Here is a 140707-nt window from a genome sequence, read left to right on the forward strand (position 1 = left end):
TCACCTTATGACATCCAGTGGGACAGTCACTTAACAATAGTGCATCTAAAACTTAAGGGGGGGGGGGGGTGAGAGGGATTACTTATCCTATCCTAGGTATTCCTTAAAGAGGTGGGGTTTCAGGTGTCTCCGGAAGGTGGTGATTGACTCCGCTGTCCTGGCGTCGTGAGGGAGTTTGTTCCACCATTGGGGGGCCAGGGCAGCGAACAGTTTTGACTGGGCTGAGCGGGAGCTGTACTTCCTCAGTGGTAGGGAGGCGAGCAGGCCAGAGGTGGATGAACGCAGTGCCCTTGTTTCTCTCCACCACACACATACCTGGACCATCTATTGAGATGTGCCTTTTGTTAAGTAAACCAGGTGTGGAGATGACGTGAATAGGAGACTGGAGTACCACTTGACATTCAGCTCCATTGTTTGACTGGGAGCCCTTGATATGTAGGGTGGTATTTAATTTAAATATTTTTTAAATGTCCATTTTGGGCGAGTTAGATGGTAGGGTATTTGTTTTTTGTTTTATTTTCAAGCAAAGTATACGGTAGTTGTACTCCAGTCTAGTAGGTGTAGGTAATGCAACATATTGGATGCCAACCACCCTTATAAACCTCATCGAAGAAGAAGTCAGCCGGTTCGTATGACGTAACAGTTCTTACCGGAAGTTAAAAAATACACAACATAGATGGCGGCGTCCAGCGAGACAATGTTGAAAAAACCACACGTGGGGAAAAAGAGAAAGGTAAAGTTATACATTTACGACACCACGTTTACAAATAGATTACTTACGCCAGATCAGCTAATGTAGCTATATTCTACTCTCGGTCCTACTTTTTTCATCCCGCAACGCTGATTGAAGGCTACACACTGATTGTAGCTCTGATCCCCTATCCAACGCTTTCAGTAACATTACACTGCTAACGATTTAGTGACTGCAGCAGTTTCTCAAAACTCGTTGCTTGCTTGCCATTTTGTTGATACGTTTTCAATTGTTTGGGATAAAGAGTATACTACTGAAATCCCTTTACTTTTAGCTAGCTACTCTGTCTTCTTGAGGGCTAACGTTAGTAATGTAAGCGTCGATGACGCTACTGTCTAGCTACCACTGAAACTGGTGAAAAGGCATCTGAAAAAGTTACTTCTCTGTAAGATTTTAAGGATTTTCGTAATATGTATAATGGACAGCATGTAAAAAAAATCCAGCCTGCTCCAATTAATGTGTTATTTGACTTAATGATCGATATCTGTTTGTTCTGCAATCAGCCTCCAACGAGATACTGGGAGGGCACAGAGGAAGATGGGAAGAATGATGGAAAGAAACAGAAAGAAGGGGACAACAATGAACAGACTCCGCAACAAAATAACACTAGGACAAAGAAAGGAAGAAAGCGAGGAGGAAAGCGAGGAGGAGCAGGAAAAAAGGTCATATCAGGGGTAAGTGGTAGGTCAATCTGTAGCACTGAAGATTCTTGAAATGTTTCACCCTATCCTTTAAGAATGTGTTTTTCATGAATGTTTAATTCAATCCCACAGAAATCAGATCCATTCCCAGGCTCAGCACCTGTCCCTGAAGAGAAGTTGAACAAATTCAAGAGGGGAGTGAAGGGAGAACTGGTGAGGCATTTTTGAATACGCATTCACCAAGACATTCTGCCAGAATAATGTCACTTACAAATTTTGAAAATATACCATTGTTTTGTACATGTACTGTAACTTCAGTAAGTTGCAAGGTTTTTCCCCATCCCTGTCTCCCCAGCCCCCTCGGCCACAGTACAAGCTCAGAGATGTGGTCATTCGATCAGAGGCTGCCTCCGACCTGGCCCAGAAGCAGAATGCACGATATGACCTTATGCTCCCAGAGGATGCTGGGTAATGTCAATATATTTGCAGGGCCAAGTTTAGTAGACAAAAATGGCTGTCCCACTATATTCTCTGCAAATTTCTGTTTTTCTCTCGTCTTAGGTTCCTGGAGGGAGACGAAGATGAGGACACATGCACCATCTCACAGGATGACATCGTTGATGCTGTGGATATTACCGCAGGGGCAAAGGTGAGACTCAATAGCTAGGTTTCCATCCAATTGGCGACAGGTTTTCATGCAAATATGCATATTTTCGCAGCAGTGCTGTGTTTCCACTAAACGGACTTGTTGCAGATAAAAATCAGTGCGTGATGATGTTGTGTGCGAGAATATTCTTATTTGTGAAACGGCAGTCAAACATCGACCATCATGTCACCAGAATAAGACCCTTGATATTTATTGGAAAGGAGCATCGAGCTCATCACCAATCAATCAAAGGTATTTATAAAGCCCTTTGTGCATCAGCTGATGTCACAAAGTGCTGTACAGAAACACAGCCTAAACCCCCCCAAACAGCAAACAATACAGGTATAGAAAGACGGTGGCTAGGAAAAACTCCCTAGAAAGGCCACAACCTAGGAAGAAACCTGGAGAGGAACCAGGCTATGAGGGGTGGCCAGTCCTCTTCTGGCTGTGCCGGGAGGAGATTACAACAGAGAACCTGGCCAAGATATTAAAATGTTCATAGATGACCAGCACGGTCAAATAATAATAATCACAGTAGTTGTCAAGGGTGCAGCAAGTCAGCACCTCAGGAGTAAATGTCAGTTGGCGTCAATATCCCTGTATTCTACCACCATTGAGCAAGGCACTTTACCCCTAAGTGCTCCAGAGGCGCTGCTCTGCCACAACCCCTGTGCTGCTCCCTGTGTGTCTGTGTCAGGTAGGGTACTGTGATGTTAAAAAATAAAGAATATCCATGCAAATGGACCAATAAATCCAGTAGTATTATTATTGTTTTCTAACTCTGTCACTCTCTCCCTCCACAGTACTTTAGCCTGACCCTGTCTCAGTTTGGGCCTTACCGACTGGATTACAGCAAGACTGGGCGGTCAGTTTCATGTTCTGTTTGTTGAGTGTGTTCCGTGCAAGCAGGTCAGATATTCTGTTTGTGCTTTTATTGTTAGAGCTGGATTTTCTGGGTAAATTCATTGTGATTAGTTGTTTTAGTCCTGGGAAGTCTGATGTTTTGTATGTGTGTGTTCCCTCTATTCCAGACACCTGCTGCTTGGTGGCAGGAGAGGTCATGTGACCTGCCTGGACTGGCAGTCCAAACAGTTGATGTGTGAGATGAATGTGATGGAGACAGTCAATGATGTAAAGTGAGTACACACACTTACATTCACACACTCATTTACATTCAGTTTTAGGCATACTTTCCTCCTCCCATTGACTCATCCTAATCTGTAATTTTATGTGTCCGCTAGGTGGCTCCACAGTGAGGCTCTGTTTGCAGTGGCTCAGAAGAAGTGGCTGTATATCTATGACAACAAGGGCATCGAGCTCCACTGCATCCGCAAGTTCAACGATGTTCTCCGCATGCAGTTTCTCCCCTACCACTTCCTGCTGGCTACAGCAGTGTGTAAACTTATACTAACGTTGCAATATGTGTGTATGTGTCATTGGAATCTATTGTGAAATGAGTGATTTGTGAATCAAGATGTAGGTAAGCTCTGGGGGTTACACAAGTCTTCAGGTCTCAGGTTACTTGTCTCGGATTACTCGAGACAACAGGTGAGTGTAGTCTCACCCGTGAACTCATCCTGTCTCTCTCTAACCCCCTGTCTTGCTACCTCTCCTCCTCCAGAGTGCGACAGGCTTCCTGCAGTACTTGGACGTGTCAGTGGGTAAGGAGGTGGTGGCCATCTGCACCAAGGCTGGCCGGCTGGATGTGATGGCCCATAACCCTCACAATGCCATCATCCACCTGGGCCACTCCAACGGCACTGTCACCCTCTGGACGCCAAACCAGAGAGAGCCACTTGTCAAGATGCTCTGCCACCAGGGGGGTGTGCGCTCTGTTGCCGTTGACAAGACTGGCACGTGAGTCCTAGTCAAAGACATAATATAGCTCTGGTTTTGTTATGAGTGGATTTGGTCTCTCGGCCATTGAAAAGGTGGTTATGTTGTGCAGTGTAGCTGTTGTATTCAATATGATATCCACATTTGGGTCAGTGTTTTGTGATTGGTCTTTGTTCATGTACTTCCCTAAAATGTCCAGCAGGGGGCTGTCCTGTAACACTCTTCTGTCTGTGCAGGTACATGGTGACCTCTGGCATGGACAAGAAGCTGAAGGTGTATGACATCAGAGCCTACCGGCCCCTGCAATCCTACTTCCTGCCTGCGGGAGCTTCCTGCCTGTCTCTGAGTCAGAGGGGTCTGCTGTCCGCCGCCACAGGAGACATAGTCCAGGTCATACATGCTGCTTATAATTTTGCCTATGTTTTTGTATTTCGCTGTGGTCTTCTTGACACTGCTATTCCATAGTTCCATTCCAGCAAGCCATGGTAACACCTCAGAACTATATTGACCTATATTGTCCACTGAATCTTGAACCAAGCATACTAATGGAATTGACAGAACTGGAACCGGAACACAAATACTCATTACTCGTGGAGAGAATGGATTGCTCTGAGGCAGCAACATGGTGCCCAGCTCTAACGCTGTCCAAACTCTCTGTACTTTTCCTGACCCAGTTTTTTTTTTACACTGAGTATTCTTTAAAGGAAAAAATTACCCAAAATCACTCATTCCTTTTAATTTACAGTGTTAAATAACACTGAGGAGAATCTTTTTTGTGAACAAATGTTTAATTTTGGTGTTATCATAAGGTTGTTAGCAACATGGAACATTGTGCGAATCTGCAGCTCAAGTCGAAGACAAAATCCACAATGCTCTCTCTTTGGGCTGCTGTCTTGAGAAATTCTATAGGAAGAGAGACTGAAAGATTTTAGCACCAAGAATGGTACAGAGTTGAAAGCTTAACAAACATAATCGGGTCTCTACTTTTATAGAAAAGTACAACCACTTTTGTCTCCGTGGCAGTTTAGCAGATGTGTGGAACATTGTGTAAAAGGCGATTGGTTTGTCTTTTCAGATAACTGCATTTGTTGCAGTTCACACTATAATGTGCTCCTTCCTGCAAGGATCCACACAGCTGACTTCATGCAGATAGTGAACCCACGGGATGTCTCGCATACTGCAGTCGCACCTAAATGGATCGTAGCTATACGCCCAGTCACAAACGTGTCTTTGTGTATCAGCAAACACTAGCAGATAACAAGCGACTAAGCAGTAAAACATGGGATAGCACTAATTATGTCATTTTCTACAACACCGCCTAGCTAGCTATCAAGAAAACGTTGCTACACACAATAATGCCAATAATCTAATCAGCATGTAACGTAGCTAGTTATCAAGGAGTGAATGGGAGTCTATTGGGCGATGGCACAAAAAAAACATTAGCACGAATCTCACCGCGATGAACTTGATACCTGTAGTATCGTATAGCTTTGGAATCGCGGCATCACGTAAGTCGCTCTGGATAAGAGCGTCTGCTAAATGACGTAAATGTAAATGTTGAGGAAAATAGGGACGTTTCTTGACATACACTGACTTTGAGAAGGGATTGCGTGACGATTAGTTAAGCAACCGCGTGACCACAACATGAACGCGGTTGGTCGACAGTATGTGGGGTGTTATAAGTTCCTTCATTCATTGGATTCCTATCTCCTTTCTATAATATCTCTGGCAACGGCACCATGCAATGCACACTGGACTAGAGGCAGACAAATAGGCAAACATGTGCTAGCCCCTCCGTTAAATAAATCATTTCTCGGGGTAGGAAGATCGCAAAAATACGATCAATGCCACATTCAAGAGAAGACAACCTCCCGTGTTATGACCGCGACCTGTGTTTAAATCTGACATGTATGATATATGTTTTTGTGATCTAAAAGTCTTATTCCTATTAACTTCCAGTGTAGTGAGAGCGACTTTATCACACGGCGCTACGTCACACCGGCTTGAACGCCAATAACTCAGATACACATGAAAACGTGAAATGACCCAGAGAATCGATTGAACATCCCTCAGAGATGCACAAAAACAATATAACATTCAAAATGGGTGAACCTTTCCTTTAATGTCTGTGTCTTGAGTGTTTCTCTGTTGGAACCTCTGTGCTCATGTTGATATCTCTGGTCACGTTGTCTGTGTGTAGGTGTACAGAGATGTGTGGGGCATCCCAGTGACCAAGCCCTACATGGCCCACAGGGCAAAGGGCTCAGTGTGGGGTGTGCACTTCTGCCCCTTTGAGGACGTCCTAGGGGTGGGCCATGGAGAGGGCTTCACTAGCATGGTCGTACCAGGTCAGAATGAAATTCGGATTAAAATTCAATCCATATTCTCCTTCCTGTGTGGCGTGTCCAATTGATCTACATTCTGAGTGACCCCAACCCTGGTGAACAGTCTCTAACTCCATGCTCTCTCTCTCTGCCATTAGGTGCTGGCGAGCCCAACTTTGACGGTCTGGATGCCAACCCATACCGCAGTGCCAAGCAGAGGCAGGAGTGGGAGGTCAAAGCCCTACTAGAGAAGATCCAGCCAGAACTGATTGGCCTGGACCCTAGCCAGCTCAGCCAGGTGGACCACTCCACCTGGGAACAGAGACATGAGGACAGGGTCCAAGTACTGGTGAGTACTACCAAGGGACGGAAGCAGTTTATCAGAGGGATATTGCATATTGAGAATTAAGATGGTGACAAATCTGAACTTTTTCGTAAATCATCCATTGATGTTGTGTGTGTGGTTTGATTTCAGGGCTTTGACCCGCTGGCCAAGGAGAAGTTTACACCAAGGTTAAAGACCAAAGGTCGGAGTTCAAGTGGAAAAGTGGAAAAGCGCAAGAAGCAAGTGGCACATGAGGACCAGAGGGTGAGGTCTATTACTACAAAAACACCATGCAATTTATATGGAATTTATATGGAATTATGTCTTCATTATTTCATCTTTTGATATTTTACTAATTATGTGCATCTCCCTTGGTCTTTTTGCTTCCTACCCTCTCTTGGTGGCTTTCCTCCACTCAGGATGTGATCAGGCAAACAGTAGAAGACAGGATGAAGATAGATAAAGAAAGGAAGGAGAAAGAGAAGAAAAAGGCGGCAGCAGCTGGTCAGAAGTCTGCTCTGGACAGATTCAGGAAGTAAGACCGAGGGACCTGTGTGTGTGTAGACGCCTCTGTGGGAATGAGCGTTGACCTTTCAGATAAAGGGCACATTCTGAGTATGGGACATGTTCCTCCGAAGCCCAGCCAGCAGGCTCCAACAGCCACTGCAGACACACAGAACATGCATACCAAACTGTATGAGATGACTTGGAACTGCATCATAATCGGTGCTCTGAGCTCATTCTGTGTGACATTTATAAACTGTCAGTGTATTTCATATCAAAATCTAATTTTATTGGTCACGTACACATATTTAGCAGATGTTATTGCGGATGCAGTAAAATGCTGTCAGTGTATTTATGCCAGTTGGAAAGGCTGTCATTAAGTATTATCACCTTCTCTATTGTGACAATTATGATGGGGGTTTTCAGCACAGTTTAATACTGTTTTTATATTAAAAAAAACATGTCATTTGTGAAATAAAAAACATTTGTTCACAAAACAATGTGTGGCGTATTGACCAGTCCTTTTCCATCAGTGGCAAAAGATTCCATATTCTACCTCCTATAATGTTTCAATTTACTTTAATGTAATGCTACAGACCGGGAAGACAAAAGTAGGATGAAATGTCATCTATCCCTGTTGCTCTCTTTCGTTCTGCTGGAAAGCAAAAACCAACCATCAGTTTTATCTACACAAACACTACTACGACTGACTACTATCAGCATGTCATATCAGTGCGGCATACTAGCACAGCTTTACCAATGTTTTTTTTAGAAATCACTAAACAAAATGCATACTTATTGATATTTAGATTCTTCCAGTCTTAGAACATTGGGATAAAATGTTCTGATGTGAACGTGAACATTCTTATTACGCCTTGATGGTTTTTCGTTATTTTTTAAACTTTCCACACCAACTCTCTCATACGGGTTTACTAAAACGTGTGTATAAAGAGGGGGACTGATCCCTGTCGAGTACATCATTTGGGAAGGGGCATGGTCTCAGAATGATGGGTGCTGTAGTTGTGCTGGTGTTGCTATTCTGTGTCTGGAGCACAGGCTCAGGGTGAGAATGAAATCACAACAATTCAAGTTGACTGACTGTAAAAAGCTGATAGACTTGTTGCACAACCAGGGAATCACAGTGGCGGAATAGAGAGTGGAGCTGAGGAACATGGAGGTCAGACTGGGACAGTGGAGGGAAGGTGGAGGAGCTGAAGAGAACCAATGCAGCCCATCAGCACACCTGACAGCCATAGAGTTCTGACTGAATGCAAGTGAAAGCCAGGTGGTGGAGCTGAGTGCTGCTAAGACCGTACTGCAGTGCCATACGAACAAGGTGGAGGAACTAGAGAGAATGCAGCCTTGGACTGGGTGACAGTGAGAATGATGTAGAGGAGGTGAAGAAATACCCTCAGAGGCCAGAGTGACAGCCAGGTGGAAGAGCTGAAGAAAGAAAAGACCACCTGGGAGGCCAGAGTGACAGCCAGGTGGAAGAGCTGAAGAAAGAAAAGACCACCTGGGAGGCCAGAGTGACAGCCAGTGAGAGTCAGGCGGAAGAGCTGAAGAAAAAAAAGACCACCTGGGAGGCCAGAGTGACAGCCAGTGAGAGCCAGGTGGAAGAACTGAAGAAAGAAAAGACCACCTGGGAGTCCAGTGACAGCCAGGTGGAAGAACTGAAGAAAGAAAAGACCACCTGGGAGGCCAGAGTAACAGCCAGTGAGGGCCAGGCGGAAGAGCTGAAGAAAGAAAAGACCACCTGGGAGGCCAGAGTGACAGCCAGGTGGAAGAACTGAAGAAAGAAAAGACCACCTGGGAGGCCAGAGTGACAGCCAGGTGAGAAAAGACCACCTGGGAGGTGGAAGCCAGTGAGACAGGTGGAAGAACTGAAGAAAGAAAAGACCCCTGGGAGGCCAGAGTGACAGCCAGGTGGAAGAGCTGAAGAAAGAAAAGACCACCTGGGAGGCCAGAGTGACAGCCAGGTGGAAGAACTGAAGAAAGAAAAGACCACCTGGGAGGCCAGAGTGACAGCCAGGTGGAAGAACTGAAGAAAGAAAAGACCACCTGGGAGGCCAGAGTGACAGCCAGTGAGAGCCAGGGGAAGAACTGAAGAAAGAAAAGACCACCTGGGAGGCCAGAGTGACAGCCAGGTGGAAGAGCTGAAGAAAGAAAAGACCACCTGGGAGGCCAGAGTGACAGCCAGTGAGAGCCAGCCGGAAGAGCTGAAGAAAGAAAAGACCACCTGGGAGGCCAGAGTGACAGCCAGTGAGAGCCAGGGGGAAGTGCTGAAGAAAGAAAAGACCACCTGGGAGGCCAGAGTGACAGCCAGTGAGAGCCAGGGGGAAGAACTGAAGAAAGAAAAGACCACCTGGGAGGCCAGAGTGAAAGCCAGTGAGAGCCAGGTGGAAGAACTGAAGAAAGAAAAGACCACCTGGGAGGCCAGAGTGACAGCCAGGTGGAAGAACTGAAGAAAGAAAAGACCACCTGGGAGGCCAGAGTGACAGCCAGTGTGGAAGCGGAAGAGCTGAAGAAAGAAAAGACCACCTGGGAGGCCAGAGTGACAGCCAGTGAGAGCCAGGGGGAAGTGCTGAAGAACGAAAAGAATACCTGGGAGGCCAGAGTGACAGCCAGTGAGAGCCAGGGGGAAGAACTGAAGAAAGAAAAGACTACCTGGGAGGCCAGAGTGACGGCCAGTGAGAGCCAGGTGGAAGACCTGAAGAAAGAAAAGACCACCTGGGAGGCCAGAGTGACAGCCAGGTTGAAGAACTGAAGAAAGAAAAGACCACCTGGGAGGCCAGAGTGACAGCCAGGTGGAAGAACTGAAGAAAGAAAAGACCACCTGGGAGGCCAGAGTGACAGCCAGTGAGAGCCAGGTGGAAGAACTGAAGAAAGAAAAGACCCCCTGGGAGGCCAGAGTGACAGCCAGGTGGAAGAGCTGAAGAAAGAAAAGACCACCTGGGAGGCCAGAGTGACAGCCAGGTGGAAGAACTGAAGAAAGAAAAGACCACCTGGGAGGCCAGAGTGACAGCCAGTGAGAGCCAGGTGGAAGAGCTGAAGAAAGAAAAGACCACCTGGGAGGCCAGAGTGACAGCCAGTGAGAGCCAGGGGGAAGAACTGAAGAAAGAAAAGACCACCTGGGAGGCCAGAGTGACAGCCAGTGAGAGCCAGGTGGAAGAACTGAAGAAAGAAAAGACCACCTGGGAGGCCAGAGTGACAGCCAGGTGGAAGAACTGAAGAAAGAAAAGACCACCTGGGAGGCCAGAGTGACAGCCAGTGGAGCCAGGTGGAAGAACTGAAGAAAGAAAAGACCACCTGGGAGGCCAGAGTGACAGCCAGGCCGGAAGAACTGAAGAAAGAAAAGACCACCTGGGAGGCCAGAGTGACAGCCAGTGAGAGCCAGGTGGAAGAACTGAAGAAAGAAAAGACCACCTGGGAGGCCAGAGTGACAGCCAGTGAGAGCCAGGTGGAAGAACTGAAGAAAGAAAAGACCACCTGGGAGGCCAGAGTGACAGCCAGGTGGCCGGAAGAACTGAAGAAAGAAAAGACCACCTGGGAGGCCAGAGTGACAGCCAGTGAGAGCCAGGTGGAAGAACTGAAGAAAGAAAAGACCACCTGGGAGGCCAGAGTGACAGCCAGGTGGAAGAACTGAAGAAAGAAAAGACCACCTGGGAGGCCAGAGTGACAGCCAGGCCAGGGGAAGAACTGAAGAAAGAAAAGACCACCTGGGAGGCCAGAGTGACAGCCAGTGAGAGCCAGGTGGAAGAACTGAAGAAAGAAAAGACCACCTGGGAGGCCAGAGTGACAGCCAGGTGGAAGAACTGAAGAAAGAAAAGACCACCTGGGAGGCCAGAGTGACAGCCAGCCAGGTGGAAGAACTGAAGAAAGAAAAGACCACCTGGGAGGCCAGAGTGACAGCCAGTGAGAGCCAGGTGGAAGAACTGAAGAAAGAAAAGACCACCTGGGAGGCCAGAGTGACAGCCAGTGAGAGCCAGGTGGAAGAACTGAAGAAAGAAAAGACCACCTGGGAGGCCAGAGTGACAGCCAGGTGGAAGAACTGAAGAAAGAAAAGACCACCTGGGAGGCCAGAGTGACAGCCAGGTGGAAGAACTGAAGAAAGAAAAGACCACCTGGGAGGCCAGAGTGACAGCCAGTGAGAGCCAGGGGGAAGAACTGAAGAAAGAAAAGACCACCTGGGAGGCCAGAGTGACAGCCAGTGAGAGCCAGGTGGAAGAACTGAAGAAAGAAAAGACCACCTGGGAGGCCAGAGTGACAGCCAGGTGGAAGAACTGAAGAAAGAAAAGACCACCTGGGAGGCCAGAGTGACAGCCAGGTGGAAGAGCTGAAGAAAAGACCACCTGGGAGGCCAGAGTGACAGCCAGTGAGAGCCAGGTGGAAGAACTGAAGAAAGAAAAGACCACCTGGGAGGCCAGAGTGACAGCCAGTGAGAGCCAGGTGGAAGAACTGAAGAAAGAAAAGACCACCTGGGAGGCCAGAGTGACAGCCAGTGACAGCCAGGTGGAAGAACTGAAGAAAGAAAAGACCACCTGGGAGGCCAGAGTGACAGCCAGTGAGAGCCAGGTGGAAGAACTGAAGAAAGAAAAGACCACCTGGGAGGCCAGAGTGACAGCCAGTGAGGGCCAGGCGGAAGAGCTGAAGAAAGAAAAGACCACCTGGGAGGCCAGAGTGACAGCCAGTGAGAGCCAGGGGGAAGAGCTGAAGAAAGAAAAGACCACCTGGGAGGCCAGAGTGACAGCCAGTGAGAGCCAGGGGAAGAACTGAAGAAAGAAAAGACCACCTGGGAGGCCAGAGTGACAGCCAGTGAGCCAGGTGGAAGAACTGAAGAAAGAAAAGACCACCTGGGAGGCCAGAGTGACAGCCAGTGAGAGCCAGGTGGAAGAACTGAAGAAAGAAAAGACCACCTGGGAGGCCAGAGTGACAGCCAGTGAGAGCCAGGTGGAAGAACTGAAGAAAGAAAAGACCACCTGGGAGGCCAGAGTGACAGCCAGTGAGAGCCAGGGGGAAGAACTGAAGAAAGAAAAGACCACCTGGGAGGCCAGAGTGACAGCCAGTGAGAGCCAGGTGGAAGAACTGAAGAAAGAAAAGACCACCTGGGAGGCCAGAGTGACAGCCAGGTGGAAGAACTGAAGAAAGAAAAGACCACCTGGGAGGCCAGAGTGACAGCCAGGTGGAAGAACTGAAGAAAGAAAAGACCACCTGGGAGGCCAGAGTGACAGCCAGTGAGAGCCAGAATTGTTAGTTAGAAGAACTGAAGTCGGAAAGAAAAGACCACCTGGGAGGAAGAGCCAGGTGAAGAAGAAAGAAAAGACCACCTGGGAGGCCAGAGTGACAGCCAGTGAGAGCCAGGTGGAAGAACTGAAGAAAGAAAAGACCACCTGGGAGGCCAGAGTGACAGCCAGGTGGAAGAACTGAAGAAAGAAAAGACCACCTGGGAGGCCAGAGTGACAGCCAGGTGGAAGAACTGAAGAAAGAAAAGACCACCTGGGAGGCCAGAGTGACAGCCAGGTGGAAGAACTGAAGAAAGAAAAGACCACCTGGGAGGCCAGAGTGAGAGCCAGGGGGAAGTGCTGAAGAAAGAAAAGACCACCTGGGAGGCCAGAGTGACAGATAGTGAGAGCCAGGGGGAAGAGCTGAAGAAAGAAAAGACCACCTGGGAGGCCAGAGTAAAAGCCAGTGAGAGCCAGGTGGAAGAACTGAAGAAAGAAAAGACCACCTGGGAGGCCAGAGTGACAGCCAGGTGGAAGAGCTGAAGAAAGAAAAGACCACCTGGGAGGCCAGAGTGACAGCCAGTGAGAGCCAGGCGGAAGAGCTGAAGAAAGAAAAGACCACCTGGGAGGCCAGAGTGACAGCCAGTGAGAGCCAGGGGGAAGAACTGAAGAAAGAAAAGACCACCTGGGAGGCCAGAGTGACGGCCAGTGAGAGCCAGGTGGAAGAACTGAAGAAAAAAAAACACCTGGGAGGCCAGAGTGACAGCCAGGTGGAAGAACTGAAGAAAGAAAAGACCACCTGGGAGGCCAGAGTGACAGCCAGTGAGAGCCAGGTGGAAGAACTGAAGAAAGAAAAGACCACCTGGGAGGCCAGAGTGACAGCCAGGCGGAAGAACTGAAGAAAGAAAAGACCACCTGGGAGGCCAGAGTGACAGCCAGTGAGAGCCAGGTGGAAGAACTGAAGAAAGAAAAGACCACCTGGGAGGCCAGAGTGACAGCCAGGTGGAAGAGCTGAAGAAAGAAAAGACCACCTGGGAGGCCAGAGTGACAGCCAGGTGGAAGAACTGAAGAAAGAAAAGACCACCTGGGAGGCCAGAGTGACAGCCAGTGAGAGCCAGGTGGAAGAACTGAAGAAAGAAAAGACCACCTGGGAGGCCAGAGTGACAGCCAGGTGGAAGAACTGAAGAAAGAAAAGACCACCTGGGAGGCCAGAGTGACAGCCAGTGAGAGCCAGGTGGAAGAACTGAAGAAAGAAAAGACCACCTGGGAGGCCAGAGTGACAGCCAGTGAGAGCCAGGTGGAAGAACTGAAGAAAGAAAAGACCACCTGGGAGGCCAGAGTGACAGCCAGGTGGAAGAACTGAAGAAAGAAAAGACCACCTGGGAGGCCAGAGTGACAGCCAGGTGGAAGTGGAAGAGCTGAAGAAAGAAAAGACCACCTGGGAGGCCAGAGTGACAGCCAGTGAGAGCCAGGGGAAGAACTGAAGAAAGAAAAGACCACCTGGGAGGCCAGAGTGACAGCCAGTGAGAGCCAGGTGGAAGAACTGAAGAAAGAAAAGACCACCTGGGAGGCCAGAGTGACAGCCAGGTGGAAGAACTGAAGAAAGAAAAGACCACCTGGGAGGAGTGACAGCCAGTGACAGCCAGGTGGAAGAGCTGAAGAAAGAAAAGACCACCTGGGAGGCCAGAGTGACAGCCAGTGAGAGCCAGGGGGAAGAACTGAAGAAAGAAAAGACCACCTGGGAGGCCAGAGTGACAGCCAGGTGGAAGAACTGAAGAAAGAAAAGACCACCTGGGAGGCCAGAGTGACAGCCAGTGAGAGCCAGGGGGAAGAACTGAAGAAAGAAAAGACCACCTGGGAGGCCAGAGTGACAGCCAGTGAGAGCCAGGTGGAAGAACTGAAGAAAGAAAAGACCACCTGGGAGGCCAGAGTGACAGCCAGGTGGAAGAACTGAAGAAAGAAAAAGACCACCTGGGAGGCCAGAGTGACAGCCAGTGAGAGCCAGGTGGAAGAACTGAAGAAAGAAAAGACCACCTGGGAGGCCAGAGTGACAGCCAGTGAGCCAGGTGGAAGAGCTGAAGAAAGAAAAGACCACCTGGGAGGCCAGAGTGACAGCCACAGCCAGGTGGAAGTGCTGAAGAAAGAAAAGACCACCTGGGAGGCCAGAGTGACAGCCAGTGAGAGCCAGGGGAAGAACTGAAGAAAGAAAAGACCACCTGGGAGGCCAGAGTGACAGCCAGTGAGAGCCAGGTGGAAGAACTGAAGAAAGAAAAGACCACCTGGGAGGCCAGAGTGACAGCCAGGTGAAGAACTGAAGAAAGAAAAGACCACCTGGGAGGCCAGAGTGACAGCCAGGTGGAAGAACTGAAGAAAGAAAAGACCACCTGGGAGGCCAGAGTGACAGCCAGTGAGAGCCAGGTGGAAGAACTGAAGAAAGAAAAGACCACCTGGGAGGCCAGAGTGACAGCCAGGTGGAAGAGCTGAAGAAAGAAAAGACCACCTGGGAGGCCAGAGTGACAGCCAGGTGGAAGAACTGAAGAAAGAAAAGACCACCTGGGAGGCCAGAGTGACAGCCAGGTGGAAGAACTGAAGAAAGAAAAGACCACCTGGGAGGCCAGAGTGACAGCCAGTGAGAGCCAGGTGGAAGAACTGAAGAAAGAAAAGACCACCTGGGAGGCCAGAGTGACAGCCAGTGAGAGCCAGGTGGAAGAACTGAAGAAAGAAAAGACCACCTGGGAGGCCAGAGTGACAGCCAGTGAGAGCCAGGTGGAAGAACTGAAGAAAGAAAAGACCACCTGGGAGGCCAGAGTGACAGCCAGTGAGGGCCAGGCGGAAGAGCTGAAGAAAGAAAAGACCACCTGGGAGGCCAGAGTGACAGCCAGTGAGAGCCAGGGGGAAGAACTGAAGAAAGAAAAGACCACCTGGGAGGCCAGAGTGACAGCCAGTGAGAGCCAGGGGGAAGAACTGAAGAAAGAAAAGACCACCTGGGAGGCCAGAGTGACAGCCAGTGAGAGCCAGGTGGAAGAACTGAAGAAAGAAAAGACCACCTGGGAGGCCAGAGTGACAGCCAGGTGGAAGAACTGAAGAAAGAAAAGACCACCTGGGAGGCCAGAGTGACAGCCAGGTGGAAGAACTGAAGAAAGAAAAGACCACCTGGGAGGCCAGAGTGACAGCCAGTGAGAGCCAGGTGGAAGAACTGAAGAAAGAAAAGACCACCTGGGAGGCCAGAGTGACAGCCAGGTGGAAGAACTGAAGAAAGAAAAGACCACCTGGGAGGCCAGAGTGACAGCCAGTGAGAGCCAGGTGGAAGAACTGAAGAGTGAAGAAAGAAAAGACCACCTGGGAGGCCAGAGTGACAGCCAGTGAGAGGGGGAAGAACTGAAGAAAGAAAAGACCACCTGGGAGGCCAGAGTGACAGCCAGTGAGAGCCAGGTGGAAGAACTGAAGAAAGAAAAGACCACCTGGGAGGCCAGAGTGACAGCCAGGTGGAAGAACTGAAGAAAGAAAAGACCACCTGGGAGGCCAGAGTGACAGCCAGGTGGAAGAACTGAAGAAAGAAAAGACCACCTGGGAGGCCAGAGTGACAGCCAGTGAGAGCCAGGTGGAAGAACTGAAGAAAGAAAAGACCACCTGGGAGGCCAGAGTGACAGCCAGGTGGAAGAGCTGAAGAAAGAAAAGACCACCTGGGAGGCCAGAGTGACAGCCAGGTGGAAGAACTGAAGAAAGAAAAGACCACCTGGGAGGCCAGAGTGACAGCCAGGTGGAAGAACTGAAGAAAGAAAAGACCACCTGGGAGGCCAGAGTGACAGCCAGTGAGAGGTGGAAGAACTGAAGAAAAAGAAAAGACCACCTGGGAGGCCAGAGTGACAGCCAGTGAGAGCCAGGTGGAAGAACTGAAGAAAGAAAAGACCACCTGGGAGGCCAGAGTGACAGCCAGGTGGAAGAACTGAAGAAAGAAAAGACCACCTGGGAGGCCAGAGTGACAGCCAGTGAGAGCCAGGTGGAAGAGCTGAAGAAAGAAAAGACCACCTGGGAGGCCAGAGTGACAGCCAGTGAGAGCCAGGGGGAAGAACTGAAGAAAGAAAAGACCACCTGGGAGGCCAGAGTGACAGCCAGGTGGAAGAACTGAAGAAAGAAAAGACCACCTGGGAGGCCAGAGTGACAGCCAGTGAGAGCCAGGTGGAAGAACTGAAGAAAGAAAAGACCACCTGGGAGGCCAGAGTGACAGCCAGTGAGAGCCAGGTGGAAGAACTGAAGAAAGAAAAGACCACCTGGGAGGCCAGAGTGACAGCCAGGTGGAAGAACTGAAGAAAGAAAAGACCACCTGGGAGGCCAGAGTGACAGCCAGTGACAGCCAGGTGGAAGAACTGAAGAAAGAAAAGACCACCTGGGAGGCCAGAGTGACAGCCAGGTGGAAGAACTGAAGAAAGAAAAGACCACCTGGGAGGCCAGAGTGACAGCCAGTGAGAGCCAGGTGGAAGAACTGAAGAAAGAAAAGACCACCTGGGAGGCCAGAGTGACAGCCAGTGAGAGCCAGGTGGAAGAACTGAAGAAAGAAAAGACCACCTGGGAGGCCAGAGTGACAGCCAGTGAGAGCCAGGTGGAAGAACTGAAGAAAGAAAAGACCACCTGGGAGGCCAGAGTGACAGCCAGGTGGAAGAACTGAAGAAAGAAAAGACCACCTGGGAGGCCAGAGTGACAGCCAGTGAGAGCCAGGTGGAAGAACTGAAGAAAGAAAAGACCACCTGGGAGGCCAGAGTGACAGCCAGTGAGAGCCAGGTGGAAGAACTGAAGAAAGAAAAGACCACCTGGGAGGCCAGAGTGACAGCCAGTGAGAGCCAGGTGGAAGAACTGAAGAAAGAAAAGACCACCTGGGAGGCCAGAGTGACAGCCAGTGAGAGTGGAAGAACTGAAGAAAGAAAAGACCACCTGGGAGGCCAGAGTGACAGCCAGTGAGAGCCAGGTGGAAGAACTGAAGAAAGAAAAAGAAAAGACCACCTGGGAGGCCAGAGTGACAGCCAGGTGGAAGAACTGAAGAAAGAAAAGACCACCTGGGAGGCCAGAGTGACAGCCAGGTGGAAGAACTGAAGAAAGAAAAGACCACCTGGGAGGCCAGAGTGACAGCCAGTGAGAGCCAGGTGGAAGAACTGAAGAAAGAAAAGACCACCTGGGAGGCCAGAGTGACAGCCAGTGAGAGCCAGGGGGAAGAGCTGAAGAAAGAAAAGACCACCTGGGAGGCCAGAGTGACAGCCAGGTGGAAGAACTGAAGAAAGAAAAGACCACCTGGGAGGCCAGAGTGAGAGCCAGGCCAGGGGAAGTGCTGAAGAAAGAAAAGACCACCTGGGAGGCCAGAGTGACAGCCAGTGAGAGCCAGGGGGAAGAACTGAAGAAAGAAAAGACCACCTGGGAGGCCAGAGTGACAGCCAGTGAGAGCCAGGTGGAAGAACTGAAGAAAGAAAAGACCACCTGGGAGGCCAGAGTGACAGCCAGGTGGAAGAGCTGAAGAAAGAAAAGACCACCTGGGAGGCCAGAGTGACAGCCAGTGAGAGCCAGGTGGAAGAGCTGAAGAAAGAAAAGACCACCTGGGAGGCCAGAGTGACAGCCAGTGAGAGCCAGGGGAAGAACTGAAGAAAGAAAAGACCACCTGGGAGGCCAGAGTGACAGCCAGTGAGAGCCAGGGGAAGAACTGAAGAAAGAAAAGACCACCTGGGAGGCCAGAGTGACAGCCAGTGAGAGCCAGGTGGAAGAACTGAAGAAAGAAAAGACCACCTGGGAGGCCAGAGTGACAGCCAGGTGGAAGAACTGAAGAAAGAAAAGACCACCTGGGAGGCCAGAGTGACAGCAGTGAGAGCCAGGTGGAAGAACTGAAGAAAGAAAAGACCACCTGGGAGGCCAGAGTGACAGCCAGTGAGAGCCAGGTGGAAGAACTGAAGAAAGAAAAGACCACCTGGGAGGCCAGAGTGACAGCCAGGTGGAAGAACTGAAGAAAGAAAAGACCACCTGGGAGGCCAGAGTGACAGCCAGGTGGAAGTGAAGAAAGAAAAGACCACCTGGGAGGAAGTGAAGCCTGGAAGAACTGAAGAAAGAAAAGACCACCTGGGAGGCCAGAGTGACAGCCAGTGAGAGCCAGGTGGAAGAACTGAAGAAAGACCACCTGGGAGGCCAGAGTGGAGCCAGGTGGAAGAACTGAAGAAAGAAAAGACCACCTGGGAGGCCAGAGTGACAGCCAGGTGGAAGAACTGAAGAAAGAAAAGACCACCTGGGAGGCCAGAGTGACAGCCAGGCCAGGGGAAGAACTGAAGAAAGAAAAGACCACCTGGGAGGCCAGAGTGACAGCCAGTGAGAGCCAGGCCGGAAGAACTGAAGAAAGAAAAGACCACCTGGGAGGCCAGAGTGACAGCCAGTGAGAGCCAGGTGGAAGAACTGAAGAAAGAAAAGACCACCTGGGAGGCCAGAGTGACAGCCAGGTGGAAGAGCTGAAGAAAGAAAAGACCACCTGGGAGGCCAGAGTGACAGCCAGTGAGAGCCAGGTGGAAGAACTGAAGAAAGAAAAGACCACCTGGGAGGCCAGAGTGACAGCCAGTGAGAGCCAGGTGGAAGAACTGAAGAAAGAAAAGACCACCTGGGAGGCCAGAGTGACAGCCAGTGAGAGCCAGGTGGAAGAACTGAAGAAAGAAAAGACCACCTGGGAGGCCAGAGTGACAGCCAGTGAGAGCCAGGTGGAAGAACTGAAGAAAGAAAAGACCACCTGGGAGGCCAGAGTGACAGCCAGGTGGAAGAACTGAAGAAAGAAAAGACCACCTGGGAGCCAGGTGGAAGAACTGAAGAAAGAAAAGACCACCTGGGAGGCCAGAGTGACAGCCAGTGAGAGCCAGGTGGAAGAACTGAAGAAAGAAAAGACCACCTGGGAGGCCAGAGTGACAGCCAGGTGAGGAAGAACTGAAGAAAGAAAAGACCACCTGGGAGGCCAGAGTGACAGCCAGTGAGAGCCAGGTGGAAGAACTGAAGAAAGAAAAGACCACCTGGGAGGCCAGAGTGACAGTGACAGCCAGGTGGAAGAACTGAAGAAAGAAAAGACCACCTGGGAGGCCAGAGTGACAGCCAGGTGGAAGAACTGAAGAAAGAAAAGACCACCTGGGAGGCCAGAGTGACAGCCAGTGAGAGCCAGGTGGAAGAACTGAAGAAAGAAAAGACCACCTGGGAGGCCAGAGTGACAGCCAGTGAGAGCCAGGTGGAAGAACTGAAGAAAGAAAAGACCACCTGGGAGGCCAGAGTGACAGCCAGTGAGAGCCAGGTGGAAGAACTGAAGAAAGAAAAGACCACCTGGGAGGCCAGAGTGACAGCCAGCCAGGTGGAAGAACTGAAGAAAGAAAAGACCACCTGGGGGAGGCCAGAGTGACAGCCAGGTGGAAGAACTGAAGAAAGAAAAGACCACCTGGGAGGCCAGAGTGACAGCCAGTGAGAGCCAGGTGGAAGAACTGAAGAAAGAAAAGACCACCTGGGAGGCCAGAGTGACAGCCAGTGAGAGCCAGGTGGAAGAACTGAAGAAAGAAAAGACCACCTGGGAGGCCAGAGTGACAGCCAGTGAGCCAGGTGGAAGAACTGAAGAAAGAAAAGACCACCTGGGAGGCCAGAGTGACAGCCAGTGAGAGCCAGGTGGAAGAACTGAAGAAAGAAAAGACCACCTGGGAGGCCAGAGTGACAGCCAGTGAGAGCCAGGGGAAGAACTGAAGAAAGAAAAGACCACCTGGGAGGCCAGAGTGACAGCCAGTGTGGAAGAACTGAAGAAAGAAAAGACCACCTGGGAGGCCAGAGTGACAGCCAGTGAGAGCCAGGTGGAAGAACTGAAGAAAGAAAAGACCACCTGGGAGGCCAGAGTGACAGCCAGGTGGAAGAACTGAAGAAAGAAAAGACCACCTGGGAGGCCAGAGTGACAGCCAGCCAGGTGGAAGAACTGAAGAAAGAAAAGACCACCTGGGAGGCCAGAGTGACAGCCAGTGAGAGCCAGGTGGAAGAACTGAAGAAAGAAAAGACCACCTGGGAGGCCAGAGTGACAGCCAGTGAGAGCCAGGTGGAAGAACTGAAGAAAGAAAAGACCACCTGGGAGGCCAGAGTGACAGCCAGGTGGAAGAACTGAAGAAAGAAAAGACCACCTGGGAGGCCAGAGTGACAGCCAGTGAGAGCCAGGTGGAAGAACTGAAGAAAGAAAAGACCACCTGGGAGGCCAGAGTGACAGCCAGGTGGAAGAACTGAAGAAAGAAAAGACCACCTGGGAGGCCAGAGTGACAGCCAGTGAGGGCCAGGTGGAAGAGCTGAAGAAAGAAAAGACCACCTGGGAGGCCAGAGTGACAGCCAGTGAGAGCCAGGTGGAAGAACTGAAGAAAGAAAAGACCACCTGGGAGGCCAGAGTGACAGCCAGGTGGAAGACTGAAGAAAGAAAAGACCACCTGGGAGGCCAGAGTGACAGCCAGTGAGAGCCAGGTGGAAGAACTGAAGAAAGAAAAGACCACCTGGGAGGCCAGAGTGACAGCCAGTGAGAGCCAGGGGGAAGAACTGAAGAAAGAAAAGACCACCTGGGAGGCCAGAGTGACAGCCAGTGAGAGCCAGGTGGAAGAACTGAAGAAAGAAAAGACCACCTGGGAGGCCAGAGTGAGCCAGTGAGAGCCAGGTGGAAGAACTGAAGAAAGAAAAGACCACCTGGGAGGCCAGAGTGACAGCCAGTGAGAGCCAGGTGGAAGAACTGAAGAAAGAAAAGACCACCTGGGAGGCCAGAGTGACAGCCAGGTGGAAGAACTGAAGAAAGAAAAGACCACCTGGGAGGCCAGAGTGACAGCCAGTGAGAGCCAGGTGGAAGAACTGAAGAAAGAAAAGACCACCTGGGAGGCCAGAGTGACAGCCAGGTGGAAGAACTGAAGAAAGAAAAGACCACCTGGGAGGCCAGAGTGACAGCCAGAGCCAGGTGGAAGAACTGAAGAAAGAAAAGACCACCTGGGAGGCCAGAGTGACAGCCAGTGAGAGCCAGGTGGAAGAACTGAAGAAAGAAAAGACCACCTGGGAGGCCAGTGACAGCCAGTGACAGCCAGGTGGAAGAACTGAAGAAAGAAAAGACCACCTGGGAGGCCAGAGTGACAGCCAGTGAGAGCCAGGTGGAAGAACTGAAGAAAGAAAAGACCACCTGGGAGGCCAGAGTGACAGCCAGTGAGAGCCAGGTGGAAGAACTGAAGAAAGAAAAGACCACCTGGGAGGCCAGAGTGACAGCCAGGCGGAAGAACTGAAGAAGACCACCTGGGAGGCCAGAGTGACAGCCAGGTGGAAGAGCTGAAGAAAGAAAAGACCACCTGGGAGGCCAGAGTGACAGCCAGTGAGAGCCAGGGGAAGAACTGAAGAAAGAAAAGACCACCTGGGAGGCCAGAGTGACAGCCAGTGAGAGCCAGGTGGAAGAACTGAAGAAAGAAAAGACCACCTGGGAGGCCAGAGTGACAGCCAGAAGTGGAGCCAGGTGGAACTGAAGAAAGAAAAGACCACCTGGGAGGCCAGAGTGAGCCAGTGAGAGCCAGGTGGAAGAACTGAAGAAAGAAAAGACCACCTGGGAGGCCAGAGTGACAGCCAGTGAGAGCCAGGGGAAGAACTGAAGAAAGAAAAGACCACCTGGGAGGCCAGAGTGACAGCCAGGTGGAAGAACTGAAGAAAGAAAAGACCACCTGGGAGGCCAGAGTGACAGCCAGTGGAAGAACTGAAGAAAGAAAAGACCACCTGGGAGGCCAGAGTGACAGCCAGTGAGAGCCAGGTGGAAGAACTGAAGAAAGAAAAGACCACCTGGGAGGCCAGAGTGACAGCCAGGTGGAAGAACTGAAGAAAGAAAAGACCACCTGGGAGGCCAGAGTGACAGCCAGCCAGGTGGAAGAACTGAAGAAAGAAAAGACCACCTGGGAGGCCAGAGTGACAGCCAGTGAGAGTGGAAGAGCTGAAGAAAGAAAAGACCACCTGGGAGGCCAGAGTGACAGCCAGTGAGAGCCAGGTGGAAGAACTGAAGAAAGAAAAGACCACCTGGGAGGCCAGAGTGACAGCCAGTGAGAGCCAGGGGAAGAACTGAAGAAAGAAAAGACCACCTGGGAGGCCAGAGTGACAGCCAGTGAGAGCCAGGTGGAAGAACTGAAGAAAGAAAAGACCACCTGGGAGGCCCAGCCAGTGACAGCCAGGTGGAAGAACTGAAGAAAGAAAAGACCACCTGGGAGGCCAGAGTGACAGCCAGTGAGAGCCAGGTGGAAGAACTGAAGAAAGAAAAGACCACCTGGGAGGCCAGAGTGACAGCCAGGTGGAAGAACTGAAGAAAGAAAAGACCACCTGGGAGGCCAGAGTGACAGCCAGTGAGAGCCAGGTGGAAGAACTGAAGAAAGAAAAGACCACCTGGGAGGCCAGAGTGACAGCCAGGTGGAAGAACTGAAGAAAGAAAAGACCACCTGGGAGGCCAGAGTGACAGCCAGTGAGAGCCAGGTGGAAGAACTGAAGAAAGAAAAGACCACCTGGGAGGCCAGAGTGACAGCCAGTGAGAGCCAGGTGGAAGAACTGAAGAAAGAAAAGACCACCTGGGAGGCCAGAGTGACAGCCAGGTGGAAGAACTGAAGAAAGAAAAGACCACCTGGGAGGCCAGAGTGACAGCCAGGTGGAAGAACTGAAGAAAGAAAAGACCACCTGGGAGGCCAGAGTGACAGCCAGTGAGAGCCAGGTGGAAGAACTGAAGAAAGAAAAGACCACCTGGGAGGCCAGAGTGACAGCCAGGTGGAAGAACTGAAGAAATAGAAGACCACCTGGGAGGCCAGAGTGACAGCCAGGTGGAAGAACTGAAGAAAAGACCACCTGGGAGGCCAGAGTGACAGCCAGTGAGAGCCAGGTGGAAGAACTGAAGAAAGAAAAGACCACCTGGGAGGCCAGAGTGACAGCCAGTGAGAGCCAGGTGGAAGAACTGAAGAAAGAAAAGACCACCTGGGAGGCCAGAGTGACAGCCAGGTGGAAGAACTGAAGAAAGAAAAGACCACCTGGGAGGCCAGAGTGACAGCCAGTGAGAGCCAGGTGGAAGAACTGAAGAAAGAAAAGACCACCTGGGAGGCCAGAGTGACAGCCAGTGAGAGCCAGGTGGAAGAACTGAAGAAAGAAAAGACCACCTGGGAGGCCAGAGTGACAGCCAGTGAGAGTGGAAGAACTGAAGAAAGAAAAGACCACCTGGGAGGCCAGAGTGACAGCCAGTGAGAGCCAGGTGGAAGAACTGAAGAAAGAAAAGACCACCTGGGAGGCCAGAGTGACAGCCAGTGAGAGCCAGGTGGAAGAACTGAAGAAAGAAAAGACCACCTGGGAGGCCAGAGTGACAGCCAGTGAGAGCCAGGTGGAAGAACTGAAGAAAGAAAAGACCACCTGGGAGGCCAGAGTGACAGCCAGTGAGAGCCAGGGGAAGAACTGAAGAAAGAAAAGACCACCTGGGAGGCCAGAGTGACAGCCAGTGAGAGCCAGGTGGAAGAACTGAAGAAAGAAAAGACCACCTGGGAGGCCAGAGTGACAGCCAGGTGGAAGAACTGAAGAAAGAAAAGACCACCTGGGAGGCCAGAGTGACAGCCAGGTGGAAGAACTGAAGAAAGAAAAGACCACCTGGGAGGCCAGAGTGACAGCCAGTGAGAGCCAGGTGGAAGAACTGAAGAAAGAAAAGACCACCTGGGAGGCCAGAGTGACAGCCCTGAAGAAAGAAAAGACCACCTGGGAGGCCAGAGTGACAGAGTGACAGCCAGGTGGAAGAACTGAAGAAAGAAAAGACCACCTGGGAGGCCAGAGTGACAGCCAGTGAGAGCCAGGTGGAAGAACTGAAGAAAGAAAAGACCACCTGGGAGGCCAGAGTGACAGCCAGTGAGAGCCAGGTGGAAGAACTGAAGAAAGAAAAGACCACCTGGGAGGCCAGAGTGACAGCCAGTGAGAGCCAGGTGGAAGAACTGAAGAAAGAAAAGACCACCTGGGAGGCCAGAGTGACAGCCAGGTGGAAGAACTGAAGAAAGAAAAGACCACCTGGGAGGCCAGAGTGACAGCCAGTGAGAGCCAGGTGGAAGAACTGAAGAAAGAAAAGACCACCTGGGAGGCCAGAGTGACAGCCAGTGAGAGCCAGGTGGAAGAACTGAAGAAAGAAAAGACCACCTGGGAGGCCAGAGTGACAGCCAGTGAGAGCCAGGTGGAAGAACTGAAGAAAGAAAAGACCACCTGGGAGGCCAGAGTGACAGCCAGTGAGAGCCAGGTGGAAGAACTGAAGAAAGAAAAGACCACCTGGGAGGCCAGAGTGACAGCCAGTGAGAGCCAGGTGGAAGAACTGAAGAAAGAAAAGACCACCTGGGAGGCCAGAGTGACAGCCAGTGAGAGCCAGGTGGAAGAACTGAAGAAAGAAAAGACCACCTGGGAGGCCAGAGTGACAGCCAGGTGGAAGAACTGAAGAAAGAAAAGACCACCTGGGAGGCCAGAGTGACAGCCTGGAAGAACTGAAGAAAGAAAAGACCACCTGGGAGGCCAGAGTGACAGCCAGTGAGAGCCAGGTGGAAGAACTGAAGAAAGAAAAGACCACCTGGGAGGCCAGAGTGACAGCCAGGTGGAAGAACTGAAGAAAGAAAAGACCACCTGGGAGGCCAGAGTGACAGCCAGTGAGCCAGGTGGAAGAACTGAAGAAAGAAAAGACCACCTGGGAGGCCAGAGTGACAGCCAGTGAGAGCCAGGTGGAAGAACTGAAGAAAGAAAAGACCACCTGGGAGGCCAGAGTGACAGCCAGTGAGAGCCAGGTGGAAGAACTGAAGAAAGAAAAGACCACCTGGGAGGCCAGAGTGACAGCCAGTGAGAGCCAGGTGGAAGAACTGAAGAAAGAAAAGACCACCTGGGAGGCCAGAGTGACAGCCAGGTGGAAGAACTGAAGAAAGAAAAGACCACCTGGGAGGCCAGAGTGACAGCCAGTGAGAGCCAGGTGGAAGAACTGAAGAAAGAAAAGACCACCTGGGAGGCCAGAGTGACAGCCAGTGAGAGCCAGGGGAAGAACTGAAGAAAGAAAAGACCACCTGGGAGGCCAGAGTGACAGCCAGTGAGAGCCAGGTGGAAGAACTGAAGAAAGAAAAGACCACCTGGGAGGCCAGAGTGACAGCCAGGTGGAAGAACTGAAGAAAGAAAAGACCACCTGGGAGGCCAGAGTGACAGCCAGTGAGAGCCAGGTGGAAGAACTGAAGAAAGAAAAGACCACCTGGGAGGCCAGAGTGACAGCCAGTGAGAGCCAGGTGGAAGAACTGAAGAAAGAAAAGACCACCTGGGAGGCCAGAGTGACAGCCAGGTGGAAGAACTGAAGAAAGAAAAGACCACCTGGGAGGCCAGAGTGACAGCCAGTGAGGCCAGGGCAGAAGAACTGGAAGAACTGAAGAAAGAAAAGACCACCTGGGAGGCCAGAGTGACAGCCAGTGAGAGCCAGGTGGAAGAACTGAAGAAAGAAAAGACCACCTGGGAGGCCAGAGTGACAGCCAGGTGGAAGAACTGAAGAAAGAAAAGACCACCTGGGAGGCCAGAGTGACAGCCAGTGAGAGCCAGGTGGAAGAACTGAAGAAAGAAAAGACCACCTGGGAGGCCAGAGTGACAGCCAGTGAGAGCCAGGTGGAAGAACTGAAGAAAGAAAAGACCACCTGGGAGGCCAGAGTGACAGCCAGGTGGAAGAACTGAAGAAAGAAAAGACCACCTGGGAGGCCAGAGTGACAGCCAGTGAGAGCCAGGTGGAAGAACTGAAGAAAGAAAAGACCACCTGGGAGGCCAGAGTGACAGCCAGTGAGAGCCAGGTGGAAGAACTGAAGAAAGAAAAGACCACCTGGGAGGCCAGAGTGACAGCCAGGTGGAAGAACTGGAAGAACTGAAGAAAGAAAAGACCACCTGGGAGGCCAGAGTGACAGCCAGTGAGAGTGGAAGAACTGAAGAAAGAAAAGACCACCTGGGAGGCCAGAGTGACAGCCAGTGAGAGCCAGGTGGAAGAACTGAAGAAAGAAAAGACCACCTGGGAGGCCAGAGTGACAGCCAGTGAGAGCCAGGTGGAAGAACTGAAGAAAGAAAAGACCACCTGGGAGGCCAGAGTGACTGGGAGCCAGAGTGAGAGCCAGGTGGAAGAACTGAAGAAAGAAAAGACCACCTGGGAGGCCAGAGTGACAGCCAGTGAGAGCCAGGGGGAAGTGCTGAAGAAAGAAAAGACCACCTGGGAGGCCAGAGTGACAGCCAGTGAGAGCCAGGGGGAAGAACTGAAGAAAGAAAAGACCACCTGGGAGGCCAGAGTGACAGCCAGTGAGAGCCAGGTGGAAGAACTGAAGAAAGAAAAGACCACCTGGGAGGCCAGAGTGACAGCCAGGTGGAAGAACTGAAGAAAGAAAAGACCACCTGGGAGGCCAGAGTGACAGCCAGTGAGAGCCAGGTGGAAGAACTGAAGAAAGAAAAGACCACCTGGGAGGCCAGAGTGACAGCCAGTGAGAGCCAGGTGGAAGAACTGAAGAAAGAAAAGACCACCTGGGAGGCCAGAGTGACAGCCAGTGAGAGCCAGGTGGAAGAACTGAAGAAAGAAAAGACCACCTGGGAGGCCAGAGTGACAGCCAGGTGGAAGAGCTGAAGAAAGAAAAGACCACCTGGGAGGCCAGAGTGACAGCCAGTGAGAGCCAGGTGGAAGAACTGAAGAAAGAAAAGACCACCTGGGAGGCCAGAGTGACAGCCAGTGAGAGCCAGGTGGAAGAACTGAAGAAAGAAAAGACCACCTGGGAGGCCAGAGTGACAGCCAGTGAGAGCCAGGTGGAAGAACTGAAGAAAGAAAAGACCACCTGGGAGGCCAGAGTGACAGCCAGTGAGAGCCAGGTGGAAGAACTGAAGAAAGAAAAGACCACCTGGGAGGCCAGAGTGACAGCCAGTGAGAGCCAGGTGGAAGAACTGAAGAAAGAAAAGACCACCTGGGAGGCCAGAGTGACAGCCAGTGAGAGCCAGGTGGAAGAACTGAAGAAAGAAAAGACCACCTGGGAGGCCAGAGTGACAGCCAGTGAGAGCCAGGGGAAAGAACTGAAGAAAGAAAAGACCACCTGGGAGGCCAGAGTGACAGCCAGTGAGAGCCAGGTGGAAGAACTGAAGAAAGAAAAGACCACCTGGGAGGCCAGAGTGACAGCCAGTGAGAGCCAGGTGGAAGAACTGAAGAAAGAAAAGACCACCTGGGAGGCCAGAGTGACAGCCAGTGAGAGCCAGGGGAAGAACTGAAGAAAGAAAAGACCACCTGGGAGGCCAGAGTGACAGCCAGTGAGAGCCAGGTGGAAGAACTGAAGAAAGAAAAGACCACCTGGGAGGCCAGAGTGAGCCAGCCAGGTGGAAGAACTGAAGAAAGAAAAGACCACCTGGGAGGCCAGAGTGACAGCCAGTGAGAGCCAGGTGGAAGAACTGAAGAAAGAAAAGACCACCTGGGAGGCCAGAGTGACAGCCAGTGAGAGCCAGGTGGAAGAACTGAAGAAAGAAAAGACCACCTGGGAGGCCAGAGTGACAGCCAGTGAGAGCCAGGTGGAAGAACTGAAGAAAGAAAAGACCACCTGGGAGGCCAGAGTGACAGCCAGTGAGAGCCAGGTGGAAGAACTGAAGAAAAGAAAAGACCACCTGGGAGGCCAGAGTGACAGCCAGTGAGAGCCAGGTGGAAGAACTGAAGAAAGAAAAGACCACCTGGGAGGCCAGAGTGACAGCCAGTGAGAGCCAGGTGGAAGAACTGAAGAAAGAAAAGACCACCTGGGAGGCCAGAGTGACAGCCAGTGAGAGCCAGGTGGAAGAACTGAAGAAAGAAAAGACCACCTGGGAGGCCAGAGTGACAGCCAGTGAGAGCCAGGTGGAAGAACTGAAGAAAGAAAAGACCACCTGGGAGGCCAGAGTGACAGCCAGTGAGAGCCAGGCGGAAGAGCTGAAGAAGAAAAGACCACCTGGGAGGCCAGAGTGACAGCCAGTGAGAGCCAGGGGGAAGAACTGAAGAAAGAAAAGACCACCTGGGAGGCCAGAGTGACAGCCAGTGAGAGCCAGGTGGAAGAACTGAAGAAAGAAAAGACCACCTGGGAGGCCAGAGTGACAGCCAGGTGGAAGAACTGAAGAAAGAAAAGACCACCTGGGAGGCCAGAGTGACAGCCAGTGAGAGCCAGGTGGAAGAACTGAAGAAAGAAAAGACCACCTGGGAGGCCAGAGTGACAGCCAGTGAGAGCCAGGTGGAAGAACTGAAGAAAGAAAAGACCACCTGGGAGGCCAGAGTGACAGCCAGCCAGGTGGAAGAACTGAAGAAAAAAAGACCACCTGGGAGGCCAGAGTGACAGCCAGTGAGAGCCAGGTGGAAGAACTGAAGAAAGAAAAGACCACCTGGGAGGCCAGAGTGACAGCCAGTGAGAGCCAGGTGGAAGAACTGAAGAAAGAAAAGACCACCTGGGAGGCCAGAGTGACAGCCAGTGAGAGCCAGGTGGAAGAACTGAAGAAAGAAAAGACCACCTGGGAGGCCAGAGTGACAGCCAGTGAGAGCCAGGTGGAAGAACTGAAAAAGAAAAGACCACCTGGGAGGCCAGAGTGACAGCCAGTGAGAGCCAGGTGGAAGAACTGAAGAAAGAAAAGACCACCTGGGAGGCCAGAGTGACAGCCAGTGAGAGCCAGGTGGAAGAACTGAAGAAAGAAAAGACCACCTGGGAGGCCAGAGTGACAGCCAGTGAGAGCCAGGTGGAAGAACTGAAGAAAGAAAAGACCACCTGGGAGGCCAGAGTGACAGCCAGTGAGAGCCAGGTGGAAGAACTGAAGAAAGAAAAGACCACCTGGGAGGCCAGAGTGACAGCCAGTGAGCCAGGTGGAAGAACTGAAGAAAGAAAAGACCACCTGGGAGGCCAGAGTGACAGCCAGTGAGAGCCAGGTGGAAGAACTGAAGAAAGAAAAGACCACCTGGGAGGCCAGAGTGACAGCCAGTGAGAGCCAGGTGGAAGAACTGAAGAAAGAAAAGACCACCTGGGAGGCCAGAGTGACAGCCAGTGAGAGCCAGGTGGAAGAACTGAAGAAAGAAAAGACCACCTGGGAGGCCAGAGTGACAGCCAGTGAGAGCCAGGTGGAAGAACTGAAGAAAGAAAAGACCACCTGGGAGGCCAGAGTGACAGCCAGTGAGAGCCAGGTGGAAGAACTGAAGAAAGAAAAGACCACCTGGGAGGCCAGAGTGACAGCCAGTGAGAGCCAGGTGGAAGAACTGAAGAAAGAAAAGACCACCTGGGAGGCCAGAGTGACAGCCAGTGAGAGCCAGGTGGAAGAACTGAAGAAAGAAAAGACCACCTGGGAGGCCAGAGTGACAGCCAGTGAGAGCCAGGTGGAAGAACTGAAGAAAGAAAAGACCACCTGGGAGGCCAGAGTGACAGCCAGTGAGAGCCAGGTGGAAGAACTGAAGAAAGAAAAGACCACCTGGGAGGCCAGAGTGACAGCCAGTGAGAGCCAGGTGGAAGAACTGAAGAAAGAAAAGACCACCTGGGAGGCCAGAGTGACAGCCAGTGAGAGCCAGGTGGAAGAACTGAAGAAAGAAAAGACCACCTGGGAGGCCAGAGTGACAGCCAGTGAGAGCCAGGTGGAAGAACTGAAGAAAGAAAAGACCACCTGGGAGGCCAGAGTGACAGCCAGTGAGAGCCAGGTGGAAGAACTGAAGAAAGAAAAGACCACCTGGGAGGCCAGAGTGACAGCCAGTGAGAGCCAGGTGGAAGAACTGAAGAAAGAAAAGACCACCTGGGAGGCCAGAGTGACAGCCAGTGAGAGCCAGGTGGAAGAACTGAAGAAAGAAAAGACCACCTGGGAGGCCAGAGTGACAGCCAGGTGGAAGAACTGAAGAAAGAAAAGACCACCTGGGAGGCCAGAGTGACAGCCAGTGAGAGCCAGGTGGAAGAACTGAAGAAAGAAAAGACCACCTGGGAGGCCAGAGTGACAGCCAGTGAGAGCCAGGGGGAAGAACTGAAGAAAGAAAAGACCACCTGGGAGGCCAGAGTGACAGCCAGTGAGAGCCAGGTGGAAGAACTGAAGAAAGAAAAGACCACCTGGGAGGCCAGAGTGACAGCCAGTGAGAGCCAGGTGGAAGAACTGAAGAAAGAAAAGACCACCTGGGAGGCCAGAGTGACAGCCAGTGAGAGCCAGGTGGAAGAACTGAAGAAAGAAAAGACCACCTGGGAGGCCAGAGTGACAGCCAGTGAGAGCCAGGTGGAAGAACTGAAGAAAGAAAAGACCACCTGGGAGGCCAGAGTGACAGCCAGTGAGAGCCAGGGGAAGAACTGAAGAAAGAAAAGACCACCTGGGAGGCCAGAGTGACAGCCAGTGAGAGCCAGGTGGAAGAACTGAAGAAAGAAAAGACCACCTGGGAGGCCAGAGTGACAGCCAGTGGAAGCCTGAAGAAAGAAAAGACCACCTGGGAGGCCAGAGTGACAGCCAGTGAGAGCCAGGTGGAAGAACTGAAGAAAGAAAAGACCACCTGGGAGGCCAGAGTGACAGCCAGTGAGAGCCAGGTGGAAGAACTGAAGAAAGAAAAGACCACCTGGGAGGCCAGAGTGACAGCCAGGTGGAAGAACTGAAGAAAGAAAAGACCACCTGGGAGGCCAGAGTGACAGCCAGTGAGAGCCAGGTGGAAGAACTGAAGAAAGAAAAGACCACCTGGGAGGCCAGAGTGACAGCCAGCCAGGTGGAAGAACTGAAGAAAGAAAAGACCACCTGGGAGGCCAGAGTGACAGCCAGTGAGAGCCAGGTGGAAGAACTGAAGAAAGAAAAGACCACCTGGGAGGCCAGAGTGACAGCCAGGTGGAAGAACTGAAGAAAGAAAAGACCACCTGGGAGGCCAGAGTGACAGCCAGTGAGAGCCAGGTGGAAGAACTGAAGAAAGAAAAGACCACCTGGGAGGCCAGAGTGACAGCCAGTGAGAGCCAGGTGGAAGAACTGAAGAAAGAAAAGACCACCTGGGAGGCCAGAGTGACAGCCAGTGAGAGCCAGGTGGAAGAACTGAAGAAAGAAAAGACCACCTGGGAGGCCAGAGTGACAGCCAGTGAGAGCCAGGTGGAAGAACTGAAGAAAGAAAAGACCACCTGGGAGGCCAGAGTGACAGCCAGTGAGAGCCAGGTGGAAGAACTGAAGAAAGAAAAGACCACCTGGGAGGCCAGAGTGACAGCCAGTGAGAGCCAGGTGGAAGAACTGAAGAAAGAAAAGACCACCTGGGAGGCCAGAGTGACAGCCAGTGAGAGCCAGGTGGAAGAACTGAAGAAAGAAAAGACCACCTGGGAGGCCAGAGTGACAGCCAGTGAGAGCCAGGTGGAAGAACTGAAGAAAGAAAAGACCACCTGGGAGGCCAGAGTGACAGCCAGTGAGAGCCAGGTGGAAGAACTGAAGAAAGAAAAGACCACCTGGGAGGCCAGAGTGACAGCCAGTGAGAGCCAGTGGAAGAACTGAAGAAAGAAAAGACCACCTGGGAGGCCAGAGTGACAGCCAGTGAGAGCCAGGTGGAAGAACTGAAGAAAGAAAAGACCACCTGGGAGGCCAGAGTGACAGCCAGAGAGTGGAAGAACTGAAGAAAGAAAAGACCACCTGGGAGGCCAGAGTGACAGCCAGTGAGAGCCAGGTGGAAGAACTGAAGAAAGAAAAGACCACCTGGGAGGCCAGAGTGACAGCCAGTGAGAGCCAGGTGGAAGAACTGAAGAAAGAAAAGACCACCTGGGAGGCCAGAGTGACAGCCAGTGAGAGCCAGGTGGAAGAACTGAAGAAAGAAAAGACCACCTGGGAGGCCAGAGTGACAGCCAGTGAGAGCCAGGTGGAAGAACTGAAGAAAGAAAAGACCACCTGGGAGGCCAGAGTGACAGCCAGTGAGAGCCAGGTGGAAGAACTGAAGAAAGAAAAGACCACCTGGGAGGCCAGAGTGACAGCCAGTGAGAGCCAGGTGGAAGAACTGAAGAAAGAAAAGACCACCTGGGAGGCCAGAGTGACAGCCAGTGAGAGCCAGGTGGAAGAACTGAAGAAAGAAAAGACCACCTGGGAGGCCAGAGTGACAGCCAGTGAGAGCCAGGTGGAAGAACTGAAGAAAGAAAAGACCACCTGGGAGGCCAGAGTGACAGCCAGTGAGAGCCAGGTGGAAGAACTGAAGAAAGAAAAGACCACCTGGGAGGCCAGAGTGACAGCCAGTGAGAGCCAGGTGGAAGAACTGAAGAAAGAAAAGACCACCTGGGAGGCCAGAGTGACAGCCAGTGAGAGCCAGGTGGAAGAACTGAAGAAAGAAAAGACCACCTGGGAGGCCAGAGTGACAGCCAGTGAGAGCCAGGTGGAAGAACTGAAGAAAGAAAAGACCACCTGGGAGGCCAGAGTGACAGCCAGTGAGAGCCAGGTGGAAGAACTGAAGAAAGAAAAGACCACCTGGGAGGCCAGAGTGACAGCCAGTGAGAGCCAGGTGGAAGAACTGAAGAAAGAAAAGACCACCTGGGAGGCCAGAGTGAGCCAGCCAGGTGGAAGAACTGAAGAAAGAAAAGACCACCTGGGAGGCCAGAGTGACAGCCAGTGAGAGCCAGGTGGAAGAACTGAAGAAAGAAAAGACCACCTGGGAGGCCAGAGTGACAGCCAGGTGGAAGAACTGAAGAAAGAAAAGACCACCTGGGAGGCCAGAGTGACAGCCAGTGAGAGCCAGGTGGAAGAACTGAAGAAAGAAAAGACCACCTGGGAGGCCAGAGTGACAGCCAGTGAGAGCCAGGTGGAAGAACTGAAGAAAGAAAAGACCACCTGGGAGGCCAGAGTGACAGCCAGTGAGAGCCAGGGGAAGAACTGAAGAAAGAAAAGACCACCTGGGAGGCCAGAGTGACAGCCAGTGAGAGCCAGGTGGAAGAACTGAAGAAAGAAAAGACCACCTGGGAGGCCAGAGTGACAGCCAGTGTGGAAGAACTGAAGAAAGAAAAGACCACCTGGGAGGCCAGAGTGACAGCCAGTGAGAGCCAGGTGGAAGAACTGAAGAAAGAAAAGACCACCTGGGAGGCCAGAGTGACAGCCAGTGAGAGCCAGGTGGAAGAACTGAAGAAAGAAAAGACCACCTGGGAGGCCAGAGTGACAGCCAGTGAGAGCCAGGTGGAAGAACTGAAGAAAGAAAAGACCACCTGGGAGGCCAGAGTGACAGCCAGTGAGAGCCAGGTGGAAGAACTGAAGAAAGAAAAGACCACCTGGGAGGCCAGAGTGACAGCCAGTGAGAGCCAGGTGGAAGAACTGAAGAAAGAAAAGACCACCTGGGAGGCCAGAGTGACAGCCAGTGAGAGCCAGGTGGAAGAACTGAAGAAAGAAAAGACCACCTGGGAGGCCAGAGTGACAGCCAGTGAGAGCCAGGTGGAAGAACTGAAGAAAGAAAAGACCACCTGGGAGGCCAGAGTGACAGCCAGGTGGAAGAACTGAAGAAAGAAAAGACCACCTGGGAGGCCAGAGTGACAGCCAGTGAGAGCCAGGTGGAAGAACTGAAGAAAGAAAAGACCACCTGGGAGGCCAGAGTGACAGCCAGTGAGAGCCAGGGGGAAGAACTGAAGAAAGAAAAGACCACCTGGGAGGCCAGAGTGACAGCCAGGTGGAAGAACTGAAGAAAAAAAAACACCTGGGAGGCCAGAGTGACAGCCAGGTGGAAGAACTGAAGAAAGAAAAGACCACCTGGGAGGCCAGAGTGACAGCCAGTGAGAGCCAGGTGGAAGAACTGAAGAAAGAAAAGACCACCTGGGGAGGCAGCCAGTGAGAGCCAGGTGGAAGAACTGAAGAAAGAAAAGACCACCTGGGAGGCCAGAGTGACAGCCAGTGAGAGCCAGGTGGAAGAACTGAAGAAAGAAAAGACCACCTGGGAGGCCAGAGTGACAGCCAGGTGGAAGAACTGAAGAAAGAAAAGACCACCTGGGAGGCCAGAGTGACAGCCAGTGAGAGCCAGGTGGAAGAACTGAAGAAAGAAAAGACCACCTGGGAGGCCAGAGTGACAGCCAGTGAGAGCCAGGTGGAAGAACTGAAGAAAGAAAAGACCACCTGGGAGGCCAGAGTGACAGCCAGTGAGAGCCAGGTGGAAGAACTGAAGAAAGAAAAGACCACCTGGGAGGCCAGAGTGACAGCCAGTGAGAGCCAGGTGGAAGAACTGAAGAAAGAAAAGACCACCTGGGAGGCCAGAGTGACAGCCAGGTGGAAGAACTGAAGAAAGAAAAGACCACCTGGGAGGCCAGAGTGACAGCCAGTGAGAGCCAGGGGGAAGAACTGAAGAAAGAAAAGACCACCTGGGAGGCCAGAGTGACAGCCAGTGAGAGCCAGGTGGAAGAACTGAAGAAAGAAAAGACCACCTGGGAGGCCAGAGTGACAGCCAGGTGGAAGAACTGAAGAAAGAAAAGACCACCTGGGAGGCCAGAGTGACAGCCAGTGAGAGCCAGGTGGAAGAACTGAAGAAAGAAAAGACCACCTGGGAGGCCAGAGTGACAGCCAGTGAGAGCCAGGTGGAAGAACTGAAGAAAGAAAAGACCACCTGGGAGGCCAGAGTGACAGCCAGTGAGAGCCAGGTGGAAGAACTGAAGAAAGAAAAGACCACCTGGGAGGCCAGAGTGACAGCCAGGTGGAAGAACTGAAGAAAGAAAAGACCACCTGGGAGGCCAGAGTGACAGCCAGTGAGAGCCAGGTGGAAGAACTGAAGAAAGAAAAGACCACCTGGGAGGCCAGAGTGACAGCCAGTGAGAGCCAGGTGGAAGAACTGAAGAAAGAAAAAGACCACCTGGGAGGCCAGAGTGACAGCCAGTGAGAGTGGAAGAGCTGAAGAAAGAAAAGACCACCTGGGAGGCCAGAGTGACAGCCAGTGAGAGCCAGGTGGAAGAACTGAAGAAAGAAAAGACCACCTGGGAGGCCAGAGTGACAGTGAGAGCCAGGTGGAAGAACTGAAGAAAGAAAAGACCACCTGGGAGGCCAGAGTGACAGCCAGTGAGAGCCAGGTGGAAGAACTGAAGAAAGAAAAGACCACCTGGGAGGCCAGAGTGACAGCCAGGTGGAAGAAGAAGAAAAGAAAAGACCACCTGGGAGGCCAGAGTGACAGCCAGTGAGAGCCAGGTGGAAGAACTGAAGAAAGAAAAGACCACCTGGGAGGCCAGAGTGACAGCCAGTGAGAGCCAGGTGGAAGAACTGAAGAAAGAAAAGACCACCTGGGAGGCCAGAGTGACAGCCAGTGAGAGCCAGGTGGAAGAACTGAAGAAAAAAAGACCACCTGGGAGGCCAGAGTGACAGCCAGTGGAAGGTGGAAGAAGAAGAAAGAAAAGACCACCTGGGAGGCCAGAGTGACAGCCAGTGAGAGCCAGGTGGAAGAACTGAAGAAAGAAAAGACCACCTGGGAGGCCAGAGTGACAGCCAGGCGGAAGAACTGAAGAAAGAAAAGACCACCTGGGAGGCCAGAGTGACAGCCAGTGAGAGCCAGGGGGAAGAACTGAAGAAGAAAGAAAAGACCACCTGGGAGGCCAGAGTGACAGCCAGTGAGAGCCAGTGACAGGTGGAAGAACTGAAGAAAGAAAAGACCACCTGGGAGGCCAGAGTGACAGCCAGTGAGAGCCAGGTGGAAGAACTGAAGAAAGAAAAGACCACCTGGGAGGCCAGAGTGACAGCCCTGAAGAAAGAAAAGACCACCTGGGAGGCCAGAGTGACAGCCAGGTGGAAGAAGAACTGAAGAAAGAAAAGACCACCTGGGAGGCCAGAGTGACAGCCAGTGAGAGCCAGGTGGAAGAACTGAAGAAAGAAAAGACCACCTGGGAGGCCAGAGTGACAGCCAGGTGGAAGAACTGAAGAAAGAAAAGACCACCTGGGAGGCCAGAGTGACAGCCAGTGAGAGCCAGGTGGAAGAACTGAAGAAAGAAAAGACCACCTGGGAGGCCAGAGTGACAGCCAGTGAGAGCCAGGTGGAAGAACTGAAGAAAGAAAAGACCACCTGGGAGGCCAGAGTGACAGCCAGTGGAAGAACTGAAGAAAGAAAAGACCACCTGGGAGGCCAGAGTGACAGCCAGTGAGAGCCAGGTGGAAGAACTGAAGAAAGAAAAGACCACCTGGGAGGCCAGAGTGACAGCCAGTGAGAGCCAGGTGGAAGAACTGAAGAAAGAAAAGACCACCTGGGAGGCCAGAGTGACAGCCAGTGAGAGCCAGGTGGAAGAACTGAAGAAAGAAAAGACCACCTGGGAGGCCAGAGTGACAGCCAGGTGGAAGAACTGAAGAAAGAAAAGACCACCTGGGAGGCCAGAGTGACAGCCAGGTGGAAGAGCTGAAGAAAGAAAAGACCACCTGGGAGGCCAGAGTGACAGCCAGTGAGAGCCAGGGGAAGAACTGAAGAAAGAAAAGACCACCTGGGAGGCCAGAGTGACAGCCAGTGAGAGCCAGGTGGAAGAACTGAAGAAAGAAAAGACCACCTGGGAGGCCAGAGTGACAGCCAGGTGGAAGAACTGAAGAAAGAAAAGACCACCTGGGAGGCCAGAGTGACAGCCAGTGAGAGCCAGGTGGAAGAACTGAAGAAAGAAAAGACCACCTGGGAGGCCAGAGTGACAGCCAGTGAGAGCCAGTGGAAGAACTGAAGAAAGAAAAGACCACCTGGGAGGCCAGAGTGACAGCCAGTGAGAGCCAGGTGGAAGAACTGAAGAAAGAAAAGACCACCTGGGAGGCCAGAGTGACAGCCAGTGAGAGCCAGGTGGAAGAACTGAAGAAAGAAAAGACCACCTGGGAGGCCAGAGTGACAGCCAGTGGAAGAACTGAAGAAAGAAAAGACCACCTGGGAGGCCAGAGTGACAGCCAGTGAGAGCCAGGTGGAAGAACTGAAGAAAGAAAAGACCACCTGGGAGGCCAGAGTGACAGCCAGTGAGAGCCAGGTGGAAGAACTGAAGAAAGAAAAGACCACCTGGGAGGCCAGAGTGACAGCCAGTGAGAGCCAGGTGGAAGAACTGAAGAAAGAAAAGACCACCTGGGAGGCCAGAGTGACAGCCAGTGAGAGCCAGGTGGAAGAACTGAAGAAAGAAAAGACCACCTGGGAGGCCAGAGTGACAGCCAGTGAGAGCCAGGTGGAAGAACTGAAGAAAGAAAAGACCACCTGGGAGGCCAGAGTGACAGCCAGTGAGAGCCAGGTGGAAGAACTGAAGAAAGAAAAGACCACCTGGGAGGCCAGAGTGACAGCCAGTGAGAGCCAGTGACAGGTGGAAGAACTGAAGAAAGAAAAGACCACCTGGGAGGCCAGAGTGACAGCCAGCCAGGTGGAAGAACTGAAGAAAGAAAAGACCACCTGGGAGGCCAGCCAGTGACAGCCAGGTGGAAGAACTGAAGAAAGAAAAGACCACCTGGGAGGCCAGAGTGACAGCCAGTGAGAGCCAGGGGAAGAACTGAAGAAAGAAAAGACCACCTGGGAGGCCAGAGTGACAGCCAGCCAGGTGGAAGAACTGAAGAAAGAAAAGACCACCTGGGAGGCCAGAGGACAGCCAGTGAGAGCCAGGTGGAAGAACTGAAGAAAGAAAAGACCACCTGGGAGGCCAGAGTGACAGCCAGTGAGAGCCAGGTGGAAGAACTGAAGAAAGAAAAGACCACCTGGGAGGCCAGAGTGACAGCCAGTGAGAGCCAGGTGGAAGAACTGAAGAAAGAAAAGACCACCTGGGAGGCCAGAGTGACAGCCAGGTGGAAGAACTGAAGAAAGAAAAGACCACCTGGGAGGCCAGAGTGACAGCCAGTGAGAGCCAGGTGGAAGAACTGAAGAAAGAAAAGACCACCTGGGAGGCCAGAGTGACAGCCAGTGAGAGCCAGGTGGAAGAACTGAAGAAAGAAAAGACCACCTGGGAGGCCAGAGTGGGAGGCCAGGTGGAAGAACTGAAGAAAGAAAAGACCACCTGGGAGGCCAGAGCCAGCCAGTGAGAGCCAGGTGGAAGAACTGAAGAAAGAAAAGACCACCTGGGAGGCCAGAGTGACAGCCAGTGAGAGCCAGGTGGAAGAACTGAAGAAAGAAAAGACCACCTGGGAGGCCAGAGTGACAGCCAGAGTGGAAGAACTGAAGAAAGAAAAGACCACCTGGGAGGCCAGAGTGACAGCCAGTGAGAGCCAGGTGGAAGAACTGAAGAAAGAAAAGACCACCTGGGAGGCCAGAGTGACAGCCAGTGAGAGCCAGGTGGAAGAACTGAAGAAAGAAAAGACCACCTGGGAGGCCAGAGTGACAGCCAGTGAGAGCCTGGGAGGAAGAACTGAAGAAAGAAAAGACCACCTGGGAGGCCAGAGTGACAGCCAGTGAGAGCCAGGTGGAAGAACTGAAGAAAGAAAAGACCACCTGGGAGGCCAGAGTGACAGCCAGTGAGAGCCAGGTGGAAGAACTGAAGAAAGAAAAGACCACCTGGGAGGCCAGAGTGACAGCCAGTGAGAGCCAGGTGGAAGAACTGAAGAAAGAAAAGACCACCTGGGAGGCCAGAGTGACAGCCAGGTGGAAGAACTGAAGAAAGAAAAGACCACCTGGGAGGCCAGAGTGACAGCCAGTGAGAGCCAGGTGGAAGAACTGAAGAAAGAAAAGACCACCTGGGAGGCCAGAGTGACAGCCAGTGAGAGCCAGGTGGAAGAACTGAAGAAAGAAAAGACCACCTGGGAGGCCAGAGTGACAGCCAGTGAGAGCCAGGTGGAAGAACTGAAGAAAGAAAAGACCACCTGGGAGGCCAGAGTGACAGCCAGTGAGCCAGGTGGAAGAACTGAAGAAAGAAAAGACCACCTGGGAGGCCAGAGTGACAGCCAGTGAGAGCCAGGTGGAAGAACTGAAGAAAGAAAAGACCACCTGGGAGGCCAGAGTGACAGCCAGTGAGAGCCAGGTGGAAGAACTGAAGAAAGAAAAGACCACCTGGGAGGCCAGAGTGACAGCCAGTGAGAGCCAGGTGGAAGAACTGAAGAAAGAAAAGACCACCTGGGAGGCCAGAGTGACAGCCAGCCAGGTGGAAGAACTGAAGAAAGAAAAGACCACCTGGGAGGCCAGAGTGACAGCCAGTGAGAGCCAGGTGGAAGAACTGAAGAAAGAAAAGACCACCTGGGAGGCCAGAGTGACAGCCAGTGAGAGCCAGGTGGAAGAACTGAAGAAAGAAAAGACCACCTGGGAGGCCAGAGTGACAGCCAGTGAGAGCCAGGTGGAAGAACTGAAGAAAGAAAAGACCACCTGGGAGGCCAGAGTGACAGCCAGTGAGAGCCAGGGGAAGAACTGAAGAAAGAAAAGACCACCTGGGAGGCCAGAGTGAGGTGGAAGAGCTGAAGAAAGAAAAGAGCCTGGGAGGAAGTGACAGCCTGGAAGAACTGAAGAAAGAAAAGACCACCTGGGAGGCCAGAGTGACAGCCAGGTGGAAGAACTGAAGAAAGAAAAGACCACCTGGGAGGCCAGAGTGACAGCCAGTGAGAGCCAGGTGGAAGAACTGAAGAAAGAAAAGACCACCTGGGAGGCCAGAGTGACAGCCAGTGAGAGCCAGGGGGAAGAACTGAAGAAAGAAAAGACCACCTGGGAGGCCAGAGTGACAGCCAGTGAGAGCCAGAGTGACAGCCAGTGAGAGCCAGAACTGAAGAAAGAAAAGACCACCTGGGAGGCCAGAGTGACAGCCAGTGAGAGCCAGGTGGAAGAACTGAAGAAAGAAAAGACCACCTGGGAGGCCAGAGTGACAGCCAGGCCAGGTGGAAGAACTGAAGAAAGAAAAGACCACCTGGGAGGCCAGAGTGACAGCCAGTGAGAGCCAGGGGGAAGAACTGAAGAAAGAAAAGACCACCTGGGAGGCCAGAGTGACAGCCAGTGAGAGCCAGGTGGAAGAACTGAAGAAAGAAAAGACCACCTGGGAGGCCAGAGTGACAGCCAGGTGGAAGAACTGAAGAAAGAAAAGACCACCTGGGAGGCCAGAGTGACAGCCAGGTGAGAAGAAGAACTGAAGAAAGAAAAGACCACCTGGAGGCCAGAGTGACAGCCAGTGAGAGCCAGAGGGAAGAACTGAAGAAAGAAAAGACCACCTGGGAGGCCAGAGTGACAGCCAGGTGGAAGAACTGAAGAAAGAAAAGACCACCTGGGAGGCCAGAGTGACAGCCAGTGAGAGCCAGGTGGAAGAACTGAAGAAAGAAAAGACCACCTGGGAGGCCAGAGTGACAGCCAGGTGGAAGAACTGAAGAAAGAAAAGACCACCTGGGAGGCCAGAGTGACAGCCAGTGAGAGCCAGGTGGAAGAACTGAAGAAAGAAAAGACCACCTGGGAGGCCAGAGTGACAGCCAGAGCCAGGTGGAAGAACTGAAGAAAGAAAAGACCACCTGGGAGGCCAGAGTGACAGCCAGTGAGAGCCAGGTGGAAGAACTGAAGAAAGAAAAGACCACCTGGGAGGCCAGAGTGACAGCCAGTGAGAGCCAGGTGGAAGAACTGAAGAAAGAAAAGACCACCTGGGAGGCCAGAGTGACAGCCAGGTGGAAGAACTGAAGAAAGAAAAGACCACCTGGGAGGCCAGAGTGACAGCCAGTGAGAGCCAGGTGGAAGAACTGAAGAAAGAAAAGACCACCTGGGAGGCCAGAGTGACAGCCAGTGAGAGCCAGGTGGAAGAACTGAAGAAAGAAAAGACCACCTGGGAGGCCAGAGTGACAGCCAGTGAGAGCCAGGTGGAAGAACTGAAGAAAGAAAAGACCACCTGGGAGGCCAGAGTGACAGCCAGGTGGAAGAACTGAAGAAAGAAAAGACCACCTGGGAGGCCAGAGTGACAGCCAGTGAGAGCCAGGTGGAAGAACTGAAGAAAGAAAAGACCACCTGGGAGGCCAGAGTGACAGCCAGTGAGAGCCAGGTGGAAGAACTGAAGAAAGAAAAGACCACCTGGGAGGCCAGAGTGACAGCCAGGTGGAAGAACTGAAGAAAGAAAAGACCACCTGGGAGGCCAGAGTGACAGCCAGTGAGAGCCAGGTGGAAGAACTGAAGAAAGAAAAGACCACCTGGGAGGCCAGAGTGACAGCCAGTGAGAGCCAGGTGGAAGAACTGAAGAAAGAAAAGACCACCTGGGAGGCCAGAGTGACAGCCAGTGTGGAAGAACTGAAGAAAGAAAAGACCACCTGGGAGGCCAGAGTGACAGCCAGTGAGAGCCAGGTGGAAGAACTGAAGAAAGAAAAGACCACCTGGGAGGCCAGAGTGACAGCCAGTGAGAGCCAGGTGGAAGAACTGAAGAAAGAAAAGACCACCTGGGAGGCCAGAGTGACAGCCAGTGAGAGCCAGGTGGAAGAACTGAAGAAAGAAAAGACCACCTGGGAGGCCAGAGTGACAGCCAGTGAGAGCCAGGTGGAAGAACTGAAGAAAGAAAAGACCACCTGGGAGGCCAGAGTGACAGCCAGGTGGAAGAACTGAAGAAAGAAAAGACCACCTGGGAGGCCAGAGTGAGCCAGCCAGGTGGAAGAACTGAAGAAAGAAAAGACCACCTGGGAGGCCAGAGTGACAGCCAGTGAGAGCCAGGTGGAAGAACTGAAGAAAGAAAAGACCACCTGGGAGGCCAGAGTGACAGCCAGTGAGAGTGGAAGAACTGAAGAAAGAAAAGACCACCTGGGAGGCCAGAGTGACAGCCAGTGAGAGCCAGGTGGAAGAACAAAAGACCACCTGGAAGAACTGAAGAAAGAAAAGACCACCTGGGAGGCCAGAGTGACAGCCAGTGAGCCAGTGGAAGAACTGAAGAAAGAAGAAATAAAAGACCACCTGGAGGCCAGAGTGACAGCCAGTGAGAGCCAGGGGGAAGAACTGAAGAAAGAAAAGACCACCTGGGAGGCCAGAGTGACAGCCAGGTGGAAGAACTGAAGAAAGAAAAGACCACCTGGGAGGCCAGAGTGACAGCCAGTGAGAGCCAGGTGGAAGAACTGAAGAAAAAAAAGAACACCTGGGAGGCCAGAGTGACAGCCAGGTGGAAGAACTGAAGAAAGAAAAGACCACCTGGGAGGCCAGAGTGACAGCCAGTGAGAGCCAGGTGGAAGAACTGAAGAAAGAAAAGACCACCTGGGAGGCCAGAGTGACAGCCAGGTGGAAGAACTGAAGAAAGAAAAGACCACCTGGGAGGACAGAGTGACAGCCAGTGAGAGCCAGGGGGAAGAACTGAAGAAAGAAAAGACCACCTGGGAGGCCAGAGTGACAGCCAGTGAGAGCCAGAGTGACAGCCAGTGAGAGCCAGAACTGAAGAAAGAAAAGACCACCTTGGAGGGCAGAGTGACAGCCAGATGGAAGAACTGAAGAAATAGAAGACCACCTGGGAGGCCAGAGTGACAGCCTGGGAGAAATAAAAGACCACCTGGAGGCCAGAGTGACAGCCAGTGAGAGCCAGGGGAAGAACTGAAGAAAGAAAAGACCACCTGGGAGGCCAGAGTGAGCCAGTGAGAGCCAGGTGGAAGAACTGAAGAAAGAAAAGACCACCTGGGAGGCCAGAGTGACAGCCAGTGAGAGCCAGAAGAACTGAAGAAAGAAAAGACCACCTGGGAGGCCAGAGTGACAGCCAGTGAGAGCCAGGTGGAAGAACTGAAGAAAGAAAAGACCACCTGGGAGGCCAGAGTGACAGCCAGGTGGAAGAACTGAAGAAAGAAAAGACCACCTGGGAGGCCAGAGTGACAGCCAGTGAGAGCCAGGTGGAAGAACTGAAGAAAGAAAAGACCACCTGGGAGGCCAGAGTGACAGCCAGTGAGAGCCAGGTGGAAGAACTGAAGAAAGAAAAGACCACCTGGGAGGCCAGAGTGACAGCCAGGTGGAAGAGCTGAAGAAAGAGAAGACCACCTGGGAGGCCAGAGTGACAGCCAGGTGGAAGAGCTGAAGAAATAAAAGACCACCTGGAGGCCAGAGTGACAGCCAGTGAGAGCCAGGGGGAAGAACTGAAGAAAGAAAAGACCACCTGGGAGGCCAGAGTGACAGCCAGTGAGAGCCAGGTGGAAGAACTGAAGAAAGAAAAGACCACCTGGGAGGCCAGAGTGACAGCCAGGTGGAAGAACTGAAGAAAGAAAAGACCACCTGGGAGGCCAGAGTGACAGCCAGTGAGAGCCAGGTGGAAGAACTGAAGAAAGAAAAGACCACCTGGGAGGCCAGAGTGACAGCCAGCCAGAGGACAGCCAGTGGAAGAACTGAAGAAAGAAAAGACCACCTGGGAGGCCAGAGTGACAGCCAGTGAGAGCCAGGGGGAAGAACTGAAGAAAGAAAAGACCACCTGGGAGGCCAGAGTGACAGCCAGGTGGAAGAGCTGAAGAAATAAAAGACCACCTGGAGGCCAGAGTGACAGCCAGTGAGAGCCAGGGGGAAGAACTGAAGAAAGAAAAGACCACCTGGGAGGCCAGAGTGACAGCCAGGTGAGAGCCAGGTGGAAGAACTGAAGAAAGAAAAGACCACCTGGGAGGCCAGAGTGACAGCCAGTGAGAGGCCAGGTGGAAGAACTGAAGAAAGAAAAGACCACCTGGGAGGCCAGAGTGACAGCCAGTGAGAGCCAGGTGGAAGAACTGAAGAAAGAAAAGACCACCTGGGAGGCCAGAGTGACAGCCAGTGAGAGCCACCTGGGAGGAAGACAGCCTGAAGAAAAGAAAAGACCACCTGGGAGGCCAGAGTGACAGCCAGTGAGAGCCAGGTGGAAGAACTGAAGAAAGAAAAGACCACCTGGGAGGCCAGAGTGACAGCCAGTGAGAGCCAGGTGGAAGAACTGAAGAAAGAAAAGACCACCTGGGAGGCCAGAGTGACAGCCAGGTGGAAGAACTGAAGAAAGAAAAGACCACCTGGGAGGCCAGAGTGACAGCCAGTGAGAGCCAGGTGGAAGAACTGAAGAAAGAAAAGACCACCTGGGAGGCCAGAGTGACAGCCAGTGAGAGCCAGGTGGAAGAACTGAAGAAAGAAAAGACCACCTGGGAGGCCAGAGTGACAGCCAGGTGGAAGAACTGAAGAAAGAAAAGACCACCTGGGAGGCCAGAGTGACAGCCAGTGAGAGCCAGGTGGAAGAACTGAAGAAAGAAAAGACCACCTGGGAGGCCAGAGTGACAGCCAGTGAGAGCCAGGTGGAAGAACTGAAGAAAGAAAAGACCACCTGGGAGGCCAGAGTGACAGCCAGTGAGAGCCAGGTGGAAGAACTGAAGAAAGAAAAGACCACCTGGGAGGCCAGAGTGACAGCCAGTGAGAGCCAGGTGGAAGAACTGAAGAAAGAAAAGACCACCTGGGAGGCCAGAGTGACAGCCAGGTGGAAGAACTGAAGAAAGAAAAGACCACCTGGGAGGCCAGAGTGACAGCCAGGTGGAAGAACTGAAGAAAGAAAAGACCACCTGGGAGGCCAGAGTGAGCCAGTGAGAGCCAGGTGGAAGAACTGAAGAAAGAAAAGACCACCTGGGAGGCCAGAGTGACAGCCAGTGAGAGCCAGGTGGAAGAACTGAAGAAAGAAAAGACCACCTGGGAGGCCAGAGTGACAGCCAGTGAGAGCCAGGGGGAAGAACTGAAGAAAGAAAAGACCACCTGGGAGGCCAGAGTGACAGCCAGTGAGAGCCAGGTGGAAGAACTGAAGAAAGAAAAGACCACCTGGGAGGCCAGAGTGACAGCCAGCCAGGTGGAAGAACTGAAGAAAGAAAAGACCACCTGGGAGGCCAGAGTGACAGCCAGGTGGAAGAGCTGAAGAAAGAAAAGACCACCTGGGAGGCCAGAGTGACAGCCAGTGAGAGCCAGGTGGAAGAGCTGAAGAAAGAAAAGACCACCTGGGAGGCCAGAGTGACAGCCAGTGAGAGCCAGGGGAAGAACTGAAGAAAGAAAAGACCACCTGGGAGGCCAGAGTGACAGCCAGCCAGGTGGAAGAACTGAAGAAAGAAAAGACCACCTGGGAGGCCAGAGTGACAGCCAGGTGGAAGAACTGAAGAAAGAAAAGACCACCTGGGAGGCCAGAGTGACAGCCAGTGAGAGCCAGGTGGAAGAACTGAAGAAAGAAAAGACCACCTGGGAGGCCAGAGTGACAGCCCAGGGAAGAACTGAAGAAAGAAAAGACCACCTGGGAGGCCAGAGTGACAGCCAGTGAGAGCCAGGGGGAAGAACTGAAGAAAGAAAAGACCACCTGGGAGGCCAGAGTGACAGCCCAGAGCCAGAACTGAAGAAAGAAAAGACCACCTGGGAGGCCAGAGTGACAGCCAGGTGGAAGAACTGAAGAAAGAAAAGACCACCTGGGAGGCCAGAGTGACAGCCAGGTGAGTGCCAGGTGGAAGAACTGAAGAAAGAAAAGACCACCTGGGAGGCCAGAGTGACAGCCAGTGAGAGCCAGGTGGAAGAACTGAAGAAAGAAAAGACCACCTGGGAGGCCAGAGTGACAGCCAGGTGGAAGACCTGGGACTGAAGAAAGAAAAGACCACCTGGGAGGCCAGAGTGACAGCCAGTGAGAGCCAGGTGGAAGAACTGAAGAAAGAAAAGACCACCTGGGAGGCCAGAGTGACAGCCAGTGAGAGCCAGGTGGAAGAACTGAAGAAAGAAAAGACCACCTGGGAGGCCAGAGTGACAGCCAGCCAGGTGGAAGAACTGAAGAAAGAAAAGACCACCTGGGAGGCCAGAGTGACAGCCAGTGAGAGCCAGGTGGAAGAACTGAAGAAAGAAAAGACCACCTGGGAGGCCAGAGTGACAGCCCAGAAAAGACCACCTGGGAGGCCAGAGTGACAGCCAGTGAGAGCCAGGGGGAAGAACTGAAGAAAGAAAAGACCACCTGGGAGGCCAGAGTGACAGCCAGTGAGAGCCAGGTGGAAGAACTGAAGAAAGAAAAGACCACCTGGGAGGCCAGAGTGACAGCCAGGTGGAAGAGCTGAAGAAAGAAAAGACCACCTGGGAGGCCAGAGTGACAGCCAGTGAGAGCCAGGTGGAAGAACTGAAGAAAGAAAAGACCACCTGGGAGGCCAGAGTGACAGCCAGTGAGAGCCAGGGGGAAGAACTGAAGAAAGAAAAGACCACCTGGGAGGCCAGAGTGACAGCCAGTGAGAGCCAGGTGGAAGAACTGAAGAAAGAAAAGACCACCTGGGAGGCCAGAGTGACAGCCAGGTGGAAGAGCTGAAGAAAGAAAAGACCACCTGGGAGGCCAGAGTGACAGCCAGGTGGAAGAGCTGAAGAAATAAAAGACCACCTGGAGGCCAGAGTGACAGCCAGAAGAACTGAGAAAAGACCACCTGGGAGGCCAAGTGACAGCCAGTGAGAGCCAGGGGAAGAGCTGAAGAAAGAGAAGACCACCTGGGAGGCCAGAGTGACAGCCAGTGAGAGCCAGGTGGAAGAACTGAAGAAAGAAAAGACCACCTGGGAGGCCAGAGTGACAGCCAGGTGGAAGAGCTGAAGAAAGAGAAGACCACCTGGGAGGCCAGAGTGACAGCCAGGTGGAAGAGCTGAAGAAATAAAAGACCACCTGGAGGCCAGAGTGACAGCCAGTGAGAGCCAGGGGGAAGAACTGAAGAAAGAAAAGACCACCTGGGAGGCCAGAGTGACAGCCAGTGAGAGCCAGGTGGAAGAACTGAAGAAAGAAAAGACCACCTGGGAGGCCAGAGTGACAGCCAGTGAGAGCCAGGTGGAAGAACTGAAGAAAGAAAAGACCACCTGGGAGGCCAGAGTGACAGCCAGTGAGAGCCAGGTGGAAGAACTGAAGAAAGAAAAGACCACCTGGGAGGCCAGAGTGACAGCCAGTGAGAGCCAGGGGGAAGAACTGAGAGAAGAAAGAAAAGACCACCTGGGAGGCCAGAGTGACAGCCAGTGAGAGCCAGGTGGAAGAACTGAAGAAAGAAAAGACCACCTGGGAGGCCAGAGTGACAGCCAGTGAGAGCCAGGGGAAGAACTGAAGAAAGAAAAGACCACCTGGGAGGCCAGAGTGACAGCCAGCCAGGTGGAAGAACTGAAGAAAGAAAAGACCACCTGGGAGGCCAGAGTGACAGCCAGTGAGAGCCAGGTGGAAGAACTGAAGAAAGAAAAGACCACCTGGGAGGCCAGAGTGACAGCCAGGAGAGCCAGGTGGAAGAACTGAAGAAAGAAAAGACCACCTGGGAGGCCAGAGTGACAGCCAGGTGGAAGAGGTGGAAGAACTGAAGAAAGAAAAGACCACCTGGGAGGCCAGAGTGACAGCCAGTGAGAGCCAGGTGGAAGAACTGAAGAAAGAAAAGACCACCTGGGAGGCCAGAGTGACAGCCAGTGAGTGCCAGGTGGAAGAACTGAAGAAAGAAAAGACCACCTGGGAGGCCAGAGTGACAGCCAGGTGGAAGAACTGAAGAAAGAAAAGACCACCTGGGAGGCCAGAGTGACAGCCAGTGAGAGCCAGGTGGAAGAACTGGAAGAAGAAAGAAAAGACCACCTGGGAGGCCAGAGTGACAGCCAGGTGGAAGAACTGAAGAAAGAAAAGACCACCTGGGAGGCCAGAGTGACAGCCAGTGAGAGCCAGGTGGAAGAACTGAAGAAAGAAAAGACCACCTGGGAGGCCAGAGTGAGCCAGCCAGGTGGAAGAACTGAAGAAAGAAAAGACCACCTGGGAGGCCAGAGTGACAGCCAGGTGGAAGAGCTGAAGAAAGAAAAGACCACCTTGGAGGCCAGAGTGACAGCCAGTGAGAGCCAGGGGGAAGAACTGAAGAAAGAAAAGACCACCTGGGAGGCCAGAGTGACAGCCAGTGAGAGCCAGGGGGAAGAACTTAAGAAGGAAAAGACCACCTGGGAGGCCAAAGTGACAGCCAGGTGGAAGAGCTGAAGAATGAAAAGACTACTTGGGAGGCCAGAGTGACAGCCAGTGAGAGCCAGGGGGAAGAACTGAAGAAAGAAAAGACCACCTGGGAGGCCAGAGTGACAGCCAGTGAGAGCCAGGGAGAAGAACTGAAGAACGAAAAGACCACCTGGGAGGCCAGAGTGACAGCCAGTGAGAGCCAGGGGGAAGAACTGAAGAAAGAAAAGACCACCTGGGAGGCCAGAGTGACAGCCAGTGAGAGCCACGTGGAAGAGCTGAAGAGTGAACACAGATCACAAGTGGCATTCTCTGCTGGCTTGGGTGACAGCATTGTAAGCCCCTTCAACATTGAGACATCACTGGTCTGCAGCAGCGTCTTCGCCAACATAGGCACAGCCTACAACCCAACTACAGGTATCATCACGAGTGAAAGGAGTCTTACCTCAGATTCACAGCCTGCGATCGGCATGCTTCTGCTGTAATGGGTGTAAGGTTATATAAGAATGTCCAGTCAATGATTTGGAATGGATCAACCACAATGGGAGTAATTAATTTGTGACTAGAGGCTTTGGAGCTGGCATCTCACTGAAGGCCAAGGGCTCACTGATATTCAAGGCAACCACAACACCTTTACTGGCTTTCTACTCCTCCCTATGTGAGGGTAACACCACCTCTGAATAATACAATTGCAACAGAATTAAGCATGAAATGTTTGTGTCTCTTTGGGTTTTTGTTAACATTCCTCAGCAGACCGGTAACAAGTATGGTTTACCTCAGTAATGTTTGTATCAATGCTCATTGACATTGGTTGATTAATTGCATGCAGGTTTTGCTTCAAGCCTGCTTTCCAGCTGACCACTTATAATGGCATATATTATTATTATTTATAATCAAGTGTTTGTTGTCACAAATGACAGAGAATATTACTAGAACTGGTTAAGCATGTAATGGGTAGAATAAGATACCTGTCCCATGGTAGCTAGGCAACCACGAGGTAAGGTTATACTTGAGGACAAACTTTGTTTTGCTTAATTATCTTTCCGGCTCACTTTTTGCATTCCTTTTGTCATCACCTATATACATCTAACCGCAAGCCTCTACTCACACCCAGCTGTAATTGTCCTATCCTTATCTTATCCTGATACAAAGGTTTCATAGTTGGACAGAAAATCAGAGGGGGCAAAGTCAACTGTTAAAGATTGTGAGAAGGTGTGAGTGTGAGAGTTGAGTGAGTAAATGGGAAAGATAAATAGAGAGCGAGTAGTTTAATAGGTGAGAGTGACTGTTATTGCAGTTCCAAAGATATTCAGTCTGAGAAAGGGTATGATTGAGGACTTTATTAGTGATCAATCCATTCTTGCACACACACATTTTCTGAGTACATTCACACATCCTTCACACTAATACTTCATACTAATCTTCACAGAATAGAGTACTCAATATTCATTCTAGGAGAGGGAGGAGGAAGAACATACATGGCTACCTGGAACTGTCTCTGTTCAAACAATGCAAATTACAATGTCTCAGTTCACTTCTCACCACGTTAGTATTGAAAAGGTTATTGGAAACACTCCCCAATAACCCCCCCCCCCATAAAATCCAAGAGATGTCCCTTCGTCTACAACATACATCATACATAATGTTGTAAACTGCATTTGAACTTGTATTGGATCTCCTCAGCTGCATTTACGCAGGCAGACCAATTCTGATTTTTTCTCTCACCAATTGTTTTTTGGACTAATCAAAACACGCTGAAAAAGATCTGACGTAAAAAGATATACATTTGGTCAAAAGACCAATTAGTGGGAAAAATATCAGAATTAGGCTGCCTGTGTAAACGCAACCCTCTTGACTACAGAAGAGCCCTCTGCAACAGTGGACTGAATCCCTCTCTGGGTCAGACAAATCATTACCCTCCCAGCACAGAAAAACCAATGCATGTCTTTTATTCACACTCTACTTGCAAAACATGACAGTTACATAAGTTATTGAAGCAGGGTTATAAATACTGCATCTGTGTGTGTGTATATGTGTTCGCCTATGGCAGTCCATCTCATCTGGTCTTCTTCATGTCTCGAGTGCTGTTGACTGACCATAGCGTTTGAACCACCAAGGAAGACGGGCTGACTGTGTACTGAGGTGCTCCCTTTGCCGCGGTTTCTTCCTTTGTTCCTTCAAGTTTATCTATAGAACTGCACAGATGAAAGCAAATCATCTATTCAGATTCAGTTCAGATGAAGGTCATGAGTCGATGAGAGGAAACAATGAAAGAAAACCACTTGTTTTGATTGACATTTCAGCTGAATACATAATAGAGAAAATGTTTGGTACTACTGGAGTGATCTGGAGTGGGTGGGCGAAGAGAGAAACTATCATTTACAATTTTACCATATTATTAAAGTGGAAGCAAGAGTTAGTTGCATTTTGGCAACTTCATGCATCTTTAGTGCTATTGTTTTAAAACAGGTGAAAGCAGCCTGAGTCTACTTAGGCAGTAAGTAATCTTACATAGTAGCTATACAGAAGAGACTATGTACTAAGTCCTTTTTGCCGGTTGTTTCAGTCTTACAGTAAGCTGATTACCTTATGCTTGTCTTGTGGCAGGGCTTGTAAACTATTACAAACTACAAAGGGAAGCACAGCCGCAAGCTGCCCAGTTACACAAGCCTACCAGACGAGCTACATTACTGCTACGCTCGTTTCGAAGCAAGCAACACTGGTGTTCCGGACGACTGTGTGATCACGCTCTCCGTAGCCGATGTGAGTAATACCTTTAAACAGGTCAACATTCACAAGACCGCAGGCCCGGACAGATTACAAGGACGTGTAATCCGAGCATGCGCTGACCAACTGGCAAGTGTCTTCACTGACATCTTCAACCTGTCCCTGGCAGAGTCTGTAATACCAACATGTCTCAAGCAGAACACCATAGTGCCTGTGCCCAAGAACACAAAGGCAACCTGCCTAAATGACTACCGACTTGTAGCACTCACATCTGTAGCCATAAAGTACTTTGAAAGGCTGGTCATGGCCCACATCAACACCATTATCCCAGAAACCCTAGATCCACTCCAATTTGCATACCGCTCCAACAGATCCACAGATGATGCAATCTCTATTGCACTCAACACTGCCCTTTCCAACCTGGGCAAAAGGAACACATATGTGAGAATGCTATTCATTGACTACAGCTCAGCGTTCAACACCATAGTGCCCTCAAAGCTCTTCACTAAGCTAAGGACCTTGGGACTAAACACCTCCCTCTGCAACTGGATCCTGGACTTCTCACCATCGAGAGCATCCTGACTGATTACATCACTGCCTGGTATGGCAACTGCTTCACCTTCAACCGCAAGGCACTACAGAGGGTAGTGCGCACGGCCCAGTACATCACTGGGACCAAGCTTCCTGACATCCAGGACCTCTATACCAGGTAGTGGTATAGACTCCAGCCACCCTAGTGATAGACTGTTCTCTCTGCTACCGCAAGGCAAGCGGTACCGGAGCGCCAAGTCTAGGTCCAAAAGGTTTCTCAACAGCTTCTACCCCTAAGCCGTAAGACTCCTGAACAGCTTATCAAATGGCTACCCAGACTATTTGCATTGCCCCCCCCCTTTTACACTGCTGTTATTCTCTGTTTATTATTTATGCATAGTCACTTTAACTCTACCTACATGTACATATTACCTCAATTACCTCGACTAACCATTGACTCTGTACCGGTACCCCCTGTATATAGCCTCGCTATTGTTATTTACTGCTGCTCTTTAATTATTACTTTTATTTCTTATATTTTACTTATCTATTTTATACTTAACACGCATTTTTCTTAAAACTGCATTGTTGGTTAAGGGCTTGTAATTAAGCATTTTACTGTAAGGAAAATACTGGTTGTATTAATACCGGTTGTATTAAGCGGATGTGAAAAATAAAATTAGATTTTAATTAGTAAAACATTTAATTACGCATGAATAACATTACTCTAAATTCTTACATTAATGGCAAATATCCGGTAGGTTATGTGTTTCCTGGTCAGTAATATTTACATATCTACAGCAGTGTTTCCCAACTCCAGTCCTCCAGTATCCCCAACAGCACACATTTTTGTTGTAGCCCCGGACAAACTCCCTGATTCAACTCAATGAGGGCTTGATGATTAGTTGACAAGTTGAATCAGGTGTGCTTGTCCAGGGCTACAACTAAAATGCGTACGGTTGGAGATACTGGAAGACTGGAGTTGGGCAACACTGGCCTAGAGTATGTGTCTGTGTGTGTTCTAACAGTCTTAAATATATCATCACACTAATTCCCTTCAACTACTGATTCATATTCCTCCAGCTTTGACAAAATGCCAGCATTATTACATAACATAAAATACATTCAAATATTCCTAAAAAGCTATAAAAATAAAGCACATTTTCATAGTGCACAGTGATTCCTTACCATTCCCAATTAAATAGAGCGCTTGAGCTAATCACAGTATTGAAATCCTGGCAGAGGCACAGCCCCCAAAACACAATAGTTTCCTATCCACGAGGGCAACACCCCCCTCACAGCCCCTGATCCACCCCCAGAAAGGTCCCCAGCATGGCCCGGACTTTACAGACCCCCAGAGAGGCACGTAGGCCCAGCCAGGAGCAGGGGGGAGGGGAGTGGATGTCAGCCCAAAACCGGAGCATCTCTCTGGGGGAGATGTGGTGGATGGACACCATCGCCTGGTAGCAGCAGCGCCCGTAGGGCACTGCGGGCCCACCAGAGAACAGCGGGCAGTGGGAGGGCAGCACTCCAGCAGCACGGGCACACAGACCCACAAAAACGTCCTCGGGTGGCAGAGGGGTGGGCAGAGGTGAGGAAGCGGCCATCAAGGAGATCTTGAGCAGGGAGGAGCGAGAGAGGATGTAGGCAGTGCCACTGCAGTAGTCAGGGAAGACAGATGCAGGGTACGCCCCTCTAGGGAGGTAGTGCTTACTGTCTGGGTCTCGGTCTGGAGCCACGTGAAGGTGGACCCGGCCAAGGTACAGGTCCCCATGCTCATAGGTGTTGGTCACGGTGCTCCTGTTCAGGTAGCGCAGCAGGGCCCCGGGGTTGAACAGGACGTCATCGTCCACCTTGGCCAGGAAGTGGGCCTGGGGGCAGAAGCGTCGGGCCCAGTTCAGCATGGAGAGGGTCTTCAGGGTCAGGTTAGAGTAGGAGTCCCAGAAGCGCCCTTGGATCAGGTCCCCTCGTTCCCGGGCCTCCTCTATCAGCAGCTTGGCTAGCCCGGGGTCAGAGGCCACCCCGACCATGAACAAGGTCATGACCCTATGACCCCTGACCTCCACCTCCCCACCCCACGTGTCCCGGATGGCCTGGCGGGCCATCTGATTGGCTGGGGCGGAGGTCACCATGGCGATGAGGTAGGGTTTGGCACGCTGGCAGACGAGAGGGCTGGGCATAAGGAGGTACTCCTCGGGTCTGGTTGGGGGGACACTTTGTGGGGGTATGATCCCCCCCTGCGCCTCTACCATTGTGTTCATGTTCATGGAGGTGGCCCATGACTCAATGGAGTCCACGAAGAGCAGAGCTAGCAGGGCAGCACTGACTATCAGCACACAGAGAGCAGGCAGCACCCCGAACCGCCCCCGCTTACCAAAGCGGGGCTTACACACCCACAGGCCCCGCCCCACCATGACCTCCAACCTCCACACTGCAGCACACAGGCAGCTCCACAACTCAACCCTTCTCTCTTTATCCTCCTGTCTTCTTTCACTCCAGCTCTATAACTCAGAATTATTTTCTTTCCTCGTTTTACTTTCTTGCTGTCTCTTGTATGTTTTTCTCAACCCTCAGATAACTCTCCAGATTGTTGGTGGGTGTTTCTTGGATGCTGTCACTCTGCTGGTGGCACGAGACGTCCATTCAGTGCTGCATCATTGTATCCAGAGCAGGACAGGGAAGCTGCGCGTTATAGAGGCAAATAGAATCGGGTTAACACACACACACATTGCCTGGAGCTGTCAATGGCTTCATATCCCACAACACTGTGCGTCAAAGCGTTGTCGTTATTCTCAGGGCAAATGAAAACAAAAGAGATAACGTATTTCCTAAAGGAGGACCCTGGCAAAGCTTCTGAATGAGCGGTATCCTTTGTCGCTTAGACCGATCCTCTAAAAATATATAAGATGTGTAGCAGTTGATTCCTGCTATATAAATATCCTGATCATAAACATCACACTAACCCATAGGCTACACGTATAGGCTACACATCCACCACCAACTGAGACATCGTGCAGTCTGTTAATAATTAACCTAATCTTGAAAACTCCACCCAAACACGTACAGGGAAAACAATAAGGCTTACACTACAGAACTTCCCCATACGTATAAAAATTGCAGTTTAACAGTATACCATGATTTGGTACTGATAGGCTACTACATACTAGCCTACAGTTGTCATGAGCGTTTTGGCAACAAGAGCGTTACGCACGCAACATTGAGATATACTACATGTATTTGTTTTAAAATGTATATATGAAGTTAGTATGATTGAAGACACCCCAATCCTGATCTTATATTAGGCTCCAAAGAAATTGATACACATCGGATGCCTATTGCTTTATCATCGTTCTGTAGTAATCAACTGTAGGCTCCAGCGAATTTGGAACTTTTAATATATGCATTATTGCATTGTTATTATTATTATAAATGGTGCCCACTCTATAAAATAAAAACGCAATAACATCAAACCTTGAATCCAATGAAAACGACCATGTCAACACATCCGGTCCATGGTTCCGTAATCCTCCGCAATATTGTGTGGCTTCAAATATTCCCCACTGAGCATAATGCAGTAACCATCTCGTCACATCCGGATGCAGGCTGTATCACGCATTTAATGTTGAATACAGATTGACAAAGTCAATTCATGCAAATATACGTATTCGACATAAGACTGCTTGTGGTCGTGCGTTTCTCTTTTTAATGTAGGACTTTTCGTAGGCTATAGGCCTAGTTGAGAAGATATTAGAAGAAGATAGATTTAGAATATATTATTGCATTTGACAATTATTCTGTTCTTGATAGTTGCATGACATCTTGTGGACATGTTTGTAAATGTAGCCTATCTTGTCAAGTATCTTTGACCCTTCTGAGCATTATCACACAGTAAGGGTTATGCTACACTACTTGTATGCCTATAATTATTTCTTTTTGATGACCATCAGAATCTCAACTTATTACTTGAGACTTATGTTTGATCATAATGTGGCCAACATTTCTTTATGAGCCCTACTAAAGCGTTTCCCAAACATAGTCCTCGGGACACCAAGGGGTGCACGTTTTGGTTTTTGCCCTAACACTACAAAACTGATTAAAATGATCAAAGCTTGATAATTTCTTGATTATGTGAAACAGCTGTGTAGTGCTTGGGCAAAAAAAAAACAAATGTGCACCCATTGGGGTCCCGATGACCGAGTTTGGGAAACCCTGCCCTACTACATTTTAGTGCTAATCAGTGCTAAAGCTGTGTATGTGACATAAGCTTTTACAAGAAGAGATGGTCTGCAATTGAGCAACCTTTTCATGCCCAAAATAATTCAGGCTGTTCTGGAGGCAAAGGAGGCTCCGAACCGTACGAGATGGGTGTAACTAATAAACTGGCCACTTAGTGTCTATCCACCTCTTCCGAGTTCAAAATGTTTGTGTGCGATATGGGGAAAGGGGGATACCTATTCAGCGGTACAACTGAATGCATTCAACTTAAATGTGTCTTCCACATTTAACCCAACCCCTCTGAATCAGAGATGCGGGGGGCTACCTTAATCAGCATCCACGTCATCGGTGCCTGGGGAACAGTGGGTTAACTGCCTTGCTTTGGGGCAGAATGGCAGATTTTTACCTTGTCAGCTCGAGGATTTGATCCAGCCACCTTTTGGTTACTCGCCAAACTCTCCTACAAGCCAGCCACCCCACCATATTGCCTTTACCTAGCATGTGCTTTTAGATTATAGTATGTAAATAAAACTCCTTAAATTACAGTCAGATTACACAGTCCACACAGTGTAACAGTAGAATAACAGGCATGTATGAGACCATGTGGTGGTCAATTTCTATATTATCAATGAGGAGAGACAAACTTATGAAACAATTCAGAGTTATACTTAAACTGAATAGTGAGAGCTCTGCAATAGTGATGGCTGGTCGACGAAACACCCTGAGATGATTTGTTGAGAGCCCTGACACAAAGGATACAAATATATTTTATAGCAAAGATACAAGGTGAGAAAGTAGTATCACCCAGCCGGATAGCATTTACTATGAAGACTGTTCTTACTGTACAGAGTTTGGCACCTAAAACAAGGCTCTGATTTCATTCCTGGTACTTCATATTACAGAAACACCATTCTATGGCATACATTAATTGTCAACTGCAGATACCCCTAACTCAATTAAAACCAATGTTCTTGACCACATGCCTAGACGAGCTCACTGAGGGGAGTGTGCCCAAGTCATGCACTACCCCAGGATAGGTGCAACATCAGAGATGACATACAATGGTTCCCAGACACTACCCCAAACATCCTGTCTCAGACCTTATCTCCCCCAAAGCCGAAGGAGGGTGTGACTGGGCACAGACATTGTGGAGACAAGTAATTGGTTCCCCATTAATCACGCCATCCCTTCCCATGGTTTGTAATAGGTAAAGATACATATACACACATGAAGACAATGTTCCCTAATGTCCTCTTCTCTTTCTGATATTCTGCATAGCAACAGGGACATGTGATAGGCAAGCCTGACTTCTCCCTTCTCTGGGCCCCAGGTGACTGAGGCCCATATGGGGAAGGAAGTGCAACTGCCAACACCAGAGTCCAAAGGGATATAACCTAATAACAAGAGTTCAACAGTTTTAATCATATAAGCATTTTAAGCAGATAAGACATCTTAATTATCTATGTAGCCGAACTTATTCTGATTCTCCCGCCACAACCACCAACCTGTTTTTGGGAATACATATTCAGAAAACACAAGAAAAACAAAGTGCCATGAATGATGTTCTGCCAAATTCTTCGGACACAAATGTTTATTTCAACAACAATAAGCAATGAAGCCTGGAAAAGCGATGTAAAGCCATTTTAAATATATATATATGCACCACACATGAACTAGGGCTTATAGCAAGAACCATATAGGGTGAATTTGGAATCAGTTGGACACTTTTAGTATTTCCATCTTCTCTAACCTTTTTCGAAATCTATCCAACATATTAGCCCAACACATGATAGATTTCTGAAATCCTCAAGATGTTTCCTAATCACCCACACCAAAAAAAATGTGATATCATATTCACAGGAGGTATTTGTTGACACTGAGTCAAAACCATATTTTCAGTTTGCTTTTGGTAGACTGGGACAGCAGGTTAGATCAACTGGGACACCATTATTATAGTCCTAATTGTACCCCAATGACAATTATATTCAATTTTGTGTGATTGAGAAACATCTGAGGATTTCAGAAATGTATCGGGTTGGGCTAAACTGGATCTCTTTCCTCCATTGTAGAAGCCTTTAAGACTGTCCCACGTTAGCTACTCCATGCTGTCCTACTTTAGCTAGCTATGGTTGGTAAAGCAGAAGAAAAAAATACAGAATTACAAAATGTAAACAATAGCTTAGATTTCCTCTTGTCAGACCAATAAATAAAAGCCTCAGGATTCAGAGATGGGCAGTATTTATGTAAAACCCGAAATAAGGTTTTGTCTAGAAGGGATACAGCTTCAGTCAAATTGGACTTTTCATAGCAGGTTTAGGAGAACTATGCAGCAGGTTAGGATAATTAATGTAGCAGGTTAGGAGAACTAGGTTAGACATGACCACTAGACATTTTAATTTTCACATACATTTACATTTTGGTAATTTAATTCACACTCGTATCCAGAGTGACTTACAGTCAGTGCGTTCAACTAAGGTAGATAAACAACTACATGTCACAGTCATAGCAAGTAAAACGTTTCTGTAACCATTACTGAGAATGATGTTGTTATGCGGGCTGGCTACTTACAAATGTATTTTACATGATGTCCCATTCTATCCGAATTCCCCCTAGGTGGAATTATTAGGCTTATTACAGTCAGATTTAATAAATGGTCAGATTACACACCATACTCACCTCTCTCCTTATTCTAAGGAATATTATATTACAAATAATGTACGCAAGGATTAGGCCTATAATATTGACAACAAAATCTACCAATCACCTCCCCTTCGAAGAAGGCAGACAGGCTGACGTCAGTCTGTCTGGCTCGCGCCGCGCGCTAGGAGGGAGAAAAGCGCAGAACGCGCGAGGAGGAAGAAGAAAAAACTCCAAGCATGCTGGCAGAATGGGGTCACGAACTATGACCTTTTACAGAAGAAAAACAAAAACAAATATTTTTTTTAAATAGAAGACCCAGACCTAAATCTGCAATCTTTCATCCGGTGGTAAGTCTTCACCCAAAATATTTAAGTGGTTTAATGCTAGTGAAGGCATAGTCGAGACAAAAAAAACTGGATATTTTGTTGTAGCTTGATGCTGTGCGGTTCGAGGGAGAGCTCTAGCCAGTGGTGGGCTTGGGTCTGGATGGTTGTCAATCGTGGGCAGTGCTGTCATCTCTCATCTTATTCCAACGTTAAACTTATTACGTCAGACAATTAAAATATCCATTCAGTGATAAACGCCTTTGAAAACCATGTCCCCCGTGTCACACTTTTGATATCAACGGAGATATAAACATGCCAAAATAAAGCTCTAACGCCGAGGACAAAAGATGAGCTGTAGCTGTCAGGGCAGCCAAGTAGCTAGAATGTTAGCTAGCTAGCCGGCTAGTACTACCGCGCAGATGAACCCGACCCTTTTACCTTTGCCATCTCGGGGACAAGGAATTTTGCTTTGATTGCGTAATCATTTGCAGGCGCTTTTTTAATGTCAGGGTTTTATCATTGCAATAATATGTTAAATAACGGGTATTTAATCGATATAAACATATATATATTTACATTTAATGAATGGCTGCCTGCCGTATTGTTGGCGAAATGCCAGGTTCTCCATTTTGTTCGTTTTGAATGTCGGAAGAAATTCGTTTTTGATAGACTTGTCATTTGGCTAGTGAGCGAACGAACCCATGGCCTTCCCCCATCCTTTAGCCAATGACAGTCCTCACCGCGGTTCAAATCATAGCCTTTTCTTCCTTTAATGAGAGAGAGCGAGAGAGACACACTCTTTCAAACACACACAATATGATTGGTAAAATCCAGAAATGGAAAGTGTGATGTGTAATTGTGTACACTTACAGCCTTATGCCCTCCACTCCTTAATCAAATCACGGAATAAGATGCCCTCCCCTGGATGAATTGTCCTCAGACAGACATTACATTCTCCTTCAGAGGACAAATCGGTCATGATTGTGCATCTCTGATGAGATGGCTTTGCATGCGAAGAGACTATCACATTTCTCTTTGAGAAAATGGAACAATGAAAATAGAATACCTGGGAAATAGGCAAGATGATACCAACCGTATCTCTGGCGGAGCATAACCCTCGCCTGGCATATCACTGGGATACTGAGCAGCAAGGGGCCTCCAATCCACACCATCAAATCAAAGTCGAAAAAGGAGAATGAGGGCGCTGGCCTTGGTGCTGAATTGCATGAAGTCAAGGGGAGAATTCTATGATAAAAGCACTTATTCATCTTAAAGCTGCTATATTTTGTGGCTGTTGCCGCACACTCTTGTTACGATCCAAATATAGTGTACAAAGCAAATGAGGTATTACCTGAACTTGGTTAATGACAATGCTCACGTTTGTTTTCTGTTTGAAAACATTTGCTTAGGTTTGTTCTTATTGAACGTAACCCTGCCTGCTGATATAAGAGAGGTTGCACACTGCAGTTGACAGATGTCTTTGGCATAGCTCCAGACAGGCCCCTCTAATGACCTTATATCACCATGATGACCAATGTGGAGGTGCTTTCTCAGCAGATAGTGGCGTCTGAGAAGGTGACAGAGGTGAGTAACTGTGTGTGTGTGGTTGTGTTATTATGGGAGAGGATGTGTTTATGTTTGTGTACTGTACGGTAAATTGTGCTTGCATGTTGGTTTTCTGTGTTTGTGTATGTGTGGTTATTTTGTTATTATGGGAGAGGATGTGTTTGTGTGCTATAAGGAGGTAAATTGTGTTTGCATGCTGGTTTTCTGTGTGTGTCTGTACTGTGTATGTGAAAGAGCACCCTGACCCTAACCCATCCCACGCTTCCTGTTCAAAGATTATTTACTTTGTGAGACAAAGGCGATACACTTCCAGACACCCCTGTTTTTGTCTGGTTCAATGAACTAAGTAGACCAGACCCAGCTGCTACTGAATTAGTGTCTATGGGAGACACCAGTTATGTAGACCGGAACTGACCATTTTCAATAGTAAACGGCCTGAGTGAACTGTCTTAATTAGTCCACCATCTTTGACGCTGCTGCTCTGTGTAGCCTGGCAGGTCGCTTCTGACTCCTTGGTTGCCGTGGAGACAGAGGCCACTCTTAACCTTCAGAAGAGAGGGGTCACTCTGAGGGCACAGTCAAGCCCCTCCCTCTGACTAGCTGCTGTTGGTTTCCCTGCTGCTCCCACATGTATTTTGTGTGTGGGTGTGTGTGTGCTTTGTTGCACATCATTCTTAGGATTTGATGTGTTTGTATTGTGTGTTTCAGGTACAGACCTCTCCCGCTGACTTGTCAGTGATGAGTGGCTCTCCACAACGCTTTCAGATCATCTCCACTGAGCCCTCAGCCACACCGCAGCACATTCAGGTAACAATACCCTACATTATTGACATGCTACTGCTTGAAGTCACTGCCACCTATTGATAGCCTACACACACTGCACCATAGTTACAATTTCTAATATACACAGATTCAGACAAATCCCACTAAAAACAAAATATTGTTTTAAAAACTATTTGGATACAGCTTAAATAATTGTAAGTGCTTCAATTAAAGGGATAGCAGTTGTTTGGATGGATGTGGGATTATGACCCCTCCCTCCCTCTCAGATTGTAACGGACCAGCAGACGGGTCAGAAGATCCAGATAGTCACAACCATGGATCCCTTCAGTGGTCCCAAGCAGCAGTTTATCCTGGCAGCGGCTGATGGCTCAGGAACGGGCAAAGTCATCCTGACCTCCCCAGAAAACCAGGGCACCAAGCAGATCATTTTCACAACCGCAGACAGCCTGGTACCCGGCAGAATACAGGTACTGAAGTAGCCATAACACCACAACTAAACCACAGCATTGGATGACACACTGTGTAACCTTTGACCCCCTCAGTGACCCCTCAACGACTTCTACTCCTGGTGTTCTAGATTGTGACAGATGCAGCGTCGGTGGAGCAGTTATTGGGGAAGGCAGGGGACGTGGGCCGGCCTCAACCTGTAGAGTATTGCGTGGTGTGTGGAGACAAGGCTTCAGGTACGCATGCACACCGCACACACACTCACAGGACATTGGTCCATTCATACCACTAACCCCTCCTCTCTGTTCTGTTGTCAGGGCGTCACTATGGGGCTGTCAGCTGTGAAGGCTGTAAAGGCTTCTTCAAGAGGAGTGTGAGAAAGAACCTGACTTACAGTTGCCGGAGTAACCAGGACTGTGTTGTCAACAAGCACCACCGTAACCGCTGTCAATTCTGCCGGCTGAGGAAATGCCTGGACATGGGCATGAAGATGGAGTGTGAGTCACACCAACGCATGTACATGAAGATGGGAAGAATTGTTTTTCTTCCCATCTCAACATCATCCCAACATCAGTCATGTCTGCTCACAAGGTACCAGTAGGGCAGGGGGAGGCAACTACATTTAGCCGCAGGCAGATTTTTGTCAAGAGTGGAAGGTCGGAACATAATTATAATAATCTGTACACTGCAAATTAGTGCTGAGCGATTAACCAACATTTTGGTTATTTTTCATTTTTTTAAACAACTAATTGACCAATGTCTGTTAAATTATTTGAATTCCATTTCGTTCATTTTTTTCCTGTGAGCTCGATGTGCAGTTTCTGTAGAGATAAATCAAATGAGGCCTGAACTGTGCAATGTATTAGTTGTAGTTTCCAACAGGTCAATATTCTGCATAGCTTAGCGCAGAAAACGTGGTAATCAACTACAATGACCGTAATCCATTGCGCACCCACTTGTCAGGTCTGTGCGGAGCAGACACAGATAGATATTGAGAGAAGAGAGAAAGGGATAGAAAGCAGTTGATTCGCGAGTCTGAAAATAAATGATCTAAAGTGATTGATAGTTGGTATTCAGCAGTCATAAAAGTATGCCTTATTGACTTTGAAGAACTACAAAATAGGGATTTTGTCAGACAGTATAGGCAGCAGCTCTATAGATCTGAGATTATGACTTGGAATTAAATAGTAAAGTCATCAAATAAAATAAACATTTTATTATAGTGAAGTAATGTGAATAAATGATGGTTAATAACAGTGATAAGCAGTAATGGGCAGTCACAACCATCATGGACTTTTATTAATAGTTTTATTCAGTGTTGTTACAGCATTAAACAATAGTGCAATAATAATAATAATGTAAAAACATTTTTTATATTTTTTGCCAAAACCGAACCGACTTCAAAAAGCACTAATCGCTCAATACTACTGCGAATTGACCAGAACTAAGCCCAAAAATAGATTATATTTGAAGATAACAATAATTTCAATACTTGATTACATTGAGACATTGTCATATCCCACTGGGCACACACTGGTTGAATCAACGTTGTTTCCACGTAATTTCATTGTACCAATGTGGAATAGAATGCCCAGTGGGATATGTATATTTTATATTTGTGGGAATACTTGGTTGGGAACAGATTTCTTAAGTTACACTAAATTTTAGCTGAATTTCATTTTTCTTTTTTGCTAAAACTTTTGGGGTTCCGAAAAAAATCAACCTGCCTGTTGCCGACCCCTGCTGTAGGGTTTTAGTGTTGTTGATGGTGTTTCTGTCCTGTGCGTCCTCAGCCGTGCAGAGTGAAAGGAAGCCCATTGACCTGCCCAGAGAGAGGCCTGTTAACTGTGCTGCGTCCACAGAGAAGATATACATTAGGAAGAACCTGATGAGCCCACTCATCGCCACGCCAACCTTCATCACCGACAGTGATGGCTCCAGGTCAGAGACTGAGATTACTACTTTGATTGGTACTTTGGGATCAAATCAAATCAAATGTTATTTGTCACATGTGCCGAATACAACAGGTGTAGTAGACCTTACCGTAAAATGCTTACTTACAAGCCCTTAACCAACAATGCAGTTCAAGAAATAGAGTTAAGAAAATATTTACTAAATAAACTAAAGTAAAAAATGAACACAAGAAAATTACATAACAATAACGAGGCTATATACAGGGGGTACCGGTACCGAGTCAGTGTGCGGGGGACAGGTTAGTCGAGGTCATTTGTAAAGTGACTATGCATAGATAATATACAGCGAGTAGAAGCATTGTAAAAGTAAGGGAGGGGGGGTCAATGTAAATAGTCCGGGTGGCCATTTGATTAATCTTTCAGCAGTCTTATGGCTTGGGGAAGGACACTGTTAAGGAGCCTTGTGGTTCTAGAATTGACGCTCCGGTACTGCTTGCTGTGCGGTAGCAGAGAGAACAGTCTATGACTTGGGGGAATGGAGTCTTTGACAATTTTTTGGACCTTCCTCTGACACTGCCTAGTATATACAGTATATCCTGGATGGCAGGAAGCTTGGCCCCAGTGATGTACTGGGCCGTACACACTACCCTCTGTAGCGCCTTGTGGTCAGATGCCGAGCAGTTGTCATACCAGGCGGTGATGCAACCGGTCAGGATGCTGTTGATGGTGCAGCTGTAGAACTTTTTGAAGATCCGTGGACCCATGCCAAATCTTTTCAGTCTGCTGAGGGGGAAAAGGTGTTGTCGTGCCCTCTTCACAACTGTCTTGGTGTGTTTGGACCATGTTAGTTCATTGGTGATGTGGACACCAAGGACATTAACTCTCGACCCGCTCGAATTCAGCCCAGTCGATGTTAATGGGGGCCTGTTCAGCCCTCTTTTTCCTATAGTCCACGATCAGCTCATTTGTCTTGCTCATATTGAGGGAGAGGTTGTTGTCCTTGCACCACATTGCCAGGTCTCTGATCTCCTCCCTATAGGCTGTCTCATCGTTGTCGGTGATCAGGCCTACCACTGTTGTGTCGTCAACAAACTTAATGATGGGGCTGGAGTCGTGCTTGGCCATGCAGTCGTGGGTGAACAGGGAGTACAGGAGGGGACTAAGCACACACCCCTGAGGGGCCCCAGTGTTGAGGATCAGTGTGGCAGATGTTTTGTTACCTACCCTTACCACCTGGGGGCGGCCCGTCAGGAAGTCCAGGATCCAGTTGCAGAGGGAGGTGTTTAATCCCAGGATCCTTAGCTTAGTGATGTGGGCACTATGGTGTTGAATGCTGAGCTCTAGTCATTGAACAGCATTCTCACATAGGTGTTCCTTTTGTCCAGCTGGGAAAGGGCAGTGTGGAGTGCAATTGAGATTGCATCATCTGTGGATCTGTTGGGGCGGTATGCGAGTTGGAGTGGGTCTAGGGTTTCCGGCATGATGGTGTGGATGTGAGCCATGGCTAGCCTTTGGTCATGGCTCACATCACATACCGAGGTGAGTGTTACGGGGTGGTAATCATTTAGGCAGGTTACCTTCACTTTCTTGGGCACAGGGACTATGGTGGTCTGTTTGAAACCTGTAGGTATTACAGACTCGGTCAGGGAGAGGTTGAAAATGTCAGTGAAAACAGTTGCCAGTTGGTCCGCGCATGCTCTTGAGTACACGTCCTGGTAATCCGTCTGGCCTTGCGGCTTTGTGAATGTTGACCTGTTTAAAGGTCTTGCTCACATCGGCTACAGAAAGCTTGATCACACAGTTGTCTGGAACAGCTGGTGCTCTCATGCATGCTTCAGTGTTGCTTGCCTCGAAGCGAGCATAAAAGGCATTTAGCTCGTCTGGCAGGCTCGCGTCACTGGTCAGCTCGCGGCTGGGTTTCCCTTTGTAGTCCGTAATGTTTTTCAAGCCCTGCCACGTCCGACAAGCGTCAGAGCCGATGTAGTAAGATTCAATCTTAGTCCTGCGTTGACGCTTTGCCTGTTTGATGGTTCGTCTAAAGGCATAGCTGGATTTCTTATAAGCGTCCAGATTAGTGTTCCGCTCCTTGAAAATGGTAGCTCTAGCCTTTAGCTCGTTGTGGATGTTGCCTGTAATCCATGGTTTCTGGCTGGGAAATGTACGTACGGACACTGTGGAGACAATGTCGTCAATGCACTTATTGATGAAGCCGGTGACTGAGGTGGTATACTCCTCAATGCCATTGAATCCTGGAAAATGTTCCAGTCTGTGCTAGCAAAACAGTCCTATAGCGTAGCATCCGCGTCATCTGACCACTTCGTATTGAGCGAGTCACTGGTACTCCCTGCTTTAGTTTTTGTTTGTAAGCAGGAATCAGGACCATATAATTATGGTCAGATTTGCCAAATGGAGGGCAAGGGAGAGTAAAGGTGGTCTAAGTTGTTTTTCCTCTGATTGCACATGTGACATGCTGGTAGAAATGAGGTAAAATGGATTTAAGTTTGCCTGCATTAAAGACCCCGGCCCCTAGGAGCTCTGATTGGTCCTGTGGGTTAGAGTTTGGTGTCTGACTGGTGTTGTGTTCAGATCCAGTCTGCTAGACCCAGGGATGCTGGTGAACATTCAGCAGCCTCTGATTCAGGCTGACGGGACTCTACTGCTGGCCACAGACACCAAGGTAGAAACTCTGTTATTCCTCAACATTCTCAGTGTAATACCTGTCCTAACATGCTGTGAATGGGACCGGTCATTGGAATCAAAGTGTATTGTTGTTCTCACCACTGGCTCACTGGATGTACCCCCCTCGACAGTCTGAGTCAGGGCAGGGGGACTTGGGGACCCTGGCCAGTGTGGTGACTTCTCTGGCCAACCTGACCGACTCCCTCAGTGAGTCCCTGAACAACAGTGATACCTCAGATGACCAGCAGGAGGAGCAGTCTGCCAGCGAGATAACACGGTACGCATGCAGTGGCTCTGTTTGAATATGTCTGTCTGTGTGTATGTGTGTGTAATTGCTCCTGTATTGTGTATGTGTCTTCAGTGCCTTCGACACCCTGGCCAAAGCCCTGAACCCATCTGAGTCAGGGTTGGGCCAGAACCTGGCGGAGGGTGGGGAGTGTGTGGGCGGAGCCACCATCCAAGTGATCAGCCGGGACCAGGTGACCCCCCTCATTGAGGTGGAGGGCCCACTGCTCACAGACACACACGTCAGCTTCAAGGTGGTGGATCTAAACTTTACACTTTTAAATGTATTCACATTTTGCTGGTGTTCAACCATTTATTTTTGTATGTACGTAAACCTTTGAGATTTCAATAATCTGACATCTCTATCTATCTCGGTCCCAATCTGTCCCTCCTGTAGCTGACCATGCCCAGCCCCATGCCAGACTATCTGAATGTTCACTACATCTGTGAGTCAGCATCCCGCCTCCTCTTCCTCTCCATGCACTGGGCAAGCTCCATCCCTGCATTCTCCGCTCTTGGGTAAGAACACTCATATCAAAGTGTTATTACGCTTTTGGTATTTATGTGTGTAACTTGAATTGTCTGTGTTTGTGTGCATCATCTTAACCAATCATGATTCAGTCCTGTAACAGTGTGTGTGTCTCAGTCAGGAGAGTAACACCAGCCTGGTACGTGCCTGTTGGAATGAGCTATTCACTCTGGGGCTGGCTCAGTGTGCTCAGATCATGAGTCTCTCCACCATCCTGGAAGCCATCATCAACCACCTCCAGAATAGCATCCAGGACGGTACACCATCAAACCTCCAGAACGCACGAAATTCACAAAACGCACACCCTGATACAATCAGACACACAGTCCCCAGAAAATAAGTTAATTTCTAATTATTTCTGTTGTAAGGTGTTGTCTGCTGTTCCCCTGTAGATAAGGTGTCTGCGGAGAGAGTGAAGCTGGTGATGGAACACATCTGGAAGCTGCAGGAGTTCTGTAACAGCATGGCTAAGATGGAGACAGACAGCTATGAGTATGCTTACCTGAAGGCCATAGTGCTCTTCAGCCCTGGTGAGCATGGTCCGATTAACATCACACATTATGTTAGAAATACATCATAAATCACAGGGGACCCAAGTTTCTCCTGGTCAGGTCACATGGTCGAGACAATATAAATTCCCTAGTTATGAGAAACATCAGACTTATCAGATTAGAGTAAATTTACTCCGATAAATTATATTTGACATATACAGTACATGGGTCATTCCACGAAATGAGTGCATTTTGCGTCACTTTGATATTTTAAGTAGAAATTGTGCACAATAATACAATTTTCAAAGCCTGTTATATTAAAGGAAGTGCCCGTTTTAATATAGACCAAATGGAAAATAAATCATATACAGTGGGGCAAAAATGTATTTAGTCAGCCACCAATTGTGCAAGTTCTCCTACTTAAAAAGATGAGAGAGGCCTGTAATTTTCATCATAGGTACACTTCAACTATGACAGATAAAATGAGAAAAAAATTCCAGAAAATCACATTGTAGGATTTTTAATGAATTTATTTGCAAATTATGGTGGAAAATAAGTATTTGGTCAATAACAAAAGTTTATCTCAATACTTTGTTATATACCCTTTGTTGGCAATGACAGAGGTCAAATGTTTTCTGTAAGTCTTCACAAGGTTTTCACACACTGTTGCTGGTATTTTGACCCATTCCTCCATGCAGATCTCCTCTAGAGCAGTGATGTTTTGGGGCTGTTGCTGGGCAACACGGACTTTCAACTCCCTCCAAAGATTTTCTATGAGGTTGAGATCTGGAGTCTGGCTAGGCTACTCCAGGACCTTGAAATGCTTCTTACGAAGCCACTCCTTTGTTGCCCGGGCGGTGTGTTTGGGATCATTGTCATGCTGAAAGACCCAGCCACCTTTCATCGTCAATGCCCTTGCTGATGGAAGGAGGTTTTCACTCAAAATCTCACGATACATGGCCCCATTCATTCTTGCCTTTACATGGATCAGTCGTCCTGGTCCCTTTGCAGAAAAACAGCCCCAAAGCATGATGTTTCCACCCCCATGCTTCACAGTAGGTATGGTGTTCTTTGGATGCAACTCAGCATTCTTTGTCCTCCAAACACGACGAGTTGAGTTTTTACCAAAAAAATATATTTTTGTTTCATCTGACCATATGACCTTCTCCCAATCTTCTTCTGGATCATCCAAATGCTCTCTATCAAACTTCAGACGGGCCTGGACATGTACTGGCTTAAGCAGGGGGACACGTCTGGCACTGCAGGATTTGAGTCCCTGGCGGCGTACTGTGTTACTGATGGTAGGCTTTGTTACTTTGGTCCCAGCTCTCTACAGATCATTTACTCGGCCCCCCCGTGTGGTTCTGGGATTTTTGCTCACCGTTCTTGTGATCATTTTGACGCCACGGGGTGAGATCTTGGGAGATTATCAGTGGTCTTGTATGTCTTCCATTTCCTAATAATTGCTCCCACAGTTGATTTCTTCAAACCAAGCTGCTTACCTATTGCAGATTCAGTCTGGTGCAGGTCTACAATTTTGTTTCTGGTGTCCTTTGACAGCTCTTTGGTCTTGGCCAAAGTGGAGTTTGGAGTGTGATTGTTTGAGGTTGTGGACAGGTGTCTTTTATACTGATAACAAGTTCAAACAGGTTCCATTAATACAGATAAACAAGTGGAGGACAGAGGAGCCTCTTAAAGAAGAAGTTACAGGTCTGTGAGAGCCAGAAATCTTGCTTGTTTGTAGGTGACCAAATACTTATTTTCCAACATAATTTGCAAATAAATTCATTAAAAATCCTACAATGTGATTTTCTGGATTTTTTTCCCTCATTTTGTCTGTCATAGTTGAAGTGTACTTATGATGAAAATTACAGTGGGAGAACTTGCACAATTGGTGGCTGACTAAATACTTTTTTGCCCCACTGTAGCCCATCTGTAAATAGCCCATCCAACTCCCTCATCCTCATAGTTATTTTTTTGTTGTTGCTCCTTTGCACCCCAGTATCTCTACTTGCACATTCATCTTCTGCACATCTGTCACTCCAGTGTTTAATTGCTAAATTGTAATTACTTTGCCACTATATGGCCTGTTTATTGCCTCACCTCCCTAATCTTACCTTATTTGCACACACTGTAGATGTGTTCTATTGTGTTATTGACTGTACGTTTGTTTATTCCATGTGTAACTGTGTTTTTGTTTGTCGCACTGCTTTGCTTTATCTTGGCCAGGTCAAATAAAGTTTAAATAAAAACGTAAAAGGCACCTAATTGGTGGAACAACCCACATAGGTATATATATGTACAGTATATCAACTAGATAAGCTTAACATCATGATAACGTTTCCATATTTACCTCGTAGTGTATTGTTAGGAAACAGCTATTGTGTGTCTCACTAATCAGACCATCCAGGCCTGAACAGTTGCAGCCAGATAGTGAAGTTCCAGGAGAAAGCCCAGATGGAACTACAGGACTATGTGCAGAAGACTTATCCAGATGACACATACAGGTATGCTGTATTTTTTATTTATTTTACCTTCATTTAACTAGGCAAGTCAGTTAAGAACAAATTCTTATTTTCAATGACTGCCTAGGAACAGTGGGTTAACTGCCTGTTCAGGGGCAGAACGACAGATTTGTACCTTGTCAGCTCAGGGGTTTGAACTTGCATCCTTCCGGTTACTAGTCTAACGCTCTAACCACTAGGCTACCCTGCCACCCGATGCCAATCAGGATCTTGATATATCCTTAAACCCTCCCCACAGGTCCCATAAATTCATATGTGAATCTGTTTTTTTCTGATTGGATCCATAAATCACGTATTAACTGGTCTCTCTCTGATTGGTTGTCCTAGGTTGACGCGTATCCTGATGCGACTCCCTGCGCTGCGTCTGATGAGCTCCAGCATCACAGAGGAGCTATTCTTCACCGGCCTGATCGGCAACGTGCCCATCGACAGCATCATCCCTTACATTCTCAAGATGGAGACCGCCGACTACAACACCCAGATCACCGGTCCCACAGCGTGACCCCACGCCACCACCTCTATCCACCCCCAAACCTCTCCAGCCCATCTCTAGACTTGTACCACCCAAACAACACCCTAGTTCTGAAACCCCCATCTTTTGTCCTGCAAACATTTGATGTAATTAAAATACTCTTCGCAAGATGCAAAGTCATGGAGAAATCTCTTTCTTCCCAGAATGTCCGCTCCTCATCCTTTGTGATTATGGGTCGTAACCATGGGGACCCCTGGATGAGGGTTTGATGGTTCTCTGAAAGAGATGCATGATGGGACTGTGAGTCTCTTGTCCAGATTCCGTGATTCAGAGCACTTAACCCCCTGGAGAGGGAGCGCTACTGTGGCTAACACGTCACTGTCACCTCTACTGCTTCAGCAAAATGGCTTCAATGTACTGTAAAGTTGACCTTTTCGCTCAAGCCTTTCAACATGGTTTTACCTTATGCAGGCCTTACTGTACATTCATGCTCAACAAAAAGTATATTGATTGAGTTATCGCTTGCTTCTGCCTCTAATCTCGATAATCTGTATTTAACACTTCGCCGACATAGACTAAGAATGAGCGACGCTTGCCTGAATGTCGTTACATGAGTAAACTGAGACATGAATTGGTGTAAAGGTTTGTTGTGTTTTTGTACTTTGAACTTTTCACCAGGTATTACAATGTAAAAAAAAGAAACATTTAAATGTATAAATAGCCTATGTTATGATGCTGGTTCATGCCTCAAGCTCTGTCTGTCCCTGAAATGTTTTGGTTGAAAAGATGACCAATTCCTCTAATCAGGAATATGACTTAGTTCACAGTTTAATAGCAGCTAACCTGGATCCTTAATCTACAGAGTATACGACGATGGACAAGCAAATTTGTGTACTGAGCCACTTCATTCAGGATAATATGACATCTGTTCTCCACTTCAGATAGAACATCAAATCTATTATTTGTTTCAAACCGAACAGGAGAACAGTTAGAATGGTTAGATTTCAATTTTGGGGGGTTCAATTCACTGCAATTTTTATGGAACTTTCCCTAAACCAGTCCATATGATGACAGCCTGTTGCTGGGGAGAGTCATCGATCCTACAGAGGAGTTTAATAACCGTCTTGTTAGTATGTCTGCCTAAAGCAAATGCACATTCATTATATGGTTTAACTTGAACCAATTAGATAATGTGTTGAATATTTTGTTTGTTCAATCACCACATGACCCTGGCTCCAGGTAAAAGTTGCCCTTACCCATAGATATAAGATTAGATTATCCTGGTAGTTCTAACCTTTACTGTTAGAGAGGTAAAATAATGTCTAACATCAGTGGTTAGGGGCAACTTTATGGCCACCATTTTGTTTTGCTGTCATGACAATCAAGCCTTGTGTGACATGATGTCCTGTTCTGTGTCCAGTATTTCTCTTTTCTGTTTATTTATTCCCATCCAGCTGGTATTATACAGTGCACTGAGTGCAGGAACACACTGCATACTGTAGTGATCTCAGTCCACTTCCAGACTTACTTTACAGTGTCTTTTTTTATTCATATGCAGGTATTCACACCATAGGAAAAATATATATTTTGAGTTCTCAAGACAAAATATGTTTTCCCTTTAATATTAGCATGATTTATCTATAGTTTCACTGTTGAATGAACATTAAGCAGGTATTTTCCTTTTGTATTCTTGCACAGTATATCGTTCTGTGATATAATAGTTTCCAAAATGTAAAAATGTGGTTTGTTGTGAACAAATGTATTTGTTCCATGTTAATAAGTGTACTTAAAGTACCACACCTCTAGTACCACATCAAAATATGTGTACATTGTCCAACAGCAACAAAACCAGTAACACTAACTTATAACATGTAAAGAAGTAGGTTGTACTCTAAAATGATAGGTGTACTGTTGTAATAGCTGGTTTTAAAACCTGAAAAGACTGTTATTTTGACTATTCTGTGAACTGAGCTCTATACTACATGTATTATCATTCAAATGAGTGCATGTCCTTTTTTTAAATCAGAGTTTTATAATATTGCAACTTGCCAGTATTTGACCTGAAGAAAATGAGCATTGTTATTGTTTTTGTATAGTGCATTGCTGTGCATGCAATTGCTTATGCATTTTAGTAAATGCTGTACAAAAAATGTGGAGTTTTAATGTTGTGGCTTACAAATGTTATCAGCCTGAGCAATTTCAATGCATTAACTACTAAATGCAACAAAAACTGTTTTCTATTGTTTACATAGGGGGGATATGGACGGTGTTGTTTTTGGTTTGTAAAAGCCTTTGTTTCATGTCTGTAGCTTTTTAAATACAGTACATATAAAAAGTGTCTTCCTGTCAAATGTGATATTGTATTTGGAGAAAAAAAGAAACATATTCCATGGCCAGAGGAACTTCACCTTTTACACACTAACCAATGAACCTAGTAACTTTATGTTTTCTGAAGGTTATTGTAGGCCTACATATATTCTACCTCTTAACTTGACAGTGAATACAACAATTTGATTCCTGTATCACATCATTCCCTCTCAGGCCACTGGAACTGCAGTTATCAGTGTAATAAACATATCTTCATATATCTAAAAGGTATGTGCTTTTATGATTTTTTTTACACTACTCCGGAACACGGATGCCATCGCAGCAGGAAAGGACCCTCATGGATATATCTTTCCAGGGACGATGAGAGTAGTTGAGAGGAAGAAGGCAGACGTTCTGGTTTAAACTGATAGCACACCGGGAGAAGATAAGAGTACAGACTCGGATGGATGCAGGAATGATGGCGGCTGCAGATGTGGAACATGGATCGGATGGCGGTGGAAGGAAGAATGGACCTCTGTCCAAAAGAATGGGAAAAGAAGCAAAGTTGGGATGGGAAAGAAGACACCTAGTGTTGAATAGGCCTTCAATGCATGCTGCATAGTTGGCTCCCCACCAGCAGGATCCGGCGATGTTAATTGTAAAGAAGGTGGACTTTGTTGATTTTTTTTTGGCAATGGTGATCAAGGGTACAGCTAAACTGGAGGGAAAGTCTAAGAAGATGGACATTATTGTGGATACGGCAGAGCAGATCCTGGGAGTAAAATATTTTTTAGGGTAGGCGTTAGATGATGCACTGTCACAAGGAGTGATACCCTCTCAGGCCCCAGAGCACCGAGGAGAGAGCTATGGAAGATTGAAAAAATTAGGGATTGGAATATAGATCACGTGAAATACCACTGAAGAAGAAGACAATAAATGTTGGTTTCCACTAGTTATCACAGCCACAAAGTTAATTGGCCATGTCACAAAAAAAATCATGAAAACAAACGTTAGCTTTTGGTCTTACGGTCAGGGTTAGCAGCGTGGTTAAGGTTAGGTTTAAAATAAAAGTTTAGAAATAGGCAGGGTTTAAGTCTTTGTGGCTGTGGTAACTAGTAAAGGACCTTAAACTTTACGCATATAGGTTACGTCATCAAAGAGCGTCCAACTGGAGTGTTGTGCGTCCTTTTCAATTCCAAATTATAACGTGGAAATAAAGACTAAAAATGCCTATGAAAGGAAGATTCCCCATTAGACGAACGCTGGAGTATCTCCAGAAGGGAGAAGTTGTATTGAAAAACAGAGTAAAGATTTTGACAGTAAATTACAACACACATGGACAGCTCAGCGACGGAGCAAGGTCAGTTTGTTATACTAGCTAGTTAACCTAGCTGTTTTTGGATAAGTCTTTCAATGCAGAGAGCAATGCTATTTCTGTTTCATTGTTATAATTGTACAGATATGCAATAGAAATTGAACCAGTAGTTGCCGAGTTAACTGCGTTCAAGAGGGGGGGAGCTCAGACTGGGAAAATCGTTTAAAATGGTCACCCGACTCTGAATTCCATGTCAAACTCAGGCATCTTTCTAGATCTCCGAATTTCTGATATGGAACGAGATAGTTGCCAAAAGGTTACATTTACGTGTCGTAAAAAAAGAAGCGTAAAACGTAAACGTTCAATTAGATCTGTGTGATCATTTAAAGTTCAAAGCTCTCCTCCCCCGATACTCGTACTGGTCCCTGTATTATCAGTCTCAATATTTGTATAAAGAAGTGAGGGGATGGTGATTCAAACGGTAGAATAAACTTTTAAAGTTACTGAATTGAAATACTCTCCCTCTGTTTCTCTCTCCCTTCAGTGTAGGGGACAGTAATTAAACCGTAGCTCTAAAGTTATTGGAGTTAAGGAGTCTGAAGTTTTTACACAAGTTGAAGCTGGCTTAACGCTGGGCTGAGGGTGTAAACATTGGCATGGTTGTTGCTCTCTTTCTTACTAGTCACAGTGACATAATAGTTAGGGCTACTAGTCACAGCTACTAGTAAGGTTGCAGAGAACCTGGTTGGATGCTACTGGATTTACTGTTTATTCCTGCTTGATTCTGGGAATTTATTTAATTTAACCTTTATTTAACTAGGCAAGTCAGTTAAGAACAAATTCTTATTTACAATGGCGGCATACCAAAAGGCAAAAGACCTGCGGGGACAGGGGCTGGGATTTAAAAAATTATAAATAAATAACCTATAAATATAGGACAAAACACACATCACGACAAGAGACAACACTACATAAAGAGAGACCTAAGACAAGAACATAGCAAGGCAGCAACGCAGCATGGTAGCAGCACAAAACATGGTACAAACATTGTTGGGCACAGACAACAGCACAGAGGGCAAGAAGGTAGAGACAATACATCACGCAAAGCAGCCACAACTGTCAGTAAGAGTGTCCGTGATTGAGTCTTTGAATGTCTTTCAACAGTAATACAATCAAGGCACGGCATAGTACAGGGAGAGCTCTGCAGTGCTGATTTATGACATCTGAATGTGCATCAGATGGCAACAATATCATATTGTACAGCAACTTCATCAGGTAACATGAATACAAAGCCGGCGAGAGGTGGTTAGAAAGGGATGGGAGGCCAAAAGTCTGAAACCAATAGAGAATCAGAGTCCCTCCAACCAGGGAAACCTCCAACTAGGATTTCTGGAAAACCCAGGTAATTTATTGAAGGTTCCTGTAATTCTGCAACCCTAGCTACTAGTCACAGCTACGCAATAGTTAGGGCTACTAGTCACAGCTACGCAATAGTTAGGGCTACTAGTCACAGCTACGCAATAGTTAGGGCTACTAGTCACAGCTACGCAATAGTTAGGGCTACTAGTGACAGCTACGCAATAGTTAGGGCTACTAGTGACAGCTACGCAATAGTTAGGGCTACTAGTCACAGCTACGCAATAGTTAGGGCTACTAGTCACAGATACGCAATAGTTAGGGCTACTAGTCACAGCTACGCAATAGTTAGGGCTACTAGTCACAGCTACGCAATAGTTAGGGCTACTAGTCACAGCTACGCAATAGTTAGGGCTACTAGTCGAAGTTAGCTAATCAATCAAGCAACTTGCCTAGTTAAATAAAGGTAAAAACCTCTAGCCCAGTTGCTTTGCGGCTCCCAGTTTAATTTCCAAAATAAAAGTCTAGAGCTTGTTTTAGAACTACATTCAATTTTTAAGTCGGTTGAGAACAAATTCTTATTTTCAATGACTGCCTAGGAACAGTGGGTTAACTGCCTGTTCAGGGGCAGAACGACAGATTTGTACCTTGTCAGCTCGGGGGTTTGAACTTGCAACCTTCCGGTTACTACTACAACGCTCTAACCACTAGGCTACCCTGCCGCCCCCAATAGCGACGTTATACCAGTAGATGAAGTTGCTGAAGGCTTGGCCTTCAGCAAATGACTTGTTAAAGGCACAGAAGAGCCTTGTCTTGAATAACCACCTGAGCTGCAAAATAGAAAGTTAATATGATTAGGCTGTCCTGAGCGAAATAGCCAAGGGTTCCCAAATGGTTTTGACTATAGCCTATTCTTATTGCCAAATCTGTTTTCCCTATCATCCTATCAGCAACAACCATGCCAATGTTTACACCCTCAGCCCAGAGTTAAGCCAGCTTCAAACTATTTTGTTTAAAATGTATTTTGAGGCCTGTTAGCTAGGGTCTCTTTTTAAGGGGAGCCTTATAATAAAAAGCTATAATACACAAATAGAGTTCTACAATTATTCTACAAGACACCAGTATCCAAAATGATAGCCTAAGTTGCAATGCCTACAAGTTGAAGGACTATTTTTTTTATTTGGATAGGCCTAAATTAAACATTGAATTATTAAAGTGGAAGGCTAAAGAACTTGGGAATTTTGGCTAATTTTGAATACTCACATGGATTTCAATAAACAAATGGATAAAACTGTTCTATTCTCTTTGATTTAGTTCCTATCGCAATTCACAAATGACTAAATGGATGACATGCTGACTGAACTGAATGAAGGATTAATTAAATGTTGGAATGATGCGTTGAACGAGTCATGCATGCTCTACGCTTTTTTTTGGGCTAGTAGTCAAATAGGCCTCCAGAACGGCATGAGGGATGCTTTTCTGAGGGTGAGGGATGCTTTTCTGAGGGTGAGGGATGCTTTTCTGAGGGTGAGGGATGCTTTTCTGAGGGTGAGGGATGCTTTTCTGAGGGTGAGGGATGCTTTTCTGAGGGTGAGGGATGCTTTTCTGAGGGTGAGGGATGCTTTTCTGAGGGTGAGGGATGCTTTTCTGAGGGTGAGGGATGCTTTTCTGAAGGTGAGGGATGCTTTTCTGAGGGTGAGGGATGCTTTTCTGAGGGTGAGGGATGCTTTTCTGAGGGTGAGGGATGCTTTTCTGAGGGTGAGGGATGCTTTTCTGAGGGTGAGGGATGCTTTTCTGAAGGCGCATGGAGATCACAAGCGCTTCAACTGGGCAGCAGTGTCGGGATGGAGGGAATAGCCTATACAGAGACTACCTAAGACCACTGCAACAGAGTTATTGTAAAGTGTGGGAATAAGCTTATGGCAGGCTTTGCCTATGCTTAACCTCTCCCTTTGTTAATTTCAAAAGTCCATAGGTTCATGACCCAATTCATATAAATCATATTAACCCCTCCTACCGAATATGCTTTGGCAAGATTTTGAGTGATTAGAAAAAAGAAATTGAGTTCAAAGAGTTCATACATAATTAATAGATTCACAAAACAGCCATTATTATTCTGTTTCATTATTCCTGGTAGATACTACTGGTTACTACTGTTTAACACATACTGTGTTTTGCTTGTTCGCGTAGCACTCCTCACAGGCCATTTGGTGTATGTTTTTGTTGGTAACATGAAACTGACAACCTTAAGTTATTATTGTACGTCAGAATTGCTGCACAAGATTTGTTCAAGTCTAAAATGTTAGGCCGTAATCGTAACATGGCGTTTGAATGTTCACAGATTTTATGCATGACTTTTCTTATGATCCTAACAATTTATGTATGGATTTTCTTCCGATCCTGCTGATACGTACGTTCAACATTTTGGCATGTATCTCACTCCATATTCCGACCTGAAGATCACTGCTGTCAATGACTTGACCTCGTTTCTTTTCGAATTCCCAGTTGTCCTGAAAGTACAAACTGTCGATCATGTGACAACGTGTTGTTTTGCAAGACTCTCGTAACGCCCTGGATCAGAGCTATAAGCCAGTGGTCAGGATCTATGAGTGTGTTGGTACAGCCTGGTTGGCCATGCATCTTTTCTCTTTTTCTGCAGAAAATTTGTGTTCTTCAATGTTCCACAAATTCAGTACAAAAATCCTTGGGTTCAAATTATGATGTTTAAGAACATGACACCATCGCCATTCCTAAAGTTCTACCTAGGTGAGTCCAATTCTGTACTTACTATGATTGATAGAACCTTTAACTATGCCTCTATTTTACATGTTTGTGCATCTGTCATTACTGCATAAAGTCTGTGGTTGTGATTTTATCAAGTCTATTGTTTCCTGTTTTGTTGTTTAGAAGTCTGACATGGTATATCCTTAGAATTAGAAAATAATTAGTAAATGAAAAGGATCTGTATATCTCTTCCATATAGATGATGGAGAGCAGGTGTTGGTGGATGTGGAGGGGAAGGACCATAAACAAATCACCCAACATGTCAAGACTATTCTTGGCAAGACCAAGTAAGTACTGATAGTACCATAATCTCCGATACCCATTCTCATCACAGCCAACTGCTTGATTTGGTTCTATAACAGGGATGTGTTCATTAGTCGAATTCCTTTGCAAAACGTTTGGTCGGTCACAAAACGTTTTGCAACAAACGGTTTACTCTAGGAACCAAATGGAAGCAAACAGAACGAAAAGGGGTGGGACCTACTTGCATCTGTCCAATAGAAACTATTGTTTTTCATATGCAAATCATTTTGCAACAGAATCTGACTAATGAATACATCCCAGAAGTGTAGATGTGTAGGCCTCCCTGGGTTGCAGCAGTCTGTTTGTCATGACAACCACAAATGATTTGGCTAAGCTAAAGCATAAACAGACTAGTCCTCAGGCTAGATACCAGTAAATAAGCCACAAGTTAATGTCACTGACAGTAGCCTAATGTCAAGAGGAATGTTAAGGTCCAATGCAGACATTTTTATAAAATCATTGCTGGGTAACAATTAAAGTACCCTAGAGGTTTGAAACTCTCCCACCAAAACAGGCTGATATTTCAGGCAGTCTTGTCAAACAGCTCTTACACTAAAAGGGCATTATCGTTTTCACAATTTCACCGAATTATTCCAACCTCAGTGTGGAAATATACACAACACAGGAAACTCACGTTTTTGAATGCACTAGCCCTTTAAGGTTAGGTGTTACTCTTGTCTAAGTGTATAATATAATATTACTGGTTAATTTGTCTTCTCATCATTGTCTATTCTCTCCCCTTCTAGTGAGGTCCTGCAGGCTGAGGCTTTAGCCAGGATGGAGGCTGCTAACCCAGCCAACTTTGGGCCCAAGAAGTACTGTCTGAAGGAGTGTATCTGTGAGGTGGAAGGCCAGGTTCCCTGCCCGGGCACCACGCCGCTGCCCAAGGAGATGACTGGGAAATACCGCACACAGATGGCAGCCGCACAGGACTGAGACTGGACAGCAATACTACTATATCAAATATGTTTCACTGGAAATACTGTGGATTTGTTTTTGTACATTAAAGGAAATAGTTTGATTTTATGTCAGCGGTTGTAAATAAGGATGATTGAGACTGATGAATTAAATCAAGTGTGTATGTGTGGAGTTTGATGCATAATATTTGCAACACACACTTGCATCCTGTAATGTCGATAAATGAAAATGCCACCCTTCCAATTTTTCATAGGTCATGTCTTTAATTAGTGTTGAGTGATGGAGCCTCAATAGCTGTGTTTAGACAGGCAGCCCTGTTCGGATGTTTCAATAATTGGTCTTTTGTCAATCAGCTCTGAAAAGATCTGATGTGATTAGTCAAAAGACCAATTTAGTGGGGGGGAATCTGAATTGAGCTGCCTGTGTAAACAGAGCCAGTGACAGGTAAACAGGCAACATTATGAAAAAGCTCAACAGTTCATTAATATTTGCCACAAATAAATTATGCATGTTTCAAAAGGTTCTGTTTAGCTACAACACAGTTGAGTGTGCATGAGACTACAGCAAACAATACTGCTTTAGTTCAACTTAATATCAAGTACTGTTGTATAAGGCAAGGAAATTAGTACTTGGATACAAAGTACAACAGGAAACAGTACAACAGGAAACAGTATGTGATAATACTAGGTAGCATTGAATCGGTTTAGTGTTTTTTAATTACCAATGAGAAATCAAGAATCCAAAGAGGGAAACTAAATGTAAGTTTTGCCAAGACCTTATGAATACAGAGTAGAAGGCTGATGCTGTGACAGATGGAGCATTCTGGGTAAAGTAACCTATTATTCTGTGCCTCGGACCTAAACATCTCCAGTGCAACAACTGTGTTGTGTGTTAATTGGTAAGTGCAGTTAAGAGAGACTTGGTTGAACCAGTTGCATAAATACATACTGTAGTTAAGTTGGCATATGAGAAAGTACACTGGATGTTTGCAGGGTGAGAAAGTAAGTTCAGAGCAGGACAGATTCTGACCCTACCATCATTGGTGCACTAAGAGAAAACACAGGGTTAGGATTTGTCTCCACTGTGTTGGGAGGAGAACACAGCGCAGGGAGAGAGACTAGGAAAAAAATCATAATTGAAAGACTAGCCTACTTTGGACCACTGCAGAAGCGTCTCAGTGATATCATGCACACTCAAAAAAAATGAATCTATCCTGCGCTTCAACTTAGTCATTCAATAGACATAACCAGCTAACAGAAGGAGTCCCTGAAAGCAAAGCAGGATTTTACAACTTTTGTTGGTATCGCTCACCATGGCTTAATGTTTTGTTCATCAACATTCTCTTTCTAGCGGTCACTGGACCCCCAGGGATGACAGAGAAAAAATGTCTTAACGGCAATGGGGTTCCACTCCCATACAAACTCAAACATGCATGTGAAGATCTGACAGACAAAATGTAGCAGTAACAAGTTAGTCATGCTTAGTATTCAGGTGCCGACGACAACTGTCAGTTCAGAGTGAACGTTTTCGTTCAAGAAGACCATAACATTTCCAAAAACTGCGACCTTCAAGGCAACCCTGGTTCTACATAAGGTATCGGTATTGAATAGCAGGACTACAGATGATGTCAGGCCTCTGTTGCCCAAATATGACCCCTTGGATCCTACCTCCTGTGGCTGACTGCACAACTGTCTGGAAGTGATGACTTACTCTGCCCTTGTGCTTCTTCTTACCATACAGATAGAATTACAAAAACAACAGGGCTCCTAAATGAGGCCTTCATAGAGTGTGAGTGTTATTAGTATGTACAAGAGTGAAGAAATTAATGTAAATGCATCTCCTTTTAGTGCTAGGCTGCATAACACTGAGCAGGGTCTCAATAGACTAGTTTTGCTTTCTCTCCTTGTCTCCTCTCATTGACCCTGCACTTACATGGCAGGATGATCAGGATCGGCAAAGAAATAATGCTAGGTGCTGTCACCTGTGCAGTTCATTCACATCAATACAGATGAAGGAGAGGGAGTATAGACTATTGAGATGCGGCCCTTATTCTAGAGGGCTAATACTCAAGGGGAATGGGGGATGGGTGGTTCCTTCACAAATGTTTTAACCCACCTAACACGGACCTTAACCAACCCAGAATCAATGAGATCATTGGCCATTTCAAGCTGGAATCATTAGCGGTGAAACTGCCATGTCTGTTTGCATTATTACAACAACAAAGACAAAACACTTTTTTCATCGGACATCATTGCACATGAGATAGAACCAGTGGAGGCTGGTGGGAGGAGCTATAGAAGGATGGGCTCTTTGTAATTGCTGAAATGGAATGTTATCAAACACACAGAACATATGGAAACCACGTTTGACTCCGTTCCAATCATTCCATTCCGGCCATTACAATAGCTTCCCCCACCAGCCTCCTCTGGATATAACAGCAGAGTATGTACTATAAACTGTTTTTATCATGATACTGGATGCTCATCTCCTCCGTTTGAAAAACATTAACAAATGCACCTGGGGCGACCAGTGGCGATGTTTCGCCTTTTGCGGATACCAGCTTTAAAGGGAACTACTGTAGAGTCGCAGGATTAGCTTCTAGCCCTGGGTGGGCAGCCCTGTTGTAAGAATCAGGTGCTGGCATGGAGGATGAGAAAAGTAGAGATGGGAGTAGTTTCTCTGTCAGTGTGTCTTAAGCTTCTGTTCCTGCAGGGTGCGCTGCAGCTCTCTCAGGTTCTCTGACAGCAGCTCCACCTCATCCAGCCTCCCGTTGAGCTTGGCGTCGAAGATGTACGCCCGAATGTTATCGATCTGCTGCAGCAGCAACTCCTCCTCGATTAGGTCAACGTCCGGCATTGCTGCCTCACCCTCCTCTTCAAAGGGATTGGTCGAGGCTCCCGGCAGGGTATTCCCAGAAGCCTCTTTAAAAGGGTTACCTTCATCGTTCTCCTCCTCTTCGAAAGGGTTGCCTGTGACGCCATCAGCCTGCCCTTGCACCCCGCCCTCCTCTTCCTCCTCAAACGGGTTGTACTCCTTCTTCCCGTTAGCTACCTCCTTGTGCTCCTTCTGGATCTCCTCGGAGAACGGGTTGGATGGATCCTCCTCCACCGTGGTGGAGTCTTCCTCAAAGGGGTTGAAGGAGGCGCTGTTCTGTCCCTCTACATCTCCCCCCAGCCACGGGGGCGACTCCTCATCCTGGTCCGTCAGGGCAGGGAAGGCCCTCATGGACGGGGGGCTGCTCTCTGCTTTAGGGGTCAACTCTTCCTCCTTGTTCTCTTCCTCCCCCTCCCTATGGAGGCTCCCTGTATCAGTTAGGTTCAGTGAGCCCTGCCAGGTGTATGTGGCCTGAGTGGATCCTGGGGCTTGGCTCTGAGCCCTGTGCTTCATCTTCCCCCTCTCCCTGTCCTCCAGGTGCTGCAGCTCCTCCTGGGCCAGTCTCTGGGACAGAGTGATGGCCAGGTGGGTCTGCTGCTGGTCGTACTCATCCTGGACAACACACAGTTCAACAAATCACACCCTAGTCCCTACACAGTGCACTATTTCTGACCAGAGCCCTGTTACGGTCCATTGCATTGTAATCGCAGTACATATCGCAGCTACATTTTGTAACATTATGTAGGTTTCCCCACCTGAAGCTGCCTGAGGTTCTCCTCCAGCATGGCCACCTCGTCATGTCTATGGGCGGCCTTGGCCTGCCGCAGGAACGACCGGATATTCTCTATCTGCTGCAGCATGGGGTCTTCCAGCTCCCCGTGGGTGTGGAGGGTGTCTGAGGAGGGCAGCCAGCCTCCAGCTTTGGTCATGCGGGGGACTCTGGGGGCCTGGGGAGGCTCCCCATTGGTGCTAGAGGCTGGGCGGTTCTTCTCAGAGTCCTGCCTTCTCTTCTGGGCAGCCTGGCAGGAAGATAGGAAGGTACGCTTTTAGAGACAGCTTTACTATATAATACACTACTTATAAAAGCAGTTGCTTTTAGCTTTCCTGGTATCAGACATATCAGACCCTTTTTGGAGTATCATTATTGTGTCTTTAGTTTAAACAATAAGCAGCCTCCTCACCAGTCTTTCCTGGGCGAGCCTCTTCTCCTGCTCCTGCTTCCGCTTCATCTTCAGCTCCTCATACTTATCCTTAGTGGGCAGAGACATCAGACCCAGTAACTTCTCCTGCAGGAGGGGGGCGGGATAGGGAGAGAGAGATGGAGAGAAACAGAGAAAGAGAGAGAAAAGGGTTGAGAAAGAGAGGGAGGTGTTTGCATGTGTTGTGTAATGAGCTATTATTCTGGGGAAAGTGACCAATCATTCACTCTTCACCACACCATTCAGCTTATCCATAACTGCTCTTTATGTACAGTAGTGTACCCTCTGTCTCACCTGGACGAACAGTGTGGCTGTGTATCTGACCATCCTCTGTAGCTGGAGATTCTTTGGATGGGGCTGTGGCTCCTCCTTCATTCCCAGTGTTAAGATCCTCTTACTGACAGAAATACATAGAGAATGTTACAAGAATATGGTTATTTGGCAGACACTTTTATTCAAACTACAGTTGGGCCAAAATACACTATATATACACAAAAGTAGGTGGACATCCCTTCAAATTAGTGGAAGCTTTCCAGAAAGCTTTCCAGAAAATATTCCATGGGAAGTAAAGCCCGGGAACTTTGGGAATCTTGCTTAAATTCTTTAAAAGAAAGTTAGCTTATAATGAACCTTTTTTGTGGGATACACATAAGGCAATTCTAGGTCTTGTGGCATATTTTGGTTGAACTATCCCCAATTCAATGGAATTGCAATCCTCTACATGCACAGTGCATTCTTCCATCACATGTGCAGCTGATTCTCAAGATCTTGCACACTAATGAGATGCTATTGAGCCCACACTACTAGACTGTCTGAGTCAAGGACTACATGCTTTCTGGTATGTTTTGATTACAATACTGGCAGGGGTGAATATATTTTATATGACATATTTTTTGTTAAATAGTAAATAGTAGCCTACAGCAAAGTGTTTTTAACTCCTTTCTAACTTGTTAACAATTTATGCTAGTTAGTTTTTGCTACCATTTGGGTTTTAGCTTTCTTGAGCCTGCTAACTAAGGAGTGTTAATTCACCTGTTTCCATACATGTTTCATTTTAAAACATTTATCTTACAAAGGAGTTGTTTAATCTAACTGCTTTAACTATTTATCTGTACATGGAATTATATTTTGTCTTTACTCCTTTTTTTCGAATCTTTACAGGAAAATGCCATGGGCATTATCTGATGTGTGGAGACATTTCATAGCAGCTAATGTAGAAGGAAAAGTGTACTTTTGTAAATACTGTGGCAAATCATGTGAAGAATGCAACAAAAATCCAGAATCATCTAGCCAAGTGCATAAAGTTCCCTCAGCGCTCACAACAAGCAACCTCTGACAAAAGTCCCTCTACTTCTATTTGAGGTGAAAATGATGAATCAGACACCTTATCGATAGAAACAGCTCATGGTCTTCCTGGAATGAGAAGTTTTCTTGACTCAATACAGGAATGTAGTGAGAGAAACGCTGATGAACGCCTTGCTTGAGCTGTGTATGCAACTGGTTCACCTCTGATGCTCACAGGCAATGTGTATTGGAAGAGATTTCTGAATGTTCTTCACCCAGCATACACCCCTCCAACCAGACATGCTTTATCTACTCATTTGCTGGATGCAGAGTTTAACAGAGTTCAAGTGAAGATCAAGCAAATCATAGAGAAAGCAGACTGTATTGCAATCATCTCTGATGGGTGGTTGAATGTTCGTGGGCAAGGAATAATTAACTACATCATCTCCACCCCTCAAACAGTATTCTACAAGAGCACACAGACACAATGGACAACAGACACACTGGCCTCTACATTGCAGATGAGCTGAAGGCAGACATCAATGACCTTGGACCACAGAAGGTATTTGCACTTGTGACAGACAATGCTGCGAACATGAAAGCTGCTTGGTCTAAAGTGGAGGAATCCTACCCTCACATCACACCCATTGACTGTGCTGCTCATGCACTGAATCTGCTCCTCAAGGACATCATGGCACTGAAAACAATGGATACAGTACACTCTACAAGAGAGCCAAGGAAATGGTTAGGTATGTGAAGGGTCATCAAGTTATAGTAGCAATCTACCTCAACAAGCAAAGTGAGAAGAATAAGAGCACCACATTGAAGCTGCCCAGCAAAACCCATTGGGGTGTTGTTGTCATCATGTTGGAGGGGAAGGAGTCTCTCCAAGAAATGGCCATATCACAATTTGCCGATATGGACAGCCCCATCAAGAGGATCCTCCTGGATGATGTATTTTGGGAGAGAGTGGTAAGCAGCCTGAAACTCCTGAAACCTATAGCAGTAGCCATTGCACAGATTGAGGGAGACAATGCCATCCTGTCTGATGTTCAGACTCTGCTTGTAGATGTAAGAGAATAAATCTGTACTGCCCTACCCACTTCACTGTTGTTCTAACAGAGGAAACTGCAGTTCTGAAATACATCAAAAAGCGTGAAGACTTCTGCCTGAAGCCCATACACGCCGCAGCGTACATGTTGGACCCTAAGTATGGTGCAGAGATCAACAAGGCCTATGGTGTCACTACTGTGTCTCGCCACCTTGGCCTGGATGAGGGCAAGGTTCTTGGCAGTCTGGCGAAGTACACTTCCAAGCAAGGGCTTTGGGATGGAGATGCTATATGGCAGTCGTGCCAACATATCTCATCAGCCAACTCAGAGCGCAACTGGTCCTTGTTTGGGAACACACACAACAGGCTGACCAATACAAAGGTTGAAAGATTGGTGGCCATCCGGGCAAATTTGAGGCTTTTTTTTCTATTGGAAGGATTTAATCATTTGAAATTATGTCTACTTATGATATGGTATAGGGTTTATGTTTCTGTCTCCATATATGGTAAATCTACCCAATGCAAAAAGCATCTAAATTTAAAATGGTATTAATAACCATTTGCATTATTTCCGTTAATTCCCATGGAAAGTTTTCACCTCTGAATATTCCCCAAAATGTGCAACCCTACTGACAGGTGTATAAAATCGCGTACAGTCATGCAATCTCCATAGACAAACAGTAGAATGACATTGGCAGTAGAATGGCCTTACTGAAGAGTTCAGTGACTTTCAAGTCAGTTTGTCAAATATCTGCCCTGGTCAACTGTAAGTGCTGTTATTGTGAAGCGGGAATGTCTAGGAGCAACAACAGCTCACAGAACGGGACCACCAAGTGCCTAAGATCACCATGCATTGCCGCCATTGGACCCTGGAGCAGTGAAAACATGTTCTTTGGATAAATGAGTCACGCTTCACCATCTGACAGTCTGCCCCAATGCAGTGCCAACTGTAAAGTTTAGTGGAGAAGGAAATAGCCTGAGGCTGTTGTTCTTAGTTCGGGCTCGGCCCCTTAGTTCCAGTGAAGGGAAATCTTAACGCTACAGCATATAATGGCATTCTACACCAGGTGTGCCCAACCTTCTTTGACGTGAGATCTACTTTTTCATTTGCCAGCCTGGTGAGATCTACCAGTCTAAATGTAAACCAACCAACAAAAACGGATGAAACGCAACACACCACTGAGTATGAACCTGTTGCTATGATACCCAAATATAATGTGGACCAATAACATGTTTTACGCAAATAAGTGCAACTCATTTAATTTCCTACCTTAGTGTGACTTTTGGCATTGGTGGAGGCAAGTAGTTTTTTATAGTCAGGGCTGCAGCAGCGTGTTGCAAGTCTCATGCAGTCCACATGGTGGTCATCCGTCATAGTAGATCTGTACTTGGACTTAATTATCTTCATGTGAGAAAATGCAGACTCACAGAGGTAGGTTGATTCAAAAAGGTCTGATAAATTGAAAGCACGTCGTATTTGGGATACTTCTCCTCTAGCAGTAGCTCCCAGAACTCTTCCTTCATCTCAGTGGCTGCCCTAGATTTCAGCTGAATGTCATTTTGAAGGGTGAGAATTTCAGTTTCTGCTATAGTTGTGTCCACCTGAAAAGTGATCCCATTTTGGAGGCAATGACTTCCACATTTATGTCTGTGCCAAACGGAAAGCACATAAACTCCTCAAAAAAAGAAACAAGACGTTTATTTTCAGCAACCTTAACATGTGTAAATATTTCTATGAACATAAGATTCAACAACTGAGACATAAACAGAACAAGTTCCAGATATGTGACAAACAGAAATGGAATAATGTGTCCCTGAACAAAGGGGGGTGGGGGGTCAAAATCAAAAGTAACAGTCAGTATCTGGTGTGGCCACCAGCTGCATTAAGTACTGTAGTGCATCTCCTACTCATGGACTGCACCAGATTTGCCAGTTCTTGCTGTGAGATGTTACCCCACTCTTCCCCCGAGGCACCTGGAAGTTCTCGGACATTTCTGGGGAGAATGGCCTGAGCCCTCACCCTCCGATCCAACAGGTCCCAGCCATGCTCAATGGGATTGAGATCCGGGCTCTTCGCAGGCCATGGCAGAACACTGACATTCCTGTCTTACTGGAAATCACGCACAAAACAAGTAGTATGGCTGGTGGCATTGTCATGTCGGAAGGTCATGTCAGGATGAGCCTGCAGGAAGGGTACCACATGAGGGAAGATGTCTTCCCTGTAACGCACAGCGTTGAGATTGCCTGCAATGACAACAAGCTCAGTCCGATGAAGCTGTGACACACCGCCCCAGACCATGACAGACCCTCCACCTCCAAATCGATCCCCCTCCAGAGTACAGGCCTCATTCCTTTGACAATGAACGCAAATCCAACCATCACCCCTTGTGAGACAAAACCGCGACTCGTCAGTGAAGAGCACCTTTTGCCAGTGCTGTCTGGTCCAGCAACGGTGGGTTTGTGCCCATAGGCGACGTTGTTGCCGGTGTTGTCTGGTGAGGACCTGCCTTACAACAGGCCTACAAGCCCTCGGTCCACAATATCTCAGCCTATTGCGGACAGTCTGAGCACTGATGGAGGGATTGTGCATTCCAGGTGTAACTCGGGCAGTTGTTGTTGCCATCCTGTACCTGTCCCGCAGGTGTGATGTTCAGATGTACCGGTCCTGTGCAGGTGTTGTTACACGTGGTCTGCCACTGAGAGGACGATCAGCTGTCCGTCCTGTCTCCCTGTAGAGCTGTCTTATGCGTCTCCTTGCAGCATGCCTAAGGCACGTTCAGATGAGCTGTGAGCTTGGGCATCTTTCATTTGGTGTTTTTCCAGAGTCAGTAGAAAGGCCTCTTTAGTGTCCTAAGTTTTCATATCTGTGACCTTAATTGCCTACCGTCTGTAAGATGTTAGTGTCTAATGGCCGTTCCACAGTCGCATGTTAATTAATTGTTTATGGTTCATTGAACAAGCATGGGAAACAGTGTTTAAACCCTTTACAATGAAGATCTACGAATTATATTAGAAAGGCAGGGTCCTGAAAAAGAGACATTTTTTTTTGTTGCTGAGTTTATAAGTAGCAATAGGCTCAAGTGATGCAAATCAGTGAAACGCCTACCAAACTCAGATAAGATACTCTGAACTTGCTCCACGTAACGTGCACTGTCAAACTGTGCTGTATCCTTGCCCTGACATTCAAGTTCTGAATGCATGTGTTGAAAGAAGTGCAGGTCCTTACGTTGCAGCTTTCTTGTGAGCAGTTGTAGTTTGCATTTAAAAGTGTTCACAGAGCTGGTCATGTTGATGACATGTTTGCCTTCTCCTTGCAGCTCTACATTCAGTTCATTAAGCATGCAAGTTAGGTCAGTGAGAAAAGCTAAATCCAGGAAGCACTGTGTGTCCTCTAGCTGTGCATATTCTGCATGTTTGGAGACCTTGAGAAACTCCTTGATTTCAGGCAACAACTCACTGAATCTCCCTAAAAATGTACCTCTGCTCAGCCACCGCACATCCGTGAGCAGCAGCAGTTCTGTGTGTTCCGCTTCGGTCTCTTCGAAGTGAGCGTGAAATAACCTCCGCCATAGGGTTCTTGCTCGAATAGAACACACAATCGCAACATCCATCACCTCTTTCATGTTTAACATCTTCCCACACAAAGCTTGCTGATGAACTACGCAGTGAAAACTAAGAAAGTCCGGGAAACAATCGTCCCGTTTGCACAATGCAACAAACCCAATAATGCGGCCTACCATAGCGGGTGCCCCATAGGTAGTAATGGAAACAAGCTTACAAAAGGGCAGTTGGAATTTGTTAGCAAACTCCATAAAAGCTTGAAAAATATATTTGCCCCTTGTATGTCCTTTCAGTGGCAAAATGGCAAGTAGTTTGTAGTTTTTCCTTTGTACTCATGTTGTCAAAAAACATTCTGATGAAAATGCATAACTGTGCCACATCATATCTGTGGACTCGTCAAACTGCAATATCCTTCTTCAGTTGATTCTCCGCTATTCCCTCACATCTTGTCACCGTATTTCTAGACAACTGAATGTCATTGATGGAAGCCATCAATTCAGTCTTTTTCTTAAAATCCCCAGAGTCTGTAGCCTCAATAAATGCTTCCTTGATCTCCCAAACTTTGAACAACTTTTTATGCCTAGAAAGAACGTGACTCACACGATAAGATGCTACGGTTGCCGCCTTCCCTTCGGTCACAGGCCTTGTGAAAATTGACTGCTACGCTGCCCGTTGATTTTTTTTAGTTCTTGTACCTTTCCTCTTCGTAATTCAGTCTTTGCTGAGAAATCTCTTTCATGGGTTTTGTGTGTGGTTTTAAATGTCTATGTTACCTTTCTTTGGGATAGCGATGCCATTATGGCAGATGAGACACACATTTGGAGTTTGACATGATAAAAAAAAGAATCATCCTCCCATTCTTGTGGAAATGCTAAGTTTTCTGTTTTTTTGTATCGTTCCTTTCACTCATTATTGCTGCTGTCTACCACACAACTTAAGAATGAATCTGAATACAAAGTTAGCTAGCTAGCTACCTGCCTGGCATCACTACCTCGACTTGGCGTTGGAGTGCGGCATCTGACCACGCTAACTAGGCATACGTCAATAAGTGGGCAGGGACTGGTCATATTTTATGTAAATCACGTGACTTTTCAGACATTGCTATGAATGAAGGACTGTCGAATGTAAATAGCGTGAAAGAGATTATAGGAATTGATTTGTGTGGCTGGATTTTAGTAGATGTATAATCATCTCACAATCGACTGGCAAGCATGCCGCGATCGACCAGTAGATTGTGATCGACTGGTTGGGCACCCCTAGACGATTCTGTGCTTCCAACTTTGTGGCAACAGTTGAGGAAGACCATTTCCTGTTTCAGCAAAACAATGCCACCATGCACAAAGAAGAAATGGTTTGTCAAGACCGGTGTGGAAGAACGTGACTGGCCTGTGCAGAGCCCTGAACTCAACCCCATCGAACATCTTTGGGATGAATTGGAACGCTGACTGCGAGCCAGGCTTAATCGCCCAACATCAGTGCCCGACCTCATTAATGCTCGTGGCTGAATGAGAGTCCATGCAGCAATGTCCCAACATCTAGTGGAAAGCCATCCTAGAAGAGTGGAAGCTGTTTAGCAGCAAAGGGGGAACCAACTTAATATTAATTCCCATGATTTTGGAATGAGATGTTCGACGAGCAGGTGTCCACATATAGTGTATGATGAAATCGAATATCATGATATTTGAGTCCATGCAGCAATGTCCCAACATCTAGTGGAAAGCCATCCTAGAAGAGTGGAACTGCAAGACTATATGATTTTATATTTGAACTGTTATAAGTCAAAACTGCTATTTCAGTTAGGAACTGTATCAATTTGTTGTCAAAAATGAGGCTGTATCAATATGCTGAAAATTAAGTCTGAATTAACGAACTAAGCCTTATTTTATCCCCATACTAAGGTTATTTAATGTGACTATAATAGGGCTGGGCGATAATGCCAAAATATCATATCATGGTATTTTTCAAAATGTTGACGGTATTTTATGTTTTTGATTAATGAAAGACCTACATTTGCTTCATGAGCAGTGCGTGACCCTAGGGTGGCAACACATACATTCTAAATTATTTCAATGGGACTTTCTCCATTCTGATTGTTTTATACTGTTCAATTCAACTTCAACCTAAAATAATTTCCTGCATTTCCATCAATTTCGACATTTCCTGCACTCATTTGAGATCATTTCCACACTGCCACGATATGGGCAAAAAAACAAGACCTTATTTTTAACAAAATATTGCAATTGCGATTTAGATCAAAACACTTTGATTAACTTTTGGAATCATGGAAATAGAATGTTTATTCCAATTCTATAGTTAGAATATAAATAAGTGGACACTTTGAATACAGTGTTGTTTGACATGACAACGAATGAAAATGCCATGGAAAGTTAAAGTGACAGGGTAGGAACCAAAGTGATGTTCAGTGTTTCCTAGGGGACCCTATAATCTTTGGCTACATTAAATCTTTATTCATGTAGCCAACATATTCATGCCTCGCCTGTTCCTCTTTGACTTAGAAGATACTGTTGCACACAAACAACATGCTGATTTAAGCCTCCACCAGCACTGGTATCAGGCTGTATTAGCTAGCTACATTTGCTCTGACTCAGTACTTTTATTAGCTAGTTAGCTAGCCAGCTAACACAATTTAGTAATTTACAACTTTATCAATGTCTACACTGTATTTCTGATCAATTTAATGTTATTTTAATGGACAGAAAACGTGTTTTTCTTTGACCCCAAACTTTTGAATGGTAGTGTAGGATATTGTGAAATTTAGAGTAGCATATCATAGAAGAGGTGTCCCTCAAATATCGCCAACCCTACATACACGTAACACATTCTGTATATAGTATGTACCTCAGTGCATCGATAAGTTCGTAGTATTTCTGGACTTCCATTCTCAGTCCACCAGCCGTGTCCAGGTTATAGGTGGTCTCTCCAGCACTGTGAGAAGTTAAAGTTTGACCAAACAGAACCACAGCAACATACATCTCTCGTAAAATGTAGCACACTATATAGAGAACGAGGTGTCATTTCAGACAGACTACGTCTTACTTAAGAGACTCAGCCATTCTGATGTACTCTGGAGCTCTCTCGTCCACCTTGTCCATGCACAGCCTCAGCCTCTGGAAGGAAGACAGGAGGATGAATGGTGAATGACAGCAAGCTCACTACACAGTGAACAACAGTGTGTTACCTCGTAGAGCTTGACGATGTCAGGCACGTGGTCCTTCTCCTCCAGTTTCTGCTGTTTCCTCATCAGGGTGTCCATGCAGTGACAGCAGCAACGGATCCTCTCGTCATCCTTCTCTTCCAGAATGGAGGTGACACTGCTCAGGCTGCTGATGCTGCCTCTCCTGGAGCCCATCCCGCTGATGCTGCCCCCACCACCCCCTGTTGGAGGGGACTGAGACTGGCCCGGGCTGCCTGGAACACACAGGGCCTCCCGTGTCCCACTGGTCAACTTGTCTGGAGAGAAGAGAACTGGTTGGTGAGTCACTAACTAACTAATTCTGAGAAACACTGATGTCACTGTTGATTTTCTGGTTAAATATGGGTGTAATATCACTGTAAGTGTGTATACAGTGTACTCACAAGCCAAAGGCAGGGGCACAAACTCCATGCACTTCTTACACATGATGGAGCCACAGAGACGGCAGTGGTGTCGTCTGTTCCGGAGGTTGAACTTGTTCCCGCAGTCGGGACAGAACGGGACATCAGAGTCACTCACCCACGACACAACAGACTTCTCAATCGCTGGAGAGAGGAGTGGATTTTCAGGATTCACACAGAAAATGACGTTCAAATTCACACAGGGAGGAGCTGTACTCAATAAGAACAAATGTGGGTCCTGTATAATGTGATAATGAACAAAACGAAATATACTGCAATATGGCCCCCTCTCAACCCACCTCTAATCTTGCCTGCATCTATGTTCATCCTGTCAAATGAGGTCAGCTGAAACACAAGACAGGATACATGGTGAGTCATGTCCAGACAGAAAGGGTGTGTAACTGCTACCGTATGTGTCAAACCCACATCAACAAACCCAAGGGGGAAACGACTTGTGATTGTTTGTGTGCTCACTTTCTCCAGCCTGATAATTAGCTTGTTGACCTCGATGACGTAGTGGTCGATCCTGGCAGCTCTGTGCTTCTTGAAGAAGTCCAGATGACTTCTGGTGGCTCCTACGGAGGAGAAGAGGGGACACCATCAGACTGGATGGAAGCAGTCTCTAAAACTAGAGACCATAACAAAACAACACTCTTAGTTACAATTCAGGTGAGATGACTCAGTAGCATGCAATGACCAGACCAATACATTTCTTGTTAACTGTGGATTGTTGGAGCAGCAGATGTAAAGCCCTTTACCACCCCACCACTTTGCTCTTCTCCCAGTTTCCCCTCTGCATACTGCTCCCAGTCTCACCCAGCTCCTGAGGCTCCCACATGTAGGGGTCTACTCCACCGTAGTAGAAGGACTCATAGCTGTCCATCTCTGGCTTGTCCTCTCCATCCCTCTTCAGCAGCTTGTCTTTGGCTTTCTTAGCCTTCTGGACTAGACCTGCAGCCAACAGGATGACAGTAGTGATTACTTCAATGAACTGGGCAAGGCTACCCGGCTATGAGACTCACTCTTGGGGCATTATTAGCTGACCTAAATGGAAAGACAAGCATTAAGAGACTCACTCTTGAGCTGTCCCCTGACATGTCTGTCATCCCCAGAGTGTTCCTCCTCATAGTGCTCCTGCAGCTGATAGAATGACTGCAGGTCCTTCAGGCAAAGCGGGCACAGGAAGCCCTCCTTCACCTCCCCTGTGCCCTCAAAGGGGGGCAGGTAGCTGGAGGCCATGTTGATGGGTGGGTGGGTGGGGGGGGGCAGGGTGGTAGCAGTGACACCCACAGTGTGTCCCTGTCTCATGCCACGCCCAACTTGGTGTGACGCCCACCCCTCATCAGCTGCATTATACACCAGGAGAAAGCCTGAGGCAGAAACAGACAGCTTGAAGCAGTAGAGGGGTCAAGGGTTCTGACAATAACATACAGGGACATATTACGCCGATTCTGTTGTAAAACATTTCTTAAACGGAAGCAAATGGAACTAAATGGGGAGGGACCTACCTGAATTTGTCCAATATTAACTCTCGTTTTAGTTGCACTGTTTGGACTAATGATTACACCCTAGGTAAGAAGTCCAGATCGTTGTTTATGGAAGTCATGGTTTACTGAATGACAACCCTAAAATCATCCAGCAACGACTAGTCAGGTGACATGGACATAACGGTCTTTGATCATTGAACGCTTACTACTCACGTAAATCCTATGCATGGCTAAATGTATACAGTGTTAGAAATAATAAAGTTAGCTAGCTAACAACGAGAGCAGTAGGCTGTGTTTACATTGTCAGTAGGAAGGGAAATCACTTGAGTAGAACTATCCAGTCCAGACAGACAGATATATAACCAGGCAGCTGGCTGGCTACTGAACAATTCACACACATAAAGCAACCATGGAAAAAAACAGCTAGCTGACTAAGTTAGCAAAAGGCTAACGAGATAGCTATAGTTCTGGTTCTGACGTTTAGCCAGCACCAAGCGCACACCGTTTCCAATGACACAAACAATCCAAAACAGATGTATTTACTTACAGATCGCAATGTAAGTCTGCTAACGGTGTAGTTTATGTATGAATATTTGACAGCTCGTTGCTAATCTCCAGCTGCAACGCTCTCTCCGCGGGTGAAAAGTTAGCAGTCTAGTCCACCGAGTTATAATAAAACGGTCTAGTCACACACTGTACTGTGGTACCTACCGTCAATAGTCTCGTCATGTGATTAGCATACAGCCGAGACGGGAAGTGAGAATGGACAAAAAGCACGTTGAAGCCAAAAGGAACCCTGACCCTAGGTCTGCGACGGTGCTATCCGGGAACCTCGGGACGTCCCTAACCCACTGAAGTTTACATTTAAATGGTTTAGGTAGGGGTTAGTGTTTAGGGTATGGACGTCCCAAGGATCCCGGATTTAACTTCTGACTGCCCTGTTTTATAACAGAAAGAGATACATTTATCAGAGGAAGCACATGTTCTTGGACACACACACACACAAACACTGAGTTGTGAGGATAGATATTCATGGTGGACTGGAAGAGAGGAGGGAAGAGAGAGAAGTGAGAATGTCCAGCTTGGAGAAGATCTGTGAGGTCGTCAGCCTAGAGACCTGCCCTCCATACTTCAGACTGTCGCTCAGCAGATACCTCTCGCATAAGGCATGGTGCAGTAGGCCTAAACTGTGTCCAGACTGGTGAACCAGTGTAGAGTAGGCACCATGCATTACCGTGCATTTGTAACCCTCTTCCCTGTGTCAGATCCCAATGGCCTTCCTGCAGAATCGGGAGAAGATGACCAACGAGTCGCCCACAGGTCTCAACCTTCAACCTTCTGCAGTCATACCCATCAGACCCCATCTGAGACCAGGACTTCTTCAATGCCGGACAGACAAAGAACTGGTGAGTGATCGTAACATGGTACACACACACACACACACACACACACACACACACACACACACACACACACACACACACACACACACACACACACACACACACACACACACACACACACACACACACACACACACACACACACACACACACACTGCCTTTTCATTTTCACTCCTGCTCTGACCAAGGGAGAGTAGTGTATTAAGTCCAGAAATTCCTGCTGTTTATTCACAGAGTTGTTTATTTGGTAACAGCAGTTGTGTTCTGTTGAGTACCAAACAACTGAACAACAACACATTTATAAAGGCCTATTTACAGGATACAAACACTAAAATGTAACGCAATAAAATAACAATAAGGAGGCTATATACAGGGCATACCAGTACCGAGTCAATGTGCGGGGGTTCAGATTAGTCAAGGTCATTTGTACATGTAGGTAGGGGTAAAGTGACTATGCATAGTTAATAACCAGCGAGTAGCATCCGTGTATAAACAAAGGGTGGGGGGGTCAATGTAAATAGTCTGAGTGACCATTTGATTGACTGTTGAGCTATTTAGGAGCCTTTTGGACTTAGACTTGGCGCCCCGGTACCGCTTGCCTTGTGGTAGCAGATAAAACAGTCTATGAATTGGGTGACTGGACTCTTTGACAATTTTTAGGGCCTTCCTCTGACACCGCCTAGTATATAGGTCCTGGATGGCAGGAATCTTGGCCCCAGTGATGTACTGGGCCGTACGCACTACCCTCTGTAGCACCTTAGTGTCAGATGCTGAGCAGTTGCCATACCAGGCGGGGCTGCAACCGGTCAGGATGCTCTCGATGGTGTAGCTGTAGAACTTTTTGAGTGTGCAGACCTCACCTGCACTGCCCTGTCACTGTAGAGATAATTGACAGTACTGTAGGTTGGGGTTAGGTTCCAGTTTTCTGCTGACGTTGTGTTCAGGTTGTACAAGCCTCTGGTTAAAATGAGGCCAGCTTGTGCTAAGCTTGTGTTCTACAACCTGCCAGTTGCCTGAGGATGATTTGAGGTTGTGGTCTAGAGGCCTCCGGTCTGGTTCTGTTCAGTGGTCAGAAGGAAGGATTGGGGTTCTGGAAGTCCTATCACAGCACCCTCAAAGCCTAGCGCAGTGATGAAGATGTTGATGATGACTGTGAAGAAAACAAATACTGTTGCTGTGTTGTTCATCATGTTCAGCTTTGAGTGTTTCCTCACATCATTCAGATCATACTTCACTAGAGAGAAAGAGAGTAGGAAGGTTATTCAACATGTTCACCTTTCTGTTTACAGATAGCCATATAGTGTGTGTGTGTGCGTGCGTGTGTATGTGTTAGTATGTGTGAATGGGTGACAGATAGAGTGTATTACTAACCTATAAAGACCAGCAGTAGTCCCACAACAACCTGTAGCGTAATAGACATGGACAGCAGTACTATGAGAGGTTTGTAGAATCTGTACTGTGACTCCATGTTTAGAACAGTCTTTAGCTGGGATGAGTTAGCCATGAGTAGAGCCACATCAAGCATACTCTGAGCTACACTCTTCCTAGTGGCATAGTGATTCATGTTAATCATTCGGTACACCTTTCCAGAGGGGTCGAGACGGTCGTGGTTCGCCTGTGGGTTAGAGGGTAGACCATCAGGCATATTATAGGTCACACATGCTCATGTAGCGTGGTTCGTTCTGCATTGTGTACTTTTAATTAGGACGCTGCCACAACTGAAGGTCTGCTAGTGGAATTATTTTTATTTGCCCTGCACACGAAGAGACAACACACATTATGTTAACCCTTGGCGCAGTCCTAGCTCTCAGGCACCTTGCTAGCCGAAGGTCAGGCAAAAGAGAACCATAAGGGGGTACGGAAATACAGATAACCCGCGATGGGCCAAACCAAAATATACACAACTTTTACAATCATATGTATGTAGAATATTGATATGAAAAAGTGTTTGTACACGAAATAATAACATTAGCTATGCAGCTGTAATTACATTAAAAAAAATCTTTTAATAATAAATATATTTTTTAAATAAACTGAATTATTATTATTATATGCAATTCGATGTATAACCTAGGGGAACAAAATCCATGGCAGCACTGCCTTTCCTCCATGGCAGAAGGGTGTGTTCTACAACTACATCACATACGGGTGTCCACATCTTCTCACGGAGGTGGGGTTGGGAATTGTCAAGTACGGATAAAGGTAAATACGAGATGTCACAAGTGGGTGCGACACTCCGAAACACAAAGGGCATAGTCAGCTCTTCGCGGAAGCGAGAAATATGGCGAGGAGCCAGACAGTGAAATGAATTCCGTAGTCAAAAGGTTTGAACGCTTCATGTCTCCACTAAATTATATTGGATTGTGGGGGAATACTTTGTGAAGTGTCCATACCAGTAGGAGTTATACAGTCCCCACTGGGCACAGACGTCAGTTCAACATCTCATTTTGATTTACATTTTGTTGTCAACTAATGTGAATTCAATGTGAAATCAACAACAAAAAATTCACCATGTCATCTGATTTAGGTTAAAGGTTGGATGGAAAAGAGACTAAATACGTTGATGATTTTTCATCAAATCGAATCAGTTTTCCATGTTGATTCAACGTCATCACATTGATTGAAATTATGTGAAAACACAACCTGGACTCAGGGGTAGACGGGGACATCGGGGACAACCATTTTTTTGCTCCTTGTAGCCCAAATCCGAATTTTCAGTCAAAATGTACAACATCCTATTTAGTTGCTTATGACACAGTTAAAAACGTGCTAGGACCCCACCACAGTAGCCTGAGGTTTGAGGTTATAATGTTTAACTTACTTCTATGTCGTCTAGTTTGTTGAGAGTGATGTCCTCCCCATTCGCCCTTGCTTCACTGTCCATGCTGGCCAAGACAACTGCGGTTACCGATATAACCAACACATGAAAACTAGTTTAGAATAGTTACATACGGTAGGCTACCGTACATCTCACAAGTAGACTAAAGATCAGCTGTCATCTGCAGTTTGCCGTAGCCTTTCTTGTCACCGGCTTCACGCAGCCAAACTGAAAATGTTGAGGGTATTTCCCAGGGGTGTGAGCTTCGCTTATTCAAAACTACCCCTCCCCCTGTCTAATCTTATGAACGCAGTACACTCAATCGCTCTCTCTTTCGTTCTTTCTCTTTCTTAAACAGATACCAACACACATACTGTACACACACAGCTCTGGAGTGGGAGGGGTTTTCCCTCAATGAAGAACATAATACTTGCTCCTCTGGTTTCATTGTCTCAATAAGTTCTATTTTTTTTTTGATGGATGACAAACAGGAATGAACAAGATGTTATTTTAGTTATCATTAAACATTACCTTCAAGCGTTTAGTGTGGCGTTAGACCAGGGGTGTCAAACTCATTTCGCATCGTGGGCCACATACGGCCTAGGGAGATGTCAAGTGGGCCGGACCATTAAAATTATACCATACTCTGCTATAAATAACCAAAATATCATGTCTTTCCTTTGTTTTGGTGTAAAGAAGCACAAGAACATTAGGAAAATATTGAAATTTAATGAACTATCCTTTTACAAAACATTTCATGAAACACCTCATATTTCCTTAGACAAATGTGCAATTTACTTTTATCATTCACAAATATGCATTGCAACTGATCCCACTGATTGTACAAAGGCACAAAACTTTAATCGGTACTGAAAAATATAGTAATGCACTTTAAGATTAAATGAGACTTTTAAAGAAAGGAATTTTTAAACCACTTACACATACGCATATAACATCTAAATGTAATCCCTGCGTACACCTTACAAACTAAGGAGAGTGATTTTAAATGTGTAATGAAGAAAGTGTTCGCCTGTCCTGTAAATCTGTAAACTTCATACATGAAACATACATACACATACAATACATACTGAAAATTTATGGAGTTGTATGAACAGTAGAATTCCATCACACAACTTTTGTTTTGAAGCTGCTGACTAACATTAAAGTGCACATTTTTTAAATCACCACAGTAAGGATTCATCTTCACAGAGCTGTATTCTTTCAATGCAAACAGTATCTAAGGCAGCATTTTAAAGGTGTTAGTCTAGTCTGGACTTGTATTTTGTATTTGTACCTGAAACTTGGCATCTTTTGGCCTGTACAAGTGCATCAACACCAGGTGTCATGTCCTGACTAGCTGTCACTTTCAGAATGTCATTTAAGTGCTTGTTTGTGAGCCTTGAACGCATTTTTGTTTTATTGATATTCATCACTGAGAAAATTTGTTCACAAAGGTAGGTTGTCCCAAACATGCACAAAATTTTAGCAGCCAGGGCTGTTAATTTGGGGTACCCTGGTAGTAGATACTGATAAAATCTGTCCAGACCTACAGAGGCAAATTTGCCCTTCAAATCTGCATCACACTGCAAATCAATTATCTGTGTGTATGTGCGTGTGTGTGTGTGTGTCGGTGCTTGTCAAACATGATCAACATTTTGTTTTGATATCCTACTTTTGTTTGTCTAACGGTTAGACAAACAAAAGTAGGATATCAAAACAAAATGTTGATCATGTTTGACAAGCACCGACACACACACACACGCACATACACACATACGGATAGATGTGCGCACACACACACTTCCAGGTATCCAGCAAGACAGATATGATGAGTGGTGAGGAGAGTTGGGCACAGCTGCTGTGTTGGCATTCACTCCTATCACTACAGTAGTGAGGTGGAGAGGAGAGTTAGTAATGAAGTACATAAGTACTTTTTATGTGTTACTTCAGCCATGTCTGTGATAAATGTTATTGGCAATGGTCACATCTGTTGGAACAGTTGTGTATTTTACATTTACATTTACATTTAAGTCATTTAGCAGACGCTCTTATCCAGAGCGACTTACAAATTTTGCGTCATCCGTGTTGCTTTATGGGGATCGGCTGTCTGATTCAGCTAGTTGGTGTAACGGTTTTCGTCGTCTGAAGAAGAGGAATCGGACCAAAGTGCAGCGAGTTAAGTGTTCATGCTTTTTATTGAATAACCGAAACAGTCCTGTAAGGTGCAAAACACTAAACAGAAAATAACTACCCACAAAAACCATGTGGGAAAAAGCTACCTATGTATGGTTCCCAATCAGAGACAACAATAGACAGCTGTCCCTGATTGAGAACCATACCCGGCCAAAACAAAGAAATACAAAAACATAGAAAAAAGAACATAGAATGCCCACCCAAATCACACCCTGACCAAACCAAAATAGAGACATAAAAAGCTCTAAGGTCCAGGAGTGACAGTTGGAGTGATTTTAGAGTAACAACATGAGAAAAAAAGTGTTAGCTCAAATGTCAGAGGATGGAGTCTAATTTAGTCAAAGAGAATTCAACAAGCAACAAGCTTTATTAAAGACACAAAGAGAGAGACGGAGAGGGGGGAGACAGAGGGGGAGAGAGAGAGAACATGAATCATTATTTAGCTACACTGTTAAAAGAGAGGGTTTTAAAAACAATAAACAAGTGGCAGGTCCACCATGAAAGATATTATTGCCCTGGAAATGTCTTTGTAAGCAAAACCCATCTCTCTCCCACACAACATGAGCTTGTCATCAAGGCATTTCAGGGAGTATAGAGGATAAGAGGGAGGGAAACAGTGACACATAAAGTGTTCAGTGTATAGGGAAGAAGCAACTCCTTTCACTTCCTCTTACCGCCCAGACACCAACAACATAGGTTACTTTCATAGTTATTATCTCTTTCCCATTTTATAAACCTCCTTCTCCCTCTTTCTCTCTCCCTCTCAATACAAGGGCTTTATTGGCATGGGAAACATGTTTACATTGCCGAAGCAAGTGAAATAGATAATAAACAAAAGTGAAATAAACAATAAAAATGTACTCTCTTTCTCGCTCTCTCCCTTTCTCTCTCTCTATCCCTCTTTCTCTATCCCTCTGTCTCCCACTCTCTCTTTCTCTCGCTCGCTCGCTCTCTCACTCGCTCGCTCTCTGCCACTCTCTTTCTCCCACTCTCTCCCCCTCTGTCTCCCCCCTCTCCGTCTCTCTCTCTTTGTGTCTTTAATAAAGCGTGTTGCTTGCTGAATTCTCGTTGACTAAATTAGACTCCATCCTCTGATATTTGGTGTAAATTACACTCATCTGGGATGCATAGACTTTGGGTCAATAATGCTCTCATTCAGGCCTATTTCTGTCAGTTAATAACAGATGGCATCTGTTGCTCAACAGCCTGACTCTTCAAAGTCAAAGTGACTTGATATAGCAACAAGCTCTGGGGCAATCTGACTAAAATGTAGGAACCATGTGTGGGTCGTGATGAGTTGTACACTACATGACCAAAGTAATGTGGACATCTGCTCATCGAACATGTCATTCCAAAATCATGGGCATTCATATGGAGTTGGTCTCACCTTTGTTGCCATAACAGCCTCCACTCTTCTGGGAAGGCTTTCCACTAGATGATGGAACATTGCTGTGGGGAGTTCCATTCAGCCACAAGAGCATTAATTAGGTTGGGCTCTGATGTTGGGCTATTAGGCCTGGCTCGCAATCGGTGTTCCAATTATTTGTGCACGGGGAAATTGTCATGCTGAAACAGGAAATGGCCTTCCCCAAACTGTTGCCACAAAGTTGAAAGCAAAGAATCATCTAGAATGTTATTGTATGCTGTAGCGTTAAGATTTATCTTCACTGGAACTAAGGGGTTCGAACCATGAAAAACAGCCCCATACCATTATTCCTCCACCAAAAATTACAGTTGGCACTATGCATTTGGGCAGGAGCGTTCTCCTGGCATCCGCCAAACCCAGATTCTTCTGTCATACTGTCAGATGGTGAAGTGTGATTAATCATTCCAGAAAATGTGTCCAATGGCGGTGAGCTTCACACCACTCCAGCCGACACTTGACATTGGGCATGGTGATCGTAGGCTTGTGTTGGCTACTCGGCCATGGAAACCCATTTCATGAAGCTTCCTCTGATGTTCCTTCGAGAGGCAGTTTGAACTCGGTAGTGAGTGTTACAAGGACAGGCAATTTTTTACACACTATGTGTTTCAGCACTCTGCAATCCTGATGTTTCCACTTCACAATAACATCACTTACAGTTGACTGGGGCAGCTCTAGCAGGGCAGACATTTGAAGAACTGACTTGTGTGAAAGGTGTCTTCCTATGATGGTGCCACCTTGAAAGTCACTGAGCTCTTCAGTAAGGTCATTCTATTGCCAATGTTTGTCTCTGGTAATTGCATGGCCGTGTGCTCGATTTTATACGCCTGTCAGCAATGGGTGGGACTGAAATAGTCAAATCCACTCATTTGAAGGCGTGCCACATACTTTTGTGTATATATAGTGTATATTTTGAGTTTCCCAATCACGGCCGGTTGTGATACAGCCTGGAATCGAACAAGGGTCTGCAGTGACGCATCTTGCACGGAGATGGAGTGCCTTAGACAGACTCGGGATTCCCATAGGGCTGCGCATTATAAGGCATGCGGGTAAAAGTGTTGGTAAGGTATTGATGGAATGAGGCTAATTAAATGTGAGGCGAGCGTAACTGACAAGCAGACGGTCTGCTATCAATTTACTTTCATTAACGATTGCGCTGTAATTGCTTTGTTAGTTCGACCACGTTGGTCGCTATATTTTTGCAGGAAGGCTAGCTCACTGCACCTGAAAACCCTCGGGGAGGATTAAAATATTTAATGGACCATCGCATGTAAATTGATAGGCTAAGGATAGAGGCTTTCTCTGAATATCAAACGAAAAACATACTGTAGTAGACCAAACCTCAGTCATCTGTACCAATGCGTTTTATTGTATAGAGTTGTAAGAGTCATAATAGGCTTTAAGGCAAAAGTAACAGAAAATGCACAACAATTAATCAGTCGTTATACCATGCAAGAATATTCAAGTAGAAAAGTAATCAAGAGACGCACTAAATTATTTTGCAGGGGTATATCCACTTATATTTTACCACAAACGCATTAGGCCTAAATCATAAAACAAACTACAGGTCAATTTGTCGTATATAACACATTTACTTTATATAACTCTGAAAATTACACATAGCCTATTCAATTCAAGGTCAGACAGAAAAAGAGCAGATTCCGAGACTGCGTCCCCAGCTGGATACAGACAGACTGCAGAGCCAATAGCTAATCCCGTCGCTTTAGTCTTTATTTCTTCCCCACGTGGGCTTCATCTGGAAAAAGAACATGTTTGAACATCTCATTACAAGAAGATAGGGCCAGCAACCAACACAGCTATTCATTAACTTAAAATCCATATGAGCGTTAATAATTCTGACAATCAGCGTGCGTAATTACCAACAAGTTTCCGCAAAATAAATGATATCTGATTGAAACTTTTCGATCTAGATGCTTTCTGAGCGTGTTTTCTGGATATTCGTCATAAAATAAGCTTTCCAGAGACATGGTAGTCTACCTGTGATAGAGGGGTCCGTACTATATTCATAATAAATCATTCATTATATCAATTTACACATGTTATTCTTTACATCGGTCATTCACACACAGCACCCACCAGCCCCGCTAGTTACTCCTGTTCGGTCAAATCCTCGACAGGTGCGGACCTTTTGCCTGGGTGCTGTCTCTTCTCCGCGCGACTCTTGTTCACGTTGTCTAATAGCTGGAGCAACAGGTTGGCCTTACTGCAGCCAGGGTCCAGCACGTCACAGGGACTGTTGGCGCCCAAATCCGGGCTAGTGTTATCCAAGTAGCGTTTGCCGGGGTGTTGGCGCTTCTCCAACTCCCTGAGGTCCCCTGCGTCTGACTCGTCGTCCACCTCTCGCCTGCCTGGATGCTGGCGCTTACTGTAGTACATCACGTAGCGCTTGCCCGGGTGCTGACGTTTGGAGAGTTCACTTAGAAATGCGGGGTTCTCTGTAATCTGCTCCAGTATTAAGCGCTTGCCTGGATGCTGTCTTCTCTGGAGCTCCACAAAAGAGTCAAATTCGTCTTCGCGTTTTCCCGGGTGCTGTCTTTTTTGAACCTCGCCATAGTCTTCGTCCTCGTCCTCGTCCTCCTCTCGCTTCCCAGGGTGTTGCCTTTTTTCCAGCTCCTCCTGGTACCTCTTACCGGGATGCTGCCGCTTCACCAGCCACTCTGGCTGAGAGGCCAACCCTTCTGTAAAAACAATTAATACATCATTAGTTTAGGGACAGCGGAAAATATCAATCTACCACCACTTGTAATGACATGCGTACATGCATTTCCACTTGAACACACACCGTGTTAATGGCATTTACCTGTGAAAGTTATATTATCTCAAATATATTTTTTCTATGTAAAACTTTTTTTCTGTGTATATTTTTTCTGTTTTCATTTTTCCACCATTAAACCGTGTGCTTTGGCGCCAGGACTGTGGGAAAATAATGGACGCACGCGCGCTTTACAGATTGCCCTCTCCAAATTCATTTTCATCCGAACAAATAACAAAATATATTAATTTATTCACGTTAATCTTGCACAAAACACGAATAAAACATATTTGAAATGGTGGGTTATTTCTGTATAAATATCATGTAATCGAAATAATTTAGTTTATCTGTCTTTGTGAAACTATACAATCGAATGATTTGTCTTCGTGCAAAGTTACTATAAATAGGCATAAAAATGCATGACTTGAATTTGTGTGTTCAGTGGGTGGCAGGTAGCCTAGCGGTTTGAGCGTCGTTGGGCTAATCAACCGAAAGGTCGTTAAATCCGTCGATGTGCCCATGGGCAAGGTACGTAACCCTAATTTACTCCATACTACTATGACCGACCCTGTAAAACAGCACATTTCACTGCACCATTTGGTGAATGTGATAATAAAACATCTTAATTTGTGTTAATTTCTTTGCTTTGTAATTCATGTTAAACACCACAGCTCTCGTCAAAAGCGGCCACTTTGCCAAAAACATCAAAAAGATCAAAAAGCAACTATTAAGCACCGTTCGCGCCATCCTCATCCCCTATATTTTTGAGAATGGAGTGGAGCAGGAGGCTCTCGGCTCTCTGTAGGATGATATCGTCAATAGTCTGCCGGTCCCCCGTTTCCTCCTCAGCGGGGATGCCCTGTCCTCGAGCCAACGTCAGGTTGCAGACCACTAGAGATGCCAGAATGATCAGGCAGGCGGACTTCATGGTAACTTGGCTAGTCGTTCGAAAACAAGAGAATATGTCATTATTAGTGGAGATATACTACTTTAAAAGCATGCAGGTTGCATAATAATTCATTGACTTGGCGTTGCATAACGAATTTGGAGTTTTCTATCTGTTTTACGCACATAATACGTTTCAATATTGGTGCGTAAAACTGGAAATTCCTTTTTGGAATAGATATTTCCAAATAATTTTTGGGAGCACGTCCATGTACAAAAATACGAATTAAAGTGACCCAAACTTACCTTAGATTTGTTTTCTGGCTCGTGTCACTCACAGCACCTTCAATAACCTAATTGCAGCAAACCAACTAGAAAGGTTGTTGTTTGCCTTTTGCAGCGCTTGGAGACCGATTGAGGCCAAGTTTAGAGGTATGTGCAGATACTACAAGTCCAGCCATTTATAGTCAGTGGTTACCATCGTCACGCCAACCACGTTGTAGTAATTTCATAGGATTCCTTTCATAGGATTCAAATGATGTCACAAATTCGTGCGCAATTGGATTAAAGTCAGTTATAACCTCTAGAGGACGATGTCGGGTTATTCTCTTGGGCGCCAGCTGGGCCGACCAGCCTAATCTGTGGGAGTGAAATTGGCACTTGATGATGATAACTAAAAGAGAGGATTCATTCATAAATCTTCTTATCATATGTGTGTGCGATAATTTGGCAGAACACCGATTTAAATTAATTCACTTATTTTGCGAGTGTGGCTTTACTTACTAGTCGTTTGTTTTGATTAGGCCTACACTAAATGTCAACTATGAAAATGTTTGGATTCATTCATAAACCTACTAGTTACAGACCCTATATCTGTATTTTATTTCCAATTATAGACATTCATTGGTGCGTCATGTTGGAAAGGACGTTGTTGTGCGCCATCTCCATGTCATTATTTTCCTAAATTCTCATCGAATTTAAACCTGTGGTAATATAGCTATGCTCCTGTGCTGTGAGTCAATAAGAAGAAAACCACATTAAGAATAGATGGCCAGAAGGCTCGACATCAGCCCCTCGCGGTCACAGGTGCGAGACATGGTGCCTCTCATGCGCCATGTGAGCTCACCACATCCCTCAAGCGCACATTTATTAATGCACTCGTGGTCCCGCCCACACCTGATGGAAATCTTTGAGGAGCGCAAGAAATATTGTCCTAACTTGCGAAGCGGCTGGACTGGGACCATTATGCACTGTCTGTTCAAACAGCTACCACACAGCTCAGACCTCTTGACTTTTTCCACAGTTTGATACATTACAGCCTTATTCTAAAATGGAAACAATATATCCTAATTTGCGAAGCTGTTGGACTGGGGACATTATGCACTCTGTTCAAACAGCTAACACACAGCTCAGAAACCCATACAGTGCCTTCAGAAAGTATTCTTACCCTTTGACGTTTTCCACAGTTTGATATGTTACAGCCTTATTCTAAAATTACGTTGTTTTTTTAAATCATCAATCTACACACAATACCCCATAATGACAGAGAAAACCAGGTTTTTGGGAGTGTTTGCAAAAAAAAACAGAATGGACAACCTTATCTGCAGCACTCCACCAATCAGGCCTTTATGGTAGAGTGGCCAGACTGAAGCCACTCCTCAGTAAAAGGCAGGCCACTTGGAGTTTGCCAAAAGGCACGTAAAGTACTCAGACCATTTCTTTTTACTATGCAAGTCAGTTAAGAACAAATCCTTATTTTCAATGACGGGTTAACTGCCTGTTCAGGGGCAGAACGACAGATTTGTATCCTGTCAGCTCGGGGATTCGAACTTGCAACCTTTCGGTTACTAGTCCAACACTAACCACTAGGCTACCCTGCTGCCTCATGAGAAATAAGATTCTCTGGTCCGATGAAACCAAGATGTGACGCTTGGCATTCAGGCCAAAAAGTTACGTCTAGAGGAAACCTGGCACCATCCCTACGGTGAAGCGTGGTGGTGGCATCATCATGATATGGGGATGTTTTTCAGCGTCAGGGAGACTAGTCAGAATCGAGGGAAAGATGAACGGAGCAAAATATAGAGAGATCCTTGATAACAACCTGCTCCAGAACTCTCAGGACCTCAGACTGGGGAAAAGGTTCACCTTCCAACAAATGTTTCATTGTAAGCTCATGTACTGGATTAGCTTTGCACTTTTGTTGTATTCTGATGAAAATGAAGCTATTTTTTGCCGAATGTTGCACTGAAGTATTTTCTGTGAAGGAAAACTATAGTTGCATGTCCCTGTCCACCTATTGAAGCAAAAAACACAGACTTTCAATATAAAACGCAACCCCTATCAAAACGTGCTGCCCAAGCCTAGCGGAAATACAAGCTATGAAGTGCAAAGATCTTGCTGATTTCTAGCCAAACCTCCACACCTTACGTAGGAGATATACTGTAGCTTATCTAGTTAAACCACACCAGGGACACTCTGCAGAACTGAAGTTAGGTCCTTCTGTGAGGGACACGGCTAGCGACAGAAGCACAATTAACACCAGAGCATGTTTAACCTGTGCGGCCTCCTCTTCTGCAGTCGTCTCCGCTCCTCAAACTGTAATCACAGTGTGTAAAGACATAGGTCTAAATGCTGCACGGGGACCAATTAGTTATGCACCCAGCACAGCAGATGAGAAACTGCGTGTTTGTTGGTTTTTCTAGCCTACGGAAGACCAGTGCTCGCTAACCCTGTAAGATGGTGAAAGTGGAGTTGTGATTTGATTAATTCTGTGCTCATTTGAAGCCTATGTAAAAGCAGATGAGGGAGAGCTTCTAATGAGTAAAATACTGTACATGGAGTGGATGTGTTCTAATAGGATATAATTAGAATCTAGAAAACTCTGTGGCCTCTGACCTACCTGTGGAGTAGGATAAGAGTATGCACTTGTCTTTTCCTATACTTTGCTGATAACTATGTTGTTGTTACGATTGTGATATGTCATCTCACCTAGACATCTTATGATGAATGCACTTATAAGGACACAAGGTGAGACCCAAATGCAGACACAGGAAGCAGATGGTTGAGTCCCGAAATGTATTAATCCAAGGCGTAGGCAAGAGGTAGGTCAGGGACAAGCGAGAGTCATAAACCGGGTGAGAGTCCAAAAAGGTACCAGACGAAGGGCCGTCTCGAGGGCAGGCCAGGCAGGGGTTCAGTAACCAAATCCGAGTCCAAACAGTACAAGGGGATAGGCAGGCTTGAAGACAGAACAGGCAGAGTGGTCAGGCAGGTGGGTTCGGAGTCAGGACAGGCAAGCGTCGAAACCAGGAGAACTAGAACCAAAAGAGACTGGGGAAAAAATCGGAGCAAGGAAAAACACTGGCACAGAGAGACAGGAAACACAGGGATATATACACCGGGGATAATAAGCGACACCTGGAGAGTATGGAGACAATCACAAGGACAGGTGAAACAGATCAGGGTGTGACAGCACTAATGTAAGTCGCTCTGGATAAGACTGTCTGCTAAATGACTGAAATGTAGTTATAGCACTCTTTATATCTAACAACTCTATGATTCAGATATTTAAATGTATGCACTGAAAAAAAGGACTCACTGATAGGTGACATGTTCCCCTCATGTTACTGTAGGTCTAGTCTGCTCTTCCCTCATGTTACGTGCACTTGCTGGGTGTTAAAGTTGTGGGTAGTTCACATTTTAAACAGCCATGCTTTTTGGCAGTTGTTTTTTCATGACACTGTTCTGGAGGCGCTCTGTCCCTAATGGAGTTCCCTTGTGCGATGCTTATAGGCACTAGACTATAATTAAGGCAAGCGCTTCCTTCCTTCACCTCTCATCAATAAGACCAAATACAAAAGGAGGTTGGAGGAGGGTTATTAAGAGTGGGGAATCATAACAATTAGAGAGCAGGTCTACAGTATATGCTGGCGAAGAGGACATCTTAAATATACACTCTGCAATGATGCTTGTCTTCCTCAACATCCACTGTTTACTTTCCACTGTCCTTGTTATGAATTGTTTTCAGTCGTGAGGAAGTTTATAAAGTTTTGGTTTCCACTTGCAGATCTGATAAGCGTGATAATGTAGGAAGTTGGACATAATCAAGGGAAATTATTTTACTTAATTAACTCTTCAAGCTGAATCATACAGCCCCTGACTGCTCACAGGTTCAGTAATGGCTAGAGTTTGGGCTTGTTTTTCAGAGTTTTTCTCCCATGGAGAACCAGAATGCCACCAGTGGCTGTTTGGAATGTTCTCTCAACACTCAGGGCGAGAAGGAGAAGTTTTGCAAAAGTGAACCCAACAGAGCAAGGGAAACACACATCAAAAGATAGGTGAGTCAGAAAGAGAGGCGGCAAGTGTCCCCAAAGTTCCCGAAGCCTAATATGTGGGTGTAAGTGAGAGAACAGTGAAACAGAGGTGGAATCCAACTAAGAGGGAGAGTGTGAGAGCAAGAGAGAAAGAGGGAGTGAGAGGGAAAATAACACAGAGGCCTAACTGAAGCAGTCAGAGGTAAGAAATACTGACCAGACAGCTGCCAGGGACAGAAGGCTCTCTGTGTGGTGGCTACTAGCTGATGAGAGACAGACAGGATGGAAACAGACAGATTCAGAAAGAGAAAAAGTAAAATAAACATATAAACAGAAGAGCTGGCGTGTGGATGGAGTGACAATGTGACATACACCTCTAACCTGGCATTGACACTGCCCTGACAGGGGTCACTGTGGCTGAGTGTGAGTGATGGGTACAGGCCCTGGTCATGGAGGTTGCTGGGTGGGGGACTGGTGATGAGGCAATATCTGGACACTGAGGTCAGAGGGGGTCTGGAAGGCTGGTTGTTCTATGTTGCTCTTCAGTCAAACCCAACACACCAACTGCATACTAACTATGGACTGATGGGCTAATAGAGGGTAATGGCCATTTACTGTTAAAGCCAAAGGTTGTGAGAAAGACATTATATCCCTCTATTGCTTTTAGAAGTGGTGAAATGTTGTGTTTTAATGACAGGTTTTGTATTTTACATTGCGGTGGGGTTCAACAGATGTACACTTTTAGAAAAAGGGGTTCCAAGGGTTCTTCAGCTGTCCCAACAGGAGAACCCTAGTTGGAGCCCTAATTGGAGGGTAGGGTATTAAAGTATAACTCTCTCAGCTGTATGTAGTGCCTGGTGAAGCCTAAGTGAGTTACAGTGAGCACATCTTCAGCCTCACTGACTCCCTCTCACTAGTCAATGCGGTCCACATATCCATCCATTGGCTGCAGGCAGCTCACACCTGTCTAATACCATGGGGGCTGGACGCACATGAGAGACCAGTTCGACCTCACTCCAAGAAGTGTTACATGTACCAAAATATATACTGAACAAAAATATAAATGCAACATGTAAAGTGTTCCATGAGCTGAAATAAAAGATCCCATACGAACATATTTTTTCTCTCAAATCTTGTGTACAAATTTGTTTACATCTCTGTTAGTGAGCATTTCTCCTTTCTCCTGCCAAGATAGTCCATCCACCTGACAGGTGTGACATATCAAGAAGCTGATTAATAAGCATGGTCATTACACAGGTGTACCTTGTGCTGGGGGGGGGACAATAAAGGGCCACTTTAAAATGTGTTACCAGAGAATTTAATGTTCATTTCTTTATCATAAGCCACCTCCAATGTTGTTTTAGAGAATTTGGAAGAACGTCCAACGGGCCTCACAACCTTAGACCACGCCAGCCCAGGACCTTCACATCCTGCTTCTTCTGAGGCCAGCCACCCGGGCAGCTGATGAAACTGAGGAGTATTTTTGTCTCTAATAAAGCCCTTTTGTGGGGTAAAGCTCATTCTGATTGGCTGGGCCTGGCTCCCCAGTGTGTGGGCCTATGCCCTCCCAGGCCCACCCATGGCTGCACCCCTGCCCAGTCATGTGAAATCCATAGATTAGGACCAAATTAATTAATTTATATTGACTGATTTCCTTATATGAACTGCAGGGGGCGAGAGGACAGGCGTGTATCACAAAGTATGGGCTCTGAGACAGAAAACATGGGAGAAATGAGAATCAGCAGGGTTTGCTTCGGCTGTGCCCCTAAACTTCCTCACTGGATCGAGGTGTTTCATTTCACAAACATGTTTAATCCTAGCCCTATATTTAGGTGCTACTTTGGGGCATTGTGACTTGTGCCCACATGTCAGGCTCTTCGCCAGGTTGTTGCTGGGAGGCCAAAGTCACTACTCTGATTTCTTTCAGTGTTGATCTCTCTCCTCCAGCAGAATGAATCTCTTTTAGTAAACTGATGGAAAGAATGGTGTTTGACCAAATACAATGCTATTTTTCAGAGAACAAGTTAACTACTGACTTTCAGGATACATATAAAGAAGGACACTCAACTGTACTGCAATGACTCAGATGACATATGATTGGTTAAAATAAATGGATAATACAATGATAGTTGGAGCTGTATTGTTATATTTTAGTGCAGCCTTTGATGTTGTTGATCATAAATTGTTATTGAAGAAACTCACTTGCTATGGCTTTACATCACCTGCCATGCCATCTTGTGGCTGGAGAGTTATTTATCCAATAGAACCCAAATAGTTCACTCCAGTGGAAGCTTCCCTAACATTAGCTATATAAAGTGCTGTGTTGCCTTGGGCCGCTACGTTTCTCTATTTTTGCAAATCTAGAATGATTATGTATGCAGGTGATTCCACACTCTACATGTCAGCACACAAAGCCAGAGAGCTCACAGAAGTTCTAAATAAGGTGTTACAGTCAGTGTCAGAATGGGTGATTATTAATAAACTGGTCTTAAATACATCTAAAGCTAAAAGCATTGTATTTGGTTCAAAACATTCTCTAAGACCTAAACCTCAGCAAGTTGAGGAAGCTCCTAGGTATAACATTGGATGGTAAATTATCATGGTCAAGTCATATTGCCAAAGTTGTTGTGAAGATCTGAAGATGGGGAGGGGTATGTCTGTTATAAAAACATGTTCTTTGACACAAAAGTCAACTGTACTAGTTGCTAAGGCTCTGGTTTTGTCCCATATTGATTACTGTCTTGTAATATGGTCAAGGGAAGCAAAGAAAGACCTGGCAATGCTGCAGCTGGCTCAAAACAGAGCTGCACATCTTGCCCTTAACTGGACATACAGAACTAGCATCAACAACATGCATACCAGTCTTTCCTGGTTGAGGGTTGATGATAAATTAATTGCCTCACATAGTTTTAATGATAAATATTACTGTGATGAAAATGTCAGATTGTCTACATAATCAAATTACATACAGCTCAGACACCCACACATACCCCACAAGACACAGTCTTACAAAGACACTCTTCACAGTCCCCAAGTCCAAAACAAATTCACAGAGCCACGATCGCATGGAACTACCTTTCATCATCAATTGCTCAAGCAAAAAGCTAAATTACCTTTAAAAATTGATTAAACCACATCTCATGGAACAGCAGGGACTGTGAGGGTACACACACACACACACACACACACACACACACACACACACACACACACACACACACACACACACACACACACACACACACACACACACACACACACACACACACACACACACACACACACACACACACACACACACACACACACACACACACACACACACACACACACATTTTTTGTTGTTGTTGTTGTATTGTTTGTGTGACTGTCCTTGTCTTTCAGTGTATCAGTGTTTCGTTACTGTCATGTTTTGTGTTATTTGTTGACCCCAGGAAGAGCAGCTGCTTCTTCTGCTAAAGCTAATGGGGATCCAAATATACAAACAAATTCTCCATCTTTCACCACACTGGAATCCCAACACACAGACAGAGAGAAACAAAACAAAGTTTGCATTATTTCTCTTCAGATTGAATCTCTGTCTTAAGCTGTGCGGCGTGACTCTGAGAATTCCATTATCCCTCAATAACCTGAGAGGCGGCTGTGTGTTCCTCGAGACGGAGAACGTGATTGGCACTCCGCTCCACATGCTACAGCGCACTCATCATCTCTTTCATCTTTCTCTCTTTCCTTCCCTCCCTTTGTCACAGTCAGGTACTGTCTGACACCATGTGTAATAGAGGAAGATTGAGCTGATCTTTCACTCTCAACGCCTGAGTCCATTGCAGATGTAAGATTCAGATATTCGATTTTGGTGAATTTAGTGTGGCTGCTTAACTTGCTTGGAGAAGAAATTATAATGTTTTGGGGGTTTTGTACTGAGGTCAGACAGAGTCATATGGAATGTCTAATACTGTACTGTAGGTAGGCACTCGGTAACAGGATTCTTCTGAGTGCTGGGATTCTAGGAATAAAAGCTTGTCTTGCAGAAACACACGGGTACATGCAACGCCATGGCATCAGTCATAGCCATGACCCCGTGACCCTTTGACCTGTCAGACGTCAAGGAGATTACCTTCCTTGTTCTCAAACAAAGAGATCTCCCACATATAAAAATCCTACAGTTTACTATAGAATACTATAGTACTTACTATAGAATTCTGTAGTATACTGTAGAATGTTATACTCCACATTGTAGTATCCCTTGATCATGTAGTGCTTACTTTAGAATGATGGAGTATAGCATGGAGTATAGCATTCTACATACTATAGAATACTATACCACGCACTGTAGTATTCCTCAGTTGTGTAGTGCAGGGGTGTCAAACTCATTCCATGGAGGGACTAGTGTCTGCAGGTTTTGGGTTTTTCCTTTCAGTTAAGACCTAGACAACCAGGTGAAGGGAGTTCTTTACTAATTAGTGACCTTAAGGGAGAAGCAAAACCCTGCAGACACTCGGCCCTCCATGGAATTAATTTGACACCTGTGATGTAGTGCTTACTTTAGAATGTTGTAATATACTGTAGAATACTATACTACACACTGTAGTATTCTGCGATCACGTACTGCTTACATTAGAATCTTTTGATCGATTGGACTGCTAGCTGCGTCGATGCAGTTTTGATTTTTATGTGCTCTCCTTGGGGAGGTCATGCCAGGGATTTAGTCTAAGGATCCCCCTCGATCATGTAGTGCTTACTATAGAATTGTGTAGTTTATTGTAGAATATTATTGTCCACACTGTAGTATCTCTTGATTGATTGATTTGATTTGACTATTTTAAAACATAATACAACCACAAATGTAGATACAATGCATTTAGAAATTTGATGAGAATAACATTATTTCCGTTGTGGTCCTAATTGTGTCCTTTTTTAATGATTGGTTTTTACACATTTACAGCTAACCAATATAAAAAAATAATATTGTATACTATGGTCTAAATGAGGGATCATCAAGTAGATTCAGCCGCGGGCAGATGTTTTGTCTTGAACAGATGGTCAGGGGGCCGGAACATAACAAATCATTTGGAGACTTCAAATTGACAGCAAGAAGCCCAAACAGATATAACATTTGACTAAAAACAATAATTTCAAATCTTTCTTACATTTGTATTTGATCATATATCCCTATTTTATGCGTGGGAATACATTGAAACATATTTCCCAATTTTTTGTGTGGTGTTTTTATAGTCTTTTATGTCCAACAATAAAAATGAAATAAACTTTTTTTGCTGTAAAAAAAAATTGGGGGGGGGGCAAAATAAAATGACCCGCAGGCTGCCAGTTGGGGAACCCAGGTCTAGTATTACTATGTTTATATACTATGTTATTCACTGTAGTCTTATTGCGGACTTTACCGTAGACATCACTGTAGTGTTTTTGCAGACATGACTGTAGTATACTGCATAATTTACTGCAGTGTTTTTGCAGACATGACTGTAGTATATTGCATTATTTACTGCAGTGTTTTTTGCAGACATGACTGTAGTATACTGCATTATTTACTGCAGTGTTTTTGCAGACATGACTGTAGTATATTGCATTATTTACTGCAGTGTTTTTTGCAGACATGACTGTAGTATACTGCATTATTTACTGCAGTGTTTTTGCAGACATGACTGTAGTATACTGCATTATTTACTGCAGTGTTTTTGCAGACATGACTGTAGTATACTGCATTATTTACTGCAGTGTTTTTGCAGACATGACTGTAGTATACTGCATTATTTACTGCAGTGTTTTTGCAGACATGACTGTAGTATATTGCATTATTTACTGCAGTGTTTTTGCAGACATGACTGTAGTATACTGCATTATTTACTGCAGTGTTTTTGCAGACATGACTGTAGTATACTGCATTATTTACTGCAGTGTTTTTGCAGACATGACTGTAGTATACTGCATTATTTACTGCAGTGTTTTTGCAGACATGACTGTAGTATATTGCATTATTTACTGCAGTGTTTTTGTGAACATGACATTGTAGTGTCATATAAACATAGTAACCCTTACCTGCTGATAAGGGTTAGCTAAAATAGCACAACTACCAAACTACGGCAGTCCTTGTTTAATGAGGGGAACACCTCAACCAGAACACAAGACACAGGTTCGTGACAAGCCACGTGTTGAGGTGGCTAAACAGCTCTGAGAAATGCAACAGACCAGACACCTTGGCAAAAATAAATGTTTATTACAATTGTAACATCTAAACGTTAGACGCAGGTTCTAGGCCCATTAAAGGGAAACAGCACAGAGGCAGATAAAGAACAAGCAAAGTTGATTCAAGCTTAGAGGATCAGGTTTGCTTGTTTGAGACAGATAAATAACATACATTAACAAGTGTACACCAAAAAGTATTCTTAGGAACTTCCACTAGATACTGAAGCTATCTGAAATACAACAGAGCTTTCACAGAGATTCAGCTCACCAAGATCACAAGATGGCCAAAAACAGTGAAAAGCAATTCTGTACTTCTGATGGTAGAAAAACAGTTAACCACGGCATTTACGTAAACAATAGATATTTTACTTAAAGACGTCACCTTGTTTATTGGAGGGCGCTGCCAATCATCTGCCTGGACCTCAAACCAGCAAAGCCTCTCCAAACAAACTAACTGAAAACAAAAGGACATACTTGCAGTGGCTTTACATATTGAACATATTGACTATTGTCACACAAGTAAACTCACTGATGGTCAAAGTCGACACATACCATTCAGAACAACCGACCACAAACCAAACATTTCCTCAAGGCAGCATGGTCACAAAAGGGTTGTTCAGAAATAAACCAATAGCAACAATACCACACACACACACACACACACACACACACACACACACACACACACACACGCACACGCACACGCGCACACGCGCACACGCGCACACGCGCACACGCGCACACACGCACACACGCACACACGCACACACGCACACACGCACACACACACACACACACACACACACACACACACACACACACACACACACACACACACACACACACACACACACACACACACACACACACACACACACACACACTTTATACTACTGTCATGTCCGCAAAAACACTACAGTGACTGCTTAGTATACTAAAGTAATGTCTGCAAAAACACAAGAGTGAATACTACAGTAATGTCTGGCACCTATTGTCATCGATTCTTCTTGTGTCTGTGGACATATGGATTTTATTTTAGTGATAAAGCACCTAAGGGCATATTTACCAGGATTTCACCTTTCTCACATTGCATCCAGGTGATTATAATCCTCGGAATATCTCACCAATTATTTCAAAGGTCAGTTTTTCATGCCTCATTGTAAATAAGTGATGTGAGAGACTAGCGCTGAGGGATTCATTACACATCTGCATACAAAGAGAGTTTGTGTGTGTCTCTGTGTGTCTGTGAATGTGTGTGTGTGTACATGTGCATGTGTGAATGCAAGGAGAAAGAGGGGTTCTGCCCGGAGGCTGAGACACATCCATCTCCTCCTTGGTTGGATCTGGAGGGGTTCCCATTAACTGAGATACTCTCCCTCAGCCTCTGTCTCTTTACGTCGTCACGCCCAGCGGCTGAGAGAGTTCACTGGGGAGGAAGGAGATACTGGAGATACCATGCCCTCAGGCCATTTACCACAGCATCGAAATGTCATCCTCTTACTCCTCTTCCTTCTACCCAAACTCTCAGGAAAGATATTGTGCCCACATGCAACAATAGAGAAAATAGTCTGCGTTGTTGTGTGCGCTTTGCGCCATGCTTGACTCATGAACTTTAACTCATTCATCTCTTTAATGCTGATTGTTAAGGCTCTGGGTCGCTACAGGCTGTCCGGCAATTACAAGGCAGATGTGTCCAAAGTTTTATTCTCTTAGTCACGACCACACAGTTGCATACACACACTTACATAAGAAGTGATCATGTGGTTCTAAAAGGAAAGGAAAATATATGTACTTATTAACAGCAATAATGCAGCTATACAATTGGAACTGTAGACTAGATAGCATATCATTGCAGACACATTTTCACACAGCTACAAATAAGATGTCAACATCTTGGCAGAGAGAGAAGCTAATTACTGGTGCCAGTCACGGTTTATGACCTCTCTCCAGCCAGCTAAAGATCTTATCTAATAGGCCACGAATCAAGTGTGCATGTGAGAGCGCACCAGGCCATCTAGAATCTTCTTCTAATTTAGGTGAAACATAACACACTTTCTTCACATAATAGTAGCTTTCATCTCATACTCATAATAATAAATACAACCATACAATAGTCATGTTACCTTTCAATTCTGTACTTAGACAATATTCATTAGCAGGGTAGGGGAGTAACAGATTACATGTAATCCGTAAGGGATTACAAAAAACGGTAACTGTAATCTGTTACCAGCTAAAATATTGTAATCGGATTACAGATACTTTTGAAACACTGGATGATTACTTCAAGGATTCATTTTAAATTCAGAAAGGATGTTTGTGGGGGAAAAAAGTATTTGACACTTCTCTGTTTTCTCATGGACATTCAAATCACCGTTGAAAAAAGGCTCAAATGTAAATATGTTCCAGCTGAGCGAGTCTGACCACAAGTCAGAGACACTATGATGACACACCAAATGTGTTTGATGGATCACGGGAAAAGAGCAGGAATAGGCTTTTGTAGAATACAGTCTAAACTATGCCTTCCAATGGTGCGGCTGCTGTTGGCATCCAAAGATTATCCAACTTGAATAAACGCTTGGAGGTAAGGATGACAGCAGTGGTGTAGTCTACGTCGATACAGATATCACTTATTATTGATATCTACGTAGCGCATTGATGTGAATCACACTGCTGCACTCTCATTTAGCTATTTGCGCCTTAAGGATTGTGGTTGTTGTGGATGGCTTCACAAATCTAAAAGTGTATTTGAACCCAATAATGTTTGAATTCAATAAGTTTTGAAACCAGTGGACAGCCAGTGAAAAAATGCACTCTTGCAACAGCTGCATAGTGCAGATCCCAGCCTATGGAATAAAAGTGGAGCTTTTATTGCTCAATCTAATTCATGCTGATAAAAAAATCATCCATAGGCCTAATGGACACATGGTCAAACTGTCACGGTTCATGAATCCACTGCCTCCCTCTCTCTTTCTCTTTCTCTCTCTCTCTCTCTCTCTCTCTCTCTCTCTCTCTCTCTCTCTCTCTCTCTCTCTCTCTCTCTCTCTCTCTCTCTCTCTCTCTCTCTCTCTCTCTCTCTCTCTCTCTCTCTCTCTCTCTCTCTCTCGTGTTTGTGTGGGCGTGGTTCCCAATCTCGGCCTGATTGTCTGCGCCAGCTGGAACCACTTATCTTCCCTTTATATGTTCTGTAACCAGTGTTTCTTGTTGTCAGATCGTTGTTACTTCCCTGAGGTTGTGTCGTTACTTCCCTGAGGTTGTGTTGTGTGTCAGTGCTCATCTCTCGCCGCCCTTGTGTGGATTATCTGCTGTGCTCCTTCCTTCCCATCCGGACACACTCCCCTGGATTTCTCAGCACGCTATCACCGGAAGATGCGCCCTAGTCCCTGGGTCGGATTCCGTCTGAGTACAGTCTGTCTGTCCTGTTGCTGATATAAATTGTATTCATTAAACCATCGTTGCTTGCATCTTGCATCCGCCTCTGTATTGTCATAGAACGATCTGACCAGACCATGGATGCAGCGAGTTCAACGAGTCTGACCGAATTCATTTCCCGCAGTATCACGAGAATGGATCAACAAGAGGAGAACGTCTCCAGCACAGGTCGGGCAGTACAAGCCATTGCGACGCAGGTATCCCAGCTGACCCAACAATTACAACATCTGAGGGGTTCCGCTGCGCCACCTACACCGGCAGTTCATCCCGCCCTGCCAGAGCCGGATTCCCAGCTAGAGCCACGGCTACCGACACCAGAGGGTTATTCAGGTGATCCTGACTATTGCAGAGCTTTTCTTATGAGATGTTCCATGCATTTCTCGTTGCAGCCACGGACCTTCAACCGTGAACAGTCTAAGGTAGCATTCGTACTCACACTGCTATCAGGCAAAGCGGCTCTTTGGGGAACGGCGGTGTGGGCGAACCAGGACCCATGCTGCACCTCTTTCCAGACACTCTCTGAGGAGATGAGAAGGGTTTTCGATCGGGCTGTGGCGGGTAGAGAGGCGGCCAGACTACTCGCTGACCTTCGCCAAGGAGACCGTTCCGTATCGGAATACTCCATCCAATTCCGCACTCTGGCCGCAGAGTGTCAGTGGAACGAGGAGGCGCAGTGGGACATGTTCCTGCATGGGCTGGAGGACCGGATCCAGAAGGAGATTTATGTTCTGGACCTTCCCAGGAGTTTAAATGGACTAGTGGAACTAGCCTTGAGGGTCGACGCTCGTCTGAGTCGTATTGGCCGCCGAGCATGCCCTAACAGACCGTATAACGACACGGAGGGCTGGCATGCCAGCGGCGGGAACACGGCCAGTTCAGCCTCCGCTCACGAACCCATGCAGCGGGGGAGAGCGCGCCTCTCTCGGGAAGAGAGGGAGAGGCGGAGATCCCAAGGACTCTGTCTCTACTGTGGTAGAGCGGGCCATTTTATCCACTCCTGCCCGGTAAAAGATCAGGCCCGGTAGTAAGCATGAGGCTACTATCGGGTGGTGTCACCACAGAGAAGACCTCATCATCTACTCTCCTCCCGGTAAGACTAAGATGGGCCACCCACACACACGACACCCAAGCCTTACTGGACTCAGGAGCAGAGGGTAATTTCATGGACACCAAGCTCGCTCACAAACTCCAGATTCCTATCAACTCACTCACGCACAAGATATCCGTCAACGCTCTCAATGGTCAAGAACTCCCCAACATTTCTCACACCACTGAACCTATCACACTCATCACTTCTGGCAATCACACTGAGACACTATCATTTCTACTCATGGACTCACTCCTTGCACCATTAGTTCTCGGCCACCCTTGGCTCACCCAACACAACCCCAGAGTTGACTGGGTTCATAAATCTATATCCATGTGGAGTAACAAGTGTCTTGAGTCCTGTTTAGTGTCTGCTTGTTCATCTGTGTCTGATTCTGTGTTTCTAGAGGAGGCAGTGGATTTGTCTAACGTGCCCGTTGAATACCTTGACCTGAAGGAGGTGTTCAGTAAGTCCCGTGCTGCTTCTCTTCCTCCGCATCGTCCCTATGACTGTGCAATATAATTATTGCCAGGTGAGTCTCCGCCTAAAGGCAAGTTATATTCACTCTCTGTTCCGGAGAGGGAGGCTATGGAGAGATACATCTCTGATTCTCTGGCATCTGGATTCATTCGTCCTTCCTCTTCTCCAACGGGGGCGGGGTTCTTCTTTGTGGGGAAGAAGGACGGATCTCTGCGTCCTTGCGTTGATTACCGTGGGTTGAATAACATCACAGTGAAGAATACCTATCCCTTACCGTTGATGTCCTCAGCCTTTGAAAGGTTACAGGGAGCATCCGTGTTCACTAAGTTGGATTTACGTAATGCATATCATTTGGTTCGCATAAGGGGGGACGAATGGAAGACCGCGTTTAACACCCCCAGAGGGCACTTCGAATATTTGGTCATGCCTTTTGGGCTATCCAACTCCCCAGCGGTTTTCCAGGCACTCGTCAATGACGTGCTGAGAGATATGATTGATCAGTTCATATATGTTTACCTGGATGACATACTGATTTTTTCTTCTTCTCTCCAGGAACACGTTCAGCACGTCAGACGAGTGCTTCAGAGGTTGTTGGAGAATGGACTTTTTGTCAAGGCGGAGAAATGCATTTTTCATGCACAATCCGTTCCATTCCTAGGTTACATCGTCTCGACTGAAGGTATTCGCATGGATCCTGACAAGGTTAAGGCTGTGGTGGATTGGCCTAGCCCAGATTCCCGTAAGGCCCTACAGAGGTTTCTGGGATTCGCCAATTTCTACCGCCGTTTTGTTCGCAACTTTAGTCAGATAGTCGCTCCTCTTACCGCCTTAACCTCCCCCAGAGTGACGTTCAGGTGGTCCGATACAGCCGAGGCTGCATTCGCCAAACTCAAGAGCCGCTTTGTTTCGGCTCCCATCCTCATAGCTCCCGATCCCTCGCGTCAGTTCGTGGTGGAGGTGGACGCTTCAGAGGTGGGGGTAGGTGCGGTACTTTCCCAACGTTCCTCTTCTGACGACAAGATGCACCCTTGCGCGTTCCTTTCCCATCGGTTATCACCTGCGAAACGCAACTACGACATTGGCAACAGAGAGTTGTTGGCAGTGACGTTAGCACTGGAGGAGTGGCGCCATTGGTTAGAGGAGTCGGGGGTACCTTTTATAGTTTGGACCGATCACAAGAATTTTGGAATATATCAGATCCGACAAGCGACTCAACTCCATGCAGGCGCCGTGGGCACTCTTTTTCGGACGTTTTGACTTCTCTCTCTCGTATCGCCCGGGTTCCAAGAATGTCAAACCCGATTCCCTTTCTCGCATTTTTGACCATTCCGAACGCCCATCCACTCCAGAGTGCATCCTACCCGGGACCCTAGTGGTCTCCACACTCACATGGGAGGTTGAATCGAGGGTCAAAACGGCCTTAGAAGGGGTAACGCCTCCGCCCGGTTGCCCGCCTAATCGGTTGTTTGTGCCGGAGGGGTGTCGGTCCGATGTTATTCGGTGGGGGCATTGCTCCAACGTCGCGTGTCATCCAGGAGTCAGCCGCACTATCTTTTTGGTTAAGCAACGCTTTTGGTGGCCACTGATGGCTCGTGACATTCACAGTTTCGTCTTGGCTTGCTCAGTTTGTGCCACTGGGAAGACTTCTAATCGACCCCCAGATGGGTTACTCCAACCGCTGTTGGTCCCTTCGAGACCCTGGTCCCACATCGCGCTAGATTTTGTTACCGGCCTTCCACCCTCCCAGGGCAAGACAGTTGTTTTGACCGTGGTGGACCGGTTCTCGAAGGCGGCTCATTTTATTCCCTTGCCTAAATTACCATCTGCCAAGGAGACAGCGGTAACTGTCGTGGATCACGTCTTTCGCTTACATGGCCTGCCGATGGACGTAGTTTTCTGACAGGGGGCCCCAATTTGTGTCCACGTTTTGGCAAGAGTTTTGTAGGTTACTGGGAGCGAGTGTCAGCCTGTCTTCAGGGTTTCATCCCCAGAGCAACGGTCAAACGGAGAGGGCCAACCAAGATTTGGAGAGAGTGTTGCGATGTTTGGTTTCTAAGAATCCCTCTTCCTGGAGTCAACAACTCTCTATGGTTGAGTACGCTCACAATTCGTTGCCAGTGGCAGCCACGGGTCTCTCTCCGTTTGAGTGTAGTTCAGGTTACCAGCCACCTATCTTTCCCAGTACGGAGTCCGAGATCACTGTTCCCTCCGCTCACGCTTTCATCCAGAGGTGCCGTCACGCATGGAGCAGAGCCCGTGAGACTCTTCTCCGGGTGGGGGCGCGCACCAAGGCTAAGGCCGATCGCCACCGGTCGAAGCCTCCGGTATACGTCGTTGGCCAAAGAGTGTGGCTTTCTACTAAGAACATTCCACTCCGATCCGTTTCGAACAAGCTTGCCCCCAAATTTATCGGCCCGTTCAGAGTCACCAGGATCATTAGTCCGGTGGCGGTCCGGCTCAAGATTCCTCCGGCATATAGGAGAATTCATCCTACCTTTCATGTGTCTAAAATAAAACCTGTGTTTCAGGCACGCATTAACCCGCCGGTCCCGGTTCCCCCGCCGCCACGACTTGTTGATGGGGAACCCACCTTTTCTGTCAATCGTATTTTGGACTCTAGAAGGAGGGGACGCGGATTCCAGTACCTGGTGGACTGGGAGGGTTACGGCCCGGAGGAGAGAAGTTGGGTACATGCTAGGGACATTCTGGATCACTCCCTTATCGATGATTTCAATCGACAGGTAAATTCGCCTGGGAACGCCAAGAGGCATTCCTAGGGGGGGGGGGTATTGTCACGGTTCATGAATCCACTGCCTCCCTCTCTCTTTCTCTTTCTCTCTCTCTCTCTCTCTCTCTCTCTCTCCCGTGTTTGTGTGGGCGTGGTTCCCAATCTCGGCCTGATTGTCTGCGCCAGCTGGAACCACTTATCTTCCCTTTATATGTTCTGTAACCAGTGTTTCTTGTTGTCAGATCGTTGTTACTTCCCTGAGGTTGTGTTGTTACTTCCCTGAGGTTGTGTCGTGTGTCAGTGCTCATCTCTCGCCGCCCTTGTGTGGATTATCTGCTGTGCTCCTTCCTTCCCATCCGGGCACACTCCCCTGGATTTCTCAGCACGCTATCACCGGAAGATGCGCCCTAGTCCCTGGGTCGGATTCCGTCTGAGTACAGTCTGTCTGTCCTGTTGCTGATATAAATTGTATTCATTAAACCATCGTTGCTTGCATCTTGCATCCGCCTCTGTATTGTCATACAAACTTGCACACTTTTGATAGACTTAAAGGGGCAATCTGTAGTTGCTACATCCATTTTTGGACTTATATATGTATGGACTTATATATATATACATACAGTGGGGCAAAAGAGTATTTAGTCAGACACCAATTGTGCAAGTTCTCCCACTTAAAAAGATGAGAGAGGCCTGTAATTTTCAAAATGTCTGCATCCTGGGGCACGGAAACGGCTCTTCTTCTGGGTACTGGAACATTTTCACTGAAGCCAAGTAAGAATTTGTCTCAAAGGACCATGGTAGAGTTTTATTCTCTTAGTCACCACCACACAATTGCACACACATCAAAAATAAAATGTTATTTGTCACATGCTTCTAAACAGGTATAGACTAACAGTGAAATGCTTACTTACGGGCCCTTCCCAACAATGAAGAGAAAAATAATAACACAAGGAATAAATACACAATGAGCAACATTAACTTGGGTATATACACAGTGCTTCCAGACTTGGTGCATCGGTATAGCTTGCCATACAGTAGCAGAGAGAACAGTCTTTGACTTGGGTGGCTGGAGTCTGACAATTTTTAGGGCCTTCCTCTTACACCCCCTGGTATAGAGGTCCTAAATGGCAGGGAGCTCGGGCCCCAGTGATGTACTGGACCGTACACACTACCCACGACCCTCATGAAAATTCTTCGCCTCTTTCCTGAGGGGGGAAGAGGCGTTGTTGTGTCCTCTTCACAATGGTGTGATGTGGACATTGAGGAAGCTCTCGACCTGCTCCACTACAGTCCCATCAGAAGAGATCTTGTGGTTCTAGAAGGAAAGGAGAATATATGTTCATATTAACAGCAATAATGGAGCGATACAATTGGAACTGAAGGCTACATAGCCTAGAAAGAATACCATTGCAGACACATTCACAAAACAACAGATAAGATGTCAACATCTTGGCTGAGAGTGAGAGGCTAATTACTGCTGCCAGTCACGATTAATGACCTCTCTCCAGCCAGCTAAAGAGCTTATCTAATAGGCCATAAATCAAGTGCGCATGCGAGCGCGCAACATGCCTTCTAGAATCTTCTACTAACTTACTTGAAAAATAACACACTTTCTTTACATAATAGTAACATGCACATCATACTCATAATAATAATAAATAAACCATGCAATAGTTACATTAACTGGCAATTCTGTACTTAGACATATGTAACAAGATAACCAACACTAACCAGGTTTCAGTAGCATGCAGTAATCATCATAAACAGTCCCTAACAAAATAAAGCCCCAACATTGCAGATGCATGCATAAGACTTCTAAACTAAATACTGAAAACTTGGTCGTCAGCCAAACTTGTCTTCTATTGATGACTAAAAACACGCTGAGTTAGAGTGGGCGGAGCCAGAGTCCAAATGTCCATCAAAAACCCACTGATTGTCTGAAAGGAAGGGCCTTCTTTTCACAATTAAAAGGTAGGGTCATATAGCTGTTTCTCATTTAGTGGAGAGAGGGAGATTCACTCATTCTCCTGCACAACGATAGATAGCCTTTTCGATTGACATTATTGCTATTTGCCTTTAATTAGTGGGCGTATGACATCCTGAGTGACAGAAAATATTGTATTTGTTAGCAATGGCTAGTGACAGTGACATTTTTTACATTGACATTTTAGTAATTTAGCAGAGCTCTTATCCAGAGTGCATACATGTGCTTTTTTGGACTGTGACCACTTCCTGATGGTATTGATCCTAATTTAAATAATGAGATTGGCTTGTGAGAGCCCCTACTCACCCATATGGCATCAAACCAATATATTCAACTTGGTGTTGTGGCTAAAGGATGTTCCATTGCTGTTGTGTCGGTATTGAATGACTCAACTATAGATCAGACTGTGTCAATACAGAGATATATTGAAATATACTTGAGTGAGGAGAAAAAGACATATGTGCATTTTTCACAGACTTAAATGGTCAATTCTATCATATTGAGAACGATTCAGGAAAAAGATCAAATGAAGACAAAGTGTCAGGGAAGAATGAATTCATTTAGACTGATGAGAAAGAGAGGAAAGAGAGGAATTGAGAGACAGTAATCAGGATGATAAAGAGAGAAGAGACAGATGGAGAACAAGGGAAGAGAGAGAGGGGGGAAAGAGAGAGGAGACAGAGGAACCAAGTGACAGGGAGCATGAGGTAGATGGCAGGAGGTAAGCCAGACACCCATTCCCATTTGGTTATCTCCAAATCAAGATTCACAGTGAGTCACTCCAGAGGGTTCATAACTATGCTGTGGCAGAGGCCTCCTCCACAGGATCTGTGTATGTCTGTCTTTCTGTCCCTTGTAATCTGATCACAAACACACACAGACAGACTGAACTGCTTATTACTACCTATCAGCCTGGGATTAACAATACACAATAGAACAAATCACACCCTGTGACAATACCAGAATCACAATATTTTTTCCTAAAGGGAAAAGGAAAACACAAAGCAGACCAAACTCCTTGGTCCTTTAAAAACCTGCTGTATCAATTGTTAGATACTACTGCACTGTTGGAGTTAGGAACACAAGCATTTCACTTCACCTGCAATAACATCTGCTAAATATGTGTATGTGACCAAATATGTGACTAAATATGTGTATGTGACCAAAAACTTTGATTTGATTTGAAAATATTGTGTTCCATTCCATAGCTTGGAAAATAAATGAATGTGACTCTAGATGACAACATAATGATGTTTGTTTCCAACATTAGGGCTGTTTTCCTAAAGATTTAAATCTGCTTTGTTTCCTTGCCACGATACTAACGAGTATCACGATACATGTATTCTCCCGGCCCTATCAACCCCCAGAACAGCCTGGGATTAACAATATACCGTAGAATAAATGACACCCTACAGTCTCTTTGTCAGAGATGAGGGTTATATGTTTAACAATTTTCACAAAATGGTTAATTGCATATCAATAAGGGTTCTTTACTTTCTTTTTTTCCCAACCGTGGGACAGACTATGTTTGTTCCCACACTCGGGATTCTGACTCTCTATTGGTTACACAGACTTTTGGCCTCCCATCCTATTCTAACCCCCTCTCGCCGGCTTTGTATTCATGTTACCTGATGAAATTGCTGTATAATGTGATCTTGTTGCCATCAAATGCACATTCAAATGTCATAAATCAACACTGCAGTGCTCTCCCTGTCCTCTGCCGTGCCTTGATTGTATTACTGTTGATGATATCTGGAAATGTGCATGTACACCCTGGCCCATCTACTGTTGCTAGCCCCAATTCTGACTTGTGCTCTGATATCTGTTTCACTGATTTCTGCTCTCGTAAAAGCCAGGGCTTTCTGCAAGTTAACACTAGAAGCTTATGACCTAAAATTGATCAATTGAAAGTGTGGGTTCACAACTCCAATCCAGATGTGTTGGTCATTACTGGGATATGGTTAAGAAAGAGTGCTTTGAATGCTGATGTTAACCTTTCTGGTTATAACCTTTTTCGACAAGACAGATTTTCCAAATCAAATCAAAATCAAATCCAATTTTATTTGTCACATACACATGGTTAGCAGATGTTAATGCAATTTTAGTGAAATGCTTGTGCTTCTAGTTCCGATCATGCAGTAATATCTAACAAGTAATCTAACAATTTCACAACTACTACCTTATACACACAAGTGTAAAGGAATGACTAAGAATATGTACATGCCTCCCGGGTGGCGCAGTGGTTAAGGGCGCTGTACTGCAGTGCCAGCTGTACCATCAGAGACTCTGGATTCGCGCCCAGGCTCTGTTGTAACCGGCTGCGACCGGGAGGTCCGTGGGGCGACGCACAATTGGACTAGTGTCGTCCGGGTTAGGGAGGGCTTGGTTGGTAGGGATGTCCTTGTCTCATCGCACATCAGCTACTCCTGTGGCAGGCCGGGGGCAGTGCGCGCTAGCCAAGGTTGCCAGGTGCACGGTGTTTCCTCCGACACATTGGTGCGGCTGGCTTCCGGGTTGGATGCGCACTGTGTTAAGAAGCAGTGCGGCTAGGTTGGGTTGTGTATCGGAGGACGCATGACTTTCAACCTTCGTCTCTCCTGAGCCCGTATGGGAGTTGTAGCGATGAGACAAGATAGTAGCTACTACAACAATTGGACACCATGAAAAAGGGGTAAAAATTCAACAACAGAAAAAGAACATATACATAAAAATATATGGATGAGTGACAGCCGAATGGCATAGGCAAGATGCAGTAGATCGTATAGAGTACAGTATATACATATGAGATGAGTAATGTAGGGTATGTAAAAATTATATAAAGTGGCATTGTTTAAAGTGGCTAGTGATACATTTATTACTCCCAATTTTTAATTATTAAAGTGGCTAAAGATTTGAATCAGTATGTTGGGGGCTGCCACTAAATGTTAGTGGCTGTTTAACAGTCTGATGGCCTTGAGATAGAAGCTGTTTTTCAGTCTCTCGGTCCCAGCTTTGATGCACCTGTACTGACCTCGCCTTTTGGATGATAGCGGGGTGAACAGGCAGTGGCTCGGGTGGTTGTTGTCCTTGATGATCTTTTTGGCCTTCCTGTGGCATCGGGGGGTGTAGCTGTCCTGGAGGGCAGGTAGTTTGGCCCGGTGATGCATTGTGCAGACCTAATTACCCTCTGGAGAGCCTTATGGTTGTGGACGGAGCAGTTGCCGTACCAGGTGGTGATACAGCCCGACAGGATGCTCTCGATTGTGCATCTGTAAAAGTTTGTGAGTGTTTTTGGTGACAAGCCAAATTTCTTCAGCCTCCTGAGGTTGAAGACGCACCTTCTTCACCATGCTGTCTGTGTGGGTGGGGGGAGTGGCCATCTTTACCAAGGATCACCTTCAGTGCTCGATTGTCTCCACCAAGTCTGTCCCCAAACGATTTGATTTGCTGCTTTTCAGCATTACACTTAAATAGCTCGTTGTTGTCTGTTGCTGGGTGTTATCATCCTCCATCAGCACCGGCCTGTACCCTACCTGCCCTAAGCTCTCTCCTGGCCCCTTACACTAAGTCTGAATTTTTCCTGCCAGGTGTCCTAAACTGGGACATGCTTAAACCACCTGACCAAGTCAGATTATTACCAATCCCACAAGGTATGACTCCAAACACTCAGAAAAGGCTACTCTCCTCGATGTTATCCTCACAAATAATCCTGATAGTGATCAGTCTGGTGTTTTCTTTAATGACCTTAGTGATCACTGTTTTACAGCCTGTGTTCGTAATGGCTGCTCAGTGAAACGACCTGTCCTGATTTGCCATAGACGCTTGCTAAAAAACTTGAATGAGCAAGCCTTCCTTCATGACCTGGCCTCTATAAATTGTTAAAGAATCAGCTTGATCCCCTCTATTGAAGATGCTTGGACCTCTATTCTTCTTTGCCGCTGTTGGCCTATTTATTGCCTTACCTCTTTACTTAATTTGCATACACTATATACAGATTTTGCTATTGTGTTATTGACTGTATGTTTATTTATCCCATGTGTAACTCTGTGTTGTTGTTTTTGTCGCACTGCTTTGTTTTATCTTGGCCAGATCGCAGTTGTAAATGAGAACTTGTTCTCAACTGGCCTACCCGGTTAAATAAAGGTGATATAATTTAAAAAAAAGTTTTTAAAACACGCCCCCCATAAAGAAAATGAGAATTAACTACAGGTTCAGCCCCTGGTTTGACCGTGATCTTGCAGAGTTACTCCACCTCAAGAATAGCATTTGGCGAAATGCTCGGCCCACGCATACTCAGGCTGACTGGCCCTCGTTCAGGCAAATGAGAAATAAGTACACTCAGGCTATCCGGAAGGCCAAAGTTAGTTACTTAAGGAGCAGTTCTCTCTCTGTGGGTCTAACCCCAAGAAGTTCTGGAAAACCCTCTTCCTCACAGCTGCCCATGTCCCTTAAAGTTGATGATGTGGTTGTTTCTGACAAGAAGCACATGGCTTTTTAATCACCACTTCATTAAGTCAGGATTCCTATTTGACTCAGCCCTGCCTCGTTGCCCGTCCAACATTTCCTCATCTCCCACCCTTTCTAATGTGACAAGCTCCGAGGAGTCTGAGGAGCTAAAGGATCTCCTTAAACTCCTCTCTGGGGGGGGGGGGGGGGGGGGGTTCCCATTAGGGGAGATCCGTTATAGGCCTATTTCTATTTTGCCCTGTTTATCAAAAATGTTGGAAATACTTATCGATAATCAACTGACTGGCTTTCTGGCTGTCTATAGTATTCTCTCTGGTATGCAATCTGGTTTCCACTCAGGTTATGGATGTGTCACTGCAACCTTAAAGGTCCTCAATGATGTCACCATTGCTCTTGATTCTAAGCAATGTTTTGCTGCTATTTTTAATGACTTGGCATAAGCTTTTAATATGGTACACCATTCCATTCTTGTGGGCTGGCTAAGGAGTTTTGGTGTCTCTGAGGGGTCTTTGGCCTGGTTCGCTAACTACCTCTCTCAAAGAGTGCAGTGTATAAAGTCAGAACATCTGCTGTATCAGCCACTGCCTGTCACCAAGGGTGTACCCCAAGGCTTTATCCTAGGCTCCATGCTCTTCCCAATTTACATCAAAACATAGCTCAGGCAGTAGGAAGCTCTCTCATCTACAACAAGCTCTGCCCTTAACCTTATTCTGAACACCTCCAAAACAAAGGTCATATGGTTTGGTAAGGAGAATGCCCCTCTCTCCACAGGTGTGATTACTACCTCTGAGGGTTTAGAGCTTGAGGTAGTCACTTCATACAAGTATTGGGGAGTATGGCTAGACGGTATACTGTCCTTATCTCAGCACATATCAAAGCTGCAGGCTGAAGTTAAATCTAGACTTGGTTTCCTCTATCATAATCACTCCTCTTTCAGCCCAGCTGCAAAACTAACCCTGATTCAGATGACAATCCTACCCATGCTAGATTACGGAGTAATTTATAGATTGGCAGGTAAGGGTGCTCTCAAGCGGCTAGATGTACTTTACCTTTCGGCCATCAGATTTGCCACCAATGCTCCTTAAGGACAAATCACTGCACTCTATACTCTTCTGTAAACTGGTCATCTCTGTATACATGTCGCAAGACCCACTGGTTGATGCTCATTTATAAAAACCCTCTTAGGCCTCACTTCCCCCTATCTGAGATATCTACTGCAGCCCTCATCCTCCACATACAATATCCGTTCTGCCAGTCACATTCTGTTAAAGGTCCCCAAAGCACGCATATCCCTGGGTTGCTCGTCTTTTCAGTTCGCTGCAGCTAGCGACTGGACTGAGCTGCAACGAACATTCAAACTGAGCAGTTCTCAATCTCTTCATTCAAACTCAATCATGGACACTTACTGACAGTTGTGGCTGCTTTGCATGATGTATTGTTTTCTCTAACTTCTTGCCTTTTGTGCTGTTGTCTGTGCCCAATAATGTTTGTACCCTGTTTTGTGCTGCTACCATGTTGTGCTGCTGCCATGTTGTGTTGCTACCATGTTGTTGTCATGTTGTGTTGCTACCATGCTGCGTTGTCATGTGTTGCTGCCTTGCTATGTTGTTGTCTTAGGTCTGTCTTTATGTAGTGTTGTCTCTCGTCGTGATGTGTGTTTTGTCCTATATTTTTACATTATTTATTTTATTTTTAATCCCAGCCCCCTTCCCCGCAGGAGGCCTTTTGCATTTCGGTAGGCCGCCATTGTAAACAAGAATTTGTTCTTAACTCAAATCAAATCAAATTTATTTATATAGCCCTTCGTACATCAGCTGATATCTCAAAGTGCTGTACAGAAACCCAGCCTAAAACCCCAAACAGCAAGCAATGCAGGTGTAGAAGCACGGTGGCTAGGAAAAACTCCATAGAAAGGCCAAACCTAGGAAGAAACCTAGAGAGGAACCAGGCTATGTGGGGTGGCCAGTCCTCTTCTGGCTGTGCCGGGTGGAGATTATAACAGAACATGGCCAAGATGTTAAAATGTTCATAAATGACCAGCATGGTCGAATAATAATAAGGCAGAACAGTTGAAACTGGAGCAGCAGCACGGCCAGGTGGACTGGGGACAGCAAGGAGTCATCATGTCAGGTAGTCCTGGGGCATGGTCCCAGGGCTCAGGTCCTCCGAGAGAGAGAAAGAAAGAGAGAAGGTAGAGAATTAGAGAACGCACACTTCTATAGGACTGCAGAAGTACTCCAAATAGGACAGGAGAATAGGACAGGAGAAGTACTCCAGATATAACAAACTAACCCTAGCCCCCGACACATAAACTACTGCAGCATAAATACTGGAGGCTGAGACAGGAGGGGTCAGGAGACACTGTGGCCCCATCCGAGGACACCCCAGGACAGGGCCAAACAGGAAGGATATAACCCCACCCACTTTGCCAAAGCACAGCCCCCACACCACTAGAGGGATATCTTCAACCACCAACTTACCATCCTGAGACAAGGCTGAGTATAGCCCACGAAGATCTCCGCCATGGCACAACCCAAGGGGGGGCTCCTACCCAGACAGGATGACCACATCAGTGAATCAACCCACTCAGGTGACGCACCCCTTCCAGGGACGGCATGCGAGAGCCCCAGTAAGCGACTCAGCCCCTGTAATAGGGTTAGAGGTAGAGAATCCCAGTGGAAAGAGGGGAACCGGCCAGGCAGAGACAGAAATGGCGGTTCGTTGCTCCAGAGCCTTTCCATTCACCTTCCCACTCCTGGGCCAGACTACACTCAATCATATGACCCACTGAAGAGATGAGTCTTCAGTAAAGACATTACATTTACATTTAAGTCATTTAGCAGACGCTCTTATCCAGAGCGACTTACAAATTGGTGCATTCACCTTATGACATCCAGTGGATGAAAGACTTAAAGGTTCAGACCGAGTTTGCGTCTCTGACATGGGTAGGCAGACCGTTCCATAAAAAGGGAGCTCTATAGGAGAAAGCCCTGTCTCCAGCTGTTTGCTTCGAAATTCTAGGGACAATTAGGAGGCCTGCGTCTTGTGACCCTGCGTACCTGTAGGTATGTACGGCAGGACCAAATCAGAGAGATAGGTAGGAGCAAGCCCATGTAATGCTTTGTAGGTTAGCAGTAAAACCTTGAAATCAGCCCTCGCTTTGACAGGAAGCCAGTGTAGAGAGGCTAGCACTGGAGTAATATGATCAAATTTTTTGGTTCTAGTCAGGATTCTAGCAGCCGTATTTAGCACCAACTGACTTGCCTAGTTAAATAAAGTTGAAATAAAACTGCTGTGATGGTTGTGAAGAACCATCCCATTCTACTACTATCCAACATGTTTTCTACTATGCCATGAAATGCTGCTCATTAGGCCTGTTGTCTTCTATTTTATAGACTAACCTATTTGAATGTAACGATCTGGGCGTAGTGGGTGCGAAGTCAGGCGCAGGAAGCAAGGAGTACAGGGTAGTGCTATTTATTGCACACACGGCGAACATAAGCAACCCCACGAAACACAGGGCTCACACAAAACAAATGCCCCAAACACGGGGACTCAAACAGTCCGGAGAAAAACCCACGAACGAAACACGTCAACATCGAACGTGCTCAGAGCAACACAAAACAATCCCCGCAAAAAGAGAAGGCGGGCCTACTGGTTAACATAGCCCGACTAATCAGCGTACACACAAAAACAGGTGAAACCAATAAACAGAAAGGGGAAAAGGGATCAGTGGCAGCTAGTAGGCCGGTAACGACGACCACCGAGTGCCACCCGAACAGGAAGGGGAGCGACCTTCGGTAGGAGTCGTGACATTGAACTACTCTCCATATGGTGTCCTTTACAGACCTATTGATTAGATTATTTTATTTCACGATTCATAAATATAAATGCATGTATTGGCAGAATATATTTAAAGTAAAAATGAATTGGAAAGCTATTGTGAGGTTATAGCCATACTTTTTGTTACGAAAGTGGGAAAAGTGCCACTCCCCTAGCGGCTGTGAATCCCAATAAGGGATATCTCAATTGGGAGAGATGCTAAGACACCCATCACCCAGGGTCATCACTTTATTTCTACTACCACAACCGCTATTGTGCCGATTCCGCAAGAAAATCATTCAGATTAGTGGCATGTTGTTGATCACCCTCACCTTAATTTAACAACATTTTCAAATAGTATGCTGTTGTTGCGGTGGTGCTGGAAATAATGAATATGAAGTTGAAAAAGTTTTACATTTCCCTTTAATTTACAAATGGAATAGTAGTCTGGTTAGGGAGGATCTGACGGAATACCAAGACCGTCTAGCAGTCCAAAGGTTGCGTGTTTGAGTCATGTTGCAGACAACTGTAGAATTTTAGCTAACTCTTATCCTTCTACTAACCTTAATCCAATCCTTACCTTCTACGTTAGTTCTCCTAACCTTAGTCATTACGACAAAACAAGCACAGAGTAACACGTATAATATTATACATTCCTCCAAGATGTATGAAATGCGCCTTTCAGGTAGAATCGTTAGTAGTGTCAGTCCCATCTGCAACATTGTATACTCATTAAACCCAGGCGTGGACGTTACATTTTGATGGACATGAACTATAAAGTAAAAAAACATATTTTTTCATGATGTATTCATAATTTAATCATTGATTTATTTACCACATTTCACAAACTAATACGTTGAATTGCCTCACCTGTTTCCTCTTTCTGTTTTTCAGCTATGAATTCATACATGGCCTGGTCTACAAAAAGAGGTCTGCCAGTAGCAAAAAAAAAGGAAAGCTATTTTTGCATGTTTTTTGTTTGTTTGTTTTGTGACTGGAACAGGGTTTCTTGTTTTAGCCCAATAATCTGTTATTGTAACAAATTTAAAAATCTGTTCCCAAGTTTTCCTAATTTTTTCATTTCAACCATTTTATATCTATAATGTACTTCATACTTGATCCCTTCATACTGTAGCTCTCTGCCCCCACTTATTGCAGAGTAATTAACCTATAATTTTACTTGACAATTGTTTCTGGTGTTATCCCTAAAATCTGGAAAGCATCTCCTCCCACTACACAAAGGAGGAGAGCCTTCTGACTTAAATAAATACAGTCCAATTTCAAAGTTATCTTGCTTTTTTTTTGACTCCTGGCCAACACTCAGCTAACAACTTTTTAAACTTCTCATTCTATACTAAATGTGCACCAGTGTGGACATAGCCCCATTTTAGCTGGTATTCTTGTTCTAGATTATGTGTTAAATTGCTTAGATCATAAAAACCATTGTGCTCCCTTATTTATAGACCTTTCCAAGGCATTTGAACCGGTGGACCATTACATTCTCATTCAGAGGCTGACTGAAATAGGCCTGAATCAGGCTTCTTGCAAATGGTTTGAGAATGATCTGTCATTACGTGATTTCAGATGGTGTCAAGTCTAGTTTCCTAGATATTACAAAAAGTATACCGCAAGGGTCGGTATTGGGACCTTTTCTCTTTACTATTTATATAAATAATATTGTTCTATCTGTTAACTTGTAAGATTAATCTGCATACAGATGACTCTGTTACAGTGCATTGAGAAAGTATTCAGAACTTTTTCCACATTTTGTTTTACGTTAGTCTTATTCTAAAATTGATTAAATATTTATTTTTCTCATCAATCTACACACAATGACAAATGAGGACAAAGCAATAACAGGTTTTTAGACATTTTTGCAAATGTATTAAAAATGAAAAACAGAAATACCATATTTATATAAATATTCAGACTCTTTGCTATGAGACTCGAAATTGAGCTCAGGTGCATCCGGTTTGCATTAATTATCCTTGAAATGTTTCTACAGTCCACCTGTGGTAAATGCAATTGATTGGACATGATTTGAAAAGGCACAGACCTGTCTCTATAAGGTCCCACATTTGACAGTGCATGTAAGAGCAAACAAGCCACGAGGTCGAAGGAATTGTCTATAGAGCTCTGAGACAGGATTGTGTCGAGGCAAAGATCTGGGGAAGGGTATTCAAAAATGTCTGCAGTATTGAATGTCACCAAGAACACAGTGGCCTCCATCATTCTTTTTTTATTTTTTTTATTTCACCTTTATTTAACCAGGTAGGCAAGTTGAGAACAAGTTCTCATTTACAATTGCGACCTGGCCAAGATAAAGCAAAGCAGTTCGACAGATTCAACGACACAGAGTTACACATGGAGTAAAACAAACATACAGTCAATAATACAGTATAAACAAGTCTATATACAATGTGAGCAAATGAGGTGAGAAGGGAGGTAAAGGCAAAAAAGGCCATGGTGGCAAAGTAAATACAATATAGCAAGTAAAACACTTGAATGGTAGTTTTGCAATGGAAGAATGTGCAAAGTAGACATAAAAATAATGGGGTGCAAAGGAGCAAAATAAATAAATAAATTAAATACAGTTGGGAAAGAGGTAGTTGCTTGGGCTAAATTATAGGTGGGCTATGTACAGGTGCAGTAATCTGTAAGATGCTCTGACAGTTGGTGCTTAAAGCTAGTGAGGGAGATAAGTGTTTCCAGTTTCAGAGATTTTTGCAGTTCGTTCCAGTCACTGGCAGCAGAGAACTGGAAGGAGAGGCGGCCAAAGAAAGAATTGGTTTTGGGGGTGACCAGAGAGATATACCTGCTGGAGTGTGTGCTACAGGTGGGAGATGCTATGGTGACCAGCGAGCTGAGATAAGGGGGGACTTTACCTAGCAGGGTCTTGTAGATGACATGGAGCCAGTGGGTTTGGCGACGAGTATGAAGCGAGGGCCAGCCAACGAGAGTGTACAGGTCGCAATGGTGGGTAGTATATGGGGCTTTGGTGACAAAACGGATTGCACTGTGATAGACTGCATCCAATTTGTTGAGTAGGGTATTGGAGGCTAAAATGTAAATGACATCGCCAAAGTCGAGGATTGGTAGGATGGTCAGTTTTACAAGGGTATGTTTGGCAGCATGAGTGAAGGATGCTTTGTTGCGAAATAGGAAGCCAATTCTAGATTTAACTTTGGATTGGAGATGTTTGATATGGGTCTGGAAGGAGAGTTTACAGTCTAACCAGACACCTAAGTATTTGTAGAGCCGTCCAGAGTAGTGATGTTGGACAGGCGGGTAGGTGCAGGTAGCGATCGGTTGAAGAGCATGGATTTAGTTTTACTTGTATTTAAGAGCAATTGGAGGCCACGGAAGGAGAGTTGTATGGCATTGAAGCTTGCCTGGAGGGTTGTTAACACAGTGTCCAAAGAAGGGCCGGAAGTATACAGAATGGTGTCGTCTGCGTAGAGGTGGATCAGGGACTCACCAGCAGCAAGAGCGACCTCATTGATGTATACAGAGAAGAGAGTCGGTCCAAGAATTGAACCCTGTGGCACCCCCATAGAGACTGCCAGAGGTCCGGACAGCAGACCCTCCGATTTGACACACTGAACTCTATCAGAGAAGTAGTTGGTGAACCAGGCGAGGCAATCATTTGAGAAACCAAGGCTGTCGAGTCTGCCGATGAGGATGTGGTGGTTGACAGAATCGAAAGCCTTGGCCAGATCAATGAATACGGCTGCACAGTAATGTTTCTTATCGATAGCGGTTAAGATATCGTTTAGGACCTTGAGCGTGGCTGAGGTGCACCCATGACCAGCTCTGAAACCAGATTGCATAGCAGAGATGGTATGGTTAGATTCGAAATGGTCGGTAATCTGTTTGTTGACTTGGCTTTCGAAGACCTTAGAAAGGCATGGTAGGATAGATATAGGTCTGTAGCAGTTTGGGTCAAGAGTGTCCCCCCCTTTGAAGAGGGGGATGACCGCAGCTGCTTTCCAATCTTTGGGAATCTCAGACGACACGAAAGAGAGGTTGAACAGGCTAGTAATAGGGATGGCAACAATTTCGGCAGATAATTTTAGAAAGAAAGGGTCCAGATTGTCTAGCCCGGCTGATTTGTAGGGGTCCAGATTTTTCAGCTCTTTCAGAACATCAGCAGAATGGATTTGGGAGAAGGAGAAATGGGGAAGGCTTGGGCGAGTTGCTGTTGGGGGTGCAGTGCTGTTGACCGGGGTAGGAGTAGCCAGGTGGAAAGCATGGCCAGCCGTAGAAAAATGCTTATTGAAATTCACAATTATGGTGGATTTATCAGTGGTGACAGTGTTTCCTATCTTCAGTGCAGTGGGCAGCTGGGAGGAGGTGTTCTTATTCTCCATGGACTTTACAGTGTCCCAGAACTTTTTTGAGTTAGTGTTGCAGGAAGCAAATTTCTGCTTGAAAAAGCTAGCCTTGGCTTTTCTAACTGCCTGTGTATAACGGTTTCTAGCTTCCCTGAATAGCTGCATATCACGGGGGCTGTTCGATGCTAATGCAGAACGCCATAGGGTGTTTTTGTGTTGGTTAAGGGCAGTCAGGTCTGGGGAGAACCAAGGGCTATATCTGTTCCTGGTTCTAAATTTCTTGAATGGGGCATGTTTATTTAAGATGGTTAGGAAGGCATTTAAAAAAAAATATCCAGGCATCCTCTACTGACGGGATGAGATCAATATCCTTCCAGGATACCCCGGCCCTGTCGATTAGAAAGGCCTGCTCGCTGAAGTGTTTCAGGGAGCGTTTTACAGTGATGAGTGGAGGTCGTTTGACCGCTGACCCATTACGGATGCAGGCAATGAGGCAGTGATCGCTGAGATCTTGATTGAAGACAGCAGAGGTGTATTTAGAGGGGAAGTTGGTTAGGATGATATCTATGAGGGTGCCCGTGTTTAAGGCTTTGGGGGGGTACCTGGTAGGTTCATTGATAATTTGAGTGAGATTGAGGGCATCAAGTTTAGATTGTAGGATGGCTGGGGTGTTAAGCATGTTCCAGTTTAGGTCGCCAAGCAGCACGAGCTCTGAAGATAGATGGGGGGCAATCAGTTCACATATGGTGTCCAGAACACAGCTGGGGGCAGAGGGTGGTCTATAGCAGGCGGCAACGGTGAGAGACTTGTTTTTAGAGAGGTGGATTTTTAGAAGTAGAAGTTCAAATTGTTTGGGTACAGACCTGGATAGTAGGACAGAACTCTGCAGGCTATCTTTGCAGTAGATTGCAACACCGCCCCCTTTGGCAGTTCTATCTTGTCTGAAAATGTTGTAATTTGGAATTAAAATTTCAGAATTTTTGGTGGTCTTCCTAAGCCAGGATTCAGACACAGCTAGAACATCCGGGTTGGCAGAGTGTGCTAAAGCAGTGAATAGAACAAACTTAGGGAGGAGGCTTCTAATGTTAACATGCATGAAACCAAGGCTATTACGGTTACAGAAGTCATCAAAAGAGAGCGCCTGGGGAATAGGAGTGGAGCTAGGCATTGCAGGGCCTGGATTCACCTCTACATCGCCAGAGGAACATAGGAAGAGAAGAATAAGGGTACGGCTAAAAGCAATAAGAATTGGTCGTCTATAACGTCTGGAACAGAGAGTAAAAGGAGGTTTCTGGGGGCGATAAAATAGCATCAAGGTATAATGTACAGACAAAGGTATGGTAGGATGTGAATACAGTGGAGGTAAACCTAGGTATTGAGTGATGAAGAGAGAGATATTGTCTCTAGAAACATCATTGGAACCAGGAGATGTCATTGCATGTGTGGGTGGTGGAACTAATAAATTGGATAATGTATAGTGAGCAGGACTAGAGGCTCTACAGTGAAATAAGCCAATAAACACTAACCAGAACAGCAATGGACAAGACATATTGACATTAAGGAGAGGCATCCTTAGTCGAGTGATCAAAAGAGTCCAGAGAGTGGAGTGGTTGGTTTCGGGGTCAAGGCGATTTAGACAGCTAGCCAGGACATCGGTAGCAAGCTAGCATAGGAAGGGGGTCTGTTGTTAGCCACCTCTTGCGTTCCGTCAGTAGATTAGTGGGGTTCCGTGTGGTAGAGTGTAAGTCGCTCTGGATAAGAGAGCAGTTGAAATCCAAGGACATGGATAGAAAAATTGGTCCTGTATGTTCCGTTCCGAGCCGCGCTGCGCCGTACAAAACTGGCGATAGATTTTCAAGCTAAAGGATAGCTGATGACCACAAACCGTGGTTAGCTGAATACTAACGATTTGCCAGTAAAGAAGCTAACTAGCTTCTGAACTAGCTTCTGATTAGCTTCTAGCTAGCTTCTGGCTAGCTTCTTGGAGTTTCTGGCTAGCTTCTGGCTAGCTTCTTGGAGTTTCTGGCTAGCTTATGGCTAGCTTCTTGGAGTTTCTGGCTAGCTTCTGGCTATCTTCTTGGAGTTTCTGGCTAGCTTCTGGCTAGCTTCTTGGAGGATTGCAGATTTGAGGTAAATAATACCTATTTATAAATATAAATTGGTGAGGCGGGTTGCAAGAGAGTGTTTTGAAGATGAGTTGATGGAAAATAAAAAAAATGTACGTGAAAAAAAGTTGTAAATATATATATATATATACAGGACACGA

The 140707-nt window shown here is 46.5% G+C and overlaps 7 protein-coding genes across 13 annotated transcripts; 3 read left to right on the forward strand and 4 right to left on the reverse strand.

Moving 5' to 3' along the window:
* Positions 1-613: 613 nt before the first annotated feature.
* On the forward strand, positions 614-7527 carry wdr46 (WD repeat domain 46). The gene is made up of 14 exons (XM_046364242.1): positions 614-733; positions 1255-1425; positions 1525-1605; positions 1748-1860; positions 1954-2041; positions 2842-2903; positions 3070-3174; positions 3280-3430; positions 3660-3895; positions 4111-4264; positions 6075-6222; positions 6357-6547; positions 6674-6787; positions 6943-7527. The coding sequence occupies exons 1-14, from the start codon at positions 677-679 to the stop codon at positions 7060-7062; spliced, it is 1791 nt and encodes a 596-aa protein (XP_046220198.1). The 5' UTR covers positions 614-676; the 3' UTR covers positions 7063-7527.
* Positions 7528-49863: 42336 nt separating this feature from the next.
* Positions 49864-54813, reverse strand: b3galt4 (UDP-Gal:betaGlcNAc beta 1,3-galactosyltransferase, polypeptide 4). 2 transcript variants are annotated; one of them, XR_006840887.1, is made up of 3 exons: positions 54669-54813; positions 52386-53879; positions 49864-50134 (listed from the first exon to the last, which is right to left on the reverse strand). XR_006840887.1 is itself a non-coding variant. In XM_046365157.1 (2 exons), exon 2 carries the CDS (start codon positions 53609-53611, stop codon positions 52493-52495), a length of 1119 nt encoding a protein of 372 aa, XP_046221113.1. In that variant the 5' UTR covers positions 53612-53879; positions 54669-54813; the 3' UTR covers positions 51696-52492. The 2 variants fall into 2 exon arrangements, 1 of the variants encoding a protein (XP_046221113.1); XM_046365157.1 differs by lacking the exon at positions 49864-50134 and having other exon boundaries at positions 51696-53879.
* A 3406-nt stretch (positions 54814-58219) lies between these two features.
* Positions 58220-72437, forward strand: nr2c2 (nuclear receptor subfamily 2, group C, member 2). 3 transcript variants are annotated; one of them, XM_046365161.1, is made up of 15 exons: positions 58220-58399; positions 59788-59962; positions 60653-60751; positions 60994-61194; positions 61305-61410; positions 61492-61671; positions 62968-63115; positions 65674-65764; positions 65898-66043; positions 66128-66305; positions 66449-66570; positions 66698-66837; positions 66973-67110; positions 69482-69578; positions 69924-72437. In XM_046365161.1, the coding sequence occupies exons 2-15, from the start codon at positions 59903-59905 to the stop codon at positions 70096-70098; spliced, it is 1881 nt and encodes a 626-aa protein (XP_046221117.1). In that variant the 5' UTR covers positions 58220-58399; positions 59788-59902; the 3' UTR covers positions 70099-72437. The 3 variants fall into 3 exon arrangements, with proteins under 3 accessions (XP_046221117.1, XP_046221116.1, XP_046221115.1); XM_046365160.1 differs by having other exon boundaries at positions 58221-58399; positions 59868-59962; positions 69473-69578; XM_046365159.1 differs by having other exon boundaries at positions 58222-58399; positions 69473-69578.
* Positions 72438-73519: 1082 nt separating this feature from the next.
* On the forward strand, positions 73520-79159 carry mrps25 (mitochondrial ribosomal protein S25). Its single transcript, XM_046365165.1, has 4 exons — positions 73520-73735; positions 77706-77812; positions 78030-78117; positions 78880-79159. The coding sequence occupies exons 1-4, from the start codon at positions 73602-73604 to the stop codon at positions 79067-79069; spliced, it is 519 nt and encodes a 172-aa protein (XP_046221121.1). The 5' UTR covers positions 73520-73601; the 3' UTR covers positions 79070-79159.
* A 2007-nt stretch (positions 79160-81166) lies between these two features.
* On the reverse strand, positions 81167-94939 carry LOC124045669 (rabenosyn-5). Of its 3 annotated transcripts, none has more exons than XM_046365163.1 (13): positions 94834-94939; positions 93712-94005; positions 93452-93586; positions 93110-93210; positions 92935-92980; positions 92618-92779; positions 92220-92491; positions 92078-92148; positions 91880-91966; positions 83419-83521; positions 83107-83211; positions 82681-82944; positions 81167-82537 (listed from the first exon to the last, which is right to left on the reverse strand). In XM_046365163.1, the coding sequence occupies exons 2-13, from the start codon at positions 93941-93943 to the stop codon at positions 81734-81736; spliced, it is 2382 nt and encodes a 793-aa protein (XP_046221119.1). In that variant the 5' UTR covers positions 93944-94005; positions 94834-94939; the 3' UTR covers positions 81167-81733. The 3 variants fall into 3 exon arrangements, with proteins under 3 accessions (XP_046221119.1, XP_046221120.1, XP_046221118.1); XM_046365164.1 differs by lacking the exon at positions 94834-94939 and adding an exon at positions 94670-94825 and having other exon boundaries at positions 92657-92779; XM_046365162.1 differs by lacking the exon at positions 94834-94939 and adding an exon at positions 94670-94825.
* Positions 94940-95726: 787 nt separating this feature from the next.
* Positions 95727-98660, reverse strand: si:dkey-93l1.9 (uncharacterized protein LOC562339 homolog). 2 transcript variants are annotated; one of them, XM_046364244.1, is made up of 3 exons: positions 98347-98660; positions 96897-97140; positions 95727-96675 (listed from the first exon to the last, which is right to left on the reverse strand). In XM_046364244.1, the coding sequence occupies exons 1-3, from the start codon at positions 98407-98409 to the stop codon at positions 96563-96565; spliced, it is 420 nt and encodes a 139-aa protein (XP_046220200.1). In that variant the 5' UTR covers positions 98410-98660; the 3' UTR covers positions 95727-96562. The 2 variants fall into 2 exon arrangements, with proteins under 2 accessions (XP_046220200.1, XP_046220199.1); XM_046364243.1 differs by having other exon boundaries at positions 95727-96759; positions 98347-98652.
* A 4640-nt stretch (positions 98661-103300) lies between these two features.
* LOC124045035 (pro-thyrotropin-releasing hormone-A) lies at positions 103301-106055 on the reverse strand. Its single transcript, XM_046364246.1, has 4 exons — positions 105924-106055; positions 105468-105670; positions 104057-104658; positions 103301-103715 (listed from the first exon to the last, which is right to left on the reverse strand). Exons 2-3 carry the CDS (start codon positions 105658-105660, stop codon positions 104069-104071), a joined length of 783 nt encoding a protein of 260 aa, XP_046220202.1. The 5' UTR covers positions 105661-105670; positions 105924-106055; the 3' UTR covers positions 103301-103715; positions 104057-104068.
* Positions 106056-140707: the final 34652 nt, after the last annotated feature.

Source organism: Oncorhynchus gorbuscha, linkage group LG10 (assembly GCF_021184085.1).
Source record: "Oncorhynchus gorbuscha isolate QuinsamMale2020 ecotype Even-year linkage group LG10, OgorEven_v1.0, whole genome shotgun sequence".
NCBI lineage: Eukaryota > Metazoa > Chordata > Actinopteri > Salmoniformes > Salmonidae > Oncorhynchus > Oncorhynchus gorbuscha.

Excerpts from the sequence above, each read along its gene's own strand:
- si:dkey-93l1.9 (XM_046364243.1), bottom strand. The coding sequence starts at position 98,409 with ATGGACAGTGAAGCAAGGGCGAATGGGGAGGACATCACTCTCAACAAA. Across the intron at positions 97,141-98,346 it reads ACAAACTAGACGACATAGAA|GCGAACCACGACCGTCTCGA; the intron begins GTAAGTTAAACA and ends TCTAACCCACAG. Across the intron at positions 96,760-96,896 it reads ACTACTGCTGGTCTTTATAG|TGAAGTATGATCTGAATGAT; the intron begins GTTAGTAATACA and ends CTTTCTCTCTAG.
- b3galt4 (XM_046365157.1), bottom strand. The coding sequence starts at position 53,611 with ATGGTGGGGCGGGGCCTGTGGGTGTGTAAGCCCCGCTTTGGTAAGCGG.
- nr2c2 (XM_046365160.1), top strand. The coding sequence starts at position 59,903 with ATGATGACCAATGTGGAGGTGCTTTCTCAGCAGATAGTGGCGTCTGAG. Across the intron at positions 59,963-60,652 it reads CGTCTGAGAAGGTGACAGAG|GTACAGACCTCTCCCGCTGA; the intron begins GTGAGTAACTGT and ends TGTGTGTTTCAG. Across the intron at positions 66,838-66,972 it reads CCAGAATAGCATCCAGGACG|ATAAGGTGTCTGCGGAGAGA; the intron begins GTACACCATCAA and ends GTTCCCCTGTAG.
- mrps25 (XM_046365165.1), top strand. The coding sequence starts at position 73,602 with ATGCCTATGAAAGGAAGATTCCCCATTAGACGAACGCTGGAGTATCTC. Across the intron at positions 73,736-77,705 it reads CAGCTCAGCGACGGAGCAAG|AAAATTTGTGTTCTTCAATG; the intron begins GTCAGTTTGTTA and ends CTTTTTCTGCAG. Across the intron at positions 77,813-78,029 it reads ATTCCTAAAGTTCTACCTAG|ATGATGGAGAGCAGGTGTTG; the intron begins GTGAGTCCAATT and ends TCTTCCATATAG.
- LOC124045035 (XM_046364246.1), bottom strand. The coding sequence starts at position 105,660 with ATGAAGTCCGCCTGCCTGATCATTCTGGCATCTCTAGTGGTCTGCAAC. Across the intron at positions 104,659-105,467 it reads GGATGAGGATGGCGCGAACG|AAGGGTTGGCCTCTCAGCCA; the intron begins GTGCTTAATAGT and ends TTGTTTTTACAG.
- wdr46 (XM_046364242.1), top strand. The coding sequence starts at position 677 with ATGGCGGCGTCCAGCGAGACAATGTTGAAAAAACCACACGTGGGGAAA. Across the intron at positions 2,042-2,841 it reads ATATTACCGCAGGGGCAAAG|TACTTTAGCCTGACCCTGTC; the intron begins GTGAGACTCAAT and ends CTCCCTCCACAG. Across the intron at positions 6,548-6,673 it reads AGGACAGGGTCCAAGTACTG|GGCTTTGACCCGCTGGCCAA; the intron begins GTGAGTACTACC and ends GTTTGATTTCAG.
- LOC124045669 (XM_046365163.1), bottom strand. The coding sequence starts at position 93,943 with ATGAGACAGGGACACACTGTGGGTGTCACTGCTACCACCCTGCCCCCC. Across the intron at positions 93,587-93,711 it reads TGTCAGGGGACAGCTCAAGA|GTCTAGTCCAGAAGGCTAAG; the intron begins GTGAGTCTCTTA and ends TGTTGGCTGCAG. Across the intron at positions 82,538-82,680 it reads AGAACCTCAGGCAGCTTCAG|GATGAGTACGACCAGCAGCA; the intron begins GTGGGGAAACCT and ends TGTGTTGTCCAG.